Source organism: Oncorhynchus mykiss, chromosome 5 (assembly GCF_057628025.1).
Source record: "Oncorhynchus mykiss isolate SJ-2025 chromosome 5, ASM5762802v1, whole genome shotgun sequence".
Classification (NCBI taxonomy): domain Eukaryota; kingdom Metazoa; phylum Chordata; class Actinopteri; order Salmoniformes; family Salmonidae; genus Oncorhynchus; species Oncorhynchus mykiss.
The window spans coordinates 83,935,114-84,079,292 of NC_143026.1; the positions used below are offsets into that span (position 1 = coordinate 83,935,114).

A 144,179-nucleotide genomic window follows, 5' to 3' on the forward strand; every position below is an offset into this window, starting at 1 on the left:
AGGAACTTTCCTCACCTGGTTGTCTTTATTGCAAGGACAAAGCAAAACCCTGCAGCCACTAGGCCTTCCATTGAATGAGTTTGCCACCCCTGCTTTAGACTGGCTTTTTGCCATATTTAGGACTAAGCCATTTCATTAGTCCAGGCACAAAGGAATATCACACTTTTGACCCTAGACTAACTCCAATCACCTACTCTTAACCCCTGACTTCTGACCCTCTGGCTCAGTCACATCACTTTGAACTGTTATTCTGATTGATCAGAGCTCTTGCAGACGATGCTGCACCTCTCCTCAAAGCCCGCGGATGTCGCCGTTTCTCCACCATATCACCTCTCACTCTCTCTTCCTCCCCCTCTCGGTTCCCGTTCCCAGCCCTGCTCTCTCTCTCTCTCTCTCTCTCTCCACTCCCCCCATCTTTCTTCTATGGGCTACAGCACAAGTAGAAGAAAAAAATCCAGCTAAAAGCTTTTCCGGTCTGCTAGCCTTAATTTCCTCTAAAGACGTCTCTCGCAGAGAGGAGAGGAGGACGCACACAGGCAGACTGACAGACCAACGGTTGTAATTGCACCGGCGGTCACCGAGAAGACTAATCTTCACTCTTATCTTGTACTGAAGGATATGGTTTCTTTAGGAGAGGCATGAACCGCGGAGCAGTGCTTCTCGGCGGCCTGTGCCGGGAAATGTGTCCGCCGTGGGTGTGAGGGAGAGCGGAATGGTCTGCCTGGACGGAACGCACTGGTCTCGCACGGCCGCTCCAGTCTCCGGTATCCACGCGCTCCCGACTGCGCCAATCGAGCGCCGCTCGGTCCATAGCGGTGTGATTTGTTTCACGGACGGCCTCAAACACATTGGGCAGCCCACTTGTCTTTTATCGTTACATAATTGAAACTGAATGTATGTGTCGCTCCCGTAACACGGACTGATTCTCAGGCAGGGAGGCAGAGATGTGTGTGTGACACTGTGTGTGTGCGCCTGTGCTGGATCCAGGGGCAGGGCTGTCTGTCTGTCTGTAACCGATCTACCCGCCGAGTGGACCGAACTGGACTGTGCATTAATTGTACTAGTGCATAAATTAACCACGGGCCAGCCCAACGTGAACCCTGGGTGGAAACCCGAGTCCAACGGGCAATGAGGGGAACAGCTTTGCCTCTCTTTACTTCTCTGGCCCTCGGTCTGATCTTTTTGTGTTTCTGCCAGAAGCATCTGGAAAGGATAACACGGGGATCCATCCACTCCCCCAGAAAGTAGACTGGAGAATAAATCACATCCTGGATGGAGGAGCATCCTTACTTCTAGAAATGATGGATACAGTTGTCTCGAATTCCAGCTTCATGCTCATGGCCTACTGCTAATTTTAGAGGTGTAAATTATGGGATGGAAAACGGGGTTTTATTCTTTATAATAATAACCTACAACTGGAAGTGTTTGTTAAAGTTATTACACTGTTATTAATTACTTCCATTGTTGATTAGTTATTACTGTTTTTCATTTCTCTCATTTTGCCATTGGATTGGCAATGACCTATTCACCCTGGCCACCAATGCATGTAACTAAGGATAACTGGATAACTGTGGTCCTCGCCCTCCATCGATTTTAGGCCGAGTTGAAGGAATACAACATCCTTTTCCCTAACTCTGAAACCACAACAAGTTGAAATCACTAAGCCTCTGTGACATGTCCTTGTATCCAGGCAACGGAATGTGACTGTAACAACCTTCTCCCTTTCTCTAACTTCTAAACTCTGTTGAAACTACACATGCAGTGAAGATGTGTGCAGCCAGGTTCAGCAGCAGCAGTAGCGTCAACGGGGACCGGGATGAGACCACTACTAATGGACCCGGTACGGGCCCGGCCACCACATCCCGCATGCTGGACTGGTCCGAGGAGGGCACCCGCATCCTCCACAGCCTCGAGATTGGAACGGTCATGACCGTGTTCTACCAGAAGAAGTCCCAGCGACCGGAGAGGAGGACCTTCCAGATACGACAGGACACTAGACAGATAGCGTGGAGCCGCAACCCTGACAAGATAGAGGGAGAGAGTGAGTATAAGTCAACGTCCCAAATGGCACCCTATTCCCTATATAGTGTACTACTTTTGACCAGAGCCCATAGGGTTCTGCTCAAAAGTAATGCACTATATAGGGAATACGATGCAATTGGGGACACAACCTAAATGTTAGTGACAGTCGTGTACTACTTGTCTATTACATAGAACCTTGGCCTCATGTCTACACAACAACACACACCAGACAGGCACTATTTGCATCTCCCCTCAACTATCCCTCCCTCTGTCACTTACATCCTCTGTAACCATAACAACCAATGTGTCTGTCTCCAAGTCTTTCACTTTGTACTGTATAGTGTGTGCAGATTTTGTGGGATAAGCCTAGCAGCCTATCATGCTCTCCCATTGGCAGACTGCTGATATAAATAGAATGGAATAATAATGAATACATGGTCCTCTATGAGGGTGTGTTGTGCTGGCCCTGTCTGCTATAGCTTTCACTCCACTGTCACCGTTTGACAGCTAGGTCATGAACCTCTGACCCTCATTAGCTGTGACCCCTAGCTGTCAGCTGTCCAGTTACAGTAACTCCTCAGAGAACATGCTGGGGCCACATGGAGCCCTAAAGGTTGGCCAGTCACCACCCAGCCCTGTGCTTCCTGTCTGTTCTCCTTGGAGACTGGAGCTGTACAGAGCCAGGATGGTGGATCGAGTGGCAGTGGCATACTTAGCTGACTGGGATATTGTTTTGGTGGGAGGTAGGCTGAGCCATGGTTAGGTTATGTGTCTGGGCTGGGCGTGTATTATATTGTCTGGGCCTGGCTGTATTGTGTGGGATCTGTTCTGTACAGACTGAAAGAGGATCTATTATAATGTCTGTTAACCAGACAGGAGAGATAATAGACTTAGAATCCACAAAGAAAATGTTATCTTTGCATACAACTGGAGAGGAGTAGAAGATGCTCAACCAGCATGATTAAAAAAATCATATGGAAATAGGCGTGACTCTCACTCACAATTGAATACTTGATACTTTATTATCTACTTTGAGTTCTCTATACAGAAACCACATACTGTATATATACTCTACAGATATATGGTTGTCAAATAAAGCTGAAAGATTCAGGTTGTGACAAACATTGGTCTTGTTGACATGCATGCACACTAACACATAATCTGCATTTTTAATCTGCACCTCTCTTTCTCTCTCTCTCTCTCTCTCTCTCTCTCTCTCTCGCTCTCTCACACTCTTTCTCTTTCTGTCTCTCTCTCAGTAAAAGCTGTAGTGTGTAGGTGTGGTTTATAAACTATATATACAAAAGTATGTGGACCCCCCTTCGATTAGTGGAATTGACTATTTCAACCACACCCGTTGCTGACAGGTGTATAAATTCGAGCACACCACCATGCAATCTCCACAGACAAACATTGAAAGTAGAATGGCCTTACTGGAAAGCTCAGTGACTTTCAACTTGGCACTGTCATCGGATGCCACCTTTCCAACAAGTCAATTCATTTAACTTCTGCCCTGCTAGAGCTGCCCCAGTCAACTGTAAGTGCTGTTATTGTAAAGTGGAAACGTCTAGGAGCAACAATGGCTCAGCTGGGAAGTGGTAGGCCACCCACAGAACGGGACCGCTGTAGCGCGTAATGCATTCAAATTGTCAGTCCTTGGTTGCAACACTCACTACCGAGTTCCAAACTGCCTCTGGAAGCAATGTCAGCACAAGAGCTGTTCATCGGGCGCTTCATGAAATGGATTTCCATGGCCGAGCAGCCACACACAAGCCTAAGATCACCATGCGCAATGCTAAGCATCTGCTGGAGTGGTGTAAAGCTCACTGCCAGTGGACTCTTGAGCAGTGGAAACACGTTCTCTGGAGTGATGAATCACGCTTCACCATCTGGCAGTCCGACGGAAGAATCTGGGTTTGCCTGAATGCATAGTGCCAACTGTAATTTTTGGTGGAGGAGGATTAATGGTCTGGGGCTGTTTTTCTTTGTTCGGGCTAGGCCCCTTAGTTCCAGTGAAGGGAAATCTTAACGCTACATCATACAATGACATTTTAGACGATTCTGTGCTTCCATATTTGTGGCAACAGTTTGGGGAAGGCCCTTTCCTGTTTCAGCATGACAATGCCCCCATGCAGAAAGTGAGGTCCATACAGAAATGGTTTGTCAATATCGTTGTGGAAGAACTTGACTGGCCTGCACAGTGCCCTGACCTCAACCCCATCGATAACCTTTGGGATGAATTGGAACACAGACTGCAAGCCAGGCCTAATAGCCCAACACCAGTGCCTGACTTCACTAATCATTTTGTGACTGAATGGAAGCAAGTCCCTGCCGCAATGTTCCAACATCTAGTTGAAAGCCTTCCCAGAAGAGTGGATGCTGTTATAGCAGCAAAGAGGGACCAACTCCATATTAATGCCCATAATTTTGGAATGAGATGTTCAATGAGCGTCCACATACTTTTGGTCATGTTGTGTATCTGATAGTAGCCACACACACTGACAGTATCTTGTGGTTTTGCTTGAGTACCTTGTTAATCATTCATGATCATAAACCATATTATGCTCAGAACATAATCTATTGTTAGCTATCTTGGTGTGTGTGTTTGCTACTGTGCTGCTATATTCCACTAGCTGGCCATCTCAAGTCTTTCTCCTTCTTACACACGCACTCACACACACGCACTCATAATTCGACCCACCCCCACCCCGGACCCCACTCCTCCTCTTTACAAACATATTCCTCCATAACCCTACAACCCCCCCATAGGGAGTAACATTCCTGGAACTGTGTCTCCACTTCTCTATTCAGCTCTCCAACGCTCTCTCCTTTCCCCTGCTCTCCCTCCCTCCCTTTCTCCTTTCCCCTGCTCTCCCTCCCTCACTTTCTCCTTCCCTCTGCTCTCCCTCCCACCCTTTCTCCTTTCCCCTATTCTCCCTCCCTCACTTTCTCCTTCCCTCTGCTACCCCTCCCCCTCCTTTCTCCGGCTCTCCCTCCCTCCCACACTCTTCCCTGCCCTCTGTTATCCCTCCCTCCTTCTCTCCTTTCCCCTGCTCTCGTTGTCTCATTCCCCCTGCTCTCCCTCCTTCCCTCTCTCCTTCCCCTTACTCTTCCTTACTCGCTACCTCGCCTCACCTGCTCTCCATCACTCTCTCCTTTCCCCTGCTCTCCCTTCCTCACTATCTACCTCTCTAGTCCATCCCTTGCTACTTCAGTTTTTACCACCCCCAGTTTTCCATCTGTTACTCCCTCTCCCTGTTCTCCCACTATCAATCTCCCAGGTCTTTTCCAACTAGCTCTCTCTCCTTCCTAGCTCTCCCTTGTCTTTCATCACTTATCTTCTCTTTTACTTGTTTAAAGTTGAACCCTTGATGCTCAACTTCATGCTTTTCCACCTACCATTTTCATGCCACTCCCTCCTTTCTAATTTTTGTCTTTCTTTCTCTTGGTTATTTTCTTTTAGAGTCAGTCTTACGTCCTGTACCAGTCCCCCTTTCTCCTTTGTCGTTTAGTTTATTCTCTCTCTCTCCTTCACTTTCTTTTCCCTTGAACATCTATCTGTTTCTATCTTTCCTTTCACCTCCCCCTCTCCTCTCCTCTTCAGCCTCTTTTGTTTCCTTTGTTTTCATTACAGTCCCTCTTTCTCTACCGCCGTTTTAAAACAACATTAATACGGTGTCTGTTTCTTTGTATGTCTTGAGGGAGACCTGTGTGATGTCTGTTTACAGAGGTTACCAGTGCTGTAGCTGTGAGCTCTGTCGCAAACACACACACACACACACACACACACACACACACACACACACACCAGCCTCAGTATCACTAGTAGTATCACTCTTGAGTGGCAGGAAGTGCTGGTTAGCAGGGAGCTCTTCACTTCCTGCTTCAGACTGAAGTACTGAGCTCAGGAAAACAAAGGCCCCGGTGTCACTCTCTGTAAAAGGAATGGAGACTGGGAGATGGTATGTGTGTGTGTGTGTTTACAAGACAGTGTGTATGAACCATTCATTTGAATGATTTTATCAGCCCCCACCCCCTTCTGTCAGTGCCACTGTGTAGCTGTTCTAACGTGATTATTACGTCAATGCAACAGTACCAAGCATTCACATTTCACCCTGTTTGCTCACCTTCTCTGGAATATCCAAATCATACAGGAGGAATCCCAAATGGTACTCTATTCCCTATTAAGTGCACTACTTTTGACCGGGGCTCATAGGGCTCTGGTCAAAAGTAGTGCACTATATAGACAGGTTGGTTGTTTAGCAACAAAACCGATGTGTGCGCAGCTATGGGGTAAAACACACAGGGTTGGTTTAGATTGTTGACAACATGTAAACTATATTTAGTCTCCAAATGTTTATTGAAAATATAAATACATTTGCACAATGAGCACTTTTTGTCTCTCAAATGCATCGTTGCAGTTGGTTAGCGAGCTAGCGAATTTTAGCCATATTAGCATAGACGTGACATCAGTCAAAACACCTCTAAACAAGACATGGTTTCAAAAACAAGACACAACCAGCTGAAACAAGCCACCTATGATTCCCCACATGGAAGCTTCTTGTCATTGTTGCTAGGTATCTGACAAATCAGAATCATGACAAAGTCTTCTGGCCCTATCCATGCGCGCATCATTTTCCACACAATTAAAGACATTCCAGTCACGTCTCATTCTAGAACAGTGTGTTACAGGTCAGAAAGTTGGAATGATCTCTCTCTGGCTGGTTGTTGATGTTAGTTTAACTTTGACCACATAACATGTACCACGTGGTACCAATGAGAACCACGTCATTAAAGCCACCCAATGTCACGGCAAAGCTAAGAAAAGACAGAACATTTTGTACAATGAAACGATATAGACGAGTCATCATATCAATAGAAATTCCCATGACCTTCTGAGGTTATTATTCAGTATAGAAGACATTTGATTAGTCATGGCACCTCCCCACAGTGGAGGTGCCATAATACCCATAAAACCTAGCGGTCAAACAGGGAAATGGTTCCAATCGTTTTTCCACCATTCATTTTTCCGATAAGGAATTTTAGAAACATTTAAAATAAGGGCTGTGTTTTGTGTAGACTTACCCTGGTGTGACATTTTGATAACTATGTAAATCTCTCTAGGATAAAGTGACTTTTATCAATATATTCGGCTCCATTTACTCTCAGATTTGAACATGCTAATTAGCATCAAAGTAGACATCATGCAAGTTTACAAATCCCTGCAAGCTCCTGCATGTCATCTCTAACGGACACCTTTGCTAGTAGGTATTGTTCCTGCTCGTCACCTCTAACTGACACCTTTGCTAACAGGTATTGTTCCTGCTCGTCATCTCTAGCTGACACCTTTGCTAACAGGTATTGTTCCTGCTCGTCATCTCTAACTGACACCTTTGCTAACAGGTATTGTTCCTGCTCGTCATCTCTAACTGACACCTTTGCTAACAGGTATTGTTCCTGCTCGTCACCTCTAACTGACACCTTTGCTAACAGGTATTGTGTCAATGTACAACAGTTCACAGAATTTTCAATTTAATGACATTTTGCCAATTTTTTCATTACTAAATTTAGTTAATAGTTCACACAGAGATTTTTACCTTTGCCTCGTCCAGATCATCATGCATTTGTACTATGATAGCCACATTAGCAGCTAATTAGCATTTTATTTTGAAGGGGGAAATATATTGATAAAAGTCACCTTGTCCTAGAGAGATTTACACAGTTATCAAAATGTCACTCCAGGGTAAGGCTACACGAAACACAGCCCTTCTTTTAAGTGTTTCTAAAAATCCCTATGGGAAACATTACCGGTGGAAAAACGATTGGAACCATTTCCTTGTTTTATGGGTATTATGACTCATACAATGGTACTCTATAGAGGTCATTGTAGGTGTATTTACTGCAGATCTATAGACTCTTGTTGGTCTTTCTTCTTCAAGAGAGAAGTGTGTGTGTGTTAGAGAGAGAGAGAGATAGGGAGATGTGAGAAGAGGAGTGTGTGTCTTAATCACAGTCTGGACCAGGATGAAAGAACTCAGAGGGAGGGAATACTGTTTTGTGTGTTTGTGGTGAGTGTGGTGCAAAATCCCAGTAAGCATGAGAAAGCCAGGCTGTATTAACTAACATGGTTATGGTGAGCCAAGCGTGACTCTTGGCTGGGAGGCCGATACACCTTATTGTCCCAGACAAACACACAAAAACATACACACACACATACACACACATACACCCACACACAGACCGATACGCCTTATTGTCCCAGACACACACACAAAAACATACACACACACATACACCCACACACAGACCGATACGCCTTATTGCCTCAGACTCACACACACACACACACACACACACACACACACACACACACACACACACACACACACACACACACACACACACACACATAGACAGACACATACACACACATACATACACACACATACACACCGATACACCTTATTGCCTCAAACACACACACACACACACACACACACACACACACACACACACACACACACACACACACACACACACATAGACAGACACATACACACACATACATACACACACATACACACACCGATACACCGTATTGTCTCAAACTCACACTCACACACACACACACACACACACACACACCGATACGCCTTATTGTCCAGCATCCAGAGTAAATGTCAAAAGCAATAAAGAGGGACTCAGAGCGAATAGTGACCCCAGTATTGTTTATTTATTTAAGAGTCCGTTTGGACAGATATTATGTTGCGTCCAGAATGGCACCTTTTCCCCTAATTAGTGCACTACTTTTGACCAGAGCCATATGGAAAGATGGCGCCGAAGAACATGGCTGATGTTTTACATTCTCCCAACCAATTGTGCTATTTTGTTAGTTTTGTAGCGTTTTGTGTAACTTGTGTTTTTGCTTATTGTGTACATAATGTTGCTGCAATCGTCTCTTATGACTGAAAATAACTTCTGGACATCAGAACTGCGATTACTTACCGCGGACTGGAATAAACTTTTTCCTTTAACGAGTCCGATGAGAAGGATATCCTGCTGTCACTGGAACAGGCCACGATCCACGCCTTTTGCGTGAAGAAAAGATGCAGGAAAAGGGGCCACAGATTGGGCAGCCTTCTAAGAATCCGTTGGCGAGCGAGTAAACTCCCACTGCTATCCCTTCTTCTTGCAAACGTGCAATCATTGGAAAATAAAATTGATGACCTACGATTAAGATGATCCTACCAACGGGACATTAAAAACTGTATTTCAATTTACCACCACAAACCGATGCTGGCACTAAGACCGCTCTCAACCAACTCTATAAGGCCATAAGCAAAGAAGAAAATGCTCACCCACAAGCGGTGCTCCTAGTGGCCGGGGACTTTAATGCAGTCAAACTTAAATCAGTTTTACCACATTTTACCAGCATGTCACATGTGTAACCAGAGGGAAAAAAACTCTCGACCTCCTTTACTCCACACACAGAGATGCATACAAAGCTCTCCCCTGCCCTCCATTTAGCAAATCTGACCATAATTCTATCCTCCTGATTCCTGCTTACACGCAAAAACTAAAGCAGGAAGTACCAGTGACTGGCTCAATACGGAAGTGGTCAGATGACGTGGATGCTACACTACAGGACTGTTTTGCTAGCACAGACTTGATTCATCCAATGGCATTGAGGAGTACACCACCTCAGTCATCGGCTTCATCAATAAGTGCATTGCCGCCGTCGTCCCCACAGTGACTGTACGCACATATGTCAACCAGAAGCCATGGATTACAGGCAATATCTGCATTGAGCTAAAGGCTAGAGCTGCCGCTTTCAAGGAGCGGGAGACTGATCCGGACACTTATAAGAAATCCCGCTTTGCCCTCAGACGAACCATCAAGGAAGCAAAGCGTCAATACAGGATTAAGATTGAATCCTACTACACTGGCTCTGACGCTCGTCGGCTGTGGGAGGGCTTGAAAACTATTACGGACTACTCATGTGCTCGCTTCGAAGCAAGCAACACCGAAGTATGCATGAGAGCGCCAGCTGTTCCCAATGACAGTGTGATAACGCTCTCGGTAGCTGATGTGAACAAAACCTTTAAACAGGTCAACATTCACAAAGCCGCGGGGCCAGACGGATTACCAGGATGTGTACTCAAAGCGTGCGCAGACCAACTGGCAAGTGTCTTCACTGAGATTTTCAACGTCTCCCTGACCGAGTCTGTAATACCTACATGTTTCAAGCAGACCCCCATAGTCCCTGTGCCCAAGGAAGCGAAGGTAACCTGACTAAATGATTACTCCCCCGTGGCACTCACATCAGTAGCCGTGAAGTGCTTTGAAGGCTGGTAATGGCTCACATGGCCCACTGACTACACAACAGTGGTAGGCTTGATCACCAACAACGATCAGACGGCCTATAGGGAGGGAGTCAGAGAACTGGCAGTGTGGTGCCAGGACAACAACCTCTCCCTCAATGTGAGCAAGACAAAGGAGCTGATCGTGGACTACAGGAAAAGGCGGGCCAAACAGGCCCCCATTAACATCGATGGGGCTGTAGTGGAGCGGGTCGAGAGTTTCAAGTTCCTTGGTGTCCACATCACCAACGAACTATCATGGTCCAAACATACCAAGACAGTCGTGAAGAGGGCACGACATATCCTTTTCACCCTCAGGAGACTGAAAAGATTTGGCATGGGTCCCCAGATCCTCAAAAGCTTCTACAGCTGCCCCATCGAGAGCATCCTGACCAGTTGTATCAACGCCTGGTATGGCAACTGCTTGGCATCTGACCGTAAGTCGCGACAGAGGATAGTGCGAACAGCCCAGTACATCACTGAGGCCAAGCTCCCTGCCATCCAGGACCTATACAATAGGCGGTGTCAGAGGAAAGCCCATAACATTGTCAGAGACTCCAGTCACCCAAGTTATAGACTGTTTTCTCTGCTACCGCACGGCAAGCGGTACCGGAGCGCCAAGTCTAGGACCAAAAGCCTCCTCAACAGCTTCTACCCCCAAGCCATAAGACTGCTGAACAATAAATAAAATCACCACCGGACAATTTCCTTTTGCTACTTGCTGTTTATTTTCTATGCATAGTCACTTCACCCCACCTCCATGTACAAATTACCTCAACTAACTAAATAGCCCATCCAACTACCTCATCCCCATACTGTTATTTATTTATTTTGCTCCATTGCACCCCAGTATCTCTACTTGCACATTCATCCTCTGCACATTTATCACTCCAGTGTACCCCCACACACTAACTCGGTACCGGTGCCCCCTGTATATAGCCTCGTTATTGTTATTCTTATTGTGTGACTTTTTACTTGTTACTCTTTTAATTTTTACTTGGTAAATACAGTATTTTCTTAACTCTTCTTGAACTGCACTCTTGTAAGTAAGCATTTCACGGTAAAGTGCTTTTCTGTCTCAGAGCCAGACCAGTCTCCCATCTAAGGTCATCCAGAGTTGCTTCACAGCATTGTATTCAGAACACACACACACACACACACACACACACACACACACACACACACACACACACACACACACACACACACACACACACATACAGTAATGGTCAGGACAGCCTTCCCACCACCACCACCACCTCAGCTCTCTTGCCACGTATTTTAGTCTACCCTCTCTGACATTGAGCACTGAACAGCAGCCTATTTCCTACACTTATTTTGACCGGAGCCTTGTGAGCCCATTTGGGACGCAGACATCAACTGACTGACTGTTGTAACCAGCTGGAGATATTCTCTTCCCTCAGATGATCATCTTAGTCTCTTAATCTGGTGCCAAACCTTTCCTCTGATCTATCATCTGCACATACAGCAGACCCAGATAGAAACCAGATTTCCTCTGACTGAATGGTGGACTGTAGACTGTAGACTGTATGGTAGACTGCAGACTGTATAGTAGACTGTATATTGTAGACTGTAGACTGTATGGTAGATTGTAAACTGTATGGTAGACTGTAGACTGTAGCCTGTAAACTGTATGGTAGACTGTAAACTATACAGTAGACTGTAGACTGTTTGGTGGACTGTAGACTCTATGGTTGGCTGTATAATGGACAGGGGACTGTAGACTGTGGTGCACTGTAGACTGTATGGTAGACAGTAGACTGTATAGTAGGCTATAGACTGCAGACTGTAGACTGTGTGGTAGACTGTAGACTGTTTGGTAGACTGTAGAGTGTATGGTAGACTGTAGACTGTACGGTATACTGTAGACTGTATGGTAAACTGTAAATTATGGTAGATTGTACAGTAAACTGTAGACTGCATGGCAGACTGTAGACTGTATAGTAGAATGTAGACTGTATGGTAGACTGTACGGTACACTGTGGACTGTAGACTGTTCAGTATACTGTAGAGTGTAGACTATACTGTAGACATGATGATATGGAAACATACTTGATATACTTTTAAATGACTAAAACCAAATCAAGACTGTGTAGAAAGGTAACGGACCTATATTCTTACTGTTTTTTTTACTGTCCAGCTCGCTAATAATCACTGTGCACAGTCAATTGACCTTTTCTCATAAGGTTTCTTGACTGTACAGCTCACTACTAATTACTAGACACTCAGGGAGCATTGGAAATTGCAAAAAGGATGGATAGAGGATTACTATTATTAGCAAATTATGACGGCAAGGAATATAACCAATTTTCATTGCGGCCCTCCGGACCTCGTTGAAGACCAAATGCGGCCCCCGAGGTAAAATGAGTTGGACACCCCTGCTGTAGACTGAATGGTAGACTGTAGACCACATGAAAAGTCATTCCACGGAGGGACAAGTATCTGCGGGTTTTCGCTCCTTCCTTGTACTTGATTGATGATTTAAGGTCACTAATTAGTAAGCAACTCCCCACACCTGGTTGTCTAGGGCTTAATTGAAAGGAAAAACCCAAAACCTGCAGACACTAGGCACTCCATGGAAAAACTGAGGCTAGGAAACACTGTCACCACCGATAAATCCGCCATAATTGAGAATTTCAATAAGCATTTCTCTACGGCTGGCCATGTTTCCACCTGGCTACCCCTACCCCGGTCAACAGCCCTGCACCCCCCACAGCAACTTGCCCAAGCCTCCCCATTTCTCCTTCACCCAAATCCAGATAGCTGATGTTCTGAAAGAGCTGCAAAATCTGGACCCCTACAAATCAGCCGGGCTAGACAATCTGGAGCCTTTCTTTCTAGAATTATCCGCCAAAATTGTTGCAACCCCTATTACTAGCCTGTTCAACCTCTCTTTCGTATCGTCTGAGATCCACATAGATTGGAAAGCTGCTGCGATCATCCCCCTCTTCAAAGGGGGGACACTCTTGACCCAAACTGCTACAGAGCTATATCTATCCTACCCTGCCTTTCTAAGGTCTTTGAAAGCCAAGTTAACAAACAGATCACCGATCATTTTGAATCCCATCGTACCTTCTCCGCTATGCAATCTGGTTTCAAAGCTTGTCATGGGTGCACCTCAGCCACACTCAAGGTCATAAACGATATCATAACTGCCATCGATAAGAGACAATACTGTGCAGCTGTATTCATCGACCTGGCCAAGGTTTTCGACTCTGTCAATCCCCACATTCTTATCGGCAGACTCAACAGCCTTGGTTTCTCAAATGACTGCCTCGCCTGTTTCACCAACTACTTCTCAGACAGAGTTCAGTGTGTCAAATTGGAGGGCCTATTGTCCGGACCTCTGGCAGTCTCTGTGGGGGTTAAATTCTGAGGCCGACTCTCTTCTCTGTAAACATCAATGATGTTGCTCTTGCTGCTGGTGATTCTTTGATCCACCTCTACGCAGACAACACCATTCTGTATACTTTTGGCCCTTCTTTGGACACTGTGTTAACTAACCTCCAGATGAGTTTCAATGCCATACAACTCTCCTTCCGAGGAGAGTTGTATGGTTGTATAGTTGTATAGTAAAAATAAATGCATGCTCTTCAACCAATTGCTGCCCGCACTTGCCCGCCCGTCCAGCATCACTACTCTGGACGGTTCTGACTTAGAATATGTGGATAACTACAAATACCTATGTGTCTGGTTAGACTGTAAACTCTCCTTCCAGACTCACATTAAGCATCTCCAATCCAAAATTAAATCTAGAATCAGCGTCCTATTTCGCAACAAAGCATCCTTCACTCATGCTGCCAAACATACCCTCGTAAAACTGACTATTCTACCGATCCTTGACTTCGGTGATGTCATTGACAAATTAGCCTCCAACACTCTACTCAGCAAATTGGATGCAGTCTATCACAGTGCCATCCGTTTTGTCACCAAGCGCCATATACTACCTACCACTGCGACCTGTATGCTCTCGTTGGCTGGCCCTCGCTTCATATTCGTCGCCAAACCCAATGGCTCCAGGTCATCTATAAGTCTTTGCTAGGTAAACCCCTGCCTTATCTCAGCTCACTGGTCACCATAGCAGCACCCACTCTTAGCACGTGCTCCAGCAGGTATATTTCACTGGTCACCCCCAAAGCCAATTCCTCTTTTGGCTGCCTTTCCTTCCAGTTCTCTGCTGCCAATGACTGGAACAAACTGCAAAAATCACTGAAGCTGGAGACTCTATCCCTCACTAATTTTAACCACCAGCTGTCAGAGCAGCTCACAGATCACTGCACCTGTACAAAGCCCATCTGTAAATAGCCCATCCAACTACCTCATCCCCATACGGGTATTTATTTTTTGCTCCTTTGCACCCCAGTATCTCTACTTGCACAGTCATCTTCTGCACATCTATCACTCCAGTGTTTAATTGCTATATTGTAATTATTTCGCCACTATGGCCTATTTATTGCCTTACCTCCCTTATCTTTCCTCATTTGTACATACTGTATATATACCTTTTCTATTGTATTATTGACTGTATGTTTGTTTATTCCATGTCTAACTCTGTGTTGTTGTTTGTGTCGCACTGCTTTGCTTTATATTGACCAAGTCGCAGTTTATAAATTAGAACTTGTTCTCAACTAGCTTACCTGGTTAAATAAAGGTGAAAAAAATAAATAAATACAAACTTTGACACCCCTGCTGTAGACTGTATGGTAGACTGTAGACTAGATGTATGGGAATGCTTACACCTGCTGCTGTGTAGAACAGTGGTTGGCCTGCTCTGCAGCTAAAGATGGATGTGTGTGTTTGTGTGGTACTATGGAACTATGCTTTCCTCACATGCACACAACTCTCCTCCATGTTGCTTCTCTCTCTCTCTGTCCTTCACCCTCTCGTCCATACCCTTATCTCTCCCTGTCTATCCTTCTCTCTCTCTCTGTCCTTCACCCTCTCCTCCCCTACCCTTATCTCCCCGTCTATCCTTCTCTCTCTCTGTCCTTCACCCTCTCTTCCCCTACCCTTATCTCTCCCTGTCCATCCTTCTCTCTCTCTCTGTCCTTCACCCTCTCTTCCCCTACCCTTATCTCTCCCTGTCTATCCTTCTCTCTCTCTCTGTCCTTCACCCTCTCTTCCCCTACCCTTATCTCTCCCTGTCTATCCTTCTCTCTCTCTCTGTCCATCACCCTCTCTCCCCTACCCTTATCTCTCCCTGTCTATCCTTCTCTCTCTCTGTCCTTCACCCTCTCTTTCCCCACCCTTATCTCTCCCTGTCCATCCTTCTCTCTCTCTGTCCTTCACCCTCTCTTCCCCTACCCTTATCTCTCCCTGTCTATCCTTCTCTCTCTGTCCTTCACCATCTCTTTCCCTACCCTTCTCTCCCTGTCTATCCTTCTCTCTCTCTCTGTCCTTCACCCTCTCTTCCCCTACCCTTATCTCTCCCTGTCTATCCTTCTCTCTCTCTCTGTCCTTCACCCTCTCTTCCTCTACCCTTATCTCTCCCTGTCTATCCTTCTCTCTCTCTCTGTCCTTCACCCTCTCTTCCCCTACTCTTATCTCTCCCTGTCTATCCTTCTCTCTCTCTCTGTCCTTCACCCTCTCTTCCCCTACCCTTATCTCTCCCTGTCTATCCTTCTCTCTCTCTCTGTCCTTCACCCTCTCTTCCCCTATCCTTATCTCTCCCTGTCTATCCTTCTCTCTCTCTCCCTCTCACTGTTCTCGTCTCTCTTTCCTTCTCCCTGGTTGCGTCCCAAATGCTTCCCTATTCCCTATATAGTGCACCATTTTTGACCAGTCCACTATATAGGGAATAGGGTGCCATGTGGTTAACACACCCTCTTTCCTCTTGTTATTTCTCCACGTCTTTCTCCTTCTCTCCCGTGCCCTCTCTCTTCTCTCTCCCCTTCTCTCCTCTCTTACTCTCGCTATCTCTCCCCATCGCTCTCTTTCTCTCTCTCCCCCTCATGCCTTCTCTATCTCCCCTTTTCCTTCCTTCTGTTGCTCGCTCTCTAACTCACTCTCTCTCTCTCTCTGGAAGCCATAGTGAGGTGTGGTGTGTTTACATTCGTATCTCAGGAGAAATATTCAGCTTTATGACTTTTCTCTCAGCCCTGCTGTATGTGTGTGTGTGTGTGTGTGTGTGTGTGTGTGTGTGTGTGTGTGTGTGTGTGTGTGTGTGTGTGTGTGTGTGTGTGTGTGTGTGTGTGTGTGTGTGTCTGTTTCTTAAGTGTGTGCACATCTTATAAAGAAGCTTTCAAATCTCTCTTTCTATTTTGACTGTGTGTGTATAAATCTGTTCAAGTGTGTTTGTGCTAACTCTGTGCACCCAAGTGTCTGGCTGGCTGTGTTTGTGCTAACTCTGTGCACCCAAGTGTCTGGCTGGCTGTGTTTGTGCTAACTCTGTGCACCCAAGTGTCTGGCTGGCTGTGTTTGTGCTAACTCTGTGCACCCAAGTGTCTGGCTGGCTGTGTTTGTGCTAACTCTGTGCACCCAAGTGTCTGGCTGGCTGTGTTTGTGCTAACTCTGTGCACCCAAGTGTCTGGCTGGCTGTGTTTGTGCTAACTCTGTGCACCCAAGTGTCTGGCTGGCTGTGTTTGTGCTAACTCTGTGCACCCAAGTGTCTGGCTGGCTGTGTTTGTGCTAACTCTGTGCACCCAAGTGTCTGGCTGGCTGTGTTTGTGCTAACTCTGTGCACCCAAGTGTCTGGCTGGCTGTGTTTGTGCTAACTCTGTGCACCCAAGTGTCTGGCTGGCTGTGTTTGTGCTAACTCTGTGCACCCAAGTGTCTGGCTGGCTGTGTTTGTGCTAACTCTGTGCACCCAAGTGTCTGGCTGGCTGTGTTTGTGCTAACTCTGTGCACCCAAGTGTCTGGCTGGCTGTGTTTGTGCTAACTCTGTGCACCCAAGTGTCTGGCTGGCTGTGTTTGTGCTAACTCTGTGCACCCAAGTGTCTGGCTGGCTGTGTTTGTGCTAACTCTGTGCACCCAAGTGTCTGGCTGGCTGTGTTTGTGCTAACTCTGTGCACCCAAGTGTCTGGCTGGCTGTGTTTGTGCTAACTCTGTGCACCCAAGTGTCTGGCTGGCTGTGTTTGTGCTAACTCTGTGCACCCAAGTGTCTGGCTGGCTGTGTTTGTGCTAACTCTGTGCACCCAAGTGTCTGGCTGGTTGTGTTTGTGCTAACTCTGTGCACCCAAGTGTCTGGCTGGCTGTGTTTGTGCTAACTCTGTGCACCCAAGTGTCTGGCTGGCTGTGTTTGTGCTAACTCTGTGCACCCAAGTGTCTGGTTGGCTGTGTTTGTGTGTTTAGTTTGCTCAAGACATCTGCTAAGTCAATGAGATTTGTTTTCCTTGTTGGTGTGGCCAGTGTTTGTGTGTGCGGGACTGTGTATCTACCATTCATTCCAAATATTTTAAAATGCCCCCCTCCGCTGTCATTACCATTGTGTAGCTATTATAACATCATTATTGGTTTGCTTTGAACAATTTTGGCGTGGAGGGAGTTGGGGTGCAGTGTGTCTGTCTACGTGTGTGTTGACTAACATTGTTTTCCTCTCTCACTCTAGTTGATATCAGGGAGATCAGGGAGCTGCGGTTGGGTAAAGGTTCCCGGGACTTTGAGCGTTATCCAGAGGAGGCTCGTAAATTAGACTCCGCCCACTGCTTCATCGTGCTCTACGGACTGGAGTTCCGCCTCAAAACACTCAGTGTGGCCGGTCAGTGTGTGTGTGTGTGTGTGTGTGTGTGTGTGTGTGTGTGTGTGTGTGTGTGTGTGTGTGTGTGTGTGTGTGTGTGTGTGTGTGTGTGTGTGTGTGTGTGTGTGTGTGTGTGTGTGCTTTCTCTGTTGCTCGATGGTTCTCCAAATGTTCTCCATTGCATCTGTTAGTGATATTCTGGGAGGGTAAGGCGTTGGCTGGAAGATAATATTTCTATATTTGTAATAATGCCATGCTACAATAGCTCCTGTTGTACAAGGCAGTGGTGCCAGCATTACACTGCATAAAGCTCACTTCTCAGCACTTCGTTAACATTTTGTCAACATTTCTATTCTACCCCCATTTTATTTTCTCCATGCCCACTCTCACTCCTCTCGCTCTCTGTCCCTGTCTCACTCTTTCTCTGTCTGCCTTTCTCCCTCTCTCCCCCTCTCTATCTCTGTCTCCCTCCTTCTCCCCCTCTCTATCTCTGTCTCTCTCCCTCTCTCCCCCTCTCTATCTCTGTCTCCCTCCTTCTCCCCCTCTCTATCTCTGTCTCTCTCCCTCTCTCCCCCTCTCTATCTCTGTCTCTCTCCCTCTCCCCCTCTCTGTCTCTGTCTCTCTCCCTCTCCCCCTCTCTATCTCTGTCTCTCTCCCTCTCCCCCTCTCTATCTCTGTCTCTCTCCCTGTCCCCCTCTCTATCTCTGTCTCCCTCCCTCTCCCCCTCTCTATCTCTGTCTCCCTCCCTCTCCCCCTCTCTGTCTCTGTCTCTCTCCCTCTCCCCCTCTCTATCTCTGTCTCTCTCCCTGTCCCCCTCTCTATTTCTGTCTCTCTCCCTCTCCCCCTCTCTGTCTCTGTCTCTCTCCCTCTCCCCCTCTCTATCTCTGTCTCTCTCCCTCTCCCCCTCTCTATCTCTGTCTCCCTCCCTCTCCCCCTCTCTGTCTCTCTCCCTCTCTCCCCCTTTCTATCTCTGTCTCTCTCCCTCTCCCCCTCTCTATCTCTGTCTCTCTCCCTCTCCCCCTCTCTGTCTCTGTCTCTCTCCCTCTCCCCCTCTCTATCTCTGTCTCTCTCCCTCTCCCCCTCTCTATCTCTGTCTCTCTCCCTCTCCCCCTCTCTATCTCTGTCTCTCTCCCTCTCCCCCTCTCTGTCTCTGTCTCTCTCCCTCTCCCCCTCTCTATCTCTGTCTCTCTCCCTCTCCCCCTCTCTATCTCTGTCTCTCTCCCTGTCCCCCTCTCTATCTCTGTCTCCCTCCCTCTCCCCCTCTCTATCTCTGTCTCCCTCCCTCTCCCCCTCTCTGTCTCTGTCTCTCTCCCTCTCCCCCTCTCTATCTCTGTCTCTCTCCCTGTCCCCCTCTCTATCTCTGTCTCTCTCCCTCTCCCCCTCTCTATCTCTGTCTCTCTCCCTCTCCCCCTCTCTATCTCTGTCTCTCTCCCTCTCCCCCTCTCTGTCTCTGTCTCTCTCCCTCTCCCCCTCTCTATCTCTGTCTCTCTCCCTCTCCCCCTCTCTATCTCTGTCTCTCTCCCTGTCCCCCTCTCTATCTCTGTCTCCCTCCCTCTCCCCCTCTCTATCTCTGTCTCCCTCCCTCTCCCCCTCTCTGTCTCTGTCTCTCTCCCTCTCCCCCTCTCTATCTCTGTCTCTCTCCCTGTCCCCCTCTCTATTTCTGTCTCTCTCCCTCTCCCCCTCTCTGTCTCTGTCTCTCTCCCTCTCCCCCTCTCTATCTCTGTCTCTCTCCCTCTCCCCCTCTCTATCTCTGTCTCTCTCCCTCTCCCCCTCTCTGTCTCTGTCTCTCTCCCTCTCCCCCTCTCTATCTCTGTCTCTCTCCCTCTCTCCCCCTCTCTGTCTCTGTCTCTCTCCAACCCCACCTCTCTCTCTCGCTCTTTCTCTCTCTGTCTCTCTCCAGCCTTCAGTGAGGAGGAGGTCAATATGTGGATCACTGGAATCAACTGGCTGATGATGGATACTCAGAGAGCCTCAGCACCACAACAGATAGACCGGTATGTATATTTGTGTGTGTGTGTGTGTGTGTGTGTGTGTGTGTGTGTCTGAGTGAGTAAGAGAGAGAACGGGGGAGAGGGAGAGGAGTGTGTGTGTTTGTGTGTGAGAGAGAGATATGTGAGGAGAGGAGTGTGTGCCTTTATGACAGTATGAATCAGGTGTCTGTGGTGTTTAACAGGCCCCTGTTTGTAGTAATATTAATATCCCGGTAGCATCATCCATTACTACTATAACACACATAGGAGAGAGGGGACATGGGTTGGAGAGAGCAATAATATTTGTGTTGGTTGAAAATAATTATTCTGGGTAAATGTGTGGGGCAGTGTTCCTATATTCCATGGTTTGTGGAAGAAAACTCAACAACAGTGCTGTTGTGGGAGAGAGGAACTTCAGTATTGTACATATGATCCGTTTTATGACTATTTTGTTTACAAATGTCAACAACTTGGTCACAGTCAAGGAAGTGACATACAGTGTCTCAATTATTTTGTGTTGTAGGCTTTGGGTCACATTACTATTTAATGTTTTCACAAATATAGTCACAATTTAAAGTTAGACTAAGTCAATGTTAAACCCCGTGGCTGGTGGCTTTTAAAAGAATCCGCTGTGCTCAACACAGCCACTCAACATTTGTCTTTCCATCTCATACTGAACTATCTCTCTTCTCTCTATTTCTGTATATCCTCCCTCCCTCCCTCCAGGTGGCTGAGGAGACAATTTGAGGTGATGGACAGGAATCGTGAGGGAAGGTGGGTCAGACGTCAATACCATATCAACATTGTTGTTACACCCAGCCAGAACCCTGGGATACACACACAATGGTCACTCTGCTAGCCGGTGGAATAGTGGGGGAAATCCACACCAAACATTATAAAATAATAATACCCCTCCCAACCCCAACCCCTCCCCCAGCTCCAGTCCTAGCTCCATCCCAAGCTCCAGGCCCAGCTCTAACCCCAGCTCCAGGTTTAGCTCCAGGCCTAGTTCCAGCCCTAACCCCATCCCCAGCTCTAACCCCAACCCTAGATCCAGCTTTAACCCCAGCTCCAGCCCTAGCTCCAACTCTAACCCCAGCTCCATCCCTAGCTCCAACTCTAACCCCAGCTCTAGCCCTAGCTCCAGCTCCAGCTCTAACCCTAACTCCAGCCCTAGCTCCAACTCTAACCCTAGTCCAGCCCTAGCTCCAGCTCTAACCCTAACTCCAGCCTTAGCTCCAGCTCTAACCCCAGCTCCATCCCTAGCTCCAGCTCTAAACTTAACTCCAGCCTTAGCTCCAGCTCTAACCCTAGTCCAGCCCTAGCACCAGCTCTAACTCTAACTCCAGCCCTAGCTCCAGCTCTAACCCCAGCTCCATCCCTAGCTCCAGCTCTAACCTTAACTCCAGCCTTAGCTCCAGCTCTAACCCCAGCTCCATCCCTAGCTCCAGCTCTAACCTTTACTCCAGCCTTAGCTCCAGCTCTAACCCTAGTCCAGCCCTAGCACCAGCTCTAACCCTAACTCCAGCCCTAGCTCCAGCTCTAACCCTAACTCCGGCCCTAGCTCCAGCTCTAACCCCAGCTCCATCCCTAGCTCCAGCTCTAACCTTAACTCCAGCCTTAGCTCCAGCTCTAACCCTAGTACAGCCCTAGCACCAGCTCTGACCCTAGTCCAGCCCTAGCTCCAGCTCTAACCCTAACTCCAGCCCTAGCTCCAGCTCTAACCCTAACTCCAGCCCTAACCCTAACTCCAGCTCTAACCCTAACTCCAGCTCTAACCCTAACTCCAGCTCTAACCCTAACTCCAGCTCTAACCCCAGCTCCATCCCTAGCTCCAGCTCTAACACTAACTCCAGCCTTAGCTCCAGCTCTAACCCTAGTCCAGCCCTAGCACCAGCTCTAACCCTAATCCAGCCCTAGCTCCAGCTCTAACCCTAACTCCAGCCCTTGCTCCAGCTCTAACCCTAACTCCAGCCCTAACCCTAACCCTAACTCCAGCTCTAACCCTAACTCCAGCTCTAACCTTAACTCCAGCTCTAACCCTAACCCCAGCTCTAACCCCAGCTCCATCCCTAGCTCCAGCTCTAACACTAACTCCAACCGTAGCTCCAACTCTAACCCTAGTCTAGCCCTAGCACCAGCTCTAACCCCAGCTCCATCCCTAGCTCCAGCTCTAACACTAACTCCAACCGTAGCTCCAACTCTAACCCTAGTCGAGCCCTAGCACCAGCTCTAACTCCAGCTCCAGCCCTAGCACCAGCTCTAACCCCAGCTCCATCCCTAGCTCCAGCTCTAACACTAACTCCAACCGTAGCTCCAGCTCTAACCCTAGTACAGCCCTAGCACCAGCTCTGACCCTAGTCCAGCCCTAGCTCCAGCTCTAACCCTAACTCCAGCCCTAGCTCCAGCTCTAACCCTAACTCCAGCCCTAACCCTAACTCCAGCTCTAACCCTAACTCCAGCTCTAACCCTAACTCCAGCTCTAACCCTAACTCCAGCTCTAACCCCAGCTCCATCCCTAGCTCCAGCTCTAACACTAACTCCAGCCTTAGCTCCAGCTCTAACCCTAGTCCAGCCCTAGCACCAGCTCTAACCCTAACTCCAGCCCTAACCCTAACTCCAGCTCTAACCCTAACTCCAGCTCTAACCCTAACTCCAGCTCTAACCCTAACTCCAGCTCTAACCCCAGCTCCATCCCTAGCTCCAGCTCTAACACTAACTCCAGCCTTAGCTCCAGCTCTAACCCTAGTCCAGCCCTAGCACCAGCTCTAACCCTAATCCAGCCCTAGCTCCAGCTCTAACCCTAACTCCAGCCCTAGCTCCAGCTCTAACCCTAACTCCAGCCCTAACCCTAACCCTAACTCCAGCTCTAACCTTAACTCCAGCTCTTACCTTAACTCCAGCTCTAACCCTAACCCCAGCTCTAACCCCAGCTCCATCCCTAGCTCCAGCTCTAACACTAACTCCAACCGTAGCTCCAACTCTAACCCTAGTCTAGCCCTAGCACCAGCTCTAACCCCAGCTCCATCCCTAGCTCCAGCTCTAACACTAACTCCAACCGTAGCTCCAACTCTAACCCTAGTCGAGCCCTAGCACCAGCTCTAACTCCAGCTCCAGCCCTAGCACCAGCTCTAACCCCAGCTCCATCCCTAGCTCCAGCTCTAACACTAACTCCAACCGTAGCTCCAACTCTAACCCTAGTCGAGCCCTAGCACCAGCTCTAACCCCAGCTCCATCCCTAGCTCCAGCACTAACACTAACTCCAACCGTAGCTCCAACTCTAACCCTAGTCGAGCCCTAGCACCAGCTCTAACCCCAGCTCCATCCCTAGCTCCAGCTGTAACCCTAGTCGAGCCCTAGCACCAGCTCTAACCCCAGCTCCATCCCTAGCTCCAGCTCTAACACTAACTCCATCCCTAGCTCCAGCTCTAACCCTAACTCCAGCTCTAACCCTAACTCCAGCTCTAACACTAACTCCATCCCTAGCTCCAGCTCTAACCCTAGTCTAGCCCTAGCACCAGCTCTAACCCCAGCTCCATCCCTAGCTCCAGCTAGATACTATTAAATCGTTGAGGTCCAATCAGAGTATAGTCATTAAACCTGCGGATAAAGGATCACAGATTGTAATCATGGACAGAGTACAGTATTTGTTGGAGGCTAACAGGCAATTGAATAACGTGAAAAATGATGTCCCATTAGACCACTCTATTCCATCTGAAACTCAAGAAATGATTAAGAGGATATTGGTGGAATTACTTGAAAAGAAGTGTATTACTTCCAAGCAATATACTTATCTGTTGGGCCCCGAGGTACCAAGACCGCGACAATTCTATCTTCTTCCAAAAATGCATAAACCTTTGGAAGAGTGGTCTGTGCCCTTTCAGATCCCTAGTGCCCGCCCAATTGTTAGTGACTGTGGATCGGAATCGTATCGAATTGCTGAATATATTGATTATTTTATTCATCCGTTATCCCAGAAGCACGCTAAGGATTCTGGGAAGGAGCACGCTTCTTATGTTAAGGATACATATGATTTTGTCGATAAAGATAAAGGCCTCGAACTACCACTAGGGGCGTTCTTATTTTCAATAGATATTAACTCATTATATACAAACACTGAAACCTCTTTGGGACTGCGGGCGATAAAACAGGCATTTGACAGGTTTCCTGACCCTCAGCGCCCGGACAAGGAAATCTTAGATCTGTTGGAGTTGAGTCTCTTAAGGAACGATTTTAATTTTAATGATGAGTTTTATCTTCAGATCCATGGGACTGCTATGGGTAAGAAATTTCTTTCTGCCTTTGCCAATTTATACATGTGTTTTTGGGAAGAGACAGCTTTTCTTAAATGCCAGATCCTTCCTTTTCTATATCTCAGGTATTTGGATGATATCTTTGGAATTTGGGTGAGTTCTATGCAGGACTTTGAGTGTTTCTTGGAAACCCTCAATACACATCATTCTGCCATTACAACTTCCCACAATATACAAAGGGAAAAACTAGAGTTTTTGGACACTCAGGTCTTATTTGTACCTTCTGATGGGTTAACTAAATCATTGGCCACTAAAGTCTTCTTTAAGGAGACTGATAGGCACGCCTTGCTACATAAGGCAAGTTACCATCCAAAACATAGGTATTATTAAATCTCAGCTGATTCGGTTCAATAGAATCTGTACATCAGGTGAGCATGTAGAGGAGGCAATAACCATTCTTTTTAGAGCCTTGGGGCCACGGGATATTCCAAACGTTTCCTTAGGGGGATAAAGGCAGAGGTAGGTGAATTATTTGGCAGGGAATGGGGATACAATAAAACAGCGGAAACAAAATCTGATACCATTTGTTACAACATACTATGGGAGTTTGGGTGGATTTAGTAGGAACTTGAGGTCTAATTTCAGGGAAGCTCAACAAGCGGTGGAAGGACTGGTAGATTGTAGAGTAATCTCAGCGTATAGAAGAAACAAAAACCTCGGGGACAGTTTAGTCCACTGCCTTCCAGACGAAAAATGCACCTAATAAATTGGATAAATATTTGGGGAGGCCAAAGTATATTGTTAATGCCTTCTCGGGGCTGGGGTTCATCGTAAGACAGAGGATCGAATTGTCCACTGTAAACTTGATCTATGGAATTAAGTGCAAATGGTGCCAAAATATTTATATAGGAGAAACAAAGAATGCACTACAGGTCAGACTGAAACAACATCTATACCATATAGCTAAAGTGTCTGTGGAGAGCCGCTCATTATAAATGTTTGTTTATGGTATTATTTATTTATTTATGTTGATTCGTCCTTGGTGGATTTGCCATTGTCGGATAACACTTTTATTTAATTAATTATTTATTTATGGATCTACTCACTGACCATAAATACGATGGCACTTATTTTTATCATATCCTTGATCTTTTAGTGTGGGGTGGCTTCACCCTATTTTTTGGATACTTTTATAGCACTTATTTTGAGTTTTCTTTGTTTGATGGCACTCATGATTGTTTTAAATATGTACTTTTTATTTTTGTATTCATTGGGTGGTTCATCTTGTAGACCCTAATCCCTCACCCTAACCCTGGGATCCTCATGCCTAACCCTAAACTCTAGACCCCCATACCTAATCTTAGGTTAACCCCGACCTGTACTCTTATACTGACCCTAACCCTCACCCTAACCTGAATTCTAACCTTAACCCCTAGTTACCCTAATCCCTCACCCTAACCCTGAGACCCTCATGCCTAACCCTAAACTTCTAGACCCTCATACCTGATCTTAATTTAACCCTGACCTGTACTCTAATCCTGACCCTTACTGTAATCCCAACCTGAATTCTGACCTTAACCCATAGCTCCTAAATTCTTACCATAATTCCTAACCCTAACCTTATATCCCTAGACCCCCATATCTAATCCGAACCCCTGACTCCCTATATCTATTTTAACCCCTAGATCCTCATAATGAACCTTTCCTCCTAGACCACCGCTTTGACCTTGGCACTTGGCCTCTATTCTTAGTTTAGAATCTCTGGTTCTTAACCTAAGCCCTATATTAATGTCTGAGTGGTCTTCTTTTATAGTTTTTTTTGTCATTTAAAGTATCAATTACACAAGTCTTACCATTTATCTTAAAGGGGTTGCCTGTGCCAGTGCACATCGGATTCGTATGTCACTTATTGAATCTAACCCTAGTCCAGCCCTAGCTCCAGCTCTAACCCCAACTCCAGCCCTAGCTCCAGCTCTAACCCCAGCTCCATCCCTAGCTCCAGCTCTAACCCTAACTACAGCCCTAGCTCCAGCTCTAACCCTAACTCCAGCCCTAGCTCCAACTCTAACCCCAGCTCCATCCCTAGCTCCAGCTCTAACCTTAACTCCAGCCCTAGCTCCAGCTCTAACCCTAACTCCAGCCCTAGCTTCAGCTCTAACCCTAACTCCAGCCCTAGCTCCAACTCTAACCCCAGCTCCATCGCTAGCTCCAGCTCTAACCTTAACTCCAGCCCTAGCTCCAGCTCTAACCCTAACTCCAGCCCTAGCTCCAGCCCTAGCTCCAGCTCCAGCATTAGCTCCAGCTCTAACCCCAGCTCTAACCCTAGCTCCAGCTCCAACCCCAGCACCATCCCCAGCTCCAGCTCTAACCCCAGCTCCAGCCCTAGCTCCACTTATAACCCCAACTCCAGCCCTAGCTCCAGCTATTTGCCTAACTCCAGCCCTAACTCCACCTATAACCCCAACTACAGCCTTAGCTCCAGCTCTAACCCCAGCTCCAGCCCTAGCTCCACCTATAACCCCAACTCCAGCCCTAGCCACTTATAGCCCTAGCTCCAGCTATTTGCCTAACTCCAGCCCTAACTCCACCTATAACCCCAACTCCAGCCTTAGCTCCAGCTCTAACCCCAGCTCCAGCCCTAGCTCCACCTATAACCCCAACTCCAGCCCTAGCTCCACCTATAACCCCAACTCCAGCCCTAGCTCCACCTATAACCCCAACTCCAGCCCTAGCTCAGGCTATTTGCCTAACTTCAGCCCTAGCTTCAGCTCTAACCCTAACTCCAGCCCTAGCTCCAGCTCTAACCCTAACTCCAACCCTAGCTCCAGCTCTAACCCCAACTCCAGCCCTAGCTCCACCTATAACCCCAACTCCAGTCCTAGCTCCAGCTATTTGCCTAACTTCAGCCCTAGCTCCAGCTCTATCCCTAACTCCAGCCCTAGCTCCAGCTCTATCCCTAATTCCAGCCCTAGCTCCAGCTCTATCCCTAACTCCAGCCCTAGCTCCAGCTCTTTCCCTAATTCCAGCCCTAGCTCCAGCTCTAACCCTAACCCCAGCCCTTGCTCCAGCTCTAACACAAGCTTCATCCCCAGCTCTAATCCTAATTCCATCCCTAGCTCCAGCTCTAACATAAGCTCCATCCCCAGCTCCAGCTCTAACCCTAACTCTAGCCCTTGCTCCAGCTCTAATCGTAATTCCATCCCTAGCTCCAGCTCTAATCCTAATTCCATCCCTAGCTCCAGCTCTAATCCTAATTCCATCCCTAGCTCCAGCTCTAACCCTAATTCCAGCCCTAGCTCCAGCTCTAACCCTAACTCCAGCCCTAGCTCCAGCTCTAACCCTAACTCCAGCCCTAGCTCCAGCTCTAATCCTAATTCCATCCTTAGCTCCAGCTCTAACCCTAATTCCATCCCTAGCTCCAGCTCTCGTCCTAACTCCAGCTCCAGCTCTATCCCTAATTCCAGCCTTAGCTCCAGCTCTAACCCTAACTCCAGCTCCAGCTCTATCCCAAGCTCCAGCCCTAGCTCCAGCTCTCGTCCTAACTCCAGGTCCAGCTCTATCCCTAATTCCAGCCTTAGCTCCAGCTCTAACCCTAACTCCAGCTCCAGCTCTATCCCCAGCTCCAGCCCTAGCTCCAGCTCCATACATCCCCACTAGTCCCCAGCTCAGTTCCGTGGCTCCCACCTCTTTGGGAGGAAGCGGTCCAGCACAAACAGCCTGTCTGCCACCGCCTGATAAGGAACAGGAACAGGAAGTGATGCAATGGGTTGGGAGAGGGAAACTTCCTGTCTCAATGGAAATAGAAACAGGAGCTCCAAATCAGAGCAAAATAATGAGGGGTGATAAATAACGAGTTAAACAAAAGAGAGTTGATTGAACAGAGGATGAACAGAACAGAGAGACGGAGAGATACATGCTAGCCAGAGAAAGAATGCGGGAAGATAGGGAAAGACCAAGACAGTGACAGAGAGCGAGAAAGAGAGGAGATAAAGTAGTATGTGAAGGGGGGAAGTGGGGGAGAGAGAGAGAGAGAGAGAGAGAGAGAGAGAGCAGACAAGCTAAAACAACATCCCCCAGGACAGGTAGAGTTTCTCTCAGGGATGTGTCTGCTCTCCTCCATCTTCTTCTTGCTCTCTCCACACACACACACGCACACACACACACACACACACACACACAGCACACACACACACACACACACACACACACACTATAAGTACTCTCTGAGACGCTGGAGGACAGCAGCTTGCGTCTAGTTAATCAACAAAGTGATCGGCCATGTGCCCCAACCCTGCAGGAGGGGCAGGACAGAGTGAGGGGGGTGGAGATATCCCACAAGGAGACTGTCTGAGAGTCCCATAACACAAAGAGACTGTCTGAGAGTCCCATAACACAAAGAGACTGTCTGAGAGTCCCATAACACAGAGAGACTGTCTGAGAGTCCCATAACACAGAGACTGTCTGAGAGTCCCATAACACAAAGAGACTGTCTAAGAGTCCCATAACACAGAGAGACTGTCTGAGTGTCCCATAACACAAAGAGACTGTCTGGAAGTCCCATAACACAAAGGGACTGTCTGAGAGTCCCATAACACAAAGAGACTGTCTGGAAGTCCCATAACACAGAGATACTGTCTGAGTGTCCCATAACACAAAGAGACTGTCTGGAAGTCCCATAACACAAAGGGACTGTCTGAGAGTCCCATAACACAAAGAGACTGTCTGGAAGTCCCATAACACAAAGGGACTGTCTGAGAGTCCTATAACACAGAGAGACTGTCTGAGAGTCCCATAACACAAAGAGACTGTCTGGAAGTCCCATAACACAAAGGGACTGTCTGAGAGTCCTATAACACAGAGAGACTGTCTGAGAGTCCCATAACACAAAGAGACTGATAGTTAAAGCAAAAGAAAGAGGAAACTAGAGAGGGATTGATAAAGAGAGGTTTAGAGAGAGGAGAGACATATTGTATATAAGGGAAAATAGTTAGAAAGAAAGAAAAACACACAGAGACAGATAATGAAGAGAGGCTCAGAGAGAGAGAGTATGATATCCAGTGTATACCCGACCCAGCCAGACCCAGCCCTGCTCCCCTTCTCTGGCCCATCCGGTGGAAGCGGGGAGAGAGAGAGATCACCCCCCTGCTCTCCGCCCCTCCCTGTGGAGTCCAAACATTGAGACCAAGCAGGAGGCTTTCCGGCTGCCACTCGCCCATAGCTCTGGTTCTAAACGAACTAAACAGAACTGTGATACTCCAAAACTAAACTACTCTAGCTCTGGTTCTAAACGAACTAAACTGAACTGTGATACTCCACAACTAAACACTATAGCTCTGGTTCTAAACGAACTAAACAGAACTGTGCTATTCCATAACTAAACTTCACTCTAGCTATGTCTCTAAATTAACTTAACATAAAACATAACTAAACTCCACTCTTGCTCTGGCTGGAAACATAACTAATCTCCACTCTAGCTCTGGCTGGAAACATAACTTAACTCCACTCTAGCTCTGGCTGGAAACATCTCAAAACTCTTCTCTAGCGCTGCCTTGAAACATAACTAAATGCTACTCTAGCTCTTGTTCTAAACAAACTAAACAGAACTGTGATACTCCATAAATAAAACACATCTAAACTCCACTCTAGCTCTGGCTGGAAACATATCAAAACTATTCTTTGGCTGGAAACATAATTAAGCTCTACTCTAGCTCTGGCTGGAAACATTACTAAACTCTTCTCTAGCTCTGTCTTGAAACATATCTAAACTCTACTCTAGCTCTGCCTTGAAACATAACTAATCTCTACTCTAGCCCTGGCTGGAAACATTACTAAACTCTACTCTAGCTCAGGCTGGAAACATATCTAAACTCTACTCTAGCTCTGGCTGGAAACATATCTAAACTCTACTCTAGCTCTGGCTGGAAACATAACTAAACTCTACTCTAGCTCTGGCTGGAAACATCACTAAACTATACTCTAGCCCTGGCTGGAAACATAACTAAACTCCACTCTAGCCCTGGCTGGAAACATAACTAAACTCTACTCTAGCTCTTGTTGGAAACATAACTAATCTCTACTCTAGCTCTGGCTGGAAACATATCTAAACTCCACTCTAGCCCTGGCTGGAAACATAACTAAACTCCACTCTAGCCCTGGCTGGAAACATAACTAAACTATACTCTAGCCCTGGCTGGAAACATATCTAAACTCCACTCTAGCCCTGGCTGGAAACATAACTAAACTCTACTCTAGCCCTGGCTGGAAACATAACTAAACTATACTCTAGCCCTGGCTGGAAACATAACTAAACTCTACTCTAGCTCTTGTTGGAAACATATATAAACTCTTCTCTAGCCCTGGCTGGAAACATAACTAAACTATACTCTAGCCCTGGCTGGAAACATAACTAAACTCCACTCTAGCCCTGGCTGGAAACATAACTAAACTATACTCTAGCTCTGGCTGGAAACATATCTAAACTCTACTCTAGCTATGGCTGGAAACATAACTAAACTCTACTCTAGCTCTTGTTGGAAACATATCTAAACTCTTCTCTAGCCCTGGCTGGAAACATAACTAAACTATACTCTAGCCCTGGCTGGAAACATAACTAAACTCCACTCTAGCCCTGGCTGGAAACATAACTAAACTCTACTCTAGCTCTGGCTGGAAACATATCTAAACTCTACTCTAGCTATGGCTGGAAACATAACTAAACTCTACTCTAGCTCTTGTTGGAAAGATAACTAAACTCTACTCTAGCACTGGCTGGAAACATAACTAAACTCTACTCTAGCTCTTGTTGGAAACATAACTAAACTATACTCTAGCCCTGGCTGGAAACATAACTAAACTCTACTCTAGCCCTGGCTGGAACCATAACTAAACTCTACTCTAGCTATGGCTGGAAACATATCAAAATTATTATTTGGCTGGAAACATAATTCATCTCATCTCTAGCTCTGTCTGGAAACATTACTAAACTTTTCTCTAGCTCTGTCTGGAAACATAACTAAACTCCACTCTAGCCCTGGCTGGAAACATAACTAAACTCTACTCTAGCCCTGGCTGGAAACATAACTAAACTCTACTCTAGCTATGGCTGGAAACATAACTAAACTCTACTCAAGCTCTGGCTGGAAACATAACTAAACTCTACTCTAGCTATGGCTGGAAACATAACTAAACTCCACTCTAGCCCTGGCTGGAAACATAACTAAACTCTACTCTAGCCCTGGCTGGAAACATAACTAAACTCTACTCTAGCTCTGGCTGGAAACATCTCAAAACTCTTCTCTAGCGCTGCCTTGAAACATAACTAAATGCTACTCTAGCTCTTGTTCTAAACAAACTAAACAGAACTGTGATACTCCATAAATAAAACACATCTAAACTCCACTCTAGCTCTGGCTGGAAACATATCAAAACTATTCTTTGGCTGGAAACATAATTAAGCTCTACTCTAGCTCTGGCTGGAAACATTACTAAACTCTTCTCTAGCTCTGTCTTGAAACATATCTAAACTCTACTCTAGCTCTGCCTTGAAACATAACTAATCTCTACTCTAGCCCTGGCTGGAAACATTACTAAACTCTACTCTAGCTCAGGCTGGAAACATATCTAAACTCTACTCTAGCTCTGGCTGGAAACATATCTAAACTCTACTCTAGCTCTGGCTGGAAACATAACTAAACTCTACTCTAGCTCTGGCTGGAAACATCACTAAACTATACTCTAGCCCTGGCTGGAAACATAACTAAACTCCACTCTAGCCCTGGCTGGAAACATAACTAAACTCTACTCTAGCTCTTGTTGGAAACATAACTAATCTCTACTCTAGCTCTGGCTGGAAACATATCTAAACTCCACTCTAGCCCTGGCTGGAAACATAACTAAACTCCACTCTAGCCCTGGCTGGAAACATAACTAAACTCTACTCTAGCTCTTGTTGGAAACATAACTAAACTATACTCTAGCCCTGGCTGGAAACATATCTAAACTCTACTCTAGCCCTGGCTGGAAACATATCTAAACTCTACTCTAGCCCTGGCTGGAAACATAACTAAACTCCACTCTAGCCCTGGCTGGAAACATAACTAAACTCTACTCTAGCTCTTGTTGGAAACATAACTAAACTATACTCTAGCCCTGGCTGGAAACATATCTAAACTCCACTCTAGCCCTGGCTGGAAACATAACTAAACTCTACTCTAGCCCTGGCTGGAAACATAACTAAACTCTACTCTAGCTATGGCTGGAAACATAACTAAACTCTACTCTAGCTCTGGCTGGAAACATCTCAAAACTCTTCTCTAGCGCTGCCTTGAAACATAACTAAATGCTACTCTAGCTCTTGTTCTAAACGAACTAAACAGAACTGTGATACTCCATAAATAAAACACATCTAAACTCCACTCTAGCTCTGGCTGGAAACATATCAAAACTATTCTTTGGCTGGAAACATAATTAAGCTCTACTCTAGCTCTGGCTGGAAACATTACTAAACTCTTCTCTAGCTCTGTCTTGAAACATATCTAAACTCTACTCTAGCTCTGCCTTGAAACATAACTAATCTCTACTCTAGCCCTGGCTGGAAACATTACTAAACTCTACCCTAGCTCTGGCTGGAAACATATCTAAACTCTACTCTAGCTCTGGCTGGAAACATATCTAAACTCTACTCTAGCTCTGGCTGGAAACATATCTAAACTCTACTCTAGCTCTGGCTGGAAACATAAGTAAACTCTACTCTAGCACTGGCTGGAAACATCACTAAACTATACTCTAGCCCTGGCTGGAAACATAACTAAACTCCACTCTAGCCCTGGCTGGAAACATAACTAAACTCTACTTTAGCTCTTGTTGGAAACATAACTAAACTCTACTCTAGCTCTTGTTGGAAACATAACTAAACTATACTCTAGCTCTGGCTGGAAACATATCTAAACTCTACTCTAGCTATGGCTGGAAACATAACTAAACTCTACTCTAGCTCTTGTTGGAAAGATAACTAAACTCTACTCTAGCACTGGCTGGAAACATAACTAAACTCTACTCTAGCTCTTGTTGGAAACATAACTAAACTATACTCTAGCCCTGGCTGGAAACATAACTAAACTCTACTCTAGCCCTGGCTGGAACCATAACTAAACTCTACTCTAGCTATGGCTGGAAACATATCAAAATTATTATTTGGCTGGAAACATAATTCATCTCATCTCTAGCTCTGTCTGGAAACATTACTAAACTTTTCTCTAGCTCTGTCTGGAAACATAACTAAACTCCACTCTAGCCCTGGCTGGAAACATAACTAAACTCTACTCTAGCCCTGGCTGGAAACATAACTAAACTCTACTCTAGCTATGGCTGGAAACATAACTAAACTCTACTCAAGCTCTGGCTGGAAACATAACTAAACTCTACTCTAGCTATGGCTGGAAACATAACTAAACTCCACTCTAGCCCTGGCTGGAAACATAACTAAACTCTACTCTAGCCCTGGCTGGAAACATAACTAAACTCTACTCTAGCTCTGGCTGGAAACATCTCAAAACTCTTCTCTAGCGCTGCCTTGAAACATAACTAAATGCTACTCTAGCTCTTGTTCTAAACAAACTAAACAGAACTGTGATACTCCATAAATAAAACACATCTAAACTCCACTCTAGCTCTGGCTGGAAACATATCAAAACTATTCTTTGGCTGGAAACATAATTAAGCTCTACTCTAGCTCTGGCTGGAAACATTACTAAACTCTTCTCTAGCTCTGTCTTGAAACATATCTAAACTCTACTCTAGCTCTGCCTTGAAACATAACTAATCTCTACTCTAGCCCTGGCTGGAAACATTACTAAACTCTACTCTAGCTCAGGCTGGAAACATATCTAAACTCTACTCTAGCTCTGGCTGGAAACATATCTAAACTCTACTCTAGCTCTGGCTGGAAACATAACTAAACTCTACTCTAGCTCTGGCTGGAAACATCACTAAACTATACTCTAGCCCTGGCTGGAAACATAACTAAACTCCACTCTAGCCCTGGCTGGAAACATAACTAAACTCTACTCTAGCTCTTGTTGGAAACATAACTAATCTCTACTCTAGCTCTGGCTGGAAACATATCTAAACTCCACTCTAGCCCTGGCTGGAAACATAACTAAACTCCACTCTAGCCCTGGCTGGAAACATAACTAAACTCTACTCTAGCTCTTGTTGGAAACATAACTAAACTATACTCTAGCCCTGGCTGGAAACATATCTAAACTCTACTCTAGCCCTGGCTGGAAACATATCTAAACTCTACTCTAGCCCTGGCTGGAAACATAACTAAACTCCACTCTAGCCCTGGCTGGAAACATAACTAAACTCTACTCTAGCTCTTGTTGGAAACATAACTAAACTATACTCTAGCCCTGGCTGGAAACATATCTAAACTCCACTCTAGCCCTGGCTGGAAACATAACTAAACTCTACTCTAGCCCTGGCTGGAAACATAACTAAACTCTACTCTAGCTATGGCTGGAAACATAACTAAACTCTACTCTAGCTCTGGCTGGAAACATCTCAAAACTCTTCTCTAGCGCTGCCTTGAAACATAACTAAATGCTACTCTAGCTCTTGTTCTAAACGAACTAAACAGAACTGTGATACTCCATAAATAAAACACATCTAAACTCCACTCTAGCTCTGGCTGGAAACATATCAAAACTATTCTTTGGCTGGAAACATAATTAAGCTCTACTCTAGCTCTGGCTGGAAACATTACTAAACTCTTCTCTAGCTCTGTCTTGAAACATATCTAAACTCTACTCTAGCTCTGCCTTGAAACATAACTAATCTCTACTCTAGCCCTGGCTGGAAACATTACTAAACTCTACCCTAGCTCTGGCTGGAAACATATCTAAACTCTACTCTAGCTCTGGCTGGAAACATATCTAAACTCTACTCTAGCTCTGGCTGGAAACATATCTAAACTCTACTCTAGCTCTGGCTGGAAACATAAGTAAACTCTACTCTAGCACTGGCTGGAAACATCACTAAACTATACTCTAGCCCTGGCTGGAAACATAACTAAACTCCACTCTAGCCCTGGCTGGAAACATAACTAAACTCTACTTTAGCTCTTGTTGGAAACATAACTAAACTCTACTCTAGCTCTTGTTGGAAACATAACTAAACTATACTCTAGCCCTGGCTGGAAACATATCTAAACTCCACTCTAGCCCTGGCTGGAAACATAACTAAACTCTACTCTAGCTCTGGCTGGAAACATATCTAAACTCTACTCTAGCTCTGGCTTGAAACATATCTAAACTCTACTCTAGCTCTGGCTGGAAACATATCTAAACTCTACTCTAGCTCTGGCTGGAAACATAACTAAACTCTACTCTAGTTCTGGCTGGAAACATCACTAAACTATACTCTAGCCCTGGCTGGAAACATAACTAAACTCCACTCTAGCCCTGGCTGGAAACATAACTAAACTCCACTCTAGCCCTGGCTGGAAACATAACTAAACTCTACTCTAGCTCTTGTTGGAAACATAACTAAACTATACTCTAGCCCTGGCTTGAAACATATCTAAAACTCCACTCTAGCCCTGGCTGGAAACATAACTAAACTCTACTCTAGCTCTGGGCTGAAACATATCTAAACTCTACTCTAGCTCTGGCTGGAAACATATCTAAACTCTACTCTAGCTCTGGCTGGAAACATATCTAAACTCTACTCTAGCTCTGGCTGGAAACATAACTAAACTCTACTCTAGTTCTGGCTGGAAACATCACTAAACTATACTCTAGCCCTGGCTGGAAACATAACTAAACTCCACTCTAGCCCTGGCTGGAAACATAACTAAACTCTACTCTAGCTCTTGTTGGAAACATAACTAATCTCTACTCTAGCTCTGGCTGGAAACATATCTAAACTCCACTCTAGCCCTGGCTGGAAACATAACTAAACTCCACTCTAGCCCTGGCTGGAAACATAACTAAACTCTACTCTAGCTCTTGTTGGAAACATAACTAAACTATACTCTAGCCCTGGCTGGAAACATATCTAAACTCTACTCTAGCCCTGGCTGGAAACATATCTAAACTCTACTCTAGCCCTGGCTGGAAACATATCTAAACTCTACTCTAGCTCTGGCTGGAAACATAACTAAACTCTACTCTAGTTCTGGCTGGAAACATCACTAAACTATACTCTAGCCCTGGCTGGAAACATAACTAAACTCCAATCTAGCCCTGGCTGGAAACATAACTAAACTCTACTCTAGCTCTTGTTGGAAACATAACTAATCTCTACTCTAGCTCTGGCTGGAAACATATCTAAACTCCACTCTAGCCCTGGCTGGAAACATAACTAAACTCCACTCTAGCCCTGGCTGGAAACATAACTAAACTCTACTCTAGCTCTTGTTGGAAACATAACTAAACTATACTCTAGCCCTGGCTGGAAACATATCTAAACTCTACTCTAGCCCTGGCTGGAAACATATCTAAACTCCACTCTAGCCCTGGCTGGAAACATAACTAAACTCTACTCTAGCCCTGGCTGGAAACATAACTAAACTCTACTCTAGCTATGGCTGGAAACATAACTAAACTCCACTCTAGCCCTGGCTGGAAACATAACTAAACTCTACTCTAGCTCTTGTTGGAAACATAACTAAACTATACTCTAGCCCTGGCTGGAAACATAACTAAACTATACTCTAGCCCTGGCTGGAAACATATCTAAACTCCACTCTAGCCCTGGCTGGAAACATAACTAAACTCTACTCTAGCCCTGGCTGGAAACATAACTAAACTCTACTCTAGCTATGGCTGGAAACATAACTAAACTCTACTCTAGCTCTGGCTGGAAACATCTCAAAACTCTTCTCTAGCGCTGCCTTGAAACATAACTAAATGCTACTCTAGCTCTTGTTCTAAACGAACTAAACAGAACTGTGATACTCCATAAATAAAACACATCTAAACTCCACTCTAGCTCTGGCTGGAAACATATCAAAACTATTCTTTGGCTGGAAACATAATTAAGCTCTACTCTAGCTCTGGCTGGAAACATTACTAAACTCTTCTCTAGCTCTGTCTTGAAACATATCTAAACTCTACTCTAGCTCTGCCTTGAAACATAACTAATCTCTACTCTAGCCCTGGCTGGAAACATTACTAAACTCTACTCTAGCTCAGGCTGGAAACATATCTAAACTCTACTCTAGCTCTGGCTGGAAACATATCTAAACTCTACTCTAGCTCTGGCTGGAAACATAACTAAACTCTACTCTAGCTCTGGCTGGAAACATCACTAAACTATACTCTAGCCCTGGCTGGAAACATAACTAAACTCCACTCTAGCCCTGGCTGGAAACATAACTAAACTCTACTCTAGCTCTTGTTGGAAACATAACTAATCTCTACTCTAGCTCTGGCTGGAAACATATCTAAACTCCACTCTAGCCCTGGCTGGAAACATAACTAAACTCCACTCTAGCCCTGGCTGGAAACATAACTAAACTATACTCTAGCCCTGGCTGGAAACATATCTAAACTCCACTCTAGCCCTGGCTGGAAACATAACTAAACTCTACTCTAGCCCTGGCTGGAAACATAACTAAACTATACTCTAGCCCTGGCTGGAAACATAACTAAACTCTACTCTAGCTCTTGTTGGAAACATATATAAACTCTTCTCTAGCCCTGGCTGGAAACATAACTAAACTATACTCTAGCCCTGGCTGGAAACATAACTAAACTCCACTCTAGCCCTGGCTGGAAACATAACTAAACTATACTCTAGCTCTGGCTGGAAACATATCTAAACTCTACTCTAGCTATGGCTGGAAACATAACTAAACTCTACTCTAGCTCTTGTTGGAAACATATCTAAACTCTTCTCTAGCCCTGGCTGGAAACATAACTAAACTATACTCTAGCCCTGGCTGGAAACATAACTAAACTCCACTCTAGCCCTGGCTGGAAACATAACTAAACTCTACTCTAGCTCTGGCTGGAAACATATCTAAACTCTACTCTAGCTATGGCTGGAAACATAACTAAACTCTACTCTAGCTCTTGTTGGAAAGATAACTAAACTCTACTCTAGCACTGGCTGGAAACATAACTAAACTCTACTCTAGCTCTTGTTGGAAACATAACTAAACTATACTCTAGCCCTGGCTGGAAACATAACTAAACTCTACTCTAGCCCTGGCTGGAACCATAACTAAACTCTACTCTAGCTATGGCTGGAAACATATCAAAATTATTATTTGGCTGGAAACATAATTCATCTCATCTCTAGCTCTGTCTGGAAACATTACTAAACTTTTCTCTAGCTCTGTCTGGAAACATAACTAAACTCCACTCTAGCCCTGGCTGGAAACATAACTAAACTCTACTCTAGCCCTGGCTGGAAACATAACTAAACTCTACTCTAGCTATGGCTGGAAACATAACTAAACTCTACTCAAGCTCTGGCTGGAAACATAACTAAACTCTACTCTAGCTATGGCTGGAAACATAACTAAACTCCACTCTAGCCCTGGCTGGAAACATAACTAAACTCTACTCTAGCCCTGGCTGGAAACATAACTAAACTCTACTCTAGCTCTGGCTGGAAACATCTCAAAACTCTTCTCTAGCGCTGCCTTGAAACATAACTAAATGCTACTCTAGCTCTTGTTCTAAACAAACTAAACAGAACTGTGATACTCCATAAATAAAACACATCTAAACTCCACTCTAGCTCTGGCTGGAAACATATCAAAACTATTCTTTGGCTGGAAACATAATTAAGCTCTACTCTAGCTCTGGCTGGAAACATTACTAAACTCTTCTCTAGCTCTGTCTTGAAACATATCTAAACTCTACTCTAGCTCTGCCTTGAAACATAACTAATCTCTACTCTAGCCCTGGCTGGAAACATTACTAAACTCTACTCTAGCTCAGGCTGGAAACATATCTAAACTCTACTCTAGCTCTGGCTGGAAACATATCTAAACTCTACTCTAGCTCTGGCTGGAAACATAACTAAACTCTACTCTAGCTCTGGCTGGAAACATCACTAAACTATACTCTAGCCCTGGCTGGAAACATAACTAAACTCCACTCTAGCCCTGGCTGGAAACATAACTAAACTCTACTCTAGCTCTTGTTGGAAACATAACTAATCTCTACTCTAGCTCTGGCTGGAAACATATCTAAACTCCACTCTAGCCCTGGCTGGAAACATAACTAAACTCCACTCTAGCCCTGGCTGGAAACATAACTAAACTCTACTCTAGCTCTTGTTGGAAACATAACTAAACTATACTCTAGCCCTGGCTGGAAACATATCTAAACTCTACTCTAGCCCTGGCTGGAAACATATCTAAACTCTACTCTAGCCCTGGCTGGAAACATAACTAAACTCCACTCTAGCCCTGGCTGGAAACATAACTAAACTCTACTCTAGCTCTTGTTGGAAACATAACTAAACTATACTCTAGCCCTGGCTGGAAACATATCTAAACTCCACTCTAGCCCTGGCTGGAAACATAACTAAACTCTACTCTAGCCCTGGCTGGAAACATAACTAAACTCTACTCTAGCTATGGCTGGAAACATAACTAAACTCTACTCTAGCTCTGGCTGGAAACATCTCAAAACTCTTCTCTAGCGCTGCCTTGAAACATAACTAAATGCTACTCTAGCTCTTGTTCTAAACGAACTAAACAGAACTGTGATACTCCATAAATAAAACACATCTAAACTCCACTCTAGCTCTGGCTGGAAACATATCAAAACTATTCTTTGGCTGGAAACATAATTAAGCTCTACTCTAGCTCTGGCTGGAAACATTACTAAACTCTTCTCTAGCTCTGTCTTGAAACATATCTAAACTCTACTCTAGCTCTGCCTTGAAACATAACTAATCTCTACTCTAGCCCTGGCTGGAAACATTACTAAACTCTACCCTAGCTCTGGCTGGAAACATATCTAAACTCTACTCTAGCTCTGGCTGGAAACATATCTAAACTCTACTCTAGCTCTGGCTGGAAACATATCTAAACTCTACTCTAGCTCTGGCTGGAAACATAAGTAAACTCTACTCTAGCACTGGCTGGAAACATCACTAAACTATACTCTAGCCCTGGCTGGAAACATAACTAAACTCCACTCTAGCCCTGGCTGGAAACATAACTAAACTCTACTTTAGCTCTTGTTGGAAACATAACTAAACTCTACTCTAGCTCTTGTTGGAAACATAACTAAACTATACTCTAGCCCTGGCTGGAAACATATCTAAACTCCACTCTAGCCCTGGCTGGAAACATAACTAAACTCTACTCTAGCTCTGGCTGGAAACATATCTAAACTCTACTCTAGCTCTGGCTTGAAACATATCTAAACTCTACTCTAGCTCTGGCTGGAAACATATCTAAACTCTACTCTAGCTCTGGCTGGAAACATAACTAAACTCTACTCTAGTTCTGGCTGGAAACATCACTAAACTCCACTCTAGCCCTGGCTGGAAACATAACTAAACTCCACTCTAGCCCTGGCTGGAAACATAACTAAACTCCACTCTAGCCCTGGCTGGAAACATAACTAAACTCTACTCTAGCTCTTGTTGGAAACATAACTAAACTATACTCTAGCCCTGGCTGGAAACATATCTAAAACTCCACTCTAGCCCTGGCTGGAAACATAACTAAACTCTACTCTAGCTCTGGGCTGAAACATATCTAAACTCTACTCTAGCTCTGGCTGGAAACATATCTAAACTCTACTCTAGCTCTGGCTGGAAACATATCTAAACTCTACTCTAGCTCTGGCTGGAAACATAACTAAACTCTACTCTAGTTCTGGCTGGAAACATCACTAAACTATACTCTAGCCCTGGCTGGAAACATAACTAAACTCCACTCTAGCCCTGGCTGGAAACATAACTAAACTCTACTCTAGCTCTTGTTGGAAACATAACTAATCTCTACTCTAGCTCTGGCTGGAAACATATCTAAACTCCACTCTAGCCCTGGCTGGAAACATAACTAAACTCCACTCTAGCCCTGGCTGGAAACATAACTAAACTCTACTCTAGCTCTTGTTGGAAACATAACTAAACTATACTCTAGCCCTGGCTGGAAACATATCTAAACTCTACTCTAGCCCTGGCTGGAAACATATCTAAACTCTACTCTAGCCCTGGCTGGAAACATATCTAAACTCTACTCTAGCTCTGGCTGGAAACATAACTAAACTCTACTCTAGTTCTGGCTGGAAACATCACTAAACTATACTCTAGCCCTGGCTGGAAACATAACTAAACTCCAATCTAGCCCTGGCTGGAAACATAACTAAACTCTACTCTAGCTCTTGTTGGAAACATAACTAATCTCTACTCTAGCTCTGGCTGGAAACATATCTAAACTCCACTCTAGCCCTGGCTGGAAACATAACTAAACTCCACTCTAGCCCTGGCTGGAAACATAACTAAACTCTACTCTAGCTCTTGTTGGAAACATAACTAAACTATACTCTAGCCCTGGCTGGAAACATATCTAAACTCTACTCTAGCCCTGGCTGGAAACATATCTAAACTCCACTCTAGCCCTGGCTGGAAACATAACTAAACTCTACTCTAGCCCTGGCTGGAAACATAACTAAACTCTACTCTAGCTATGGCTGGAAACATAACTAAACTCCACTCTAGCCCTGGCTGGAAACATAACTAAACTCTACTCTAGCTCTTGTTGGAAACATAACTAAACTATACTCTAGCCCTGGCTGGAAACATAACTAAACTATACTCTAGCCCTGGCTGGAAACATATCTAAACTCCACTCTAGCCCTGGCTGGAAACATAACTAAACTCTACTCTAGCCCTGGCTGGAAACATAACTAAACTCTACTCTAGCTATGGCTGGAAACATAACTAAACTCTACTCTAGCTCTGGCTGGAAACATCTCAAAACTCTTCTCTAGCGCTGCCTTGAAACATAACTAAATGCTACTCTAGCTCTTGTTCTAAACGAACTAAACAGAACTGTGATACTCCATAAATAAAACACATCTAAACTCCACTCTAGCTCTGGCTGGAAACATATCAAAACTATTCTTTGGCTGGAAACATAATTAAGCTCTACTCTAGCTCTGGCTGGAAACATTACTAAACTCTTCTCTAGCTCTGTCTTGAAACATATCTAAACTCTACTTTAGCTCTGCCTTGAAACATAACTAATCTCTACTCTAGCCCTGGCTGGAAACATTACTAAACTCTACTCTAGCTCTGGCTGGAAACATATCTAAACTCTACTCTAGCTCTGGCTGGAAACATATCTAAACTCTACTCTAGCTCTGGCTGGAAACATATCTAAACTCTACTCTAGCTCTGGCTGGAAACATAAGTAAACTCTACTCTAGCTCTGGCTGGAAACATCACTAAACTATACTCTAGCCCTGGCTGGAAACATAACTAAACTCCACTCTAGCCCTGGCTGGAAACATAACTAAACTCTACTTTAGCTCTTGTTGGAAACATAACTAATATCTACTCTAGCTCTGGCTGGAAACATATCTAAACTCCACTCTAGCCCTGGCTGGAAACATAACTAAACTCCACTCTAGCCCTGGCTGGAAACATAACTAAACTCTACTCTAGCTCTTGTTGGAAACATAACTAAACTATACTCTAGCCCTGGCTGGAAACATTACTAAACTCTACTCTAGCTCTGGCTGGAAACATATCTAAACTCTACTCTAGCTCTGGCTGGAAACATATCTAAACTCTACTCTAGCTCTTGTTGGAAACATAACTAAACTATACTCTAGCCCTGGCTGGAAACATAACTAAACTCTACTCTAGCCCTGGCTGGAAACATAACTAAACTCTACTCTAGCTATGGCTGGAAACATAACTAAACTCTACTCTAGCTCTGGCTGGAAACATAACTAAACTCTACTCTAGCTATGGCTGGAAACATAACTAAACTCCACTCTAGCCCTGGCTGGAAACATAACTAAACTCTACTCTAGCTATGGCTGGAAACATAACTAAACTCCACTCTATCCCTGGCTGGAAACATAACTAAACTCTACTCTAGCTCTGGTTGGAAACATAACTAAACTCTACTCTAGCTATGGCTGGAAACATAACTAAACTCTACTCTAGCTATGGCTGGAAACATATCAAAATTATTATTTGGCTGGAAACATAATTCATCTCATCTCTAGCTCTGTCTGGAAACATTACTAAACTTTTCTCTAGCTCTGTCTGGAAACATAACTAAACTCCACTCTAGCCCTGGCTGGAAACATAACTAAACTCCACTCTAGCCCTGGCTGGAAACATAACTAAACTCTACTCTAGCCCTGGCTGGAAACATAACTAAACTCTAGCTCTTGTTGGAAACATAACTAAACTCTACTCTAGCCCTGGCTGGAAACATAACTAAACTCTACTCTAGCTCTGGCTGGAAACATAACTAAACTCTACTCTAGCTCTGGCTGGAAACATAACTAAACTCTACTCTAGCTCTGGCTGGAAACATAACTAAACTCTACTCTAGCTCTGGCTGGAAACATATCTAAACTCTTCTCTAGCCCTGGCTGGAAACATAACTAAACTCTACTCTAGCTCTTGTTGGAAACATAACTAAACTCTACTCTAGCTCTTGTTGGAAACATAACTAAACTCTACTCTAGCTCTTGTTGGAAACATAACTAAACTATACTCTAGCTCTTGTTGGAAACATAACTAAACTCTAATCTAGCTCTTGTTGGAAACATAACTAAACTATACTCTAGCCCTGGCTGGAAACATAACTAAACTCTACTCTAGCTCTGGCTGGAAACATAACTAAACTCTACTCTAGCCCTGGCTGGAAACATAACTAAACTCTACTCTAGCTCTGGCTGGAAACATAACTAAACTATACTCTAGCTCCTGTTGGAAACATAACTAAACTCTACTCTAGCTCTTGTTGGAAACATAACTAAACTATACTCTAGCCCTGGCTGGAAACATAACTAAACTCTACTCTAGCTCTTGTTGGAAACATAACTAAACTATACTCAAGCTCTGGCTGGAAACATAACTAAACTCTACTCTAGCTCTTGTTGGAAACATAACTAAACTCTACTCTAGCTCTGGCTGGAAACATAACTAAACTCCAGTCTAGCTCTGTCTGGAAACATAACTAAACTAAACTCCACTCTAGCTCTGCCTGGAAACATAACTAAACTCCACTCTAGCTGGAAACATAACTAAACTAAACTCCACTCTAGCTCTGGCTGGAAACATAACTAAACTCTACTCTAGCTCTTGTTGGAAACATAACTAAACTCTACTCTAGCTCTTGTTGGAAACATAACTAAACTATACTCTAGCTCTTGTTGGAAACATAACTAAACTCTACTCTAGCTCTTGTTGGAAACATAACTAAACTATACTCTAGCCCTGGCTGGAAACATAACTAAACTCTACTCTAGCTCTGGCTGGAAACATAACTAAACTATACTCTAGCCCTGGCTGGAAACATAACTAAACTATACTCTAGCCCTGGCTGGAAACATAACTAAACTATACTCTAGCCCTGGCTGGAAACATAACTAAACTCTACTCTAGCTCTGGCTGGAAACATAACTAAACTCTACTCTAGCCCTGGCTGGAAACATAACTAAACTCTACTCTAGCTCTGGCTGGAAACATAACTAAACTCTACTCTAGCTCTGGCTGGAAACATAACTAAACTCTACTCTAGCTCTGGCTGGAAACATAACTAAACTCTACTCTAGCTCTGGCTGGAAACATATCTAAACTCTTCTCTAGCCCTGGCTGGAAACATAACTAAACTCTACTCTAGCTCTTGTTGGAAACATAACTAAACTCTACTCTAGCTCTTGTTGGAAACATAACTAAACTCTACTCTAGCTCTTGTTGGAAACATAACTAAACTATACTCTAGCTCTTGTTGGAAACATAACTAAACTCTACTCTAGCTCTTGTTGGAAACATAACTAAACTATACTCTAGCCCTGGCTGGAAACATAACTAAACTCTACTCTAGCTCTGGCTGGAAACATAACTAAACTCTACTCTAGCCCTGGCTGGAAACATAACTAAACTATACTCTAGCCCTGGCTGGAAACATAACTAAACTATACTCTAGCCCTGGCTGGAAACATAACTAAACTCTAGCTCTTGTTGGAAACATAACTAAACTCTACTCTAGCCCTGGCTGGAAACATAACTAAACTCTACTCTAGCTCTGGCTGGAAACATAACTAAACTCTACTCTAGCTCTAGCTGGAAACATAACTAAACTCTACTCTAGCTCTGGCTGGAAACATAACTAAACTCTACTCTAGCTCTGGCTGGAAACATATCTAAACTCTTCTCTAGCCCTGGCTGGAAACATAACTAAACTCTACTCTAGCTCTTGTTGGAAACATAACTAAACTCTACTCTAGCTCTTGTTGGAAACATAACTAAACTCTACTCTAGCTCTTGTTGGAAACATAACTAAACTATACTCTAGCTCTTGTTGGAAACATAACTAAACTCTACTCTAGCTCTTGTTGGAAACATAACTAAACTATACTCTAGCCCTGGCTGGAAACATAACTAAACTCTACTCTAGCTCTGGCTGGAAACATAACTAAACTCTACTCTAGCCCTGGCTGGAAACATAACTAAACTCTACTCTAGCTCTGGCTGGAAACATAACTAAACTATACTCTAGCTCCTGTTGGAAACATAACTAAACTCTACTCTAGCTCTTGTTGGAAACATAACTAAACTATACTCTAGCCCTGGCTGGAAACATAACTAAACTCTACTCTAGCTCTTGTTGGAAACATAACTAAACTATACTCTAGCTCTGGCTGGAAACATAACTAAACTCTACTCTAGCTCTTGTTGGAAACATAACTAAACTCTACTCTAGCTCTGGCTGGAAACATAACTAAACTCCAGTCTAGCTCTGTCTGGAAACATAACTAAACTAAACTCCACTCTAGCTCTGCCTGGAAACATAACTAAACTCCACTCTAGCTGGAAACATAACTAAACTAAACTCCACTCTAGCTCTGGCTGGAAACATAACTAAACTCTACTCTAGCTCTTGTTGGAAACATAACTAAACTCTACTCTAGCTCTTGTTGGAAACATAACTAAACTATACTCTAGCTCTTGTTGGAAACATAACTAAACTCTACTCTAGCTCTTGTTGGAAACATAACTAAACTATACTCTAGCCCTGGCTGGAAACATAACTAAACTCTACTCTAGCTCTGGCTGGAAACATAACTAAACTATACTCTAGCCCTGGCTGGAAACATAACTAAACTATACTCTAGCCCTGGCTGGAAACATAACTAAACTATACTCTAGCCCTGGCTGGAAACATAACTAAACTCGACTCTAGCTCTGGCTGGAAACATAACTAAACTCTACTCTAGCCCTGGCTGGAAACATAACTAAACTCTACTCTAGCTCTGGCTGGAAACATAACTAAACTCTACTCTAGCTCTGGCTGGAAACATAACTAAACTCTACTCTAGCTCTGGCTGGAAACATAACTAAACTCTACTCTAGCTCTGGCTGGAAACATATCTAAACTCTTCTCTAGCCCTGGCTGGAAACATAACTAAACTCTACTCTAGCTCTTGTTGGAAACATAACTAAACTCTACTCTAGCTCTTGTTGGAAACATAACTAAACTCTACTCTAGCTCTTGTTGGAAACATAACTAAACTATACTCTAGCTCTTGTTGGAAACATAACTAAACTCTACTCTAGCTCTTGTTGGAAACATAACTAAACTATACTCTAGCCCTGGCTGGAAACATAACTAAACTCTACTCTAGCTCTGGCTGGAAACATAACTAAACTCTACTCTAGCCCTGGCTGGAAACATAACTAAACTATACTCTAGCCCTGGCTGGAAACATAACTAAACTATACTCTAGCCCTGGCTGGAAACATAACTAAACTCTACTCTAGCTCTGGCTGGAAACATAACTAAACTCTACTCTAGCCCTGGCTGGAAACATAACTAAACTCTACTCTAGCTCTGGCTGGAAACATAACTAAACTATACTCTAGCTCTTGTTGGAAACATAACTAAACTCTACTCTAGCTCTTGTTGGAAACATAACTAAACTATACTCTAGCCCTGGCTGGAAACATAACTAAACTCTACTCTAGCTCTTGTTGGAAACATAACTAAACTATACTCTAGCTCTGGCTGGAAACATAACTAAACTCTACTCTAGCTCTTGTTGGAAACATAACTAAACTCTACTCTAGCTCTGGCTGGAAACATAACTAAACTCCAGTCTAGCTCTGTCTGGAAACATAACTAAACTAAACTCCACTCTAGCTCTGGCTGGAAACATAACTAAACTCCACTCTAGCTGGAAACATAACTAAACTAAACTCCACTCTAGCTCTGGCTGGAAACATAACTAAACTCTACTCTAGCTCTTGTTGGAAACATAACTAAACTCTACTCTAGCTCTTGTTGGAAACATAACTAAACTATACTCTAGCTCTTGTTGGAAACATAACTAAACTCTACTCTAGCTCTTGTTGGAAACATAACTAAACTATACTCTAGCCCTGGCTGGAAACATAACTAAACTCTACTCTAGCTCTGGCTGGAAACATAACTAAACTCTACTCTAGCCCTGGCTGGAAACATAACTAAACTATACTCTAGCCCTGGCTGGAAACATAACTAAACTATACTCTAGCCCTGGCTGGAAACATAACTAAACTCTACTCTAGCTCTGGCTGGAAACATAACTAAACTCTACTCTAGCCCTGGCTGGAAACATAACTAAACTCTACTCTAGCTCTGGCTGGAAACATAACTAAACTATACTCTAGCTCTTGTTGGAAACATAACTAAACTCTACTCTAGCTCTTGTTGGAAACATAACTAAACTATACTCTAGCCCTGGCTGGAAACATAACTAAACTATACTCTAGCCCTGGCTGGAAACATAACTAAACTCTACTCTAGCCCTGGCTGGAAACATAACTAAACTCTACTCTAGCTCTTGTTGGAAACATAACTAAACTCTACTCTAGCTCTGGCTGGAAACATAACTAAACTCCAGTCTAGCTCTGTCTGGAAACATAACTAAACTAAACTCCACTCTAGCTCTGGCTGGAAACATAACTAAACTCCACTCTAGCTGGAAACATAACTAAACTAAACTCCACTCTAGCTCTGGCTGGAAACATAACTATATTCCACTCTAGCTCTGGCTGGAAACATTACTAAACTCCACCCTAGCTATGGCTGGAAACAGAACTAAACTCCACTCTAGCTCTGGTTGGAAACATAACTAAACTCTACTCTGGCTAACCTCTAATCTAGCTCTGGCTGGAAACATAACAAAACTCTCCCCTGGCTAACCTCTACTCTAGCTCTGGCTGGACCATTACTAACCTCTACTCTAGCTCTGGCTGGAAACATTACTAAACTCCACTCTAACTCTGACTGGAAACATAACTAAACTCCACTATAGCTCTGCCTTGAAACATAACTAAACTCCACTCTTGCTCTGTCTGGAAACATAACTAAACTCTACTCTGGCTAACCTGTACTCTAGCTCTAGCATGAAACATGATAAACCTCCACTCTAGCTCTGGCTGGAAACATTACTAAACTCTACTCTAGCTCTGGCTGGAAACATAGTTAAACTCTACTCTGGCTAGAAATATAACTAAACTCTACACTTGCTATGGCTAGAAACATAACTAAAACAGACTGAAATACAACTGAACAGAACTATAACACTGTAATCCTTCCTTTGGTCAACGTACCTCTCCTGCTGGTTCAGATTGGTACTGCGTGAGTCACTGGACCTGATGGAAGAGTGACAATTCAAACTGATATGAATAAATGTAACATTTTATTGTCCGGTCAGTAATGTTATATTGTCTCTGTTAAATCTCCTGTTTCTTTATTATATTGTCCTGTCCAGTATCACAGTAAAGGATGTGAAGGCCCTGTTACCTCATATCAACTACAGAGTCCCCAACATGCGCTTCCTCAAAGACAAGCTACAGGTAATAGATGATAGATATCCCCAGGCATGTACAGGCTGCCACAGTTTTAAATGAGATGATTTGTACATGTAATAATTTGTGTACTTCCTGTCTGGACAGGAAGTGGAAGCCAGGTGTGATCTCTCCTTCCCTCACTTTGCTCAGCTCTACAGAACATTGATGTTCGACGCACAGAGGAGTGTGAGTAATAGGAAATATACGTACACACACATACAAATACACACACACACACACACACACACACACACTCCATGCCCTGTGTACCCCTCCCTCACCAGGCTCTCCCGTTGTTCCCTCAGATCATTGAGCAGCTGGAGCTCTCTTTCCCCCTCCGGTGAGTCCCACCTCCTTCTCTTCTCTTTTCCTCCACCTCCTATTGTCCATATGTGTCTTCCCAAATCTCCTCCATTTCTTTGATGTCTATCTATCTTCCTACCTCCTTTTTTATTCTCCTCTATTCTCAACCTACTAATTAGAGGTAACCTATAGATATTGTACTGCCCTTTAAAACATTTTCTGTGTGTGTGTGTGTGCGTGCGTGCGTGCATGCCTGCGTGCGTGCGTGTGTGTGTGTGTGTGTGTGTGTGTGTGTGTGTAGGAATGTGGACAGACCAGAGCTGTGTCAGATCTCTTTTTACGACTTCCAGAAGTTTCTACAGCTGGATCAGAAGGTACTGGCACATTTTCACGTGCTTCACGGTTAACGTATTACACAGTGCTGCTGTGAGAGTCTCCTGCTCAGTGAAACAGATGCTGCTGTCTGTAACTGTATGAGCTCTCTAGAGATGTACTAGAGAGCTAATCTCTGCATCTTTGCACTAATGGTTTATGTGATAGCATGGACAGTGCCATTGAGAACTATCTCCATTTTAATGTTCTCAATTTCTTCTTCTACTACTTCTATGAGTTTATTGACAGTTTGTAAACAAACTGAAAGGTTACATACATACTGCCACCAGGAGTGTGTTGTCTGAACAGGTATCAGAATCTCCTCCTTTTCTTTGATGTCTATCCATCTCCCCACCTCACATTGTTTTGTATTCTTCTTGAATCAGAATCTCCTTTATTGGTGTACACAGACAGACAATTAACAGAATACACAGATAGACAATTGACAGAGTATACATACAGGCAATTAACAGAATACACAGACAGACAATTAACAGAGCACTACTCTGGACGGGCGGGCAAGTGCGGGCAGCGATCGTTCGAAGAGCATGCATTTAGTTTTACTTGCAGTTGGAGGCCATGGAAGGAGAGTTGTATGGCATTGAAGCTCGTCTGAAGGTTAGTTAACACAGTGTCCAAAGAAGGGCCAGAGTATACAGAATGGTGTCGTCTGTATAGAGGTGGATCAGAGACTCACCAGCAGCAAGATCGAAATCATTGATATATTCAGAGAAGAGAGTCAGCCCAAGAATTGAACCCTGTGGCACCCCCATAGAGACTGCCAGATGCCCGGACAACAGGCCCTCAGATTTGACACACTGAACTCTGTCAGATAAGTAGTTGCTGAACCAGGCGAGGCAATCATTTGAGTAACCAAGGCTGTTGAGTCTGCCGATGAGAATGTGGTGACTGACAGAGTCAAAAGTCTTGGCCAGGTCAATGAATATGGCTGCACAGTATTGTTTCTTATCTATGGTGGTTAAGATATAATTTAGTACCTTGAGCGTGGCTGAGATGCACCCGTGACCAGCTCTGAATCCAGATTGCATAGCGGAGAAGGTACAGTGGGATTCGAAATGGTCGGTGATCTGTTTGTTAACTTAGCTTTCGAAGACCTTAGAAAGGCAGGGTAGGATAGATATAGCTCTGTAGCAGTTTGGGTCAAGAGTGTCCCCCCCTTTGAAGAGTGGGATGACCGCAGCTGCTTTCCAATCTTTGGGAATCTCAGACGACACGAAAGAGAGGTTGAACAGGCTAGTAATAGGGTTGCAACAATTTTGGCAGATAATTTTTAGAAAGAAAGGGTCCAGATTGTCTAGCCCGGTTGATTTGTGGGTGTCCAGATTTTGCAGCTCTTTCAGAACATCAGCTGACTGGATTTGGGAGAAGGAGAAATGGGGAAGGCTTGGATGAGTTGCTGTGGGGGTTGCAGTGCTGTTGACTGGGGTAGGGGTAGCCAGGTGGAAAGCATGGCCAGCCGTGAAAAAATGCTTATTGAAATTCTCAATTATAGTGGATTTACCGGTGGTGATAGAGTTTCCTATCCTCAGTGCAGTGGGCAGCTGGGAGGAGGTGCTCTTATTCTCCATGGACTTTACAATGTTCCAGAACTTTTTTTAGTTTGTGTTGCAGGAAGCAAATTTCTGCTTGAAAAAGCTAGCCTTGGCTTTTCTAACTGCCTGTGTATATTGGTTTCTAGCTTCCCTAAAAAGTTGCATTTCACAGGGGCTGTTCGATGCTAATGCAGAACGCCACAGGATGTTTTTGTGTTGGTTAAGGGCAGTCAGGTCTGGAGAGAACCAAGTGCTATATCTGTTCTTGGTTCTAAATTTCTTGAATGGGGCATGCTTATTTAAGATGGCGATCAAGGCTTTTTTTTTTAAATACTAGGCATCTTCTACTGACAGGATGAGGTTGATATCCTTCCAGGATACCCGGGCCAGGTCGATTAGAAAGGCTTTCAGGGAGCATTTGATAGTGATGAGTGGAGGTTGTTTGACCGCTGACATATAACGGATGCAAGCAATGAGGTAGTGATCGCTGAGATCTTGGTTGAAAACAGCAGAGTTGTATTTAGAGGGCAAGTTGGTTAGGATGATATCTATGAGGGTGCCCATGTTTACGGGCTTTGGGGTGGTACCTGGTAGGTTCATTGATAATTTGTGTGAGATTGAGGGCATCAAGCTTAGATTGTAGGATGGTCAGGGTGTTAAACATGTCACAGTTTAGGTCACCTAGCAGCACGAGCTCTGAAGATAGATGGGGGGCAATCAGTTCACATATGGTATCCAGATAACAGCTGGGGGCAGAGGGTGGTCTATAGCAGGCGGCAACAGTGAGAGACTGGTTTTTAGAGAGGTGGACTTTTAAAAGTAGAAGTTCAAATTGTTTGGGTACAGACCTGGATAGTAGGACAGAACTCTGCAGGCTATCTCTGCAGTAGATTGCAACACCACCCCCTTTTGCCATTCTATCTTGTCTAAAAATGTTGTAGTTAGGGATGGAGATTTCTGAGTTATTGGTGGTCTTTCTAAGCCAGGATTCAGACACGGCTAAGACATCCGGGTTGGCAGAGTGTGCTAACACAGTGAATAAAACAAACTTAGGGAGGAGGCTTCTAATGTTAACATGCATGAAACCAAGGCTTTTATGGTTACAGAAGTCATCAAAAGAGAGTGCCTGGGGAATAGGACCTGGATTCACCTCTACATCGCCAGAGGAACAGTGGAGGAGTAGGATAAGGGTACGGCAAAATGCCATGAGAATTGGACGTCTAGGACGTTCGGAACAGAGAGTAAAAGGAGCAGGTTTCTGGGGGCGATAAAATAGATTCAAGGAATAGTGTACAGAAAATGTATGGTAGGATGTGAATGCAGTGGAGGTAAACCTAGGCATTGAGTGATGATGAAAGAGATATTGTCTCTAGAAACATAATTGAAACCAGGTGATGTCATCGCATGTGTGGGTGGTGGAACTGAAAGGTTGGATAAGGTGTAATGAGCAGGGCTAGAGGCTCTACAGTGAAATAAGCCAATAAACACTAACCAGAACAACAATGGACAAGGCATATTGACATTATGGAGAGGCATGCTTAGCTGAGTGATCATAAGGGTCCAGTGAGTAGTGAGGTTTGTTGGGGTCACGGCGATTCAGACAGCTAGCCGAGCCGTGGGTTGCAAGCTAGCAGAAGATGGAGGTCTGTTTTTAGCCACCCCGTGCGTTTCCGTCGGTAGATTAGTGGGTTCCGTGTGGTAGAGGGGACAAATCCAATTGTCAAAATAGTTATAGTTATAGTGGCCCAAGAAGATTGTTCGATAGACCTGTTCAGATAGCAGCCGATATGCTCAAGACAGCTAACGATTAGTGGGCCGCAGTTAGCAGATGGGCGTTCAGGTTACGTCGCGATGGAGGGACCAGTTTAATAACTCCCTTGGGCAGATAATGTCGGTATTCCAGTCGTGAAGGCCCGGTGGGGCTCCGCATCGGCAGTAAAACGGGTCCGGATAGGTGTTTGTAGCCCAGGAGTGGCTGATGGAACTCTTCAGTTGGCTAGCTTCAGGATAATTGGTGTTTGCTCCGGAATCGACGTTAGCCAATAGTCACTCGGATAGCAGCTAGTTAGCTGCAAGATCCAGGTGTAAATGTCCAGAGCTTGCGGTAGAAATCCGGGGATATGCTCTGGTCTGAGTCGTGTAGTATAAAACTGGTGATAGCTTTCCTAGCTAAAGGATAGCTGATGACTGCTAGCCGTGGTTAGCTGAATACTAACGTTAGCTAGTGAGCTGGCTAACTTCTGGCTAGCTTCTGGCTAGCTTCTGGCTAGCTTCTGGCTAGCTTCTGGCTAACTTCTGGCTAGCTTCTGTTGTGGATTTTGGATATGAGGTGACTAATACTTTTGGAAAAAAAATAGATCCGCTCCACATTTGGTGAGGCGGGTTGCAGGAGTGTGTTTTGAAGTTTAGTTTTTAGAAAAAATATATAACAAGATATGCGAAGAAAAAGACAAAAAGATACAAAACATATATACACGGGACAAGACGAGGAGGACAAAGGATGTCTGACTGCTACACCATCTTGGAAACCTTGAAGAAGAAAAAAAAGACAGACAATTAACAGAGATTACAGACAGAAAATGAACAGAGTACACAGACAGGCAATAAACAGAGTACACAGACAGACAAAAATCAGAGTATACAGACAGACAATTAACAGAGTATACAGACAGACAATTAACCATATACAGTCAGCTACATTATAACTTATGCAGGTAGAGATGTATGAATAAAACTACAGACGACATTACAAACCATATATAGTCAGCTACATTATAACTTATGCAGGTAGAGATGTATGAATAAAACTACAGACTACATTACAAACCATATATAGTCAGCTACATTATAACTTATGCAGGTAGAGATGTATGAATAAAACTACATGGACATGACGATGTGCAATGGGGGAATTATAGTTAGTCCGTGGCAGAGCGCAAAGGGCAGTGCAAAGAGCAATGTGCAGTTCTAGGAAGAAAGTGAAGGGTGCATAGACAGTGTGAGTATTGCAGGGTGCATAGACAGTGTGAGTATTGCAGGGTGCATAGACAGTGTGAGTATTGCAGGGTGCATAGACAGTGTGAGTATTGCAGGGTGCATAGACAGTGTGAGTATTGCAGGGTGCATAGACAGTGTGATTATTGCAGGGTGCATAGACAGTGTGAGTGTTGCAGGGTACATAGACAGTGTGAGTCTTGCAGGGTGCATAGACAGTGTGATTATTGCAGGGTGCATAGACAGTGTGAGTATTGCAGGGTACATAGACAGTGTGAGTCTTGCAGGGTGCATAGACAGTGTGATTATTGCAGGGTGCATAGACACGATGAGTATTGCAGGGTGCATACACAGTGTGAGTATTGTAGGGTTCATAGACAGTGTGAGTATTGCAGGGTGCATAGACAGTGTGAGTATTGTAGGGTTCATAGACAGTGTGAGTATTGCAGGGTGCATAGACAGTGTGAGTATTGCAGAGTGCATAGTCATTGTGAGTATTGCAGGGTGCATAGACAGTGTGAGTATTGCAGGGTGCATAGACAGTGTGAGTATTGCAGGGTGCATAGACAGTGTGCGTATTGTAGGGTTCAAAGACAGTGTGAGTATTACAGGGTGCATAGACAGTGTGATTATTGCAGAGTGCATAGTCAGTGTGAGTATTGCAGAGTGCATAGTCATTGTGAGTATTGCAAGGTTCATTGACAGTGTGCGTATTGTAGGGTTCATAGACAGTGTGAGTATTGCAGGTGCATAGACAGTGTGCGTATTGTAGGGTTCATAGACAGTGTGAGTATTGCAGGGTGCATAGACAGTGTGCGTATTGTAGGGTTCATAGACAGTGTGCGTATTGAAGAGTGCATAGTCCATGAATCAGAAGATCCAGGTGGCCGGTTGGTAAGGGTCACAGCATGGGGGAAGAAACGGTTCAGGTTGCAGAAGGTTTTGGTTGTGATTGATCTGTACCGTTCGCCAGAGGGGAGTCTTTGGAAGAGGTGACGATCGTTGTGAAAGTGGTCGGTGATGATCTTTCCTGCATGCTTCCTTGTCCTGGAGTCATGAAGGTTTACGATGGAGGGCAGGTGGCAGTCGATGACCCTCACAGCATTTCCACAATCCGTTGCAGTTTGCCCTTGGACCAGGCAGAGGCATTCCGAACTAGACAGTGATCGAGGAGGTGAGGATGGACCCGATGATGGCTGTGTAGAGTGAGAGTTTGAATTTATTCAGCTGACGCAAGAAGTGCACCCTCTGTTGTGTCTTCTTGGTGACCACTGTGCTGTTGTCCTCCCACTTGAGGTTGTGGGAGGTGATGGTCCCCAGGAATTTGAATGACTCAGCCGTACTTACAGCTGAGCCGTTGATTTCAAGCCGTAGATTTTTTGTGACTGCACCGGGCCACCATCCTGTCAACCTCTCTCCGGTACATAGACTCGTCACTGTTGGAGATAAGCCCGACCAGGGTGGGGTCATCTGCGAACTTGAGTTGTTTGACCGACGGGTTGTCGGCGGTGCATTAGTTGGATTAGAGTGAGCATGGAAGAAGGGACAGAGAGTCCAAGAGAGGTTTTCCCTGCTTCACGTATTGTGTCCTGTTGGACAGGAAGTTGTTTATTCACTGACAAATGGAGTCAGATGACTTCACACAAGTCTTTGGGTTGTCGAGGTGCTGAAGGATGTAGTGGAGATCCATGTTGACAGCGGCGTCCACAGACCTGTTGGCTCTATAGGCGAACTGCAGTGGGTCGAGGAGGATGTAAGTGAAGGTTTTGAGGTGGGATAGGATAAGGCTAAGGTTGGTGATCTAACTGCCACCTGTAGTTATGGAACGTTTGCTCAGGAGTATAATTCATTGGTGATCTCTCCTGATGACCTGGATGAATTTCTGTGATCTTTCCTTAACCCATAGAAAGTCCCACCCAGTTGACTACTTCAAAATTGTGAGTCCTCAATGGTACTGCAAATGCTAAAACAAGCTTTGTGGCAAATTAGCCCTCTATCCAACTCTATGACTGAGACTTGTTTCCTGGTCGCATGTTGATGATGTCATGACCATGTGACACATGCAGGAGTCATGGGCGTCGGACCTGAGCCGCGTCAGAGAGTTCCTAACGGGCTACTTGAGGGGTGGAGCACAGACCGAACCTATGCTACAGCTAGATGAGGTAAGACGCATGCATACAAACACATGCACACATACACACCACTCTCTCTCTCCCTGATCTGCTCATCCTCTAATGTTTTGTTCTCTGTTCAGTTCCTGACGTTCCTGTACTCCAAGGAGAACTCATTGTGTGACCCTCGACCTGCTGTTGTTGTCTCTGACGACATGAAGAGACCCCTGTCTCAGTACTGGATTTCCTCATCACACAACACGTAGGGTCACACCTCTATACCTCTATACCTCTACCTCTCTCTATCTCTCTCAAATTACCAAATTACATACTGCTCATTCAACCCTCCATATAACACTCTCTTTTCACTTCCTTTCCTCCTCTCCTATCTTCCTCTTCTCTCCCTCCCTCTCCCTCATTCGCTCCCTCTCCCTTTCTCCCCCTTCTCTCTCAGGTATCTGACAGGTGATCAGTTCTCCAGTGAGTCATCTCTAGAGGCCTACGCTCGTTGCCTGAGGATGGGCTGTCGCTGCATAGAACGTAAGAACCTTCATCTTCTTCAACTCCCTCTATCTCTCTATCTCAATTCAATTCCTCTTCAACTCCCTCTATCTCTCTGTCTCAATTAAATTCCTCTTCAACTCCCTCTATCTCTCTATCTCAATTCAATTCCTCTTCAACTCCCTCTATCTCTCTATCTCAATTCAATTCCTCTTCAACTCCCTCTATCTCTCTATCTCAATTCAATTCCTCTTCAACTCCCTCTATCTCTCTATCTCAATTCAATTCCTCTTCAACTCCCTCTATCTCTCTATCTCAATTCAATTCCTCTTCAACTCCCTCTATCTCTCTATCTCAATTCAAATCCTCTTCAACTCCCTCTATCTCTCTTTCTCAATTCAATTCCTCTTCAACTCCCCCTATCTATCTATCTCAATTCAATTCCTCTTCAACTCCCTCTATCTCTCTTTCTCAATTCAATTCCTCTTCAACTCCCTCTCTCTCTTTCTCAATTCAATTCCTCTTCAACTCCCTCTATCTCTCTATCTCAATTAAAATCCTCTTTAACTCCCTCTATCTCTCTATCTCAATTCAATTCCTCTTCAACTCCCTCTATCTCTCTATCTCCATTCAATTCCTCTTCAACTCCCTCTCTCTCTTTCTCAATTCAATTCCTCTTCAACTCCCTCTATCTCTCTATCTCAATTAAAATCCTCTTTAACTCCCTCTATCTCTCTATCTCAATTCAATTCCTCTTCAACTCCCTCTATCTCTCTATCTCCATTCAATTCCTCTTCAACTCCCTCTATTTCTCTATCTCAATTCAATTCCTCTTCAACTCCCTCTATCTCTCTTTCTCAATTCAATTCCTCTTCAACTCCCTCTATCTCTCTTTCTCAATTCAATTCCTCTTCAACTCCCTCTATCTCTCTTTCTCAATTCAATTCCTCTTCAACTCCCTCTATCTCTCTTTCTAAATTCCTCTTCAACTCCCTCCATCTCTCTTTCTCAATTCAATTCTATTCTAAATGCTTTATTGGCATGATGAAAAAAAGTTGTATTGCCAAAGCAACACCACACAAGAATAAAGCATGCAGGAACATTCAAGGCAATTATTGATCAAATCAAATCTAACCTTGACCTTTGACCTTGCACTGTGTGAAAACATTGTTTCAGTTGATTGCTGGGATGGGCCTGATGACCTGCCAATCATCTACCATGGCCACACTCTCACCTCCAAGATCAAATTCCTGGACGTGCTGCACACCATCAAAGAGCATGCCTTTGTCACTTCAGAGTGAGTAGACACTCACTCACTCACTCACTCACTCACTCACTCACTCACTCACTCACTGTCTCTCTTTAACGTGTGTGTCTTACACGTGTGTTTGTATCTGTGTGTATCTGTATCTGTAGGTACCCAGTGATTCTGTCCATTGAGGACCACTGTAGTGTGGTCCAACAAAGGAACATGGCTACTCACTTTAAGAAGGTGTTTGGAGATCTGCTGCTGACCAAACCAGTGGACCTGAATGCAGATGAGCTGCCCTCGCCCTACCAGCTACGCAGGAAGATACTCATCAAGGTGACTGAACAACCGAACGGTCAAACACACTGACCATAACATGACCATGCCAAGTCTGTGGGCTGTGTCTGACATGGCTGTCTGAAATGGCTGTAGGGCCTCTGGTCATAAGACTACAAAAGGGAATAGTATGCCATTTCAGACACAATCCTGACCCAAAGTCAACCACTAGTCAACCTTAACTAAACTGTGTGTGTGTTTCAGCACAAGAAACTGGTGGAGGGCTCTCTGTATGAAGAGGTGACGTCAGCCAGCTACTCTGAGGCTGACATCAGTAACTCCCTCAGGAATGGCATTCTCTACCTGGAAGACCCCATAGACCACGTGAGTGTGTGTGTGGGATCATATGTGTATGTGACGTGTGGGCATACAGTAGATATGTGTGTGTGTCATAATTTCTATGTTGGTTACACGTGTGTGTGTGTGTGTGTGTGTGTGTGTGTGTGTGTGTGTGTGTGTGTGTGTGTGTTTCAGACATGGACTCCCCACTACTTTGTTCTGAGCAGTAATAAGATCTACTACTCGGAGGAGACTTCTCACTACCAGACTGCCGAGGAAGAGGAGGAGGAGGAGGAAGAGGAGGGTGTGAGGGGGAAAGAGGTGAGAGGGATGGTTACAAATGTGAGTGGAACAAACAATTCTTGCTCACACCTTATTTAACTGTCCTGTTTGGTCATATTTGTGAACAACATACTTTCTGTGACCTACTTAAAATAATTCAACACACTCAATGACCTTCAATGTGAGGAAAGAAACCTAAATGTAATTGTTAGGTAATTACTATTTTACCACTTAATGTCTAACTACAGTACTTACTAGGTAAATAGCAGGATGTCGAATTAAGTGGAACGGAATGTTTTGTAATTTGCATTTCTAATCTCTCTCTCTCTCCCCTCCCCTCTCTCTCCCCCTCTCCCCTCTTTCCTCCCACCCCCACCCCCCTCTGTCCCCCTCCCTCTCCTCCCCATCTAGGAGTGTAACAACAATGAGCAGCACTGTGCAGAGCGCTGGTTCCATGGGAAGCTGGGAGGGGGGCGGGATGGGAGACAGGTTGCTGAGAAACTGCTGCAGGAGTACTGTGAGGGCGGGGGCAAGGATGGGACCTTCCTGGTCCGAGAGAGTGAGACCTTCGTAGGAGACTACACTCTCTCCTTTTGGTCAGTCACCTATGTCTCTATGCTGGTCTTCTCTATGTCTCTATGCTAGTCCTCTCTATGTCTCTATGCTGGTCTTCTCTATGTCTCTATGCTAGTCCTCTCTATGTCTCTATGCTGGTATTTTCTATGTCTCTATACTAGTCCTCTCTATGTCTCTATGCTGGTCCTCTCTATGCTGGTCCTCTCTGTGCTGGTCCTCTCTATGTCTCTATGCTGGTCCTCTCTGTGCTGGTCCTCTCTATGTCTCTATGCTGGTCCTCTCTATGCTGGTCTTCTTTATGTCTCTATACTAGTCCTCTCTATGTCTCTATGCTGGTCCAATCTATGTCTCTATGTTGGTCCTCTCTATGTCTCTATGCTGGTCCTCTCTATGCTGGTCCTCTCTGTGCTGGTCCTCTCTATGTCTCTATGCTGGTCCTCTCTGTGTTGGTCCTCTCTATGTCTCTATGCTGGTCCTCTCTATGCTGGTCCTCTCTGTGCTGGTCCTCTCTATGTCTCTATGCTGGTCTTCTCTATGTCTCTATGCTAGTCCTCTCTATGTCTCTATGCTGGTCCAATCTATGTCTCTATGTTGGTCCTCTCAATGTCTCTATGTTGGTCCTCTCAATGTCTCTATGCTGGTCCTCTCTATGCTGGTCCTCTCTGTGCTGGTCCTCTCTATGTCTCTACGCTGGTCCTCTCTGTGCTGGTCCTCTCTATGCTCAAAACTTGAGACGTCTGTAGCATTGTTTTGTGTGACAAAATAGTATATTTTAGAGTGGCCTTTTAGTGAGTGGCCTCACTAACATGGATGTAAACAAATGTGTGCACACAATTTGAGAGAATTAAGCTGTTTATGTGTATGGAACATTTCTGGGATCTTTTATTTCAGCTCATGAATCATGGGACCAACACTTTACATGTTGTGTTTATATTTTTGTTCAGGATAGTACACTCAATACAGTAGGGAGTAGGGTGCCATTTGGAACCTTGTAGGTCCCCAGGATATGATGTCATGTGTGGGCCCTTCCATCTTGATTGACACCTGTGGCCCCTCCCCTCCAGGCGATCTGGGCGTGTGCAGCACTGTAGGATCCATTCCCGCCAGGAGTCTGGCTCCACCCGCTACTACCTGACTGACAACTTGGTGTTTGACAGCCTGTATAGACTCATCTGCCACTACAGAGACACGCCCCTACGCTGCAACGAGTTTGAGATGAGGCTGGGCAGCCCTGTACCACAGCCCAACGCACACGAGAGCAGAGAGTAAGAGGGGAGGGGTGTTGGGGTGTGTGTGTGTGTGTGTGTGTGTGTGTGTGTGTGTGTGTGTGTGTGTGTGTGTGTGTGTGTGTGTGTGTGAGAGAGAGAAAGTTAATGTGTTAGTAACACACATGTTGTGTTCCCCATGTTCACACACACACACACACACACCAGTGGAGGCTGCTGAGGGGAGGACAGCGTATAGTAATGGCTGGAACGGAGTGAATGAAATTACATCAAAAATATAGAAACCATGTGTTTGATGTTGTTGATATCTTTCCACCTGTTCCGCTCCAGTCATTACCACGAGCCCGTCCTCCCCAATTAAGGTGCCACCAACCTCCTGTGACACACACATGTCCTCATAAACACACACACGCGTCCTTATACACACACGCACGCGTCCTCATAAACACACACACGCGTCCTCATACATGCACGCTTTCATACACACATACATCCTCATACACACAGACGTGTGAGTACACTGTGTTATGTTGTGTTTAGGTGGTTCCACTCCAGTCTTTCTCGTGTCCAGGCTGAACACATGTTGATGAGGGTACCCAGAGACGGGGCCTACCTGCTCCGCAAACGCAGCGACATCAACTCCTACGCTATCTCCTTCAGGTAACACACACACACATAAACAAACACACCCATAGAAAAACAAAGACTTTTCAATTCTATTCAAATTCAATTCAATTTGCTTCGTAGACAACAATGACATGCTTACTTACTGGTCCTTTTCCAACAATGCTAAAATAGACACAGTGAATAAAGAATAAAAAAAGAGATTAAAAATAACATGGCTAAATACAGGAAGTAGAAAATAACATGGCTATATACAGGAAGTAGAAAATAACATGGCTATATATAGGCAGTACCAGTACCGAGTTGATCTGCAGGGGTACGAGGTATTTGAGGTAGATACAGTACCAGTCAAAGTTTGGGCACACCTACTGGAATCATGTGGTAACCAAAAAAGTGTTCAACAAATCTAAATATATTTTATATTTCAAAGTAGCCACCATTTGCTTTGATGACAGCTTTGCACACTCTTGGTATTCTCTCAACCAACAGTCCCACATATGTTGAGCACCTGTTGGCTCCTTTTCCTTCACTCTGCGGTCCAACTCATCCCAAACCATCTCAATGAGTCAATTGGTCAAATAGCCGTTACACAGCCTGGAGGTGTGTTGGGTCATTGTCCTGTTGAAAAACAAATGATAGTCCCACTAAGTGCAAACCAGATGGGATGGCGTATCGCCGCATAATGCTGTGGTAGCCATGCTGGTTAAGAGTGCCTTGAATTCTAAATAAATCATAGACAGTGTCACCAGCAAAGCACCCCACATCATCACATCTCCTCCTCCATGCTTCACGGTGGGAACCACACATGCGGAGATAATCGGTTCACCTACTCTGCGTCTCACAAAGACACAGTGGTTGGAACCAAAAATCTAATATTTGGACTCATCAGACCAAAGGTCAGATTTTCACTGGTCTCATGTCCATTGCTTGTGTTTATTGGGCCAAGCAAGTCTCTTCTTCTCATTGGTGTCATTTAGTTGTGGTTTCTTTGCAGCAATTCGATCATGAAGGCCTGATTCACGCAGTCTCCTCTGAACAGTTGATGTCTGTTACTGTAACTCTGTGAAGCATTTATTTGGGCTGCAATTTCTGAGGCTGGTAGCTCTAATGAACTTATCCTCTGCGGCAGAGGTAACTCAGGGTCTTCCTTTCCTGTGGCGGTCCTCATGAGAGCAAGTCTCATCATAGCGCTTGATGGTTTTTGCGACTGCACTTGAAGAAAATGTAGAAGTTCTTGAAATGTTCTAGATTGACTGACCTTCATGTCCTAAAGTCATGATGGACTGTCGTTTCTCTTTGCTTATTTGAGCTGTTCTTGCCATAATATGGACTTGGTCTTTGAAGGAAATGAAAGAAATTAACAAATTCATTATTTTTACACAAATTCACTTTTAACAGCTGTTAATTGAAATGCATTCCAGATGACTACCTCATGAAGCTGGTTTAGAGAATGCAAAGAGTGTGCAAAGCTGTCATCATGGCAAAGGGTGGCTACTTTGAAGAATTTCAAATATAAAATATATTTTGATTTATTGAACACTTTTTTTTGGTTACTATATGACTCCATATGTGTTGTTTCATAGTTTTGATGTCTCCATTATTATTCTACAATGTAGAAAATAGTATAAAAAAATAAAAAGCCCTTGAATCAGTAGGTGTGTCCAAACTTTTGACTGGTGCTGTATGTACTTTACATTTACGTAGTGTATAGCAGCATCGTATGTGGTGATTGTGAAAGTGTGTGTGCAGGGCGTCAGTATGCATGTGTGTGCATGTTATCTGTGTGTGGGCGTATGTTGTGTCTGTGTGTGTGTGTGTGTTGGGGTGTAAGTATGTGTGAGTGTGTGGGTAGAGTCCAGTGTGTTTACAGAGTCAGTGCATAAGAGTGTGAATGCAGGTAGTCCGGGTAGCCATTTGATTAGACATTTACAGTTGAAGTCAGAAGTTTACATATACCTCAGGCAAATACATTTAAACTCAGTTTTTTTTTACAATTCCTGACATTTAATCAAAGTAAAAATTCCCTGTCTTAGGTCAGTTAGGTCACTACTTTATTTTAAGAATGTGAAATGTCAGAATAATAGTAGAGAGAATAATTTATTTCAGCTTTTATTTCTTTCATCACATTCCCAGTGGGTTAGAAGTTTACATACACTCAATTAGTATTTGGTAGCATTGCCTTTAAATTGTTTAACTTGGGTCAAACGTTTCAGGTAGCCTTCCACAAGCTTCCCACAGTAAATTGGGTGACTTTTGGCCCATTCCTCCTGACAGAGTTGGTGTAACTTAGTCAGGATTGTAGGCCTCCTTGCTCGCACACACCTTTTCAGTTCTGCCCACAAATTGTCTGTATGATTGAGGTCAGGGCTTTGTGATGGCCACTCCAATACCTTGACTTTGTTGTCCTTAGGCCATCTTGCCACAACTTTGGAAGTATGCTTGGGGTCATTGTCCATTTGAAAGACCTATTTGCAACCAAGCTTTAACTTCCTGACTGATGTCTTGAGATGTTGCTTCAATATATCCACATAATGTTCCTTCCTCCATCTATTTTGTGAAGTGCACCAGTCCCTCCTGCAGCAAAGCACCCCCACAACATGATGCTGCCACCACCGCGCTTCACGGTTGGGATGGTGTTCTTCGGCTTGCAAGCCTCCCCCTTTTCCCTCCAAACATAACGATGGTCATTATGGCCAAACAGTTCTAATTTAGTTTCATCAGACCAGTGGACATTTCCCCAAAAAGTACGATCTTTGTCCCCATGTGCAGTTGCAAACCGTAGTCTGGCTTTTTATGGCAGTTTTGGAGTGGCTCCAAGGCACGACTTAGTGTATGTAGACTTCTGACCCACTGGAATTGTGATACAGTGAATTATAAGTGAAATAATCTGTTCTTTAAACAATTGTTGGAAAAATTACTTATGTCATGCACAAAGTAGATGTCCTAACCAACTTGCCAAAACTATAGTTTGCTAACATGAAATTTGTGGAGTGGTTGAAAAGTGAGTTTTAATGTCTCCAACCTAAGTGTATGTAAACTTCTGACTTAAACCGCAGCAGTATTCTTTAGCAGTCTCATGGCTTGGGGGTAGAAGCTGTTCAGTGTCCTGTTGGATCCAGACTTGGTGCACTGGTACAGCATGCCATGTGGTAGCAGAGAGAAAAGTTTGTGGCTTGGGTGGCTGAAGTCTTTGACAATTGTTTGATACTTCCTCTGACACTGCCTGGTATAGAGGTCCTGGATGGCAGGGAGCTCGGTCCCAGTGATGTACTGGGCCAGACGCACTTCCATTTGTGGCGCTTTGCGGTCGAATGTCAAGCAGTTGCCATACCAAGCGGTGATGCAGCCAGTCAAGATGCTCTCAATGTAGCTGTACAACTTTTTGAGAATCTGAGTGCCCAAACCTTTTATTTTACACTACACATCTCTGACCTTCCACCCCCATCTCTCTCTCCCTCTCCCTGTCCACTCCCCCCCCTCCCTTTCCCCCTTCTCTCTCTGTCAACTCCCCTCTCTCTCTTTCTCTCTGTCAACTCCCCTCTCCCCTCCGTCTCCTCACTCTCTCTCTATTGCCCGGCCTCTCTCCCCCTCCTTCTCCCCTCCCCCTTTCTCTCCCTCTCCTTGTCCACTCTCCCCTCTCTCCCTCTCTCCCCCTCTCCCCCCTCCCTTTCCCCCTTCTCTCTCCCTAGGGCGGAGGGTAAGATCAAACACTGTCGTATCCAGCAGGAGGGCCGTATGTTCATGTTGGGTAGCTCAGCAGAGTTCGAGAGTCTGGTTGACTTGGTCAGCTACTATGAGAAACACCCCCTGTACCGCAAAATGAGGCTGCGCTACCCCATCAACGAAGACACACTGGACCGCATGGGCACCACGGTAACACACACACACAGCTTGAATGTGTGTATTTTCAGATCTGATCTATTATATTGTTACGTATCCCTACTGTATATCTCTCTCTATTCAGGAGCTAGACTATGGAGCGTTGTATGAAGTCAGGACCCCACATTTCTACGTAGAGGCCAACAAGATGCCCACGGCTCGGGTAAGTGAAATATCATATTCTGTGTGTGTGAGTAAACTGACATTCGTAGGTTTGGGCATGCCTGTGTCTGGTGTGTGCCAATGACATATTTTATAATTTGGGCAGTAGCGGAAAGGTTGTGGTCATTGATATTGAAGTTGTGGCCATTAATGTTCAAGTTATGGTCATTAATGTTTGACTTGTGGTCTTCAGCAGTTGGTTATGTTGTGGTACTGTAAAGGTCTTCACGGGTCCAAACAGGGTCACAATATGCTTAAATGTTTTATTTTAATATAAAGAACTGTTCCGAACAGACCCAAGGACAACTAACCCGTTCTGTATAGACCTCGTCGGATCCAGATCCAGTCCGATCCAAGTGATGCAAGCAGCAGAAAAGTCATTTTTTAAGCTCCTTTATTAACCAGAGCTGAAAAAACGCGAGAGGGAGAGAGGTGTCGCTCTAGCATGTGGGAGAGGGGCCGTACTGTGAGCGAGTGACACGGGGAGCAGGGAGGAAGAGACAGAGATGAGAGACAGCAACCAAGCAAAAAGCCAACTCACACTGTGGTAGACTAATAGCTGCCATAGCTAGGTTATTTATCATCAAATTGTAACGGTTTTCTTCTGGGGAAAGAGAGGCGGACCAAAACGCAGCGTGGTTAGTTGTAAACATATTTAATAAAGATGAACAATGAACACTCTACAAAACAAGAAATGTGAAAAAACCGAAACAGCCCTATCTGGTGCAACAGAGACAGGAACAATCACCCACAAAACCCAACACAAAACAGGCTACCTAAATATGGTTCCCAATCAGAGACAATGACTAACACCTGCCTCTGATTGAGAACCATATCAGGCCAAACATAGAAATAGACAAACCAGACACACAACATAGAATGCCCACCCAGCTCACGTCCTGACCAACACTAAAACAAGGAAAACACATACGAACGATGGTCAGAACGTGACACAAATATTATGACGTAGTACCTGTCTTGACTGCATCAAACCGGGAGAAGTTAGTTAAGATAGCTAACATTAGCTAGCTAGGCTAATTGAGGCTGCAGTGCATGCGCTTTTTCATCCTAACAATCAATCAATCAAATGTATTTATAAAGCCCTTCTTACATCAGCTGATGTCACAAAATGCTGTACAGAAACCCAGCCTAAAACCCCAAACAGCAAGCAATGCAGGTGTAGATGGCACGGTGGCTAGGAAAAACTCCCTAGAAAGGCCAGAACCTAGGAAGAAACCTAGAGAGGAATCGGGCTATGAGGGGTGGCCAGTCCTCTTCTGGCTGTGCCGGGTAGAGATTATAACAAAACACGGCCAAGATGTTCAAATGTTCATAGATGACCAGCATGGTCAAGTAATAATAATCACAGTGGTTGTAGAGGGTGTAACAGGTCAGCACCTCAGGAGTAAATGTCAGTTGGCTTTTCATAGCCGATCATTCATAGTATCTCTACCGCTCTTGCTGTCTCTAGAGAGTTGAAGAGAGCAGGTCCGGGACAGGTAGCACGTCCGGTGAACAGGTCAGGGTTCCATAGCCGCAGGCAGAACAGTTGAAAATGGAGCAGCAGCACGGCCAGGTGGACTGGGGACAGCAAGGTGTCATCAGGCCAGGTAGTCCTGAGGCATGGTCCTATGGCTCAGGTCCTCCGAGAGAGAGAAAGAAAGAGAAAGAGAGAGAGAGAATTAGAAAGAGCATACTTAGATTCACACAGGACACCCGATAAGACAGGAGAAATACTCCAGATATAACAGACTGACCCTTGCCCCCCGACACATAAGCTATTGCAGCATAAATACTGGAGGCTGAGACAGGAGGAATCGGGAGACACTAGCCCCGTCCGACGATACCCCCGGACAGGGCCAAACAGGCAGGATATAACCCCACCCATTTTGCTTAAGCACAGCCTCTATACCACTGGAGGGATATCTTCAACCACCAACTTACTACCCTGAGACAAGGCCGAGTATAGCCCACAAAGATCTCCCCCACGGCACGAACCCATGGGGTGGAGCGCCAACCCGTACAGGAAGATCAAGCCAGTAACTCAACCCACTCAAGTGAAGCACCCCTCCTAGGGAGAGCATGGAAGAGCACCAGTAAGCCAGTGACTCAGCCCCTGCAGGCCAGACAGAGCCAGCAAGGGCTGTTCGCTACTCCAGTGCCTTTCCGTTCACCTGGGCCAGACTACACTCAATCATAGGACCTACTGAAGAGATGAGTCTTCAATAAAGACTTCAAGATCGAGACCGAGTCTGCGTCTCTCGCATGGATAGGCAGACAATTCCATAAAAATTGAGCTCTATAGGAGAAAGCCCTGCCTCCAGCTGTTTGCTGAAAAATTCTAGGGACAATAAGGAGGCCTGCGTCATGTGACCATAGCGTACGTGTAGGTATGTACGGCAGGACCAAATCGGAAAGATAGGTAGGAGCAAGCCCATGTAATGTTTTGTAGGTTAGCAGTATACCTTGAAATCAGCCCTAGCCTTAACAGGAAGCCAGTGTAGTGAGGCTAGCACTGGGGTAATATGATCAAATTTTTTGGTTCTAGTCAAGATTCTAGCAGCAGTGTTTAGCACTAACTGTAGTTTATTTAGTGCTCTATCCGAGTAGCCGGAAATTAGAGCATTGCAGTGGTCTAACCTAGAAGTGACAAAAGCATGGATACATTTTTCTGCATCATTTTTGGACAAAAAGTTTCAGATTTTTGCCATGTTACGTAGATAGAAAAAATCTTGATATGTTCGTCAAAAGAGAGATCAGGGTCCAGAGTAACGCCGAGGTCCTTCACAGTTTTATTTGAGACGACAGTACAACCATCAAGATTAATTGTCAGATTCAACAGAAAATCTATTTGTTTCTTGAAACCTAGAGCAAGCATCTCTGTTTTGTCCGAGTTTAATAGTAGAACATTTGCCACCATCCACTTCCTTATGTCTGAAACACAGGCTTCCAGGGAGGGCAATTTTGGAGCTTCGCCATGTTTCATCAAAATATACAGCTGTGTGTTGTCCGCATAGCAGTGAAAGTTAACATTATGTTTCCGAATGACATCACCAGAGGGACAATATATAGTGAAAACAATAGTGGTCCTAAAACGGAACCTTGAGGAACACCGAAATTTACAGTTGATTTGTCAGAGGACAAATCATCCACAGAGACAAACTGATATTTTCTTAGGCAGATAAGAGAGAAGATTATTTGTTGCGATTGCAAACTTAATGAAATGGTGGTCCGATAGTCCAGGATTATGAGGAAAAAACATTATGATCCACAAATTTATTCCACGGGACAAAACTAGGTCCAGAGTATGACTGTGACAGTGAGTGGGTCCAGAGACATGTTGGACAAAACCCACTGAGTCGATGATGGCTCCGAAAGCCTTTTGGAGTGGGTCTGTGGACTTTTCCATGTGAATATTAAAGTCACCAAAGATTAGAATATTATCTGCTATGACTACAAGGTCCGATAGGAATTCAGGGAACTCAATGAAGAACGCTGTATATGGCCCAGGAGGCCTGTAAACAGTAGCTATAAAAAGTTATTGAGTAGGCTACATAGATGTCATGACTAGAAGCTCAAAAGACAAAAACGCAGTCTTTTTTTTTTTGTAAATTGAAATTTGCTATCATAAATGCCTTTGTGGGATGCGCAGGGGATATCAGGAGGCAAGGCCTCATTTAACACATTAAATTCATCAGGCTTAAGCCATGTTTCAATCACATCAAGATTATGATCAGTGATTAGTTCATTGCCTATAACTGCCATTAAGTAGCCCTATTTTGAGATGTGAGGTATCACAATCTCTTTCAATAATGACAGGAATGGAGGTCTTCTTTCCAGTGAGATTGCTAAGGCGAACACAACCATGTTTAGTTTTGCCCAACCTAGATCGAGACACAGACCCAGTCTCAATGGGGAAGGCTGGGCTGACTACACTGACTGTGCTAGTGGTAGACTCCACTAAGCTGGCAGGCTGGCTAACAGCCTGCTGTCTGACCTGCACCCTATTTAATTGTGGAGCTAGAGGAGTTAGAGCCCTGTCTATGTTCGTAGATAAGTTGAGAGCACCCCTCCAGCTAGGATGGAGTCCGTTACTCCTCAGCAGGTCAGGCTTGGTCCTGTTTGTGGGTGAGTCCCAGAAAGAGGGCCAATTATCTACAAATGTTATCTTTTGGGAGGGGCAGAAAACAGTTTTCAACCAGTGATTGAGTTGTGAGACTGCTGTAGAGCTCATCACTCCCCCTAACTGGGAGGGGGCCAGAGACAATTACTCGATGCCGACACATCTTTCTAGCTGATTTACACACTGAAGCTATGTTGCGCTTGGTGATCTCTGACTGTTTCATCCTAACATCGTTGGCGCTGACGTGGATAACAATATCTCTATACTCTCTACACTCGCCAGTTTTAGCCTCAGCCAGCACCATCTTTAGATTAGCCTTAATGTCGGTAGCCCAGCCCCCTGGTAAACAGTGTATGATCGCTGGATGATTCGTTTTAAGTCTAATACTGCAGGTAATGGAGTCGCCAATCACTAGGGTTTTCAATTTGTCAGAGCTAATGGTGGGAGGCTTCGGCGTCTCAGACCCCGTAACGGGAGGAGTAGAGACAAGAGAAGGCTCGGACTCTGACTCCAACTCGCTGCTTAATGGGGGAAACCGGTTGAAAGTTTCTGTCGGCTGAATGAGCAACACCGGTTGAGCATTCCTACAGCATTTCCCTCCAGAAGCCATGAGAAAGTTGTCCGGCTGCGGGGACGAGGGGATTTATACTAACGTTATTATCTGTACTTACTGGTGGCACAGACACTGTTTCATCCTTTCCTACACTTAAATTGCCCTTGCCTAACGATTGCGTCTGAAGCTGGGCTTGCAGCACAGCTATCCTCGCCGTAAGGCGATCGTTCTCCTGTATATTATGAGTACAGCGACTGCAATTAGAAGGCATCATGTAAATGTTACTACTTAGCTTCGACTGGTGGAGGTCCTGACGAACCACGTCCGGGGTGAAAAATTAAAAATATATAACGGTAATTAAAAAGTAAAAACTTAAAGTTGTCAGGTAGCAAAGTAAGAGTAGCAACAAACCGCACAGCAGCACGTAAACAAGTCTACAAGTTGTGACCAATAACTCCATTCAGAATATTAAGTTGCAGCCTAGCTGTTGGCTCTTGGTCATTGTAGCCTATCCTTTAACTTTTAATTCCATCATTTTAATTCCATCTTCCATTGATTAGACATCTCCTAACTTTTGCCACACAGAGGCTCTATCACTGTGACCTACTGCCACTTTGATGACTTTTGATTGGCCATCAACAACAACAAGCTACACGCGCCACTCTCGTGAAAAGCAAAAGCAGCAGTATAAATGATCAAATGTCTCTCTCTCTACGGAAGCAGTAGTATTTAGATCTGTATGGGCGCTTCCGGACAAGTCAGTTGAAATGACACATGCCCGAGACCCGTGACAATCATATCAGATCTGACCCAGAAATGTGACATTATTTAGAATTCTGGATCAGGACCCGCTCGGGTCCCGGATCGTGTCTCGGGTATTCATGTACATGTGGATCCATGAAGACCTCTAGTGAACGGTCAAGGCCCTGTATGATTTAGTGTTTGTGTTGTTGTGTTGCAGTTTACGGTCAAGGCCCTGTATGATTTAGTGTTTGTGTTGTGTTGCAGTGTAAGGTCAAGGCCCTGTATGATTTAGTGTTTGTGTTGTGTTGCAGTGTAAGGTCAAGGCCCTGTATGATTTAGTGTTTGTGGTCTTGAGTTGCAGTGTAAGGTCAAGGCCCTGTATGATTTAGTGTTTGTGGTCTTGAGTTGCAGTGTACGGTCAAGGCCATGTATGATTTAGTGTTTGTGTTGTTGTGTTGCAGTTTACGGTCAAGGCCCTGTATGATTTAGTGTTTGTGTTGTTGTGTTGCAGTTTACGGTCAAGGCCCTGTATGATTTAGTGTTTGTGTTGTTGTGTTGCAGTGTAAGGTCAAGGCCCTGTATGATTTAGTGTTTGTGTTGTTGTGTTGCAGTTTACGGTCAAGGCCCTGTATGATTTAGTGTTTGTGTTGTTGTGTTGCAGTTTACGGTCAAGGCCCTGTATGATTTAGTGTTTGTGTTGTTGTGTTGCAGTTTACGGTCAAGGCCCTGTATGATTTAGTGTTTGTGTTGTGTTGCAGTTTACGGTCAAGGCCCTGTATGATTTAGTGTTTGTGTTGTTGTGTTGCAGTTTACGGTCAAGGCCCTGTATGATTTAGTGTTTGTGTTGTTGTGTTGCAGTGTAAGGTCAAGGCCCTGTATGATTTAGTGTTTGTGTTGTTGTGTTGCAGTGTACGGTCAAGGCCCTGTATGATTTAGTGTTTGTGTTGTTGTGTTGCAGTGTACGGTCAAGGCCCTGTATGATTTAGTGTTTGTGTTGTGTTGCAGTTTACGGTCAAGGCCCTGTATGATTTAGTGTTTGTGTTGTTGTGTTGCAGTGTAAGGTCAAGGCCCTGTATGATTTAGTGTTTGTGTTGTTGTGTTGCAGTGTAAGGTCAAGGCCCTGTATGATTTAGTGTTTGTGTTGTTGTGTTGCAGTGTAAGGTCAAGGCCCTGTATGATTTAGTGTTTGTGTTGTGTTGCAGTTTACGGTCAAGGCCCTGTATGATTTAGTGTTTGTGTTGTTGTGTTGCAGTTTACGGTCAAGGCCCTGTATGATTTAGTGTTTGTGTTGTGTTGCAGTGAACGGTCAATGCCCTGTATGATTTAGTGTTTGTGTTGTGTTGCAGTGTAAGGTCAAGGCCCTGTATGATTTAGTGTTTGTGTTGTGTTGCAGTGTACGGTCAAGGCCCTGTATGATTTAGTGTTTGTGTTGTTGTGTTGCAGTTTACGGTCAAGGCCCTGTATGATTTAGTGTTTGTGTTGTTGTGTTGCAGTTTACGGTCAAGGCCCTGTATGATTTAGTGTTTGTGTTGTTGTGTTGCAGTGAACGGTCAAGGCCCTGTATGATTTAGTGTTTGTGTTGTGTTGCAGTTTACGGTCAAGGCCCTGTATGATTTAGTGTTTGTGTTGTTGTGTTGCAGTGTACGGTCAAGGCCCTGTATGATTTAGTGTTTGTGTTGTGTTGCAGTGTAAGGTCAAGGCCCTGTATGATTTAGTGTTTGTGTTGTGTTGCAGTTTACGGTCAAGGCCCTGTATGATTTAGTGTTTGTGTTGTTGTGTTGCAGTGTACGGTCAAGGCCCTGTATGATTTAGTGTTTGTGTTGTGTTGCAGTGTACGGTCAAGGCCCTGTATGATTTAGTGTTTGTGTTGTTGTGTTGCAGTTTACGGTCAAGGCCCTGTATGATTTAGTGTTTGTGTTGTGTTGCAGTTTACGGTCAAGGCCCTGTATGATTTAGTGTTTGTGTTGTTGTGTTGCAGTGTAAGGTCAAGGCCCTGTATGATTTAGTGTTTGTGTTGTTGTGTTGCAGTTTACGGTCAAGGCCCTGTATGATTTAGTGTTTGTGTTGTGTTGCAGTGTAAGGTCAAGGCCCTGTATGATTTAGTGTTTGTGTTGTTGTGTTGCAGTTTACGGTCAAGGCCCTGTATGATTTAGTGTTTGTGTTGTGTTGCAGTGTACGGTCAAGGCCCTGTATGATTTAGTGTTTGTGTTGTGTTGCAGTTTACGGTCAAGGCCCTGTATGATTTAGTGTTTGTGTTGTTGTGTTGCAGTTTACGGTCAAGGCCCTGTATGATTTAGTGTTTGTGTTGTGTTGCAGTTTACGGTCAAGGCCCTGTATGATTTAGTGTTTGTGTTGTGTTGCAGTGTAAGGTCAAGGCCCTGTATGATTTAGTGTTTGTGTTGTTGTGTTGCAGTGTAAGGTCAAGGCCCTGTATGATTTAGTGTTTGTGTTGTTGTGTTGCAGTGTAAGGTCAAGGCCCTGTATGATTTAGTGTTTGTGTTGTGTTGCAGTTTACGGTCAAGGCCCTGTATGATTTAGTGTTTGTGTTGTTATGTTGCAGTTTACGGTCAAGGCCATGTATGATTTAGTGTTTGTGTTGTGTTGCAGTTTACGGTCAAGGCCCTGTATGATTTAGTGTTTGTGTTGTTGTGTTGCAGTTTACGGTCAAGGCCCTGTATGATTTAGTGTTTGTGTTGTTGTGTTGCAGTGAACGGTCAAGGCCCTGTATGATTTAGTGTTTGTGTTGTGTTGCAGTTTACGGTCAAGGCCCTGTATGATTTAGTGTTTGTGTTGTTGTGTTGCAGTTTACGGTCAAGGCCCTGTATGATTTAGTGTTTGTGTTGTTGTGTTGCAGTGTATGGTCAAGGCCCTGTATGATTTAGTGTTTGTGTTGTTGTGTTGCAGTGTAAGGTCAAGGCCCTGTATGATTTAGTGTTTGTGTTGTTGTGTTGCAGTGTAAGGTCAAGGCCCTGTATGATTTAGTGTTTGTGTTGTGTTGCAGTGTAAGGTCAAGGCCCTGTATGATTTAGTGTTTGTGGTCTTGAGTTGCAGTGTAATGTCAAGGCCCTGTATGATTTAGTGTTTGTGGTCTTGAGTTGCAGTGTAAGGTCAAGGCCCTGTATGATTTAGTGTTTGTGTTGTTGTGTTGCAGTGTAAGGTCAAGGCCCTGTATGATTTAGTGTTTGTGTTGTGTTGCAGTTTACGGTCAAGGCCCTGTATGATTTAGTGTTTGTGTTGTTATGTTGCAGTTTACGGTCAAGGCCATGTATGATTTAGTGTTTGTGTTGTGTTGCAGTTTACGGTCAAGGCCCTGTATGATTTAGTGTTTGTGTTGTTGTGTTGCAGTTTACGGTCAAGGCCCTGTATGATTTAGTGTTTGTGTTGTTGTGTTGCAGTGAACGGTCAAGGCCCTGTATGATTTAGTGTTTGTGTTGTGTTGCAGTTTACGGTCAAGGCCCTGTATGATTTAGTGTTTGTGTTGTTGTGTTGCAGTTTACGGTCAAGGCCCTGTATGATTTAGTGTTTGTGTTGTTGTGTTGCAGTGTAAGGTCAAGGCCCTGTATGATTTAGTGTTTGTGTTGTTGTGTTGCAGTGTAAGGTCAAGGCCCTGTATGATTTAGTGTTTGTGTTGTTGTGTTGCAGTGTAAGGTCAAGGCCCTGTATGATTTAGTGTTTGTGTTGTGTTGCAGTGTAAGGTCAAGGCCCTGTATGATTTAGTGTTTGTGGTCTTGAGTTGCAGTGTAAGGTCAAGGCCCTGTATGATTTAGTGTTTGTGGTCTTGAGTTGCAGTGTAAGGTCAAGGCCCTGTATGATTTAGTGTTTGTGGTCTTGAGTTGCAGTGTAAGGTCAAGGCCCTGTATGATTTAGTGTTTGTGGTCTTGAGTTGCAGTGTAAGATCAAGGCCCTGTATGATTTAGTGTTTGTGTGGTTGTGTTGCAGTGTAAGGTCAAGGCCCTGTATGATTTAGTGTTTGTGTTGTGTTGCAGTTTACGGTCAAGGCCCTGTATGATTTAGTGTTTGTGTTGTTGTGTTGCAGTTTACGGTCAAGGCCATGTATGATTTAGTGTTTGTGTTGTTGTGTTGCAGTGTAAGGTCAAGGCCATGTATGATTTAGTGTTTGTGTTGTGTTGCAGTTTACGGTCAAGGCCCTGTATGATTTAGTGTTTGTGTTGTTGTGTTGCAGTGTACGGTCAAGGCCCTGTATGATTTAGTGTTTGTGTTGTTGTGTTGCAGTTTACGGTCAAGGCCCTGTATGATTTAGTGTTTGTGTTGTTGTGTTGCAGTTTACGGTCAAGGCCATGTATGATTTAGTGTTTGTGTTGTGTTGCAGTTTACGGTCAAGGCCCTGTATGATTTAGTGTTTGTGTTGTTGTGTTGCAGTGTACGGTCAAGGCCCTGTATGATTTAGTGTTTGTGGTCTTGAGTTGCAGTGTAAGGTCAAGGCCCTGTATGATTTAGTGTTTGTGGTCTTGAGTTGCAGTGTACGGTCAAGGCCATGTATGATTTAGTGTTTGTGTTGTTGTGTTGCAGTTTACGGTCAAGGCCCTGTATGATTTAGTGTTTGTGTTGTTGTGTTGCAGTTTACGGTCAAGGCCCTGTATGATTTAGTGTTTGTGTTGTTGTGTTGCAGTGTAAGGTCAAGGCCCTGTATGATTTAGTGTTTGTGTTGTTGTGTTGCAGTTTACGGTCAAGGCCCTGTATGATTTAGTGTTTGTGTTGTTGTGTTGCAGTTTACGGTCAAGGCCCTGTATGATTTAGTGTTTGTGTTGTTGTGTTGCAGTTTACGGTCAAGGCCCTGTATGATTTAGTGTTTGTGTTGTGTTGCAGTTTACGGTCAAGGCCCTGTATGATTTAGTGTTTGTGTTGTTGTGTTGCAGTTTACGGTCAAGGCCCTGTATGATTTAGTGTTTGTGTTGTTGTGTTGCAGTGTAAGGTCAAGGCCCTGTATGATTTAGTGTTTGTGTTGTTGTGTTGCAGTGTACGGTCAAGGCCCTGTATGATTTAGTGTTTGTGTTGTTGTGTTGCAGTGTACGGTCAAGGCCCTGTATGATTTAGTGTTTGTGTTGTGTTGCAGTTTACGGTCAAGGCCCTGTATGATTTAGTGTTTGTGTTGTTGTGTTGCAGTGTAAGGTCAAGGCCCTGTATGATTTAGTGTTTGTGTTGTTGTGTTGCAGTGTAAGGTCAAGGCCCTGTATGATTTAGAGTTTGTGTTGTTGTGTTGCAGTGTAAGGTCAAGGCCCTGTATGATTTAGTGTTTGTGTTGTGTTGCAGTTTACGGTCAAGGCCCTGTATGATTTAGTGTTTGTGTTGTTGTGTTGCAGTTTACGGTCAAGGCCCTGTATGATTTAGTGTTTGTGTTGTGTTGCAGTGAACGGTCAATGCCCTGTATGATTTAGTGTTTGTGTTGTGTTGCAGTGTAAGGTCAAGGCCCTGTATGATTTAGTGTTTGTGTTGTGTTGCAGTGTACGGTCAAGGCCCTGTATGATTTAGTGTTTGTGTTGTTGTGTTGCAGTTTACGGTCAAGGCCCTGTATGATTTAGTGTTTGTGTTGTTGTGTTGCAGTTTACGGTCAAGGCCCTGTATGATTTAGTGTTTGTGTTGTTGTGTTGCAGTGAACGGTCAAGGCCCTGTATGATTTAGTGTTTGTGTTGTGTTGCAGTTTACGGTCAAGGCCCTGTATGATTTAGTGTTTGTGTTGTTGTGTTGCAGTGTACGGTCAAGGCCCTGTATGATTTAGTGTTTGTGTTGTGTTGCAGTGTAAGGTCAAGGCCCTGTATGATTTAGTGTTTGTGTTGTGTTGCAGTTTACGGTCAAGGCCCTGTATGATTTAGTGTTTGTGTTGTTGTGTTGCAGTGTACGGTCAAGGCCCTGTATGATTTAGTGTTTGTGTTGTGTTGCAGTGTACGGTCAAGGCCCTGTATGATTTAGTGTTTGTGTTGTTGTGTTGCAGTTTACGGTCAAGGCCCTGTATGATTTAGTGTTTGTGTTGTGTTGCAGTTTACGGTCAAGGCCCTGTATGATTTAGTGTTTGTGTTGTGTTGCAGTGTAAGGTCAAGGCCCTGTATGATTTAGTGTTTGTGTTGTTGTGTTGCAGTTTACGGTCAAGGCCCTGTATGATTTAGTGTTTGTGTTGTGTTGCAGTGTACGGTCAAGGCCCTGTATGATTTAGTGTTTGTGTTGTGTTGCAGTTTACGGTCAAGGCCCTGTATGATTTAGTGTTTGTGTTGTTGTGTTGCAGTTTACGGTCAAGGCCCTGTATGATTTAGTGTTTATGTTGTGTTGCAGTTTACGGTCAAGGCCCTGTATGATTTAGTGTTTGTGTTGTTGTGTTGCAGTGTAAGGTCAAGGCCCTGTATGATTTAGTGTTTGTGTTGTTGTGTTGCAGTTTACGGTCAAGGCCCTGTATGATTTAGTGTTTGTGTTGTGTTGCAGTGTAAGGTCAAGGCCCTGTATGATTTAGTGTTTGTGTTGTTGTGTTGCAGTTTACGGTCAAGGCCCTGTATGATTTAGTGTTTGTGTTGTGTTGCAGTGTACGGTCAAGGCCCTGTATGATTTAGTGTTTGTGTTGTGTTGCAGTTTACGGTCAAGGCCCTGTATGATTTAGTGTTTGTGTTGTTGTGTTGCAGTTTACGGTCAAGGCCCTGTATGATTTAGTGTTTGTGTTGTGTTGCAGTTTACGGTCAAGGCCCTGTATGATTTAGTGTTTGTGTTGTGTTGCAGTGTAAGGTCAAGGCCCTGTATGATTTAGTGTTTGTGTTGTTGTGTTGCAGTGTAAGGTCAAGGCCCTGTATGATTTAGTGTTTGTGTTGTTGTGTTGCAGTGTAAGGTCAAGGCCCTGTATGATTTAGTGTTTGTGTTGTGTTGCAGTTTACGGTCAAGGCCCTGTATGATTTAGTGTTTGTGTTGTTATGTTGCAGTTTACGGTCAAGGCCATGTATGATTTAGTGTTTGTGTTGTGTTGCAGTTTACGGTCAAGGCCCTGTATGATTTAGTGTTTGTGTTGTTGTGTTGCAGTTTACGGTCAAGGCCCTGTATGATTTAGTGTTTGTGTTGTTGTGTTGCAGTGAACGGTCAAGGCCCTGTATGATTTAGTGTTTGTGTTGTGTTGCAGTTTACGGTCAAGGCCCTGTATGATTTAGTGTTTGTGTTGTTGTGTTGCAGTTTACGGTCAAGGCCCTGTATGATTTAGTGTTTGTGTTGTTGTGTTGCAGTGTATGGTCAAGGCCCTGTATGATTTAGTGTTTGTGTTGTTGTGTTGCAGTGTAAGGTCAAGGCCCTGTATGATTTAGTGTTTGTGTTGTTGTGTTGCAGTGTAAGGTCAAGGCCCTGTATGATTTAGTGTTTGTGTTGTGTTGCAGTGTAAGGTCAAGGCCCTGTATGATTTAGTGTTTGTGGTCTTGAGTTGCAGTGTAATGTCAAGGCCCTGTATGATTTAGTGTTTGTGGTCTTGAGTTGCAGTGTAAGGTCAAGGCCCTGTATGATTTAGTGTTTGTGTTGTTGTGTTGCAGTGTAAGGTCAAGGCCCTGTATGATTTAGTGTTTGTGTTGTGTTGCAGTTTACGGTCAAGGCCCTGTATGATTTAGTGTTTGTGTTGTTATGTTGCAGTTTACGGTCAAGGCCATGTATGATTTAGTGTTTGTGTTGTGTTGCAGTTTACGGTCAAGGCCCTGTATGATTTAGTGTTTGTGTTGTTGTGTTGCAGTTTACGGTCAAGGCCCTGTATGATTTAGTGTTTGTGTTGTTGTGTTGCAGTGAACGGTCAAGGCCCTGTATGATTTAGTGTTTGTGTTGTGTTGCAGTTTACGGTCAAGGCCCTGTATGATTTAGTGTTTGTGTTGTTGTGTTGCAGTTTACGGTCAAGGCCCTGTATGATTTAGTGTTTGTGTTGTTGTGTTGCAGTGTAAGGTCAAGGCCCTGTATGATTTAGTGTTTGTGTTGTTGTGTTGCAGTGTAAGGTCAAGGCCCTGTATGATTTAGTGTTTGTGTTGTTGTGTTGCAGTGTAAGGTCAAGGCCCTGTATGATTTAGTGTTTGTGTTGTGTTGCAGTGTAAGGTCAAGGCCCTGTATGATTTAGTGTTTGTGGTCTTGAGTTGCAGTGTAAGGTCAAGGCCCTGTATGATTTAGTGTTTGTGGTCTTGAGTTGCAGTGTAAGGTCAAGGCCCTGTATGATTTAGTGTTTGTGGTCTTGAGTTGCAGTGTAAGGTCAAGGCCCTGTATGATTTAGTGTTTGTGGTCTTGAGTTGCAGTGTAAGATCAAGGCCCTGTATGATTTAGTGTTTGTGTGGTTGTGTTGCAGTATAAGGTCAAGGCCCTGTATGATTTAGTGTTTGTGTTGTGTTGCAGTTTACGGTCAAGGCCCTGTATGATTTAGTGTTTGTGTTGTTGTGTTGCAGTTTACGGTCAAGGCCATGTATGATTTAGTGTTTGTGTTGTTGTGTTGCAGTGTAAGGTCAAGGCCATGTATGATTTAGTGTTTGTGTTGTGTTGCAGTTTACGGTCAAGGCCCTGTATGATTTAGTGTTTGTGTTGTTGTGTTGCAGTGTACGGTCAAGGCCCTGTATGATTTAGTGTTTGTGTTGTTGTGTTGCAGTTTACGGTCAAGGCCCTGTATGATTTAGTGTTTGTGTTGTTGTGTTGCAGTTTACGGTCAAGGCCATGTATGATTTAGTGTTTGTGTTGTGTTGCAGTTTACGGTCAAGGCCCTGTATGATTTAGTGTTTGTGTTGTTGTGTTGCAGTGTACGGTCAAGGCCCTGTATGATTTAGTGTTTGTGTTGTTGTGTTGCAGTGAACGGTCAAGGCCCTGTATGATTTAGTGTTTGTGTTGTGTTGCAGTTTACGGTCAAGGCCCTGTATGATTTAGTGTTTGTGTTGTGTTGCAGTGTAAGGTCAAGGCCCTGTATGATTTAGTGTTTGTGTTGTGTTGCAGTTTACGGTCAAGGCCCTGTATGATTTAGTGTTTGTGTTGTTGTGTTGCAGTGTACGGTCAAGGCCCTGTATGATTTAGTGTTTGTGTTGTTGTGTTGCAGTGAACGGTCAAGGCCCTGTATGATTTAGTGTTTGTGTTGTGTTGCAGTTTACGGTCAAGGCCCTGTATGATTTAGTGTTTGTGTTGTGTTGCAGTGTAAGGTCAAGGCCCTGTATGATTTAGTGTTTGTGTTGTGTTGCAGTTTACGGTCAAGGCCCTGTATGATTTAGTGTTTGTGTTGTGTTGCAGTTTACGGTCAAGGCCCTGTATGATTTAGTGTTTGTGTTGTGTTGCAGTTTACGGTCAAGGCCCTGTATGATTTAGTGTTTGTGTTGTGTTGCAGTTTACGGTCAAGGCCCTGTATGATTTAGTGTTTGTGTTGTTGTGTTGCAGTGTACGGTCAAGGCCCTGTATGATTTAGTGTTTGTGTTGTTGTGTTGCAGTTTACGGTCAAGGCCCTGTATGATTTAGTGTTTGTGTTGTTGTGTTGCAGTGTAAGGTCAAGGCCCTGTATGATTTAGTGTTTGTGTTGTTGTGTTGCAATGTAAGGTCAAGGCCCTGTATGATTTAGTGTTTGTGTTGTTGTGTTGCAGTGTAAGGTCAAGGCCCTGTATGATTTAGTGTTTGTGTTGTTGTGTTGCAGTGTAAGGTCAAGGCCCTGTATGATTTAGTGTTTGTGGTCTTGAGTTGCAGTGTACGGTCAAGGCCCTGTATGATTTAGTGTTTGTGTTGTTATGTTGCAGTTTACGGTCAAGGCCCTGTATGATTTAGTGTTTGTGTTGTTATGTTGCAGTTTACGGTCAAGGCCCTGTATGATTTAGTGTTTGTGTTGTTGTGTTGTTGTGTTGTTGTGTAATGTCAAGGCCCTGTATGATTTAGTGTTTGTGTTGTTGTGTTGCAGTTTACGGTCAAGGCCCTGTATGATTTAGTGTTTGTGTTGTTGTGTTGCAGTTTACGGTCAAGGCCCTGTATGATTTAGTGTTTGTGTTGTTGTGTTGCAGTGTAAGGTCAAGGCCCTGTATGATTTAGTGTTTGTGTTGTTGTGTTGCAGTGTACGGTCAAGGCCCTGTATGATTTAGTGTTTGTGTTGTTGTGTTGCAGTTTACGGTCAAGGCCCTGTATGATTTAGTGTTTGTGTTGTGTTGCAGTGTACGGTCAAGGCCCTGTATGATTTAGTGTTTGTGTTGTTGTGTTGCAGTTTACGGTCAAGGCCCTGTATGATTTAGTGTTTGTGTTGTGTTGCAGTTTACGGTCAAGGCCCTGTATGATTTAGTGTTTGTGTTGTTGTGTTGCAGTTTACGGTCAAGGCCCTGTATGATTTAGTGTTTGTGTTGTTGTGTTGCAGTTTACGGTCAAGGCCCTGTATGATTTAGTGTTTGTGTTGTGTTGCAGTGTACGGTCAAGGCCCTGTATGATTTAGTGTTTGTGTTGTTGTGTTGCAGTGTAAGGTCAAGGCCCTGTATGATTTAGTGTTTGTGTTGTTGTGTTGCAGTTTACGGTCAAGGCCCTGTATGATTTAGTGTTTGTGTTGTTGTGTTGCAGTGTAAGGTCAAGGCCCTGTATGATTTAGTGTTTGTGTTGTTGTGTTGCAGTGTACGGTCAAGGCCCTGTATGATTTAGTGTTTGTGTTGTTGTGTTGCAGTTTACGGTCAAGGCCCTGTATGATTTAGTGTTTGTGTTGTGTTGCAGTGTACGGTCAAGGCCCTGTATGATTTAGTGTTTGTGTTGTTGTGTTGCAGTTTACGGTCAAGGCCCTGTATGATTTAGTGTTTGTGTTGTGTTGCAGTTTACGGTCAAGGCCCTGTATGATTTAGTGTTTGTGTTGTTGTGTTGCAGTTTACGGTCAAGGCCCTGTATGATTTAGTGTTTGTGTTGTTGTGTTGCAGTTTACGGTCAAGGCCCTGTATGATTTAGTGTTTGTGTTGTTGTGTTGCAGTGTAAGGTCAAGGCCCTGTATGATTTAGTGTTTGTGTTGTTGTGTTGCAGTGTACGGTCAAGGCCCTGTATGATTTAGTGTTTGTGTTGTTGTGTTGCAGTTTACGGTCAAGGCCCTGTATGATTTAGTGTTTGTGTTGTGTTGCAGTGTACGGTCAAGGCCCTGTATGATTTAGTGTTTGTGTTGTTGTGTTGCAGTTTACGGTCAAGGCCCTGTATGATTTAGTGTTTGTGTTGTGTTGCAGTTTACGGTCAAGGCCCTGTATGATTTAGTGTTTGTGTTGTTGTGTTGCAGTTTACGGTCAAGGCCCTGTATGATTTAGTGTTTGTGTTGTTGTGTTGCAGTTTACGGTCAAGGCCCTGTATGATTTAGTGTTTGTGTTGTGTTGCAGTGTACGGTCAAGGCCCTGTATGATTTAGTGTTTGTGTTGTTGTGTTGCAGTGAACGGTCAAGGCCCTGTATGATTTAGTGTTTGTGTTGTGTTGCAGTTTACGGTCAAGGCCCTGTATGATTTAGTGTTTGTGTTGTTGTGTTGCAGTGTACGGTCAAGGCCCTGTATGATTTAGTGTTTGTGTTGTTGTGTTGCAGTGAACGGTCAAGGCCCTGTATGATTTAGTGTTTGTGTTGTGTTGCAGTTTACGGTCAAGGCCCTGTATGATTTAGTGTTTGTGTTGTTGTGTTGCAGTGAACGGTCAAGGCCCTGTATGATTTAGTGTTTGTGTTGTGTTGCAGTTTACGGTCAAGGCCCTGTATGATTTAGTGTTTGTGTTGTGTTGCAGTGTAAGGTCAAGGCCCTGTATGATTTAGTGTTTGTGTTGTGTTGCAGTTTACGGTCAAGGCCCTGTATGATTTAGTTTTTGTGTTGTTGTGTTGCAGTGTACGGTCAAGGCCCTGTATGATTTAGTGTTTGTGTTGTTGTGTTGCAGTGAACGGTCAAGGCCCTGTATGATTTAGTGTTTGTGTTGTGTTGCAGTTTACGGTCAAGGCCCTGTATGATTTAGTGTTTGTGTTGTGTTGCAGTGTAAGGTCAAGGCCCTGTATGATTTAGTGTTTGTGTTGTGTTGCAGTTTACGGTCAAGGCCCTGTATGATTTAGTGTTTGTGTTGTGTTGCAGTTTACGGTCAAGGCCCTGTATGATTTAGTGTTTGTGTTGTGTTGCAGTTTACGGTCAAGGCCCTGTATGATTTAGTGTTTGTGTTGTTGTGTTGCAGTGTACGGTCAAGGCCCTGTATGATTTAGTGTTTGTGTTGTTGTGTTGCAGTTTACGGTCAAGGCCCTGTATGATTTAGTGTTTGTGTTGTTGTGTTGCAGTGTAAGGTCAAGGCCCTGTATGATTTAGTGTTTGTGTTGTTGTGTTGCAGTGTAAGGTCAAGGCCCTGTATGATTTAGTGTTTGTGTTGTTGTGTTGCAGTGTAAGGTCAAGGCCCTGTATGATTTAGTGTTTGTGTTGTTGTGTTGCAGTGTAAGGTCAAGGCCCTGTATGATTTAGTGTTTGTGGTCTTGAGTTGCAGTGTACGGTCAAGGCCCTGTATGATTTAGTGTTTGTGTTGTTATGTTGCAGTTTACGGTCAAGGCCCTGTATGATTTAGTGTTTGTGTTGTTATGTTGCAGTTTACGGTCAAGGCCCTGTATGATTTAGTGTTTGTGTTGTTGTGTAAGGTCAAGGCCCTGTATGATTTAGTGTTTGTGTTGTTGTGTTGCAGTTTACGGTCAAGGCCCTGTATGATTTAGTGTTTGTGTTGTTGTGTTGCAGTTTACGGTCAAGGCCCTGTATGATTTAGTGTTTGTGTTGTTGTGTTGCAGTGTAAGGTCAAGGCCCTGTATGATTTAGTGTTTGTGTTGTTGTGTTGCAGTGTACGGTCAAGGCCCTGTATGATTTAGTGTTTGTGTTGTTGTGTTGCAGTTTACGGTCAAGGCCCTGTATGATTTAGTGTTTGTGTTGTGTTGCAGTGTACGGTCAAGGCCCTGTATGATTTAGTGTTTGTGTTGTTGTGTTGCAGTTTACGGTCAAGGCCCTGTATGATTTAGTGTTTGTGTTGTGTTGCAGTTTACGGTCAAGGCCCTGTATGATTTAGTGTTTGTGTTGTTGTGTTGCAGTTTACGGTCAAGGCCCTGTATGATTTAGTGTTTGTGTTGTTGTGTTGCAGTTTACGGTCAAGGCCCTGTATGATTTAGTGTTTGTGTTGTGTTGCAGTGTACGGTCAAGGCCCTGTATGATTTAGTGTTTGTGTTGTTGTGTTGCAGTGTAAGGTCAAGGCCCTGTATGATTTAGTGTTTGTGTTGTTGTGTTGCAGTTTACGGTCAAGGCCCTGTATGATTTAGTGTTTGTGTTGTTGTGTTGCAGTGTAAGGTCAAGGCCCTGTATGATTTAGTGTTTGTGTTGTTGTGTTGCAGTTTACGGTCAAGGCCCTGTATGATTTAGTGTTTGTGTTCTTGTGTTGCAGTGTACGGTCAAGGCCCTGTATGATTTAGTGTTTGTGTTGTTATGTTGCAGTTTACGATCAAGGCCCTGTATGATTTAGTGTTTGTGTTCTTGTGTTGCAGTGTACGGTCAAGGCCCTGTATGATTACAGAGCCCAGAGGGACGATGAGCTGTGTTTCCCCAAACAGGCCCTCATCCTCAGCGTGGACAAGCAGGAAGGAGGCTGGTGAGTGGAACAGGGTTTTTCATATCTCCATGGCACTTAACGATTACTCAATGTCATTGATTGGCTAGAGTGCACATTGGTCACCCCGGTTACGTTTCTTTATGGATGAAAACCAATGTGGGTTGATGAATGGAGTTGATAATTAACATTTCTCTGAGTTGTCTTTAAATCGTGGATTTCCCTCCACCGGCCCCTAGGTGGCGAGGTGATTACGGAGGGAAGAAGCAGCTGTGGTTTCCTGCCAACTACGTAGAAGAAGTCCCCAACTCACCCGCCCGCGAGACAGGAGACGAGGCAGTACGTTATAGTATAGGCAAACATAGGCCATACATAGACATGTTCATGCATTCATGATTCACACATACACATACACACACACACCACACACACACACACACACACACACACACACACACACACCTTCTACAGCAGTTAGAGGGGAATGAAGCTAACTCCATGTCCTGACTTCCTGCTTCCTGTGTCTTTGACTTCCTGTTTCTTGGTCCAGTCTACAGAGAACAGTCCACTAGGAACATTTCTCAAGGGCTTCATCGATGTGCCCACCTGCCACGTAGGTGAGTCCGTGTGTAACTGATGAGCCAACCTGCCACGTAGGTAGGTCTGTGTAACTGATGAGCCAACCTGCCACGTAGGTGAGTCTGTGTGTAACTGATGTGCCAACCTGCCATGTAGGTGAGTCTGTTTGTAACTGATGTGCCCACCTGCCACGTAGGTGAGTCTGTGTGTAACTGATGAGCCAACCTGCCACGTAATTCAGTCTGTGTGTAACTGATGTGCCAACCTGTGTGTAACTAATGTGCCAACCTGCCGTGTAGGTCAGTCTGTGTGTAACTGATGAGCCAACCTGCCACATAGGTCAGTCTGTGTGTAACTGATGTGCCAACCTGCCACGTAGGTCAGTCTGTGTGTAACTGATGTGCCAACCTGCCACGTAGGTCAGTCTGTGTGTAACTGATGAGCCAACCTGCCACGTAGGTCAGTCTGTGTGTAACTGATGAGCCAACCTGCCACGTAGGTCAGTCTGTGTGTAACTGATGAGCCAATCTGCCACCTAGGTCAGTCTGTGTGTAACTGATGAGCCAACCTGCCACGTAGGTCAGTCTGTGTGTAACGGATGTGCCAACCTGCCACGTAGGTCAGTCTGTGTGTAACTGATGAGCCAACCTGCCCAGTGAGTGGTAGTAGTCTGTATGTTTAACCCCCTATTGGGTAGTTTTACAGAGCTAAGCAGTGGTGGAAAAAGTACTCAATCGTCATACTTGAGTAAAAGTAAAGATACCATAATAAAAAATGACTGAAGTAAAAGTGTAATTCACCAAGTAAAATATTACTTGAGTAAAAGTCTAAAATGATTTGGTTTTTAATATATGTAAGTATCAAAAGTAAATGCAATTGCTAAAATGTACTTAATTATCAAAAGTAAAAGTATAAACCATTTCAAATTACTTATATTAAGAAAACCAGATGGCACAATTTTCAAGTTTTTTTATTGACAGGTAGCCAGGGGCACAATCCAACACTAAGACATAATTTACAAACGAAGCATTTGTGTTTAGTGAGTCCGCCAGATCAGAGGATGTAGGGATGACCAGGGATGTTCTCTTGATTTTCCTGTCAAAATGTAACAAAAACTTTTGGGTGTTAGGGAAAATGTATGGAGTACAATGTACATTATTTTCTTCAGGAATGTAGTGAAATTAAAGTAAAAGTTTAGACACACCTACTCATTCAAGGGTTTTTCTTTATTTTTTACTATTTTCTGCATTGTAGAATAATAGTGAAGACATCAAAACTATGAAATGACACATATGGAGTCATGTATTAACCAAAGAGTGTTAAACAAATCAAAATATATTTTAGATTCTTCAAAGTAGCCACCTTTTGCCTTGATGACAGCTTTGCACACTCTTGGCATTTTCTCAAGCAACTTCATGAGGAATGTTTTTCCAACAGTCTTGAAGGAGTTCCCACATGTGCTGAGCACTTATAGGCTGCTTTTCCTTTACTCTGCGATCCAACTTATCCCAAACCATCTCAATTGGGTTGTGGTCGGGTGATTGTGGAGGCCAGGTCATCTGATGTAGTTTTCCATCACTTTCCTTATTGGTCAAATAGCCTTTACACAGCCTGAGAGTGTGTTTTGGGTCATTGTCCTGTGGAAAAACAATTGATAGTCCCACTAAGCACAAACCAGATGGGATGGAGTATCGCTGCAGAATACTGTGTAGCCATGCTGGTTAAGTGTGCCTTGAATTCTAAATAAATCACAGACAGTGTCACCAGCAAAGCACCCCCACAACATCATACCTCCTCCTCCATGCTTCACGGTGGGAACAACACATGCGGAGATCATCCGTTCACCGACTCTGCTTCTCACAAAGACAAGGCGGATGGAGCCAAAAATCTCAAATTTGGACTCATCAGACCAAAGGACAGATTTCCACTGGTATAATGTCCATTACTTATGTTTCTTGGCCCAAGCAAGTCTCTTCTTCTTATTGGTGTCTTTTTAGTAGTGGTTTCTTTGCAGCAATTCGATCATGAAGGCCTGATTCACGCAGTCTCTTCTGAACAGTTGATGTTGAGATTTGTCTGTTACTTGAAAATTGTGAAACATTTATTTGGGCTGCAATCTGAGGTGCTGTTAACTCTATTGAACTTATCCTCTGCAGCAGAGGTAACTCTTGTTCTTCCTTTCCTGTGGTGGTCCTCATGAGAGCCAGTTTCATCGTAGCACTTGGTGGGTTTTGCGACTGCACTTGAAGAAACTTTCAAAGTTCTTGACATTTTCCAAATTGACTGACCTTCATGTCTTAAAGTCATGATGGACTGTCATTTCTCTTTGCTTATTTGATCTGTTCTTGCCATAATATGGACTTGATCTTTTACCAAATAGGGCTATCTTCTGTATGCCACCCCTACCTTGTCACAACACAACTGATTGGCTCAAATGCATTAAGAGGCAAAGAAATTCCACAAATGAACTTTGAACAGCAGTTAATTGAAATGCATTCCAGGTGACTACCTCATAAAGCTGGTTGAGAGAATGCCAAGAGTGGCTACTTTGAAGAATCTCAAATATAAAATACATTTTGATTTGTTTTGGTTTCTACATGATTTTGTGTGTTATTTCATAGTTTTGATATCTTCACTATTATTCTACAATGTTGAAAATATATATTTTTTAAACCCTTGAATGAGTAGGTGTGTCCAAACTTTTGATTGGTACTGTAAATAGTAAAGTACAGATACCCCAAAAACTATTTAAGTAGTACTTTAAAGTATTTTTACTTGAGTACTTTACACCACTGGAAATAAGAGTGTGTGTATGTGTAACTCTCTCTCTCTCTCGCTCTCTCTCTGTCTCTTCCTCTCTCCATATCTCTCTGTAGTGGTTCAGAAGGATGGGAAGAGTTCCAGGCCATATGTGTTCACCGTCCACTCCCAGCAGATGTCAATTCACCCTGGCCAGGCACTGGACATTGCTTCAGACACCCTGGAGGACCTGACCGGTTGGGTGGGGAAGATCAGAGAGGCCACACAGAACGCAGACGCACGGGTTAATACTGTATTAAACACACATGTACAAATGAACGCACACCCATACATGTACGCAGGAGAACACACACACACATTTATATACAGTGGGGCAAAAAAGTATTTAGTCAGCCACCAATTGTGCAAGTTCTCCCACTTAAAAAGATGAGAGAGGCCTGTAATTTCCATCATAGGTACACTTCAACTATGACATACAAAATTAGAAGAAAAAAAATCCAGAAAATCACATTGTAGGATTTTTTATGAATTTATTTGCAAATTAGGTTGGAAAATAAGTATTTGGTCACCTACAAACAAGCAAGATTTCTGGCTCTCACAGACCTGGAACCTCTGTCCTCCACTCGTTACCTGTATTAATGGCACCTGTTTGAACTTGTTATCAGTATAAAAGACACCTGTCCACAACCTCAAACAGTCACACTCCAAACTCCACTATGGCCAAGACCAAAGAGCTGTCAAAGGATACCAGAAACAACATTGTAGACCTGCACCAGGCTGGGAAGACTGAATCTGCAATAGGTAAGCAGCTTGGTTTGAAGAAATCAACTGTGGGAGCAATTATTAGGAAATGGAAGACATACAAGACCACTGATAATCTCCCTCGATCTGGGGCTCCACGCAAGATCTCACCCCGTGGGGTCAAAATGGACATGGAGTGGCCTAGCCAGTCTCCAGACCTGAACCCAATAGAACATCTTTGGAGGGAGCTGAAAGTCCGTATTGCCCAGCGGCAGCCCCGAAACCTGAATGATCTGGAGAAGGTCTGTATGGAGGAGTGGGCCAAAATCCCTGCTGCAGTGTGTGCAGGCCAACTCGTTTTTCAACCACTCCACAAATTTATAGTTTTGGAAAGCCGGTTAGGGCATCTACTTTGTGTATGACACAAGTCATTTTTCCAACAATTGTTTACAGACCGATTACTTCACTTATAATTCACTGTATCACAATTCCAGTGGGTCAGAAGTTTACATACACTAAGTTGACTGTGCCATTAAACAGCTTGGAAAATTCCAGTAAATTATGTCATGGCTTTAGAAACTTCTGATAGGCTAATTGACATCATTTGAGTCAATTGGAGGTGTACCTGTGAATGTATTTCAAGGCATAAAATCAAAAGAAATCAGCCAAGACCTCAGAAAAAAATGGTTGATCTCCACAAGTCTGGTTCATCCTTGGGAGCAATTTCCAAACGCCTGAAGGTACCACGTTCATCTGTACAAACAATAGTACGCAAGTATAAACACCGCCATACCGCTCAGGAAGGAGACTCATTTGCAAAAAGCTAGACTACGGTTTGCAACTGCACATGGGGACAAAGATCATACTTTTTGGAGAAATGTCCTCTGCTCTGATGAAACAAAAATAGAACTGTTTGACCATAATGATGACCATCGTTATGTTTGGAGGAAAAATGGGGAGCTTGCAAGCCGAAGAACACAATCCCAACCGTGAAGCACGGGGGTGTTAACATCATGTTGTGGGGGTGCTTTGCTGCAGGAGGGACTGGTGCACTTCACAAAATAGATGGAATCATGTGGAAGGAACATTATGTGGACATATTGAAGCAACAGCTCAAGACATCAGTTAAAGCTATGGTTGCAAATAGGTCTTCCAAATGGACAATGACCCCAAGCATACTTCCAAAGTTGTGGCAAAATGGCTTAAGGAAAATAAAGTCAAGGTATTGGAGTGGCCATCACAAAGCCCTGAACTCAATCAGAAAATTTGTGGGCAGATCTGAAAAAGCGTGTGCGAGTAAGGACGCCTACAAACCTGACTCAGTTACAACAACTCTGTATGGAGGAATTGGCCAAAATTCACCCAACTTATTGTGGGAAGCTTGTGGAAGGCTACCCAAACCGCTACACGTACTCAGAGATGGAGAGAGAGAAAGTTAAACAATTTAAAGGCAATGCTACCAAATACTAATTGACTTTACTATTATAAAATTCTGACCCACTGGGAATGTGATGAAAGAAATAAAAACTGAAATAAATGATTCTCTACTATTATTCTGACATTTCACATTCTTAAAATGAAGTGGTGATCCTGACCTAAGACAGGGAGTTTTTACTCGGATTAAATGTCAGGAATTGTGAAAAACTGAGTTTAAATGTAATTGGTTAAGGCGTATGTCAACTTCCGACTTCAACTGTATATATCTATACCCGTGTTTCCTTTGTGAAAATGTGTAGCTGTGGGGGGAAAGTTGTTAGGCTGAAGCCTGGGGTTGCCTATCTGCTTTGACCCTATTGGGCTAATCATTAGCTAGATCCCAAATGGGATCTTTTAACTAGTTAGCATCCTATTGATGAATTTTATGGCCCAAACTTCAAAATTATTTTGAGGTAGGGTGATGTTTTACCCCAAGTGTTACATTTATCCCCACTAGCCCCCTATGCATTCATGGTAAATTGCAGAGAGGTAATGTGCTTAACCATGAAGCTGCTAAAAATGGTGCAATATTTTTAACAAAGGCCATTAAAACTGCATGGTGGCAATGATTTTTCTGTGGTGCATCGCCACAGTTAAATGAGTGCAGCGGAATCACTTATATACTGTACACATACAGGCATGGGCACACAAACATACACACCACATGGACGCTTACACTCACACAAACAGGTTAGTAATGCATCACACATATACACACACACACACACACACACACACACACACACACACACACACACACATATACAGGTTCGAACCCCACCACACACATCATCCGTACCTTATCCTGAGTATCAGTAGCTACTCTATATCTCATTAATTGCAGCTCAGAGAAGAACTGTAGTACTCTACTGTAGTTTATAGGAAATGTACGGTCAGATATCAGTGCAGGTACACTAAAAATAGGAAAGAAGCTCTGATGTGTTGGTGTTGATGCTAGCGGTGTGGTCTGGTCTCCATGGTAACAGATGCAGGAAGAGAAGCAGATGGAGAGGAGGAAGAAAATCGCACTGGAGCTCTCTGAGCTGGTGGTCTACTGTAGACCTGTCCCCTTCAACGAAGAGAGTAAGAACTGACACACTCCTCTACCTATCCTCTTTCTACCTCTACCTACAGTATACCTTTCTAAATGGACCATTTGTATGTGTACGTGTGTGCTTGCGTGTGTGTGTGTGTGCGTGACCCGGTTTTGTCTCCCTTCCAGAGATCGGGACTGAGCGGGCATGTTTCCGGGATATGTCATCATTCCCAGAGACCAAGGCAGAGAAGTTTGCCACGCGGGCAAGAGGGAAGCGCTTCCTGCAGTATAACCGTCGCCAGCTCTCCAGGGTAATATAATATTATAATAATTGTATAATATATATTATAATATACAAGTAACTGCCAAAAATAATGGAAACACTTGAGTAAATGAGGGATACAAAGTACTATATATTGAAAGCAGGTGCTTTCACCCAGGTGTGATTCCTGAGTTAATTAAGCAATTAACATCCCATCCTGCTTAGGGTCATGTATAAAAATGCTGGGCTGGCCATTATTTTGGCTACCATGTCTTTGCCCCAATAGGATGACAATGCCCCTGTCCACAAGTCATCACTGAATGGTTAGATGAACATGAAAACAATGTAAACCATTTGCCATGGCCATCTCAGTCACCAGATGTCAACTCAATTGAACACTTATGGGAGATTCTAGAGCGGTGCCTGAGACAGCGTTTTACACCACCATCAACAAAACACTAATTTAACACAATTTAATTTATTGTGGAAGAATGGGTTCACATCCCTCCAATAGAGTTCCAGACACTTGTAGAATCTATGTCAAGGTGCATTGAAACTGTTCTGGCTCGTGGTGCCCAACACCCTATTCAGACATTTTATGTTGGTTTTTCCTTTATTTTGGCAGTTACCTTTATATAAGCCATTTAGCAGACAGTTTTATCCAAAGCGACATAAAGTCATGTGTGCATACATTTTTGTATGGCTAGCCCCAGCGGGAATCGAACCCACAACCAACATATGACGTAATGTATGTTCTGCTCCAGGTCTACCCCAGAGGACAGAGACTAGACTCCTCTAACTACGACCCTTTACCCATGTGGCTGTGTGGATCCCAGCTGGTTGCTCTCAACTTCCAGACTCCTGGTGAGGGAGATTGTGTGTCTGACTCTCGCTCTTTTCCAAGCCCATGCAGGAGCTGTGTTTGTGGTGTGCTTAAGTATTTATTATTTGTATGTGATTGTGTATTATATGTACATTATGCTGTGTGTGTGTGTGTGTGTGTGTGTGTGTGTGTGTGTGTGTGTGTGTGTGTAGACAAGCCCATGCAGTTGAACCAGGCTCTATTCATGCTGGGTGGGGGGAGTGGCTTCGTGCCCCAGCCTGACATCATGAGGGATGACACCTTTGACCCCTTTGACAAGGAGACCCTCCACCTGGAGCCAATCACCATCCAGCTACAGGTAGGTTGGAGCCAATCACCATCCGACTACAGGTCAGTCAACCAATCAGGAGACATTCCAGTCTTCCCTGTCTTTTAATTTACCTGCTTTATTTATTTACGCTCTTGTGTGCACTACTAGAACGGACAAACACACACACAATCTCTGTCTCACTCCCTTTCTGTTTGTCTGCCTGTGTCAGGTACTGGGAGCTCGTCACCTCCCTAAGAATGGCCGCAGTATAGTGTGCCCCTTTGTAGAGGTTGAGGTGTGTGGGGCCGACTACGACTGCAGCAAGAGCAAGACCGACGTCGTGGGTATGAGACAGCACACACCGATCACACAGCACCCTGCTGTGACTGCATGAAACCTGGCTGTGGCCGTATATAGTGCACTACTTTCCACCAAGGCCCTGGGTTAGAACGTCATTTGGGACATAGTCTCTGGTTGTAATGGCCTGACCAGTTGGCATCGGGTTTCTTCCAAATGTTTCAATTCAATTGTACAGTAGTGCTCCTGCTTACGGAACGTCAAAAGAAAACATTTATCTTCCTCCCACCTTCTATTTTAATTTGCTCCCTCCCCTACCCCTTCCCCCCCTCCAGCTGACAATGGGTTGAACCCAGTGTGGGTTCAGAGGCAGTTTGTGTTTGACGTCCATAATCCGTCCTTCTCCTTCCTGCGTTTCTTGGTCTATGAGGAGGACATGTTTTCTGACCCCAACTTCCTGGCTCAGGCAATCTACCCTGTCCGCTCACTAAGAACAGGTTGGTGTGTGTGCGTGTGTGTGTTTTCGGAAGTGTGTGTAGATATATCATAGTAGATAATATTCTATCATAATACTATAGTATATTAACTGTCTGTGTGTGTGGTGACTTGTCAGGCTACAGGAGTGTTCCCCTAAAGAACAGTTACAGTGAAGAGTTGGAGCTGGCTTCTCTGCTGGTTCACATTGAGATTGTCAACGCCAAGGTAATCCCCGAACAAACTCACATTTATTTTCTTTATTTTTTTATTGTTTTTAAATTGAACCTTTATTTAACTAGGCAAGTCAGTTAAGAACAAATTTTTATTTACAATGACGGCCTACTACGACCAAAGCCGGACGACGCTGGGCCAATTGTGCACCGCCCTATGGGTCTCCCAATCACAGCCGGTTGTGATACAGCCTGGATTCGAACCAGGGTGTCTGTAGTGACGCCTCTAGCGCTGAGATGCAGTGGCTTAGACTGCTGCGGCACTCTGGAGTCCAATCCATATATTATTATATTATCATACTCTCTGTGTCCCAAATGGAACCCTACTTCCTATGCAGTGCACTACTTTTGAACAAAATGCAGTGCACTACTTTTTTCTAAACAATGCAAAAAGGAGAGTAATTGGCTTTGAGGTCCAGAGTTGAGTTTGAGGGGTATAGGGAGCCATTTGGAAGAACATCAGTGCCTTAGTGTTCTAATGGTTCTAACAGCATCACGCCACCACTCTGTGTTCTGATTGGATGATTAACAGGAGGAAGATGATCAGAACCTGTACTCGTCCATCCAAAGGCTGAGAGACCGCACCAGTGAGCTGTCCAATCAGGTGTCAGTTCTGGAGAGGGCGGGGTCAGGAGGTGACCACAGCTATCAGCAGAGTCTGGAGGAGCTGAGAGCAGCACAAGATCAGCTCAGTGAACTAGTGGAGACACGCAACCACAGGTAATAACACATACACACACACACCTTCACACAGACCCTCTCTCTGTAACTGCTCTGTCTCTGCCTCCCATCTCCAGGCTGATTGAGAAGAAGAGGAGGGAGAAGTTGAGGCAGCAAGTGGGGGCCAAGCGGAACTAAAATGCCCATCTGACCACCAACCAACCAGTCCCCCTCTACTGCTGCACACTGATGATCTTACACCCATGGAAAGACAATTCAATCTACCAATAACTGGATTACCCCTGCTATAAGTGTGCATAGACTACACAGAGATGCACAGTGTGTTGGATAAAAAGAAACAAAAAAAAACACTCATCTCATGGAACAAAAACCTTCAGAAATGGAACATAGAATGAGAAAAGGGTTATAAAATAATTCAGTGTTCTGAACAGCGAAGTCAGATAAACTGAACTGACCTGAGAGTAGCAGTGTTCTAATCTATAAGGAGAATACACAGGATATGTATCCCAAGTGGCACCCGATTCCATATATAGTACACTACCTTTGACCAGGGCCCATAGGGGTGTGGTGCACTACTGTAGATAGGGAATAGGGTGCCATTTGGGATACAACCATAGCCTCTAAGAGAGTAAGGTAGTGTCAGTGAGTCAACCATTAGTATAGGCATAATCCAGACTCTAAATCTCTCCATGCTAGAACTGGTCTCACAACTGAAAACTGGAATAATATTATTTTATTGACCACAGAGGAGCTATGAGAGTGAGAACCTACTATCTTGGCCGTGGCACAAAAATGGCTAAAGAGAGAAAATGGGAACCACTACTCATGGACTGACTTTGAAAGGGCTTTTAAATGGGAGCAGGACCACGTCTTTTCCTCAAAGACTAAAGTCTTCTTCTCCTATCCTGGGGCAGCAGACTGACTAACAGCAGGGACTGGAGTCTAATCCCCTCTAGTGGTAGGGATGTGGTGTTGTTTCCAAAAATAGACTTTACCTTCCTTTACCTGGGAGAGCATGAACAGGACTTTTATTACTGTGTTCATTAGAGACGTACTAACACTGCATGTCATATTGTCATGTATTTTTAAAGGGCTTTTCAGTATACTATAATATACTAAAATATACTATAATATAATACACTACCGTTTAAGGAGCAAGAGGAGAAGCAGAGCAGTAGAGAGAGAGAGGGGGGAGGGAGGGAGAGAGAGAGAGAGAGAGAGAGAGAGAGGGGGTAGAAAGAGAGAGTGTACCAGAAATATAAGTAATCTCTCACCACAGGACTCTGTCTTGAACCTATAGGTTTTCTTCAGGTCTGTGTTTCCTGGCTATGCTGATCGGATCAGAGAAACATGGTGTGGGTTTCAAATGTCACCCCGTTCTCTATATAGTGCACACCTTTTGACCAGAGCCCCTAATCAAAAGTAGTGCACTGGGGAATAGGGTGCCATTTGGGATGCAACAATGGCAAACAAGGGCTATCTATAACTTTGACCTTACTGCAACTTGTCACATTTACAGATCCTACCCACCAAGTTGTTGTTAAAGGAAAAATCCACTCAAAAACTACACTGAACACAAATATAAAAGCAACATGCAACAATTTCAAAGATTTTACTGAGTTACAGTTCATATAAGGAATTCTGTCAATTGAAATAAATAAATGAGGCCCTAATCTATGGATTTCACATGACTGGGCAGGAGTGCAGCCATGGGAGTGGCTGGGAGGGCATAGGTCCACCTACTGGGGAGCCAGTCCCAGCCATGGGCGGGGCTGGGAGGGCATAGGTCCACCTACTGGGGAGCCAGTCCCAGCCATGGGCGGGGCTGGGAGGGCATAGGTCCACCTACTGAGGAGCCAGTCCCAGCCATGGGCGGGGCTGGGAGGGCATAGGTCCACCTACTGGGGAGCCAGTCCCAGCCATGGGCGGGGCTGGGAGGGCATAGGTCCACCTACTGGGGAGCCAGTCCCAGCCATGGGCGGGGCTGGGAGGGCATAGGTCCACCTACTGGGGAGCTAGTCCAAGCCATTCAGAATTAGTTTTTCCCACAAAAGGGCTTTATTACAGACAGAAATACTCATCAGCTGAAAATAAGCTTTTTGTGTAGAAGATTTCTGGAATCTTTTATTTCAGCTTATGAAACATGGGACCAACACTTTACATGTTGTGCTGAAATTTTTGTTAAGTGTATATATTGGTATTTTTGAATTAGTCCACTGTTAATACAGTCCAAAAATGTTTTGCATGTCATCAGTCAAGTTTTCCACAGATTGGAATTTCAAGAAGCAAAGTGTCAGTTGCACATCATATGATGCTTCTTGGAAAAGGACCCATAAGTAAGTATTTCACTGTTAGTCTACACCTGTTGTTTACGAAGCATTTAAAAATAAAATGTGATTTAATACAGTCCCAAAATGTGTTGCATGTCACCAGTCACGTTTTCAAGAAATAGGATTTCCAACAATGCAGTTAAAGATAAATAATAACAAATATATATATTTTTGAAATAGTGGCTATATACAGGGAATACCAGTACCGAGTTGATGTGAAGGGGTGCGAGGTAATTGAGGTAGCTACATATTCAGTAAGTAGGCATAAAGTGACTAGGCAACAGGATAGATCATAGACAGTAGCAGGCTACCAGCAGCGTGTGTGTGTGTTGTGTCAGTGTGCATGTGTACGGTTATGTGTATATGTGTGTGTTGGGATGTCAGTGTAAGTATGTGTGAGTCAGTGGAGGCTGCTGAAGGGAGGACAGCTCATAATAATGGATGGAACTGCACAAATGGAGTGGCATCAAACCATGTGTTTGATTACATTCCCCTAATTCCGCTCCAGCCAGTACCACGAGCCCGTCCTCCCCAGTTAAGGTGTCACCAACCTCCTGTGGTGTGAGTGTGTGTGTCCAGTGTGTGTGTGTCCAGTGTGTGTGTGTCCAGTGTATTTGTCCAGTGTGTGTGTCCAGTGTGTGTGTCCAGTGTGTTTGTCCAGTGTGTGTGTCCAGTGTGTTTGTCCAGTGTGTGTATCCAGTGTGTGTGTCCAGTGTGTGTGTCCAGTGTGTTTGTCCAGTGTGTGTGTGTGTCCAGTGTGTTTGTCCAGTGTTTGTGTCCAGTGTGTGTCCAGTGTGTGTATCCAGTGTGTGTGTCCAGTGTGTGTGTCCAGTGTGTTTGTCCAGTGTGTTTGTCCAGTGTGTGTGTCCAGTGTGTGTGTCCAGTGTGTTTGTCCAGTGTGTTTGTCCAGTGTGTTTGTCCAGTGTGTGTGTGTCCAGTGTGTTTGTCCAGTGTCCAGTGTGTGTGTCCAGTGTGTTTGTCCAGTGTGTGTGTCCAGTGTGTGTGTCCAGTGTGTGTGTCCAGTGTGTGTGTGTCCAGTGTGTTTGTCCAGTGTGTGTGTCCAGTGTGTGTGTCCAGTGTGTGTGTCCAGTGTGTGTGTGTCCAGTGTGTGTGTGTCCAGTGTGTGTGTCCAGTGTGTGTGTCCAGTGTGTTTGTCCAGTGTGTGTGTCCAGTGTGTGTGTCCAGTGTGTTTGTCCAGTGTGTTTGTCCAGTGTGTGTGTCCAGTGTGTGTGTCCAGTGTGTGTGTCCAGTGTGTGTGCCCAGTGTGTGTGTCCAGTGTGTGTGTCCAGTGTGTGTGTCCAGTGTGTGTGTCCAGTGTGTGTGTGTCCAGTGTGTGTGTGTCCAGTGTGTGTGTCCAGTGTGTGTGTCCAGTGTGTGTGCATAGAGTCAGTGCAAGAGAGTTGCAAAAAAGGGTCAAATAAGGTAGTCCGGGTATTCATTTGATGAGCTGTTTAGCAGTCTTGTTTAGCAGTCTTGTTTAGCAGTCTTGTTTGGCAGTCTTGTTTGGCAGTCTTGTTTAGCAGTCTTGTTTAGCAACCTTATGGCTTCGGGGTAGAAGCTGTTCAGGGTCCTGTTGTTTCCAGACTTGGTGCACGGGTACCGCTTGACATGCGGTATCAGAGAGAACTGTCTATGCCTTGGGTAGCCTTGCAGTTGCCGTACCAAGTGGTTATGCAGCCAGTCAATATGTTCTCAATGGTGCAGCTGTAGAACTTTTTAAGGATCTGAGGAAAAGGCGCTGTCGTGCCCTCTTCACAACTGTGTTGGTGTGTGTGGACCATGTTAAACCCTTAATTCCGTAATATCAAAGTGGACTAAAGATAGTTTTTGAGTGGATTTTTCGGGGGTAAGGTCAGGTTTTGTTGGCATTTCTAATCAAAGGGGGCTGATTAATCTGACTTTTAATCTGTTGTTTGGGGGGCAACTTCAACCCACGTAACACTTCAACCTCTGCATCCCAAATGGCACCTTATTACCTTCACAGTGCACTGTCTTTCAAAACTAGAGCACTATAGGGAATAGGGTGTCATTTGGGATGCATACCCTGTCTTTCTCTATTCTTCCCTCTTTAACCCTCCTGTCCATCTCCATCAGTTCCTTTATCTACTAATTCTTCATTGTATGTACCTGTTTTATTTATCACACAGGTATACTGTCAGAACCTGTTTAAAAAAAGAAAGAACATATAGATATATATGATAATGGACTTCAGAGCAGGCTGAAGATACTGTAGCTTACTTTATATCTGTAAAATAATAGCGGAAATAAATGTCCCCATTCCCTTCTCTTCCCCCCTACTTTACATTGTAGTTTGAACGGGTGAAACAGCGTCCACTGGTGGCTGTTCAGGCTAACTACAATTCAGCTTCTAGACCTAGGGGCTTCTATGTCAAACTCGCCAATAACTCTCTGTATCTATATGCTGACTGTCCAGTATTATTACTCTGTTATTAAAACCATGTGTAAGTTTACATTTAAAATAAAGCAGTTTCAGGTAGATACTCATAATTTGCTGTATTTATTTCTTCAAATGTCTTATTCTAACATTTAAAACCTGTTTTAGGTTTGCTGAATGGACGAAGTCTGGATATTTTGGGGATTGGTTGAAGATAGATCTTTGGGTATTTATTTGGTTTGTTTGGCCTATTATGCTAGAAATGATTAATTACTTTAGTGATTTGTATTAGCTGTAAAAACCATGATCCCGTACAGTGTAAACTACATATTTTGATGTTGTAAAAAATAACATTGTTTGGTAAAGACTTTTTTTCTTCATATTTAAGAATCCCCATTAGCTGCTGTCAAGGTAGCAGCTACTCTCCCTGGGTCCAGCAACATTAAGGCAGTTATATACAATTAAAAATATTACATTTCATAACACTTTACCCAATACATTTAGCGTGTTCCCTCAGGCCACTACTCCACTATCACATATTTACAATACAACACCCATGTCTACGTGTGTTTAGAGTGCGGGTCTTATCATGTGTGTGTGTGTGTGTGTGTGTGTCTTCACAGTCACCGCTGTTCCATAAGGTGTATTTTTATCTGTTTGTTAAATCAGATTTTATAGCTTGCACCAGTTACCTGATGTGGAATAGAGTTCCATGTTGCCATGACGCTGTGTAGTACTATGCGCCTCCCCCAGTCTGTTCTTGACTTGGGGATTGTAAAGAGAGCGCTATGTGAGATGCCTAAGACAGTGCCGTCTTAGGCATCTCACAGTACGGACATTGCAATGTATTGCCCTGACCACATCTGCAGTCCTCATGCCTCTTTGCAGCATGCCTAAGGCACGTCCACGCAGATGAGCAGGGACCCTGGGCATGTTTCTTTTGGTGTTTTTCAGAGTCAGTAGAAAGGCCTCTTTTAGTGTCCTAAGTTTTCATAACTGTGACCTTAATTGCCTACCATCTGTAAGCTGTTAGTGTCTTAACGACCGTTCCACAGAAGCATGTTCATTAATTCTTTATGGTTCATTGAACAAGCATGGGAAACGGTGTTTAAACCCTTTACGATGAAGATCTGTGGAGTTATTTGGATTTTTCTTTTTTTGCTGAGTATATAAAGCACGCAGCATAACAGCTGCACCAAAACATAGGCACTCACACGACCAACGGACATGGGAACAATATCCGACAAAGACACTGCCACTGTGCTTTCAGAGCCTTCTTGACCGCCAAGAGTTCCTGGTCCCCTATGTCGTAGTTCTTCTGGGCGGGGCTCAGCTGCTTAGAGTAGAAAGAGCAGGGCCACAGCTTTGAAGGGGTTCCTGTATGCTCTGCCCCGAATTCTACTTCGGATGACCTGACTGCGCTGACGCGTTGCTCCTCCATCTCCACTCCCTCCGTGGAGATGAGGTAGCCCAAAAAGGACACAGACCGCTGGAAAAACAAACATTTCTCCTCTTTAACATATATATAGATCATACTCCAACAGTCTTCTCAGCACAGACTTGACTAACGAGACAAGCTGGACGCGGTCAGCAAAATAGACCACGATGTTGTCTATATGGACCACTACGCCTCGTCCCAGCAGGTCCCGAAACACTTAGTTGATGAAGGCCTGGAATACTGAAGGAGCATTAAACAGGCCAAAGGGCATTACGAGATACTTGTAATTCTCGCATTTGTTCAATGATGGTTGGGATGAGTGGTAAAGGATAGCTGAACTTGACGGTGGCCTTGTTCAGTGTTCCATAATCAATGTAGGAGCGCAGTCCCTCATCTTTCTTCTTGACAAAAAAGAAGCTTGAGGAGGCTGGTGATTTAGAGGGGCGGATAAAACTCTGCTGGAGTCTCTCCTTTACATAGGTCTCCATGTCCTCAGTCTCTGCATAGGAGAGGGGACAGACATGTCCTCTCAGGAGGGATGCGTCAGACAACAGGTCAATGGCACAGTCCCAGGGGCGATGGGGAGGCAGGCGTGCAGCCTGGGTCTTTGAGAAAACCCAGTGCAGATCCTGGTACTCCTCCGGTAAATCCAGTTGAGGAGCACAGTCCGGTTGACAGACACCGCGAGACACCTCCCCTGACACTCCTGCGACCAACCCAGCAGTCTCCTCTCGGAACAGGAAATAACCGGGTTCTGCAAACTCAACCAGGGAAGACCTAAAACAATGGGATGTGTGGGGGTGGCTATAATCAAGAAAGTGATCTGCTCTGAATGAGTGTCATGGATCAGCAAAGAAACAGGAACAGTAATGTGATGTATGAGCCCTGTCCCTATTGGACAATATTCCAGGGCTCGAACTGGATTGGGTGACTGTAGGGGAACCAAAGGAATGCGTAATGCAGAGATTCTCGGCAGCTCCGGAATCAATCAGAGCCAACTGGAGTGAAGGGGTGTGGAATTTAATGGGAAAACACACTGATTGATTTGACAGACAAGGGCTAGGGAATTTAATGGGAAAAAACACTGGTTGATTCGACAGACAAGGAGAGGAGACCTTGCACACTCTTTAGTAGGCTTAGATTGAAAACATGGCAAATTCTCCTCAGTCATTTTCCATCCAAGTTGTCAGACCCTGGTGGCTTGTCATTGTTGATAGACAACAATAATTTCTTAACACTCATTTTACGGAATTCAAAATTATAGTGCTTGTCTTTCATAATTTGATCAGCTATACTTGGATATGTAGTGTCAGCGTTTGTTGTTGGCATGCCATGAATAAATGTGCTAATCTTGCCAATTAATAAATGATTAAAGTGATTGGCAATATCAGTGGGTTTTGTGATGAAGGAACCATCTGATTCAATGAATGATCAATGAATTGCCCCAAATTTCAAATAAGGTGCTCCAAAGTGTTTTACTATCATTCTTTATGTCATTTATATTTGTTTCATAGTGTAGTTTATTCTTCTTTTTATTCAGTTTAGTCACATGATTTCTCAATTTGCACTATGTTTTCCAATCAGTTGTGCAGCCAGACTTCTTTGCCATCCCTCTCAACCATACCATTTTTTAATTCCTCATCAACCTACGGGGATTTAACCATTTTACAGTCATTTTCTTAATGAGTGTGCTTATTAGTAACTGTAATAAGCAATTTCATTAATATCAACTGCGTGTTGCCAAGGGCTAAAATAGAACTCCTTTCTATTTCTGACCAGATCATGCTGAAAGTCCTGCCTCTCCCATCTCCTCATTGGTTTATAGAAGCAGGTACCCATGTGCCATCTCCACATTGGTTATACCCACGTGGGTGATTGAAAGACGAACTTTGTTGCCAATAGTCATGGTAATACTATGAAAGTTTAGATGCCAATCATATAAGTTCAAAGATGAAAAAGCCTGGAAGGAGGAGAGATGACTAGAAACGATTCGGTTGGCCGTTTTATGTGTGGATTAATTTGTCAGAGTAGAGGTCCTTGTGCATTTCAGGTAAAATAACAACTCAATGTTTATATCCCAGGACAAATTAGCTAGCAACAGCAAGATAGCTAAATAGGACAAATTAACGTTAGCTAGCAAGTGCAAGCTAACTAGCTAAATTTCCATACATATTTAATGGCTTTTCGATCTGTCCCGAAATGAATGTTATTGGTTCAGAGTTTGTTTTGATATTTTAACCTACGTGTCGTGATCGCGTTTGGTGTACGGGGACAATGATTGCGCACGCGATGGCACGATGGCGCACACGCGCAGCCGGTTTGGGTTCTGTGTTAGGCTTTTAGAGGTTTCATGTTGTCCATATAGTTGGAGACTGTTTTACCCCTTTTTGCCGAAGTTTACAGACACCAGCCATATTCAACCGGTGTTGAGCGTTAGCAAATTCATCAGTTGTTCTGCGCTTTACCACACAGATGAGAGTGCTCTGAAATCGAACAGATAGCCAGAGCGAATTTACGAACGGACTCTAAAATAGAGCTCCATGGGACGTTCACAGCAATGGGAGCAGTTGTTTTGATCAAGAGACATCTTTAGAAAATATACACATTTACTCTAACACTAAACATACAGATACGTATTTTACAGTTATAAGGAAGGTGAAATCGTATAGTTAGTTGTATAGCTTTCTAAATACAGTATAATCAAATTATAAGTAATTTCAACCCTTATTCATACAGATTTGTTGAATAGGAAATACATCATATACTGTAAAATATTTCATATTTTCAAATTTGTATCATATTTGTACTGTGTACTTGAGTTTGTGTCCTCAAAAGTGACTACACCTCATCAATGTATAGCTATTTTTAACAGAAAGGTGGGAATGTATCCTTTGTTTTAGAAGGCAGAATTACTAATGTTTGTTTAAGGTCAAGGTCCTCTAAATAATTACTTTTGGGATTACGTAGATTACATTTTTAGATGACATTTAGTTACAGTTAACTGTTTATAGTGGAAACCGTTGCTATGGGCAACTGTAATTCCACAATTTTGCCATCGCCCATGGGATTCACAATTGGACAGTTTATCTTGTCAGTTAGAGAAATATCATATTTTGATTCGTGAAAATCTACGTCAATTAATGTAGGTGCTATGTCATTGGTTATTTTGCATTTAAAGACACCGCCTCCTGGAATAAAGCCACGCCACGAGTTATTTCGTTTGTATTGTGTGAGAGAGTTGCGCGAATGCAAATTGTAAAAATAAGACCGTGATTGTTTTGTAACGGGTCTTTCCTATGTTGATTTGCTCTCTTTCCATCCACCACAACAGACCCTTGCCTGCAAGTATTGGTGCAACAAGTTGCATAGCGTCCTGGCTTGATGATGGGAGAAGAACCTGCGACGAGGCAAGTGTAATGTTTAGTTGTGGGACAATGCTATGCTACAAACATAAACCGCTAGGCAGAACGAGCTCATCTATTCAATCCCAGTTCACTTGTTTCTAGTTTCGATATTGTTGCAACCATAGACACTATATAACACTGTCTGCTTGCCTTAGAAATGCCGTGACAATAACTGGTAGGGTTGGCTAGAGTAGAACGGGAGGAAAGTGGTGATTTTATTTTGTACAAATGAACGGCCTTGGGACATTCTGTTGTAGAGAGCCAGAGATGTCTGACGCTGGCTCAGACGAGGAGTTGGCGCTTCCCGCACGGATGGAGGAGGGGAGTCACAGCGGGAGTATCAGAAAGGTGAGGGATACGCATTTGTAGTTCCAAAAACACGGTACTGTACCAACACCTTTTATATTACACGCTCAAACGGAAAAGTGACAGCATATGCTATGACGGTACAATAATATACAAATAAATACCAGATCAACTATGTACTCTTCAAAGTGATTTATTATTGACATGCATTTCCATGCAGTGTCATTACTGAATCGTTGACAGAGTCATTGAGGGGTATCCTGGACCTGCATTGAGTTGCCTTATGTTGGTGAACTTTTGGCGACTTAGGTTGGGGGTCTACTATTGCATCATGGGGGGTAGATTGGAGTAGGATACTGCCCAGTTGGGAGGTGTCATGGTACAGATGGTTTGTGGCTAGGAGAGCCTAGGTACCCCATTTCACCCCCTGCTGTACCCCTGCTGTCCCCTGGCTTGGGCCTGGAGCACAGCTATGGCTGAGCAGTGGGCTGGGGCCCTGGGTCTGGAGGGCAGCTATGGCTGAGCTGGGGCAGTGGGCTGGGGCCCTGGGTCTGGAGGGCAGCAATGGCTGAGCTGGGGCAGTGGGCTGGGGCCCTGGGTCTGGAGGGCAGCTATGGCTGAGCTGGGGCAGTGGGCTGGGGCCCTGGGTCTGGAGGGCAGCTATGGCTGAGCTGGGGCAGTGGGCTGGGGCCCTGGGTCTGGAGGGCAGCTATGGCTGAGCTGGGGCAGTGGGCTGGGGCCCTGGGTCTGGAGGGCAGCTATGGCTGAGCTGGGGCCCTGGGTCTGGAGGGCAGCTATGGCTGAGCTGGGGCCCTGGGTCTGGAGGGCAGCTATGGCTGAGCTGGGGCCCTGGGTCTGGAGGGCAGCTATGGCTGAGCTGGGGCTGGAGCCCTGGGTCTGGAGGGCAGCTATGGCTGAGCTGGGGCTGTGGGCTGGGGCCCTGGGTCTGGAGAGCAGCTGGGGCAGTGGGCTGGAGGCTTGGAACTGGAACATGACTTTGGCTGTGCTGGGAGGTTGGATCAGGGGACTGAAGCATGGCTATGGATGAGCTGGGGCTGGAGGCTTGGAACTGGAGCACGGCTATGGTTAAACTGGGAGAATGGAGCAGGGGACTAAAGGCAGGCTACTGGAGCATGGCTAGGCTAGCACCCTAATCCCTACAAGCACTCTGAGGATTACTGGGTGCACGCTCACAAAACAAACAACTCACAGAGAGGGGGATGAAGGGAGGTGGGAGAGGGAAGGAAATGGAGAGGGTTGGTTTAAAGGGGGGGGTCCTATTGTATCTGCCCACAGAACATCAACTGTCATTTTCTGTTCATTTCATGTTGGCAAGACATGTACATGTACAGGAAGACTACAGTGGAGTCAGGTGTCTGTAACAGGTGGCCCTGGGTTGAGACCCCAGTCCAGCTCTAGTTATAGTATGGTGCAGCAGCATCATCAGACACTAGTACAGTCCTGATCTATGCTCTGATCTCCTAGCAGCAAGTGGCAATTGCTCACCCTTTACCAGTGACCAGCTCACCCCCTCTTCCCAGCCTCATGTCTTCTAAGATGAGATCTCAGAGCCCATCGTAGCCACTTATAGACGTGGTGGATGAAGTTTGTGTTGGAAAAAAGAGCACTGCTAACTTTTGGTGGCTGTATTTCTATCGTAGTCAGGTGTAAGGTATTCCGAGTCTCCTCCGCTCCGTGGGCCATGACGTCTAAGGACTTACCTCACAGCAGGTTACTGACTGAGTTCTACTGGGGCTTGGTCTCTTGGCAACCATCGCCATGGGGATCCTGTTGCCAATGTAATGGGCTATCTGATCCTAACTATAACGGAGGAGGGTGGTCTTAACCCTTTACATGTATGGATAGGGCCAAATTTGAAAGGTTTCAAACACAAGAAATATAGAGAGCATATGCATAACCATGGTAGCAATTTAAAGGGAACAGTTTGGAGATTATGGGAACATTCGATTAAAGGTGAGGACACAGCAGTTCACCTAACACAAGACTGAATCCAAACATTACACTGTTGAATTTCATGTTTATTTTTAATCTGAAAATACTCCGGATACATTCAGTAACATAAGAAAATGATAGGAGAATTTGGGGTGAGCGGTGTAACTGGGGTTTCCAAGTGGCTGCACACCTTATCTAAAGTGTACACAGTTCCTAAGTCATTTCAATGCACTTTTATGACTTAAAGAAGTTTTCAACTATAAGGTGCTTTTTCAAGCTCTCCTAGCTGTGCTGTTAAGGAATTAGAGCATGTACACTTGTAGTTGTTTTTAGAACACAGACCTACACCTGCCTTTACACAATAACTGATGTTTTTAAGCAATCCAAAAACAGTCCATTATAAATTGCAATCTGGGTCAGGTGGGAATAATTTGAAAGCTTGTTCTATTGCCAAAATGACTAGCTAAATTTATAAAATGCTATCTTAGTACTTAGCTACTATGGCCTATTTATTGCCTTACCTCCTTACTTCATTTGCACACATTGTAAATATATTTTTTCTATTGTTATTGACTGTACGTTTGTTTATTCCATGTGTAACTCTGTTTTGTCACACTGCTTTGCTTTCTTGGCCAGTTGTAAATGAGAACGTGTTCTCAACTGGCCTACCTGGTTAAATAAAATAAAAAGTGATTAGCTTTCACATGGCAATTCAGAGAAGCAGATTGTAATTTTGGTCTGCAATGAATAGAGTCGTGAGTGTGTTGTCCGCGGTTTTCTTCATAATATAACAAAGCACAGGTTCACTGTGTTCAGGACAACCCAGGGTATAACGCCATGTCATCGTGTAACTGTACATCAAACATAGTAGTGATAAACGTTGACACTGTATATTACATTAGTTTTATGATATTGAAATGTGAAGTGCACATTTGGACCGTATAGATGTTTTGGTTTGCTTGTATGACATCAAAGTGGTATTTATTGTAATCCTCAACGTCTCCTCTTTCAAAATGCTTTGAGTCCTCATAATTTACTGTATTTCCCTCACTCAGACAACAGTTGCCCAACTAGCGGTAGGGATGTGGGTAACTTCTTGTCGTGCGCAGTGCTGAAGATCAGACCGGCTGTCAGTAGAAACCCATACAGAGCTGTGAGGCAGAGACACTGAACTCTGACGTCATGTAGAGCATGTTACTGTACAGCCATTGCATTCCAATTTAGGCTCTTACCGGTGTTCAAATCTGCCATTTTTAACCCGTACACAAGTGTGAAGGGTTAATCACTCATACTTAATCAGGGAGGGAAACTAACGAGGTGCTCAGATGTATCTATTGCAGGGCTTTGTTATGTAATCCACTGAACAGTCCACCAACCTACCTGTTCGGCTAAGAGTACTCTGTTTGACCATGTTATGCGTTATCCACAATCTATTCCCCCCCCCACCCTTCTCTCCAGGGTTGTGATCCGTGCTCCCAGACCCAGCGCAGTAAGCTGCAGCATCGTAGAGCTCGTATCAACCAGCAGATCAACAAGGAGATGAGGATGAGGGCTGGGGCTGAAAACCTCTTCAGGTGGGTGAGGGAAGGGACGGGTCATTGTACCAGTGGACAAATATTGTCTCTGATCCTGTGTGTACACTCTCCTCCTGGGCAGCTCTGGGGCCACTTCCCACGCTGTGGTGGGAGAAGGAACCCAGAGCCCCACTACCTGTGGAAACATTGAGCTGTATCACATATAAACACTAGCAGATGGATCTACCAAACTATTTTAGGGTGTATGGGGAACGCCCCCAAAACACACCACCTTGTTTTATGGCTCCCTGTGTGTCTGTGTGGTCAATCGGCAGGTTTGATTACGTTTATTTTGTATTTCCCCCCCGCACCCCCTCTCAGTTTTAAAGTGCAACTTGCCAGTTGGATGGTCTTATCAAACACACATACTGTCTCCCTGACCTGTACTTGTACAGTTATAATACAGCCTGTTCTCATTCTGTCTTCTTTAAAGTAATTCTGACTTTATTTCAGAGGAAGAAAGAGGCTGGTGGCAGGACATCAAAGCTGACCTAGGGTTTTATAGCACATCAAACCAACCTCTCTCAGGGCATTAGCGTCATTCTGATCCTTTCAAACAGTTCATCATTCATCCCACGCTTGTATATATACAGTGTTACTGTGAGGGCCACTGAAGGACATGGTGTGTCTGAGTGGTTATGTAGAGGAGCAGAGCTATGGTCTTTAACATCCACATTCATCCATCAGAGAGGATGAGGAGCAGGAGATTGGGGAGAGGAGACGTAGCTCTGAATTAAAGCAGAGCAGTGTGCTCCCTTTTTCTTTAGTGGGCTGTTTAGCTGCTGAGTCATAAGATAAACAACATCAAGCTAATTGAAAGAGAACCAACCCTCCCCGTGTGTCAACCCTCCCTCCCCTCACTTGTTTTTTTTTAGGTTTTGAGAAAAGCTAGCATAAGGGAAATAGAATAAGATTAGCCTAGTCATTGAATTAGTAGAGATGTCATGCACCATGTATCCCATTCACCAGCTTTTTATAGTTGATTCAGAGTCCTCTGAGGCTAAATCAAATCAAATCAAATCTTATTTGTCACATACACATGGTTAGCAGATGTTAATGCGAGTGTAGCGAAATGCTTGTGCTTCTAGTTCCGACAATGCAGTAATAACCAACAAGTAATCTAACTAACAATTCCAAAACTACTGTCTTGTACACAGTGTAAGGGGATAAAGAATATGTACATAAGGATATATGAATGAGTGATGGTACAGAGCAGCATAGGCAAGATACAGTAGATGGTATCGAGTACAGTATGTACAAATGAGATGAGTATGTAAACAAAGTGGCATAGTTTAAAGTGGCTAGTGATACATGTATTACATAAGGATACAGTCGATGATATAGAGTACAGTATATACGTATGCATATGAGATGAATAATGTAGGGTAAGTAACATTATATAAGGTAGCATTGTTTAAAGTGGCTAGTGATATATTTACATTTCCCATCAATTCCCATTATTAAAGTGGCTGGAGTTGAGTCAGTGTCAGTGTGTTGGCAGCAGCCACTCAATGTTAGTGGTGGCTGTTTAACAGTCTGATGGCCTTGAGATAGAAGCTGTTTTTCAGTCTCTCGGTCCCAGCTTTGATGCACCTGTACTGACCTCGCCTTCTGGATGATAGCGGGGTGAACAGGCAGTGGCTCGGGTGGTTGATGTCCTTGATGATCTTTATGGCCTTCCTGTGACATCGGGTGGTGTAGGTGTCCTGGAGGGCAGGTAGTTTGCCCCCGGTGATGCGTTGTGCAGACCTCACCACCCTCTGGAGAGCCTTACGGTTGAGGGCAGAGCAGTTGCCGTACCAGGCGGTGATACAGCCCGCCAGGATGCTCTCGATTGTGCATCTGTAGAAGTTTGTGAGTGCTTTTGGTGACAAGCCAAATTTCTTCAGCCTCCTGAGGTTGAAGAGGCGCTGCTGCGCCTTCTTCACGATGCTGTCTGTGTGAGTGGACCAATTCAGTTTGTCTGTGATGTGTATGCCGAGGAACTTAAAACTTGCTACCCTCTCCACTACTGTTCCATCGATGTGGATAGGGGGGTGTTCCCTCTGCTGTTTCCTGAAGTCCACAATCATCTCCTTAGTTTTGTTGACGTTGAGTGTGAGGTTATTTTCCTGACACCACACTCCGAGGGCCCTCACCTCCTCCCTGTAGGCCGTCTCGTCGTTGTTGGTAATCAAGCCTACCACTGTTGTGTCGTCCGCAAACTTGATGATTGAGTTGGAGGCGTGCGTGGCCACGCAGTTGTGGGTGAACAGGGAGTACAGGAGAGGGCTCAGAACGCACCCTTGTGGGGCCCCAGTGTTGAGGATCAGCGGGGAGGAGATGTTGTTGCCTACCCTCACCACCTGGGGGCGGCCCGTCAGGAAGTCCAGTACCCAGTTGCACAGGGCGGGGTCGAGACCCAGGGTCTCGAGCTTGATGACGAGCTTGGAGGGTACTATGGTGTTGAATGCCGAGCTGTAGTCAATGAACAGCATTCTCACATAGGTATTCCTCTTGTCCAGATGGGTTAGGGCAGTGTGGTTGAGATTGCATTGTCTGTGGACCTATTTGGGCGGTAAGCAAATTGGAGTGGGTCTAGGGTGTCAGGTAGGGTGGAGGTGATATGGTCCTTGACTAGTCTCTCAAAGCACTTCATGATGACGGAAGTGAGTGCTACGGGGCGGTAGTCGTTTAGCTCAGTTACCTTAGCTTTCTTGGGAACAGGAACAATGGTGGCCCTCTTGAAGCATGTGGGAACAGCAGACTGGTATAGGGATTGATTGAATATGTCCGTAAACACACCGGCCAGCTAGTCTGCGCATGCTCTGAGGGCGCGGCTGGGGATGCCGTCTGGGCCTGCAGCCTTGCGAGGGTTAACACGTTTAAATGTCTTACTCACCTCGGCTGCAGTGAAGGAGAGACCGCATGTTTTCGTTGCAGGCCGTGTCAGTGGCACTGTATTGTCCTCAAAGCGGGCAAAGAAGTTATTTAGTCTGCCTGGGAGCAGGACATCCTGGTCCGTGACTGGGCTGGATTTCTTCCTGTAGTCCGTGATTGACTGTAGACCCTGCCACATGCCTCTTGTGTCTGAGCCGTTGAATTGAGATTCTACTTTGTCTCTGTACTGACGCTTAGCTTGTTTGATAGCCTTGGAATAGCTGCACTGTTTGTATTCGGTCATGTTACCAGACACCTTGCCCTGATTTAAAAGCAGTGGTTCGCGCTTTCAGTTTCACGCGAATGCTGCCATCAATCCACGGTTTCTGGTTAGGGAATGTTTTAATCGTTGCTATGGGAACGACATCTTCAACGCACGTTCTAATGAACTCACACACCGAATCAGCGTATTCATCAATGTTGTTGTCTGACGCAATACGAAACATGTCCCAGTCCACGTGGTGGAAGCAGTCTTGGAGTGTGGAGTCAGCATGGTCGGACCAGCGTTGGACAGACCTCAGCGTGGGAGCCTCTTGTTTTAGTTTCTGTCTGTAGGCAGGGATCAACATGACTCAAATTGTCCTACTTCAGAATTTGCTGTTTGGCCCTATAGAGACAACCACATAAGAGGGGTGGCTATGGCAGGGCTCTATGCTGACCTTTTTTACAAGGAGCACATGTGCGCTTAAATTGAGACATTTGCCATTTAAGCCAATGCTCCTAAATTGAAATTCCAGGTCGCACAGTAAATATTTAGGCCCGTATGTGTGCACCCAGTCCTGTCCCTTCCTTCCCCCTCTATTGAGACTGGATCACAGAGACCCCTGGTGCCACCAATCAACAGGCTTTCTTGTCCAGCTGCTGCACCTTTCCCTTCCCATTCCCATGCAGAGAGAGATTTTCCTAGGGAGGGCAGCTGTCTGCAGGAATCTCACCTCTGGGTTTCAGTGGGAGACATGTTTATCCTCACCAGTGTCCCACACCCACATGTGTAATGGAAGTAGTTCAGTGAACCGTCTTCTTGTTATTAGTAGTCTAACCTTGCCTGAGACCTGAAGACTTGCATTAGCTCCGACCTAGTCATTTGGCATGATGCAGGACTCTCGGGTTCAACGCCAGTCACGCGTGTACACACACACACACACACACACACACACAATGAGTTGTCTGTGAACTGGTTTGTGGTGGTAGGAGCTAGGGTGAGGAGGGGAAAGGGAGTGACCGAGACTAATGACGGATGATTGGAGAACCTAGGAGGGGAGGGGGTGCATCTCATTAGAGCTTCTGATTGGCTGATGTCATGTGGCGGCATGCTGGTGTAACAGGACAGCTTGTTTATATACCATGGGCTGGTGTAACAGGACAGTGTGTTTATATACTGTGGGCTGGTGTAACAGGACAGCTTGTTTATATACCGTGGGCTGGTGTAACAGGACAGTGTGTTTATATACCATGGGCTGGTGTAACAGGACAGCTTGTTTATATACCGTGGGCTGGTGTAACAGGACAGTGTGTTTATATACTGTGGGCTGGTGTAACAGGACAGCTTGTTTATATACCGTGGGCTGGTGTAACAGGACAGTGTGTTTATATACTGTGGGCTGGTGTAACAGGACAGTGTGTTTATATACCATGGGCTGGTGTAACAGGACAGTGTGTTTATATACTGTGGGCTGGTGTAACAGGACAGCTTGTTTATATACCGTGGGCTGGTGTAACAGGACAGTGTGTTTATATACCGTGGGCTGGTGTAACAGGACAGCGTGTTTATATACCATGGGCTGGTGTAACAGGACAGCGTGTTTATATACCATGGGCTGGTGTAACAGGACAGTGTGTTTATATACTGTGGGCTGGTGTAACAGGACAGCTTGTTTATATACCGTGGGCTGGTGTAACAGGACAGTGTGTTTATATACCGTGGGCTGGTGTAACATGACAGCTTGTTTATATACTGTGGGTTGGTGTAACAGGACAGCGTGTTTATATACCGTGGCTGGTGTAACAGGACAGTGTGTTTATATACCGTGGGCTGGTGTAACAGGACAGTGTGTTTATATACTGTGGGCTGGTGTAACAGGACAGTGTGTTTATATACCGTGGCTGGTGTAACAGGACAGCGTGTTTATATACTGTGGGCTGGTGTAACAGGACAGCGTGTTTATATACTGTGGGCTGGTGTAACAGGACAGTGTGTTTATATACTGTGGGCTGGTGTAACAGGACAGCGTGTTTATATACCGTGGCTGGTGTAACAGGACAGCGTGTTTATATACTGTGGGCTGGTGTAACAGGACAGCGTGTTTATATACTGTGGGCTGGTGTAACAGGACAGTGTGTTTATATACCGTGGCTGGTGTAACAGGACAGCGTGTTTATATACTGTGGCTGGTGTAACAGGACAGTGTGTTTATATACTGTGGCTGGTGTAACAGGACAGTGTGTTTATATACCGTGGGCTGGTGTAACAGGACAGTGTGTTTATATACCGTGGGCTGGTGTAACAGGACAGTGTGTTTATATACCGTGGGCTGGTGTAACAGGACAGTGTGTTTATATACCGTGGGCTGGTGTAACAGGACAGTGTGTTTATATACTGTGGGCTGGTGTAACAGGACAGTGTGTTTATATACTGTGGGCTGGTGTAACAGGACAGTGTGTTTATATACTGTGGGCTGGTGTAACAGGACAGTGTGTTTATATACCGTGGGCTGGTGTAACAGGACAGTGTGTTTATATACTGTGGGCTGGTGTAACAGGACAGTGTGTTTATATACCGTGGGCTGGTGTAACAGGACAGTGTGTTTATATACTGTGGCTGGTGTGTGTGTGTGGGGGGATGGTTACCTTTGTGTCTCTTAGCCTCAGACAGGTGTCAACATGCCTAACCTTTCACGTGTGTGTGTGTGTCGGTCTTCTAATCCGGGACAAGTCTCCTGTTGTGGTTGAAAGACTGGCTCTCGTTGAGTCCTAATTGTCACCTGGCAAAGGGAGTGGCTTTCTCATCCAAGTTAATCACAGTTGTGTCTGTGCTGAGCGATAATAGCGTTTTGAAGTCTGTTCAGTTTTTGAAAAATAGTCACGTTTTTGATTTGGTTTAAACAAATGCATGATGTGGGTTGCATGCTGTAACAACACAGAATAAAGCAATTAATAAAAGCCCCTTGATGGCAGTGACTGTTCATTACTGTGTATCACTTATTATCCATTTATTCACATTACTTTACATCAATAAAATACTTCCTTTGTGACATTTTTTTATTTGATCATCTCTTCTCAGGTGGTGTCTCTGTCCCAACAAGTCATCCCATATAGACTAGTAACTGGCTATAGCACTGCTTTCTGACAATCACTATTTTAGTGGTTCTTCAAAGTAGATCAAGCATATTTTTATGACTTCTGAAAACCAACAATGAATTACTTAGATCATGTATTGTCAGAGAGATGCCTCACGAAGGAACAACTGCTCTCTATCCTTCTCGATCTGGCTTTCTTTTCCCTCTCCTTCGCCGTATCAGTCTGCCCTACGAGACTTGCCTGGACAAGTGGAAGGCTCAATGTATTCTGGTCATTGTAGTTAAATAACCACCATTTGGGCTAATTGCTTTGTGTGAGTTAGTTATCAGCCCAAAACTCCTCGGGGCTCCAGAAAGTGTCCATTGCGTAACCAGTGGGAGTACCCAGGATTTCTGTGATGTGGAGAGAAGTGTCTGTCGGATACCATGACAATGAAGTGATGCCTCGGAGTTTGAGGAAAGTTCTAAAATGTTAGCGTTGTTTACATCAGATCAGACAGTCATCCATAGTAACGAAAGCTTATGTCATCAAATGCACTGTTGTCCAAAATGCACTATCCTGTTTCTGTGTGGTATTTTTCTATATTGTCCTAATATAATCTGATATGAACATGTTTGTTGCAGAGCCACCACTAACAACAAGGTAAAGGAGACTGTGGCTCTAGAGCTGAGCTTTGTCAACTCTAACCTGCAGCTACTGAAGGAAGAGCTAGAGGAACTCAACAGCAATATGGAGGTCTACCAGACCGAGAGGTAACATGTGAACAACAAGATCTCATAGTTTTACTTACAAATTTGATGTATTATGGATGAATGTCTTTTTTGTATGCATTAATTCCACGTGGTTACCAAGGTTAATTCCACGTGGTTACCAAGGTTAATTCCACGTGGTTACCAAGGTTAATTCCACGTGGTTACCAAGGTTAATTCCACGTGGTTACCAAGGTTAATTCCACGTGGTTACCAAGGTTAATTCCACGTGGTTACCAAGGTTAATTCCACGTGGTTACCAAGGTTAATTCCACGTGGTTACAGGGTTAAAACGGAAACAACTCAAGGTTACATTTAGGTATTCATTCCAAGTGGCTAATGGAAAATTCCACCTGAGAACTTTTGGTATTTGTTTCATTAGTCCATTGTTGACATAGTCCCAAAATGTTTTGCTGGTCAGTAATCAAGTTGTCAAGATATGTAACTTTCAAAATACAGAAATCATCCCTGTGTGACGCATTTTGCATCATATGATGTGTCATACGGGGATGATTTCTGTATTATGAAAGTTGGATATCTTGACAACTTGATTGCTGACCAGCAAAACATTTTGGGACATTATCAACAATGGATTAATAGTTTTTGGGTGGAGTTTTCCTTTAAGGTTAGGGCTATGGTTTGGGAAGGCTTTACAAAAACAAGGTGCTGTTTCCATGAACTATCATCAAGTATTCTCCCGGCTTGTTAGAGCATTTTGAACTGCCATGGGGCCGTGATGAGAGTAGTGCTCTTCGCCCTCCGAGTATCATGAGTTCGCGCCAGTGCTGGGCAATAATATTGCTATTTGTGTTTTGTGAGAGCCGATGGAGGCATATCGCCGTCCGAAATTGAAGTCTGTTTCTAGTGATCAGCCTGGTGTGAAAGCACACACCCTGGTGGGGGGCGCTAATTATAGCCTAATGACTTGGAATGGAATGCCAGTAAGGAAGCGAGGTGTGTTTGTGTTAGCCAGGCACAGTTCTGAGGTTTCTTCCATCCCAGCTGAAGCGCAGGGTCACAAGGGGGACAAATCCTGTGATTACTGTCATTAATTACCCCATGGTGGAGTTAATGCACTGTGTTGTGGTATTAGAGGAGTGAGGGGCTACTGGTCAATATAGTTACTCTAATAGTACAGGGAGACGGGGAGGGAGGTTTGGGTTTTTCTGTGGAGGTTTGTGACAAAAGTCATTTAACACATGTTGGTCTCACTCCTTAAGTGAAGCCATCAATGTTCCCATGATCCCACTGGGTCTGAAGGAGACCAAGGAAGTGGACCTCACTGTCCCTCTCAAGGTAAGGACGATTGGACCTTACGGCCTCCCTCAAGGTGAGGACAATGGATAATATCTCTCTTGCTCGTTCTCAGTACTCACTTTATTTAATATGTATCTCTCATTTTTCTTCACTCTGTTAGGACGTTATCTGTGAGCATTATGGAGAGGACAGCTCTTTGTTTGAGAAGGAGATCAAGGAGTTTATGGAACTCAGACAGGTTAGATACCCTCCGCTTGAAATGCTAATTAACTGCTCATGCTGTTGAAGATGCTGCCACCTAGTGGATTTATGACATTGAGTACGGTTACATGCAATAATGTGATTTACTATGGATGGTCAAATTAATATAATAGTTTGATTAAAACGTTTACATGCTTTGCAAGAAGAATGCTTTCCCTAATAATCCTGTTTACATGGACACCTCTGAAATCAGGCTACCTGATGACACTGATAAATGCAGAAAATCACCCATCAAAATTTTTTTTTTTTTTTTTTTTTTTTTTTTTAACCTTTATTTAACCAGGCAAGTCAGTTAAGAACAAATTCTTATTTTCAATGACGGCCTGGGAACAGTGGGTTAACTGCCTGTTCAGGGGCAGAACGACAGATTTGTACCTTGTCAGCTCGGGGGTTTGAACTCGCAACCTTCCGGTTACTAGTCCAACGCTCTAACCACTAGGCTACCCTGCCGCCCCAAATAAAGGTTCTACCACAGCGGCCATGTTATTTTTGGGAATCATATTTGATTCTGAGTACGGACATATAAAGTTTGTATGTGAAAATTACTTCTAAGACTTCAGTTGTTCCGAACTCGCGTCGCTAAAGAGGAAGGCTCTCGGCTGGTGCTAGCACATGCACAGCTGGAATGCCAATTTATATAAAGAAAACTTAAGGTGTTTACATGTCCTAATGATTTGAAAGATTGCTCAGAAAACCAGGTTTTACATGTCCTAATGATTTGAAAGATTGCTCAGAAAACCAGGTTTTACATGTCCTAATGATTTGAAAGATTGCTCAGAAAACCAGGTGTTTTAATTGACGTACATTTACTTCGATTTGGACTTTACGCCAATTAAGATGAGCAGAGTAAGGTGTTTACACAATAGTCATGTAATCTGACTACCACCATAATCATTTTAATATCCAATTATTACTGTGCATGTAAATGTACTCAGTGACTATTGGCTGACTGGTTGCTTCTCAGTGGCTGTAAATATGTATGTTGTTGCGTTAATGTGTGTATTAACTGTGTATTGTCAACAGGCCATGCGTACCCCCAGTCGTAATGAAGCCGGTTTGGAGCTTCTGATGGAGTATTATAACCAACTATACTACCTGGACCAGAGGTTCTTCCCCCCACACAGAACACTAGGAGTCCACTTCCACTGGTATACACCCAAACCAGACGTGTGTGCGCGCACACACACTGCAACCCACCACATGCATGCACACACACCCTCACGTCTCTTACTCCTCTCTAGTTCAGGTCTCATCCTCTGTTTCTCTCCCTTCTCTCAATTCAAAGGGCTTTATTGGCATGGGAAACATATGTTAACATGGCCAAACCAAGTGAAAGGGAAATGAACAGTGAACATTACTCACAACCATTCCAAAGGAATAGAGATATTTTAAATGTCATACATATTATGTGTTATAATGATGTGCAAAAGGGAAAATAAATAAACAGGAATATGGGTTGTATTTACAATGGTGTTTGTTCTTCACTGGTTGCCCTTTTCTTGTGGCAACAGGTCACACATCTTGCTGCTGTGATGGCACACTGTGGGATATCACCCAGTAGATATGGGAGTTTATCAAAATTGGATTTGTTTTTGAATTCTTTGTGGGTCTGTGTGATCTGTAGGGAAATATGTATCTCTAATATGGTCCTACATTGGGCAGGAGGTTAGGAAGTGCAGCTCAGTTTCCACATTTTGTGGGCAGTGTGCACATAGCCTGTCTTCTCTTGAGAGCCATGTCTGCCTACGGCAGCCGCTTTCAATGGCCAGGCTATGCTCACTGAGTCTGTACATAGTCTAAGCTTTCCTTAAGTTTGGGTCAGTCAAAGTGGTCAGGTATTCTGCCACATTGTACTCTCTGTTTAGGGCCAAATAGCGTTCTTGTTTGCGCTGGTTTTTGTTAATTACTTGACACATTGGAAATAATTATATTTTTGTTTTCTCGTGATTTGGTTGGGTTTAATTATGTTGCTGTCCTGGGGCACTGTGGGGTCTGTTTGTGAACAGCACCAGCTTGGTTAGGGGACTCATCTCCAGGTTCATCTCGCTGTAGGTGATGTCTTTGATATGGAAGGTTTGGGAATCTCTTCCTTTTAGGTGGTTGTAGAGTTTAACGGCTCTTCTCTGAATTTCGATAATTATCTGGTATCGGCTTAATTCTGCTCTGCAAGCATTATTTGGTGTTTTAATTTGTACACTGAGGATATATTTGCAGAGCTTTTTTTTTTGTGTGTGTGAAGTCTTGGTTGGTGAGCGGACCCCAGACCTCATAACCATAAAGGAAATGGGTTCTTTAACTGATTCAATTATTTTTAGCCAGATCCTATTTGGTATGTTGAATTTTATGTTCCTTTTGATGGTGTCCTTGCCTTGTCTCAGATCGTTCACAGCTTTGCGGAAGTTCCCTGGGGCGTTGATGTTTAGGCCGAGGTGTTTATAGTGTTTTGTGGGCTCTAGATTGAATTTGTACTTGTGGTCCTCGCAACTGGACCTTTTTTGGAACAACCATTATTTTTGTCTTACTGCGATTTACTGCCAGGGCCCAGGTCTGACAGTCTGTGCAGAAGATCTAGGTGCTGCTGTAGGCCCTCCTTGGTTGGGGACAGAAGCAGCAGATCATCAGGCATTTGACTTCAGATTCTAGTAGGGTGAGGCCACGTGCTGCAGACGATTCCAGTGCCCTCGCCAATTTGTTGATATATGTTGAAGAGGGTGGGGCTCAAGCTGCATCCCTGTCTCACCCCATGGCCATGTTTAACCACACTTGTATACATGGATTTTTTTTGTATGTTGGAATGTTTTTCCCCAACACCGCTTTCCATCAACTTGTATAGCAGACCCTCATGCCAAATGAAGTCAAGCTTTTTTTTTTATGAATAAAGCATGGGAGGACTTTGCCTTTGTTTTGGTTTGTTTGTCAATTAGGGTGTGCAGGGTGACTACGTTGGAGGGTTTGTATTTTGTGCTGTAGTTCATTCAGTGTAATTGCCATAACCACTGGATTCTCCAGTCTTCAATAGTTGATATTCTAAGATTTGTTTGATCATGTATGTTCTTGCTGTGTTCTTTGTTATAGAGCCAAAAAGATTGGAGAAGTGGTTTATCCATACCATATTTATCCATTTGTTTTGGATGGACAACTCAATGTTTAGTGTTTTCCAAACTTCCCAGAAGTGGTTTAGATTCTTCAATTACATTGAGCTGATTTCTGATGTATTGTTCCATCTCTTTCTGTAGTGTATTTCCGTATTATTTGTGATTCACCATAGTGAAGTTGTAGGCTCAGGTTTTCTGGGTCTCTGTATTTGGTTGTATAGGTTTCTTTCTTAGGTTTTTGCATTCTTCATCAAAATGTGTCATTGTTGTCCATTTTTAGGTTGTCTGCTTGACATTTTTAGATTGATAGGGAAGCTGAGAGGTCATATATATATATATATATATATATATATACTGTTTAGGTTTTCTACTACCACGTTTACAACTTCACTATTTCAGTGGAATGTTTTGTCCAGGAAGTTGTCTAAAAGGGATTGGATTTGTTGTCTACTAGGTTTCCGCCCTATTTTCCTTCCATCTATAGCATTTCTTAATATTATTCAGTTCCTTTGGCTTTGACGCCTCATGATTGATTATTGCTCTGTTCAAGTTGACTGATGTGATGAGGTGTCAGTGAGCTATGGGAACGCTCTGAGACTCTCAACTGCCCCTCCCTCTCTCTCTCACACCTGCCCATCCCCCGCTCTGTCTCTAGGTATGACTCTCTAACAGGTGTGCCGTCGTGCCAGCGTGCGTTGGCCTTTGAGAAGGGCAGTGTGCTGTTCAACGTGGGGGCTCTCTACACACAGATAGGAGCCAGACAGGACCGCTCTGCTACAGCTGGCATAGACCGTGCTATAGACGCCTTCCAGAGAGCTGCAGGTAACCACACATTCTTACACTCGCATTAACATGGCATGAGATGCGCACACACACACACACCTTCTGGTTGCGCTTTGCTTTTACTCTGTCATTACTGTGTTTCAACATACTTGTAAAAGCTATTGTGTGTGTCCAGGTGCATTTAACTACCTGAAGGAGAACTTCTCCAACGCTCCCAGTCTGGATATGAGTGGCCCGTCACTATGCATGCTGGTCCGCCTGATGATTGCCCAGGTGCAGGAGTGTGTGTTCGAAAGAGTCACACTCACAACTCCGGACACGCACTTCATCACCCAGCTACAAGTGGCAAAGGAGGCCGCACGGGTGAGGGGGCGTGTGTGTATGTGTGTGTGTGTGTCAAACATGTTATACCCACTGGTGCACAATACCTTGAGCCAGTGTCCTTGTTGAAGACTTCTCTTCTGTTCTGGTTAAGGACTATGTTCCATTCTCCTGACTTTCTCTCTTTATTTACATTTCAAAGTGTTTTATTGGCATGGGAAACATATATGTTTTACATTGCTGAAGCAAATGGATTTCACAAGTTTTAAAAGTGTATATAGACATTTCAAATGTTATGTTATTGGCTATGTACAGTGTTGTAACAATGTGCAAGTAGTTGAAGTATGAAAGGGAAAATAAATAACTAGATGAGTATAGGTTGTATTTACAATGTTTGTGCTCCACTGGCTGCCCTTTTCTCATGGCAATGGGACAGAAATCTTGCTGCTGTAAAGGCACTGCGGTATTTCGCCTAACTGATATTGGAGTTTATCTATGTTTAATTTGTTTTCACATTCTTTGTCTGTGAGCTGTTGGAAATATGTGTTTCTAATGTGGTCATACATTTTTAGGTCTGGCGGTTGGGAAGTGTAACTCAGTTTCCACTTCATTTTGTGGGCACATGGGCAAACCTGGCTCTCGAGATAACACGCTTTGGCGTCCTCTCTCAATAGCCTTCTATGCTGAGTCTGTACATAGTCAAGGATTTTGTTAATTTAAGGTCAGTCACAGTGGTCAGGTATTCTACCACTGTGTACACTCTGTTTAAGGCCAAATAACATTCCTGTTTTTTTGTTTATTCTTTCCAGTGTGTCAAATGTTTTTTTTTTTGCTTTCTCATAATTTGGTTTGGTCTAAATGTGTTTCTGTCCTGGGGCTCACCTGGCTGAGGAGACTCTTCCCTAGGTTAATCTCTCTGTAGGTGAGGGCTTTGTGGTGGAATGTGTGGGCAATGCTTCCTTTTAGGTGGTTATAGAATTTAACAGCTATTTTCTAGATTTCGATAACTAGCGGGTATAGTCCTAATTCTGCTATACCTGCATTGTTTGGGGTTTTGTGTTTTCCAGTAAGTATATTTTTGCAGAGTCTCAATTGGGTGTTTGTCTCATTTTTGTGACTTTTTGATTAGTGAGTGGACCTCTGACCTCGCAACCATACAGGGCAATGGGTTTGTTAACTGATTAAAGTATTTTTAGACAACTCAACATCCCAATTAGGATCTATGTTCCTTTTTATGGCCTAGAAGGACCTTCTTGCCTTAGATTGTTCACAGCCTTGTGGAAGTTACCTGTGGTGTTTAGGCTGAGGTAGGTGTAATAATTTGTGCTCTAGGGCAACAGTCTGGATAGAATTTGTTGTCTTGCCTACTGGACCTTTTTTGTAACACTGTTATTTTTTGTCTTACTACGATTCACTGTCAGGGCCCAAGTCTGACAGTCTGTGCAGAAGATCTATGTGCTGCTGTAGGCCCTACTTGGCTGGAGACAGAAGCAAATGGTAGACATTTGATTTCAGTAGAGTGGGCCCGGGTTCAGCAGACTATTCTAGTGCCCTCGCCAATGTATTAATATATACAGTTGAAGTCAGAAGTTTACATACATTTAGGTTGGAGTCATTAAAAACGGTTTATCAACCACTCCACAAATTTCTTATTGACAAACTATAGTTTTGCCAAGTCATTTAGGACCTCTACTTTGTGCATGCCACAAGTCATTTTTCCAACAATTGTTCAGAAAGATTATTTAACTTGTAATTGACTCGATCACAATTCCAGTGGGTCAGAAGTTTACATACACTAAGTTGATTGTGCCTTTAAACAGCTTGGAAAATTCCAGAAAATTATGTCTTGGCTTTAGGAGCTTCTGATAGGCTAATTGACATAATTTGAGTCAATTGGAGGTGTACCTGTGGATATTTAAAGTCCTACCTTCAAACTCAGTGCCTCCTTGCTTGACATCATGGGAAAATCAAAAGAAATCAGGCAAAAAAAAAATTGTAGACCTCCACAAGTCTGGTTCATCCTTGGGAGCAATTTCCAAACACCTGAAGGTACCACGTTCATCTGTACAAACAATAGTACGCAAGTATAAACACCATGGGACCATGCAGCCGTCATACCGCTCAGGAAGGAGACGCGTTATGTCTCCTAGAGATGAATGTACTTTGGTGCAAAAAGTTCAAATCAACCCCAGAACAACAGCAAAGGACCTTGTGAAGATGCTGGAGGAAACGGGTACAAAAGCATCTATATCCACAGTAAAGCGAGTCCTATATTGACATAACCTGAAACCTCAGCAAGGAAGAAGCCACTGCTCCAAAACGACCATAAAACAGCTAGACTACGGTTTGCAACTGCACATGGGGACAAAGATAGTACTTTTGGAGAAATTTCCTCTGGTCTGATGAAACAAAAATAGAACTGTTTGGCCATAATGACCATCGTTATGTTTGGAGGAAAAAGGGGGATGCTTGCAAGCCGAAGAACACCATCCCAACCTTAAAGCACGCAGGTGGCAGCATTATGTTGTGGGGGTGCTTTGCTGCAGAAAGGACTGTTGCACTTCACAAAATAGATGGCATCATGTGAGGAAAATTGTGTGGATATATTCAAGCAACATCTCAAGACATCAGTCAGGAAGTTGAAGCTTAGCCGCAAATGGGTTTTCCAAATGGACAATGGGCCCCAAGCATACTTCCAAAGTTGTGGCAAAGTCCAGGTATTGGAGTGGCCATCACAAAGCCCTGACCTCAATCCCAAAGAGAACTTGTGGGCAGAACAGAAAGTGTGTGCGAGCAAGGAGTCCTACAAACCCGACTTAGTTACACCAGCTCTGTCAGGAGGAATGGGCCAAATTTCACCCAACTTATTGTGGGAAGCTTGTGTTTGACCCAAGTTAAACAATTTAAAGGCAATGCTAACAAATACTAATTCCCACTGGGAATGTGATGAAAGAAATAAAAGCTGAAATAAATAATTCTCTCCACTATTATTCTGACATGTCACATTCTTAAAATAAAGTGGTGATCCTAACTGACCTAAGCAGGGAATTTTTACTAGGATTAAATGTCAGGAATTGTGAAACTGAGTTTAAATGTATTTGGCTATGTAAACTTCCGATTTCAACTGTAGGAGCCGCACACTTGAGTAAATATGGATCCAGATTGTCAACGCCTAACCATTTCTTACGATCTATAGCAGATCGTGCAGATAAGACCTCATCTTCTGTGACTTATTGGAAATTAAAAACGGGCTTACAATTTTCCACATCAGGCCGAGGGGCTGAAACAATAGACCGGTCAGGGTCATGTTTGCCATTTTTCTTTTAAAGAAAACCAGCAGAAATAAAGTGCTTATTAAAAACATCAAGTTTCAGTTCAGTCACTGATTCCGATGTAATTTGCTTCGGCAGGGACGTTGAATTTCCTTGTTTTAAGTGAGTTAACGGTTTTCCATAATTTAGAGGGATCACCAGCAGACTGTCATAGCACTAAGAAAATACCTAGATTTTTGCCTATTTTATTCCTCAAATGCATAAAAGCAGCCAATCAGCTGTTTCACCAGTTTTCCTCACCAAGGCCCATGCTTTATTCTTTTGCAGGAAAAGGATTTTCAAATGAGAGGAGAACCAAGGATTAGTTTGTTTATTTAAAAAAAAAATGTGTATCCGGAAGTTGCTTTTAACGGGCTTTGTTTATCAGCTATGGAGGTAAAAATTGACTAAAAGAAATTGGGTCCATTATGCAGTTTACGGATAAAAGCTCTGAGAAATAAAGGCCATGGATAAAGGCTTGCTCGGAGAAGTGTTTATAGTTTTTCTTTAGAATTATACAGATGTCTTTTTTTTTTTTGCCTAGTGTCTCTGATACATGTAATAGGGCAGTGGTCACTGTCATTTGCAAATAACCCCCTAGCTATATGAGGTGTATTTAAGATGAGTCTATTAATGTAGATTTTTCCAGATCTTTTGGATTAGGACGGGTAGGTATAGTTATTTAGTTCATTACAAATGTCTAAGTGACGCTGGCATCAGCCAGTCCAGATTGAGATCTCCGATAATAATTCAGAGTTTGCATAATTAGACATTAACTCAAACATTTTGCATAGAGCAGATACTGGAGCTGAGGGTGGGCGATAAACTCCCGCTAGCGTTAGTGAATTATGACCAAGGACCACATTTAGAACTAAGCAGTCATACTGTCTCGGAACAGAAGTTAAAATGGACACCGTGACATTTAGGTTGCATTTAACATAGATGGCAATACCTCCACCTCTGCCTGCTCTGTAGATATTGTACCCAGCTAACAGAATGTTTTTCTAACAGTTTTGAAGGTGTTCCCACATATGCTGAGCACTTATTGGTGGATTTTCCTCCACTCTGCAGTCCAAATCATCCCAAACCATCTCAATTGGTTTGAGGTCAGGTGATTGAGGCCAAGTCATCTGATGCAGCATTCCATCACCCTCCTTGGTCAAATAGCCCTTACACAGCCTGGAGGTGTGTTTGATCATTGTCCTGTTGAAAAACAAATCATAGTCCCGCTGAGCACAAACCAGATTAGATGCGTATCGCTGCAGAATGCTGTGGTAGCCATGCTGGTTAAGTGTGCCTTGAATTCTAAACAAATCAGACTGTCCGCAGCAAAGCACCATCACACCTCCTCCATGCTTCACTGTGGGAACCACATATGCGGAGATCATCAATTCACCTACTCTGCGTCTCACAAAGACATTGCGGTTGGATCCAAAAATCGCACATTTGGACTCATCAGACCAAAGGACAGATTTCCACCGGTCTAATGTCGGCAGGTTGCCTAGTGGTTAGAGCATTGGGCCAGTAACTGAAAGATTGTTAAATCGAATCCCCGAGCTGACAAGGTAAAAATCTGTCTTTCTGCCCTTGAACAAGGCAGTTAACCCACTGTTCCAAGGCTGTCATTGTAAATAAGAATTTGTTCTTAACTGACTTGCCTAGTTAAAAAGAAAAAATTAAATGCTTGTGTTTCTTGGCCCAAGCAAGTCTCTTCTTATTGGTGTTCTTCAGTAGTGGTTTCTTTGCAGCAATTTGACCATGAAGGCCTGGTTCACGCAGTCTCTTCTGAACAGTTGATGTTGAGATGTCTACTTAAACTCTGAAGCATTGAATTGGGCTGGTAACTCTAACAAACTTATCCTCTGCAGCAGAGGTAACTCTGGATCTTCTTTTCCTGTGGCGGTCCACATGAGAGACAGTTTCATCATAGTGCTTGATGTTTGTTTTTTTGACTGCACTTGAAGAAACTTTCAAAGTTCTTGAAATGTTCCGGAATGACCTAGCTTCATGTCTTAAAGTAATGATGGACTGTTTCTCTTTGATTATTTGAACTGTTCTTGCCATAATATGAACTTGGTCTTTTACCAAATAGGGCTGTCTTCTGTATACCACTCCTACCTTGTCACAACACATCTGATTGGCTCAAACGCATTAAGAAGGAAAGAAATTCCACAAATTCACTTAACAAGGCACACCTGTTAATTGAAATGCATTCCCTACCTCATGATCATGATTGAGAGAATGCCAAGAGTGTGAAAAGCTGTCATCATGGCAAAGGGTGGCTATTTTGAAGAATCTCAAAAATATATTTTGATTTGTTTAATGTTTTTTTGTTACTACATTTCCATATGTGTTTCATAGTTGTGATGTCTTCATTATTCTACAATGTAAAACATTTTAAAAATGAAGAAAAAAATCCTTGAATGAGTAGTTAACTTTTGACAGAAAAAATAAATATGGGGGATTGGAAGTGATGCAAACAATTACATTGATGGAAGCTACAATCTCTGCAATATTAAAGCTGATCTACCCCCTAAAAAAATGTATGGAATAGCCAATTAGAATATGCAGACCATAAATTCTATCATTTCATTTAGTATACCATCAACACCAGTCCTTTTGGGGTTGGAGGGTTTGTATTTTGTCCTGTAGCTCATCCAATGTAATTGGAGAATTCAGTGCGTTGTGGTAGTCTTTAATAACAGATTCTACGTTTTGTAAATAATCACATATGTTTTTGGTTCATGGTTAAATGGCCGATTTTAAGGTTGAAGTGGTTTATCTCCATTTTAGATAGCTCTTCATGTTTGTTTAGTGTGTTCCAATCTTCTCAGAAGTATTTTGATTCTATGGAGTCTTAAATCACAATGATGTTTTCTTATGTGCTATTCCTTTTTTTCTAAGTGTAGTTCTGTGTTTTAGTGTTACACCACTAAAATGTAAGCTGACATGTGGTTCTGTTTGTTTGTTTTTTTTTGTTTTTTTTTGGATGGGTTTCTCATTCTTTCTTAGGTTTTCACATTCTTCAATCAACCATTTCTCATTGTTGTGTTAGGTTTTCTGCCGGAATTAAAATTTGATATGTTAGCTGATAGGTCGAATATTGTTCAAGCGTCCTACTGCTAAGTTTACACCTTCCCTATTGCAGAAAAACATTTTGTCTAGAAGGGATAGGATTTGTTGTTGGCCAATAGTTTTTTGGTAGGTTTCTACACTGCTGCCTTTCCATCTACAGCAGTTCTTAATAGTGTGCAGTTTGTTCTGTTTCGATGCCTCACGATTGAGTATTGCTCTGTTCAAGTGGGTTGTGATTTGATAGGGGTGTCAGTGAGTTGACTGTGAACGCTCTGAGAGACTGGGTTGAAGTCAGTGATAAAGTAGTCTACAGACCTACTGCCAAGAGATGCGCTATAGGTGTACCTACCATTGGAAACCCCCTCGAAGCCTACCATTGACTATGTACATACCCAGAATGCCACAGAGCTGCAGGAGTTGTTACCTGTTTTTGTTGGTCATGTTGTAAAATGTTCCTGTTTTGACTCATTTAATAGTGTTAGGTCTGCACTATACCAAGTTAGCATACCCCCTGAGTCTCTTCCCTGTTTCACACCTGGTAGTTTGGTGGATGGGACTACCAGCTCTCTGTAACCTAGAGGGCAACCAGTGGGTCCATCTCCTCTATACCAGGTTTCTTGTCGGATGACAATGTCTGTATTTCTGTATTCTTTGAAGTCCAGGTTCCTGCTCTTTAGGCCAAAGGCAGATGACCTCAAAGCCTGGACTTGCCAAGGACTGTGTTCTATAAAGTGTCCAATGTTGTTAGGCATGTGGTTTTGCTTCAGACCAGTAAGTGTGAGCAGAGCCTGCTGAGCATCTCTCTCTTAATCTCTCTCTAGGTATCTGATGTGTATAGCTTGGTGCTCCAGACCATGTCTCAGACCCTTGTGAAGGACTATGTCCCGTTCTCCTGGGCCTCCATGGTTCAAGTGAAAGCCGAACACTTTAGAGCCCTCGCCCACTACAATGCTGCTGTTGCTCTCTGTGACCACACCCGTAAGTACCTGTGTGTATCGGTTAAGAAGGATGTTTTAGGAGAACATACGTGTGTGCAGTGTGGTCCTGTGTGTCTCAGTTGGTGCGAGCATGATGTGTGGTGGATTTTCCCCCTGCACATACATAAAATGGATGCAGTCATTGTACTGTAAGTTACTTTGTATAAAAGTGTCTGTCATGTTCTGTAGAGTCCATTGAGGAAGGGAGTGACAAAGAGTCGGCGAAGGCTCTCTTCCAGTTCCATGTCAGTAGTCCTGCTGGACCCCCACTCAGCCAGGTGCTCAGAGACCCTGAGGACAGACGCAAACTGGGTGAGTACACACAAAAAGATATTAGATTTTTGTGCATGGTCATTGTGAGTACCTACTAAAGCTCTGTTTGTGCTCACGCTGTAGGGAAGGCCCACCTGCGTTGTGCAGTGATCAGACATGAGGAGGCTATGAGAGTACATGGTCTATGTAAGATCCTGAGGAAGATGGATATTCTACAGGAGGTGCTCTCTTTCATGTACAAACGCTCCCTGGACAAATACTCCGAGATGGACCGAGAGGATGACTTTGATGAGACCGCAGAGGCCCCCGAGATACACTGTGAGTGAGGGAGGGAAGGAGTGGTTTTTGTGAGTCAGTGAGAGGTCTGTGTATTAGAGCTACTGAACATACAACATAGTAGTAAGTGATTGTTGTCCCTCAGCTCAAACCCAGCACAAACCAGACATCACACCACCCAACTTCTCCACTGTCCCAGTCACTGACATCTTCCAAAGGCTGGTAAGAGAGGGAGACTAAACATTTTCTTCATCATCATTAAAATCATAAGGTTTTGAAGTTGATGATGGTGTCTCTGTGTGTGTGCTGCAGGGTCCCCTGTCAGTGTTCTGTGCGAGGGCACGCTGGGGGCCGGTGCGTGTGGTGAGTCTCCAGCGAGGGGACGGGGGTTTGGGGCTGACTCTTAGAGGAGACTCTCCTGTCCTTGTGGCTGGGGTGGTGCCGGGGGGATGTGCCCAGGTGAGATAAAAGCACCCCGTCTCCTCTTAATCCTCTGCTTTTGTATTTCCTAAGATTCTCCAATGGAAATTGTACAGTTTTTCATGCAGCAATGAAATATACTGTGTGTTTTCTCAGGAGGCAGGTTTGAGGGAGGGGGACTATATAGTGGCGGTGGATGGAGAGGACTTTAAGTGGGCTAAACATGGAGAGGTGGTCCACATCCTGAAGAGCTGCAGCGACAGAGGAATACAACTCAGCATCATCACACTGCACACACACGATACACAGGTAGGGGTGCTTGTGGTTGTGTCTTTGTGTGTGTGTTTACATCTCATTAATGTCTGTGTGTCAGGGCTTCACAGCCCAACCATTTTATTTGCATATGTGCCTAAATCTTTGGCTTATGCGACCTGGAATTGTTATTTAGGAGCATTGTCATCGTGCACCTACATCACTTTGTGTGCACCTACATTTTTCAACTTAGGGGCACGTTCCCTTGTAACACACACTAAATTGAAAAATGTAGGCGCACGATGACAAATATTTGCTACTGGTGCTCCTAAATAACAATTCCAGGTTGCACAAGCCACAGATTAAGGCACATATGCAAATAAAATGGTTGGGCTGTGAAGCCCTGACACACAGACATTAATGAGATGTAACACACACACACGAGAGATGTGAAAGAGTGTGTGTGTGTGTGTGTTCAGGTGGATAGGAGGCAAGTGATGCTCTCCCCCAGTGGAGACGAAGCGAACGCTCTGCAACGGACCATGGGCAGGGCTAAGGGGCAGCGCACCGCCCCCTTACTCAACTGGAACAGGAAGAAGACTGGGGGAGGAGGCAGAGCCACCAAGAGACTGGGCAGCACCTTCAGTCTTCCGTTTGGAAACCTTCGGGACTGTGAGTCCATGTACTGAGGGCACAGCAGACGTGTTAGTCTATTCCATACAGTGCACTACCAGCCAATAGTAGTGCACTAGAGAATAGGGTGCCATTTCAGACAGCGCCATAGATAGACAAACCACTCAGGGAATGACAGGTGGACATGTTACAATACAAGGATGTTTTGTAAATGACTGGATATTAAATGTGTTATTGCAGCAGGGCAAGGAGAGGAAGAGGAGGTTCGTAGGAAAGGATGCTTGGTCCAGATTACAGCAGTTTCAACTGCAGAGAAACAACAGTTTTAGAAAGCAGGTGACTGCATGAATCTGTCGCTGAGGGAGTTAAGACATGGAAATCCTGTCCCAAAATGGGCTAAATGTTGGGGCTCAGTGTTGTTGTCGCTTACTATTATAGAGATGGAAGAAGACTTCATGTCAAACTACAGCCGCTGATCCAAAGACCACATGTCTTAATCAGTGAAAATATAGTATAAACACTGATCGCCTTTCGTGGAGAATAATAATGCTTCGTATACTTTCAATGCATTTTTTTCTGCAAAAGCTGGGTAAATGCTCCCATAAACAAAAGCTGGGTAAATGCTCCCATAAACAAAAGCTGGGTAAATGCTCCCATAAACAAAAGCTGGGTAAATGCTCCCATAAACAAAAGCTGGGTAAATGCTCCCATAAACAAAAGCTGGGTAAATGCTCCCATAAACAAAAGCTGGGTAAATGCTCCCATAAACAAAAGCTGGGTAAATGCTCCCATAAACAAAAGCTGGGTAAATGCTCCCATAAACAAAAGCTGGGTAAATGCTCCCATAAACAAAAGCTGGGTAAATGCTCCCATAAACAAAAGCTGGGTAAATGCTCCCATAAACAAAAGCTGGGTAAATGCTCCCATAAACAAAAGCTGGGTAAATGCTCCCATAAACAAAAGCTGGGTAAATGCTCCCATAAACAAAAGCTGGGTAAATGCTCCCATAAACAAAAGCTGGGTAAATGCTCCCATAAACAAAAGCTGGGTAAATGCTCCCATAAACAAAAGCTGGGTAAATGCTCCCATAAACAAAAGCTGGGTAAATGCTCCCATAAACAAAAGGTGCACAAACAACTTTAAATTTTTTTGCATTTACCCTCCACTACACCACTGGTCTTAATGTTAAAAACATGTTTTACTGTATCCCAGAGTCCTGCTTTCCCACTCCAGTTCTAACAAGGTCACTCAACTCTCAACAGTAAAAACAAGGACATCCATTCAGGACCTGGGTTGAGCCCTCCACTTCCTCAAGTTAGAGCATTGTGCAGCAGAGAATGTATAGCTGTAGCCATAGCACTGCATTCCATTCTCCTACCAGTTTTCTAGAGTTGTTGACGTAAAGTCTTTTGTTTCTGTTTGATAGTCGAGTACAAATGACTACCTTCAAAGTACATCAATGGTTCTACACTGAGTGGACAAAACATTAGAAACCCCTGCTTTTTCCATGAGACTGACCAGGTGAATCCAGGTGACAGCTGTGATCACCTGTTAAATCCACTTCAATCAGTGTAGATGAGATGAGGAGACTGGTTAAAGGACTTTTAAGCCTTGACAATTCACATGGATTGTGCTTGTGTGCCATTTCAGAGGGTGAACGGGCAAAACAAAAGATTTTAAGTGCCTTTGAATGGGGTATGGTAGTAGGTACCAGGCGCACCGGTTTGAGTGTGTCAAGAACCACAATAGCTGCTGGGTTTTTCACGCTCAACAGTTTCCCGTGTGTATCAAGAATGGTCCACCAGCCAACTTGACACAACTGTGGGAAGCATTGGAGTCACCAGGCCAGCCTCCAGCCACACTTTCAACACCTTGTAGAGTCCATGCTCCAGCGAATTGAGGCTATTCTGAGGGCAAAAGGGGGTACAACTCAATATTTTGAAGGTGTTCCTAATGTTTTTTTTTTACTCAGTGTGTGTATTAGTTTTTCTACTCATGTTTTGTACCACATTCTTATGCACTGTGACTTCATAGGTGCAGAAAAACGAATATGGTGTAATTGCAGACCACAATTTGGGATGTTTCTTAATATGGGTGTTCCCTGCTATCAGGAAATGCACATTGATACCTGCCATTGGTCAGTTCCGGTGTTATGAGACTGATGGTTTCTCGACACATTATTTGTTTACATAGCAGGTTAGGTGGATTAGTGAGCCATGTTTGGAGACTGAGGTTAGGAAAAGGGTTAGGCCACAGAAATGACCATGGATCAATGGGTGTAACTTTTTCTATCAAGAAATATATATATTGGAAAATGCCCCTAATGGTGTTCTGCAATTGCTCTACATACAGGTAACTGCCAAAAATAAAGGCAACACCAACATTAACTGTCTTAATAGGCTGTTGGGCTACCACGAGACGCCAGATCAGCTTCAATGCACCTTGGCATAGATTTTACAAGTGTCTGGAACTCTATTGGAGGAATGCAGCACTAATCTTCCTCCAAATATTCCATTTGGTATTTTGTAGATGGTGGTGTAAAACACTGTCTCAGGCTCTGCTCTAGAATATCCCATGTGTTCAATTGAGTTGACATCTGGTGACTGAGATGGCCATGGCAAATGGATTACATCATTTTCATGTTCATCAAACCATTCAGTGATGACTTGTGCATGGGGGCATTGTCATCCTATTGGGGCAAAGACATGGTAGCCAAAATAAGGGCCAGCCTAGCATTTTATACATGACCCAAGTCATGATGGGATGTTAAATGCTTAATTAACTCTGGAACCACACTTGTGTGGAAGCACCTGCTTTCAATATACTACTGTGTATGCCTCATTTACTCAAGTGTTGCCATTATTTGGGCAGTTACCTGTATCTTGTGACGCTGAAATGGTTTACGTGGTACATTAGGGGATATACGAACTTAGTTGTCCTACTACTGCTTAGACCAACACAGCACACACATTTTAGAATAATAATGTGTTGTTTTTATAAAGACTTGTATATGTCTGCGACTAAGTAGTTGAAGATGAGAATGGTCCGTCTACCAAGTAGAAACCACCTATCAAGCTAACTTAGCAGCATAGAGGAAAGCTGATGCTACATTTAGCAAGGCCACTTTTTTTTTTACATTTTCAACATTTGGATACCCAAATAGTATTTTGAAATTCCAATATATTTAATGTTATTCTCAATTATGAATTTTAGATGTGTGTTTCTGATTTGTGAAATCTGTCTACCGTGGTGTTTTTGGTTGTATATTTCCGTGAATATTTTAATGTTTTGTTAATTAAGGGATTTGTACTGCTTTCTTTTGTTTGAGAACCTGAAAATCATGGCTGGCTGCTCATATAATCGTGTGTGTGTGTGTGTGTGTGTGTGTGTGTGTGGTGTGTGTGTGAGAGAGTGACTTGCAGACTTTTCTCAATTAATTAAAGGAGTGGATCACTGATTTGTCTCCATTGATGGTAACAGCTTCTCAGGGTTGTCATGTTCAGTTACATAATTGTAGGTCTGTGGTAACCAGCAGGTGTCACTATAACCCTGGTTATTGTATCAGATATTGGCAGATATGTTTGAGTCTTCAAATCAATTTTTATTGGTCACATACATATTAAGTAGATGTCATTACTGGTGTAGCGAAATGTAACCCATCATTAAAAAAAACATTGCTATTCCTGAAAAAATGCTTTGATCCATTGATGTGTGTATTGTACATATAATAGGTTATACATGTCTATGTAACACAAATCTCATTAAGAAACCTTCATGTAAATATTAGAGAGAGGGGGCCTTGTAAGCTTTGAGCTGAAAATGGCTCTTTTTTTCTCAGGTCATTGGGACTGTCTATCTCGGCTGTCCCATCTCTAGATACGTAGATATGGTGTGTGTGGGGACACCCCATCAAGTTAGTGTATTCAGCTATTTCAGCCCCACCAGTTGATGACAGGTGTATAAAATCGAGAACACAGCCGCTCCATGACGTTCAAGGTGGCATCCTCATTTCCAACAAATCATTTAGGTCAACTGTAAGTGCTGTTATTGGGAAGCGGAAATGCCTAGGAGCAACAACTGCTCAGCCGCAAAGTGGTACGCCACACAAGTGTAACCGATGTGAAATGGCTAGCTAGTTAGCGGTGGTGCGCGCTAATAGCGTTTCAATCGGTGACGTCACTCGCTTTGGGTCCTTGAAGTCGTGGTTCCCCTTGCTCTGCAAGCGCCGTGGCTTTTGTGGAGCGATGGGTAACGATGCTTCGTGGGTGTCAGTTGTTGATGTATGCAGAGGCTCCCTGGTTCGAGCCCAGGTTGGAGCGAGGAGAGGGACGGAAGCTATACTGTTACACAAGCTCACAGAACGGTACTGCCGAGTGCTGAAGCGTGTGGCAAATTTAAGGCTGCTTCCTATATACATAGACTGAAATCACTGGCCACTTCAATAAATGAAACACCAGTCACTTTAATAATGTTTTCATATCTTGCATTACTCATGTATATACTGTATTATATTCTACTGTATTTTAGTGTAGCCGCTCTGCATTGCTCGTCCATATATATATCAGGGATGCAAACCTTTCGGCGCAATTCGCCGTTTTGAATCCAAAATAGGTGACATACGTGATTCGTACAGGTCCGAAGAGAAGTTTTTTTGGGGGGGGATTTGGATCTGGCTACTGGTAAGCGAACTAGTGATGCGCAATACTGGCTGTATTCAAGGCTCAGCCAATCGTAACAGCAGAATGCTGCACGCGACCGAAGAGAAGCAACAGCCAATTAGCTAGTTACAGCATCAGCGCGCGCTCTGGAAAGAAAGCAGAGAATATAACGTCTGTTTGCCAGCTACAGCAGCGCGCCCCATGAACGATAACGAAGAGGTCAGTGAGAAGCCTGACCGCGGAGACGGGAGTAAGAAGGTGATGAAGCGTACTTCATGAGCTGTAACCGAAAAACAACTGGCATTTGGTTAAGTTTGAGGTGAGGGAGAAAGTGTGGTGGAACAAGTATTGTTAGCATTGTTAAGTAACGTTATCTTGCTAGCTGGATCGAATTCTCTTTTAGCTAAATTAGCCAGAGAAACCTATAGAGGTGAAAGGAACACCACACACTTTCCCTCTTTCTCACTTTTTCAATACAGTGGATAAAAAGGGGTATGCAGGAGGTGTTCTCTGTCTGAAAGAGATCAATTATGCAAACAAACGGTCTCATGCTCCGCTGCTGGCACATTGTAGAACAGATGTCCACAGGCAGAAAGTGTACAACGTAATAACCTACTGTGTAGCCCAAGGATATAACTTTTGTGTTGAACTTGATAGTACCACTTGTGTGAGTGAGGGGGATTATTAAATGCTTTTACTCGGTGAACGTTATTTTTTGCACTTGATCGATGTCTACTAGTGCCCACTATAGTAGAGCAAAACTAGAATGCTGGTTTGTATAATTTTATTTCTACTTTAAGATGTTTTTTCCCCAAGTGCAATATTTAGATGTGTGTGCGTTCTATTGTAAAGGCTAATATTGCAGTTAGCCATGACAGTGTGTTTTTTTTCTCAAGACTTGAGTGTCATTTGCAGTAAAGTCTAAGCAACAAATGACATTGGATTGCTTTCTTTGCATTTTTTTTTAGCTGTGAGTTAGGTTCACATGAAGCACTTTTTTTATTTAACACACAGAGACTGATCATGTAGATCATATTCTTTGTTTTAATTAGTTAAAATCTCAATTTCCCCCTGGCAGGGATTTTATTTGGCATGTTTCAGTGCAACAAACAAAAGTGTCACCTTTTTTGGCCCTCACCAGTTTGCATCTCTGATTTTATATATTCTTAATTTATCGTTCCGTTACTTAGATTTGTGTGTATTGGGTATATGTTGTGAAATTGTTAACTATTAAGGCACTGCAACGGTCGTAAGGCACTGCATCTCAGTGCCAGAGGTGTCACTACAGATCTTGGTTCAATTCCAGGCTGTATCACAACCGGCCGTGATTGGGAGTCCCATAGGGTGGCGCGCAATTGGCCCAGCGTCTTCCAGGTTAGGGTTTGGCCAGGGTAGGTTGTCATTGTAAATAAGAACTTGTTCTTAACTGACTTGCCTAGTTAAATAAAATGAAAAAAGGGACTGCACTGTCGGAGCTAGAAACACAAGCGTTTTGTTACACCTGCAATAACATCTGCTAAACATGTATGTGACCAATAAAATTTGATTTGATTTAAAGGAGGAATAATGGTTTGGGGCTATTTTTCATAGTTCGGGCTAGGCCCCTTAGTTCCATTGAAGGGAAGTCTTAAAGCTACAGCATACAATGACATTCTAGACGATTCTGTGCTTTCCTGTTTCAGCATGACAATGCCCCGTGCACAAAGCGAGGTCCATACAGAAATGGTTTGCATGACTGGCCTGCACAGAGTCCTGTCCTCAACCCCTTCAAACACCTTTGGGATGAATTGAACGCCGACTGCGAGCCAGGCCTAATAGCCCAGCATCAGTGCCCGACCTCACTAATGCTCTTGTGGCTGAATGGAGCAAGTTCCTGCAACAATGTTCCAACATCTAGTGGAAAGCCTTCCCAGAAGAGTGGAGTCTGTTGTAGCAGCAAAGCGGGAACCAACTCCATATTAATGCCCATGATTTTGTAATGAGATGTTCGACGAGCAGGTGTCCCCATACTTTTTGGTCTTATTGTAGAAATATATTAATAACAGAGTAGAGCGAGAGAAATAAGCCTCTCTCTAGTGGGTCACGTATGTCCTAATGCTCTCCCATAACCCCTTTTGCACAAATCTGCACAGATGTTTATGACTCTACCTGGCGCGTGCACACACACACCATATCAGGCCAGTTGTAAATCTAAGTGGATGTGTATTCCCCCCTGACCCTCCGGCAGAGTGCTCCGGTGTTTACTCCTCACAGACAATCATTTTTCAATCAGTAATCAATGAACAAAGCAGCTAGCTGGGAGCTATTGACCCAAACCATCCAGGGCCCAGCACCACACAATGATAACCCAGGGAAGTGTGCAGTCAATCAATCAAATTTATTTATAAAACCCTTCTTACATCAGCTGATGTCACAAAGTGCTGTACAGAAACCCAGCCTAAAACCCCAAACAGCAAGCAATGCAGGTGTAGAAGCACAGTGGCTAGGAAAAACTCCCTAGAAAAGGCCCGGAACCTAGGAAGAAACCTAGAGGAACCAGTCCTCTTCTGGCTGTGCCGGGTGGCGATTATAACAGAACATGGCCAAGATGTTCAAATGTTCATAGACAACCAGCACGGTCAAATAATAATAATAATCACAGTGGTTGTAGAGGGTGTGTTGCTTTGTTCCCGCACGCATCTGTGTGTGTGTACAAAATCCAACATTTAGAGTGTACAATGATCATAGAAAAAGGAATCTCAAACTCACTTTAATGTAAGTTGGCTTTATGGTATGTGAGTGTGTATGTGTGATTATCCTCTGAGCAGAAGATTATTTAGCTCCTGTGCCTCTAAAAGCACAGGTGAGGTGTGTGTCAGGGTTTTGAACAGGTGAGGTGTGTGTCAGGGTTTTGAACGGGTGAGGTGTGTGTCAGGGTTTTGAACAGGTGAGGTGTGTGTCAGGGTTTTGAACGGGTGAGGTGTGTGTCAGGGTTTTGAACAGGTGAGGTGTGTGTCAGGGTTTTGAACAGGTGAGGTGTGTGTCAGGGTTTTGAACAGGTGAGGTGTGTGTCAGGGTTTTGAACGGGTGAGGTGTGTGTCAGGGTTTTGAACAGGTGAGGTGTGTGTCAAGGTTTTGAACAGGTGAGGTGTGTGTCAGGGTTTTGAACAGGTGAGGTGTGTGTCAGGGTTTTGAACGGGTGAGGTGTGTGTCAGGGTTTTGAACAGGTGAGGTGTGTGTCAGGGTTTTGAACAGGTGAGGTGTGTGTCAGGGTTTTGAACGGGTGAGGTGTGTGTCAGGGTTTTGAACAGGTGAGGTGTGTGTCAGGGTTTTGAACAGGTGAGGTGTGTGTCAGGGTTTTGAACAGGTGAGGTGTGTGTCAGGGTTTTGAACGGGTGAGGTGTGTGTCAGGGTTTTGAACAGGTGAGGTGTGTGTCAGGGTTTTGAACGGGTGAGTTGTGTGTCAGGGTTTTGAACAGGTGAGGTGTGTGTCAGGGTTTTCCCTCAATCTCTTCTTTCCTTCTCTCTCTCCCTCCCTGACCTGCTCTCTCACCCTCCCACCCTCCTTCTCTTCTCCACCCTCTGCATTCTCTCTCTCTGTTATCAAGTCCAGGCTAGTAGATGTATATTTTATGCTCTGCTCTGGAGGCTTTTACAGATGTTATTTTTTACTTAAAGAGAGAAAGGGGACTGCTACTCCATAATTTAGAGGTAATCCTGTCCACCAAGAATAAATAAATAAACACAGCAACAAACAAACAAATGTATGCACACTATGGTTACTTCACACAGAGACATTTAGTACACACGTCAATAGAAGACCTGCATAGTAGTGCATTGCACAGATTCATTGACAATGAGTTCATATTTAAAACCAAAATACACAGTACAAGTGGATGTGTAATCTGTTTTGTCTTGTTTCAGTCAATTTAAATAGCATTATGTATTGTACAGCATCTACCAATAGCTAACTATTATTATACTGTATTCATTCTCATACAGAATAACCAATATGCTAAATTGACAAATACACAATCATGCAAAACTGTTTGCAGTGTCCTAAAATACCACATTTCAAATCAAAGACTAGAAATAGTCCTAATATTAATTTATGTCATTTAGCAGACGTGAGTACATAAATGTTCATACTTTTTCCCATACTGGTCCCCTGTGGGAATCGAACTCTGGCGTTGCAAGTGCCATGCTCTACCAACTGAGCCACACAGGGCCTATAAAGCTCTATGAAATCTGTGAAATATGAATTGAGTTGTACTGTAGTAGGGCAGTGGTGTGTTGTGTGTGGGCTAGGTATCGTGATGTCTAGTCTGGGAGTTTAGGGTCTTGGGACCACTCTCCTTGCCTTCCCCAGGCAAGAAGAAAATCACACCCCAGAGTCAGGCTATGACACACACACACACACACACAGTGAGAGGGACAGAGGGGGATAGAGGGAAAGGTAGGAGGAATTCCTGTGTTTTAGAGAGGGATGTTATTAAATCTTTATAAGTATGTCTGTCGAGGAATCAAGACACCCGCTCTCCTCCTTTTCCTCTTCGACAGTGAGAGGCTCAAGCATGGTTCTGTGTGTGTGTATTGGCCTCCTCGTAACTTATTGATGATGGAGGGTGTTATTAGGGCATCACCCTGCTGCATGCTGGACACACTGATACTAACACACACACACACACACACAGAGAGAGAGAGAACAGAAACAGGAGAGGGGAGAGTTGAGAGGGTTTTGAGCAACGAGACTAACCCAACACTCTTACACTGCAGTTTGGATTGAAGCCTCATCTCATTGACTTTGAGAACAATCAGAGAGCATCAGTCCCAGGCCACACGTTACACCTGTCCTGTCATTATAATATCATCCAATTTCTACTGTGGAGATCAATAAAGTTGATTAAATTCAATGATCCCCAAAAAAGTAGTTATCAGGTGTGGTTAATGGTTTCTACCATTATTTATCATGACAAACATTCATTTTAATAGCTGTACTGGTCATTAGTATCTCAGAGAATGAGTGAATAGCCACTGGCTTTTTGTCTTGTCTGACAGCCCTTTCCAACACTAACTTTGTGTCCTGTCTGTAGCTGAAATGACACCAACACACTAGAGATGACATGAATGAATGAATAAATGAATAACAAATATTCTACGGGAACAAATCCATCATGATATACACTGAGTGTACAAAACATTAACAACACCTTCCTAATATTGAGTTGCATGGTCTTAATGATTTGTGCACTCAGTGTATTTTCTACTATCAACAGCAAAAGAAAAACTCAAAGATCCAATTAAATAGAAACGTGGCACCAAGTGATAATATCCAAATAGAAATACGTTTTGATCTTTGATAAAGATTTGAATCAAATAATGTTCTAACAATTTTCACATTAGTTGTAGCCTACAATATTTAGGCTAAACGCGCTAAGTAATTATATGCACATTAAAGTTATTTTATTTTTGTAAAAAAAAAACACAAACGTAATGTGATTTTTTAAAAAAAACTTTTTTTTGTAGTTACTAATGTTGATAAATATGTTTCATACATGTGAACACTGAACTTTTAAATATATTTGAATTGAAACGAGTGAACAGTGCTCACCAAGACAGAACAAGCCATTATCCTCCTCCACTTCCACCCTACCCTGTCTGTCTGTCGGTTTGTTTTGAGTTCCTTCATTCAGCACGATCTCTCTCCTTCTCTCAGCAACGATAAAAGACCATCGGAATATTCGGTAGAGATCCGATAGACCAGAAGGCTGCAATTAACATCCATGCCAAACGGTGGAGCTGCTCGATAGCAAACCAAGCCTGCGGCCAAACGGAGAAGGTAAACACACCACAACACGCAGGGCCTCCGGATACCACCATAGCTTGCTGTAAAATAGTTCAAGATCTGATTTCTTCAAGTACAGTTTTGTTTTTGTTATGGAGGGGGTAAGTAACAACCAATCATTCCCCTTATACTTAATTATCTCATAGACCGGTTGGCTGACAACGTCATGAAAATGAAGCGCATGCATCGATGAGACCGGAAAGTGTATGTTATGATTCTGAACGGTCAGATAGCTAGCAACTGTGACCTACAGTTGGAGCATCCTACTGGGGGACACACTTGTTTCTACAACGAGAGGACTTGAATCTGACCCGGTGTTGTGACAGGTTGTGCAATGTTAGATTCTGTTGTCACGAGTTAAGTTGTTAAGAATAAATGGATGAATGTAATAAAGACGAATGTAAATAAACAACCTGGAGTTGGAAATGAACAGCAGTTTCTGGTATGAATACATTTCATGAATTATGTTTATTCGAGAGACCAATTTGCGGTTACGAAGATGATGAATTGGGAAAGGTAGAGTCAGAGTGACCAGGAGTGGTATTATGGGGATCTCATGTAAATGCTGGGATATATGAGATAAGCGTGTGTATAAAAACCACTACAATTGCATAAATGTAAAAAGTTTGACACCGAATATCAGTGTTGAAGAGTCAGAGGATGCACGGTGCTGCTATTGTGATGGGAATCAGGTTCCAGAGTTCACTGAGTGCCTTGTTAGGGTGAAGGAGGTCAAAGTAGCGAGGATCAGGGCTGTCTCCTATGCGGATGCAGTGTACATAGTTGAAGGAGAGAGTAGAGATGTTAAAGCTATGACAGTGGATGAGATATTACCCCCCAGGCCCCAGAGACTGTAGGGACCTGAGTAGACATTTGAAACTGAATGAAGGAGTACATTTGAGAATATTATGAGTATGGTTTTTCACCCAAAACCCAGCAGGTGATGGAAATAATACCTGTTTGGATGTAGAAAAAGATAGCTAGCAACAATGACAAGAATGTGGGGAATCATAGGTAGCACATTTCAGCTTGTTGTATCTTGTTATTGATACTATGTCTTGTTTTCACTAATGTTATGTCTATGCTTATTTTTTAAATGTGTTAGCTAGCTAACCAACAACTGTAAAAATGTATTTGAGAGACAACAAGTGCTCATTGTGCAACTGTAGGGGAGATTGGGGTAAATTGAGCCACCCTTGTTTCAGGGAAACCATACACAAAATGTATAATTTGACCAAATATTTAGGAAGAGGTCTTCATTCATTTCATGAAGTCTGTGAAGGAAGAAACCACATGGAAAAAGTTGAAAGCAAAGTTAGGTTAAAAAAACAACAACAGATTTTCACCAATTCAAATGAATTGATTATGTTAGAGGTTTCATGATGCTTGTATCTAAACCAAAGTAGATAATTGTAATACTGTTATTTACATCAGTATAGGCTTCAATATGAGGCCCTAACCATATACAGTAGCATGAAAGTGCATACTTACAGCTGTGTGGGCTAATATAGTCTAAATGTTTTCCCAATGATCTCCAGCTTCCAATTGTCTCATTCATCCCCCTCCTCTCCTCTGTAACTGTTTCCCGGGCCATTGTTGCAAACGAGAATGCCTTCTCAGTCAATTTACCTGGTAAATTAACCAAAATAAAGTTGAGCCAATGGCCATGGGGTAAGTTGAGCAAATTAAGTGTTTTGTACCCAGGCGTAATGTAAGGCATTATCGCTGGGATATGAGGTAACAACAGCGGCATCCCCGTTGTGGCGGTAATGCACACGAAACAAATCCATGCCTTGTGCGGTCTGGAGTGCTGGTTGTGATCTTCTCCTTGAGTGTGCTGCGCAATCCGAAGTGTCTCTCACTCACACTGCTCTCCGTCAAATGATCGGGTCTTACTCACAGGCTACAAGCCAGACAGATCAGGTACGCAACTGTGCGTGTCCTTATCCAATTCCGAGGTACATATTGAAGATATTGGAACAATCTACTATCCCCCATAGTACAAAAGTCTACCTATTCTGTGCGAGAAATAAATATTCAAAACATAGTCTGGGACATTTGTGGTATGCAATAGATCCCAAATGAATACAACCACTAGCATCAAAACAACTTTTTTTTTAATGCAATGTGGCTGAAGCAACAGATCATTTAGCTTAAAATTTTGATAAACTATTAGGCTATTTCTTCACATTATAAGCGCAGCAATGTGCACACGGCAGTAGGCTATAAGCACTAATGTTCCATTAGCATGAAAACACCATTCTCAAAAGTGAACACAAATGTGATTATGCTTGTAATGCTTTTATTATAAAGATGCTTTTTTTACGGTGAAAATGATCTTCCCCAAACTTGAAACTCACGCACTGCTTATATATGCTAAATGTGCTTAATTTAAAGAAGTTTTTGGGCCACTTTAGTTGTGATACAAATATTATTAAAACATATAGTCCTATAGTACTATGGGCTAGGGTACAAGAGCTGGGCTCCCGTGTGGCATAGTGGTCTAAGGCACTGCATCTCAGTGCTAGAGGCGTCACTACTAGGTTCAAATCCAGGGTGTCTGTAGTGTATCACACACAACCAGCCGTTATTGGGAGTCCCATAGGGCAGTGCACAATTGGCCCAGCGTCGTTCATGTTTGGCAGGTGTAGGTTAAAACATAAGAATATAAGAATTTGTTCATAACTGACTTGCCTAGTTAAATAAAGGGTAAATAAAAAAAGAGATGTGACTATGATTTGAAAAAGTTGCCAAAAAAAGCATTGTTTTTTATGCTGGGCATCATTCACAACTGATAAAACAGTATACCATTCACAAGTGATAAAACAGTATACCATTCACAAGTGATAAAACAGTATACCATTCACAAGTGATAAAACAGTATACCATTCACAAGTGATAAAACAGTATACCATTCACAAGTGATAAAACAGTATACCATTCACAAGTGATAAAACAGTATACCATTCACAAGTGATAAAACAGTATACCATTCACAAGTGATAAAACAGTATACCATTCACAAGTGATAAAACAGTATACCATTCACAAGTGATAAAACAGTATACCATTCACAAGTGATAAAACAGTATACCATTCACAAGTGATAAAACAGTATACCATTCACAAGTGATAAAACAGTATACCATTCACAACTGATAAAACAGTATACCATTCACAACTGATAAAACAGTATACCATTCACAACTGATAAAACAGTATACCATTCACAACTGATAAAACAGTATACCATTCACAACTGATAAAACAGTATACCATTCACAACTGATAAAACAGTATACCATTCACAAGTGATAAAACAGTATACCATTCACAAGTGATAAAACAGTATACCATTCACAAGTGATAAAACAGTATACCATTCACAACTGATAAAACAGTATACCATTCACAACTGATAAAACAGTATACCATTCACAACTGATAAGGCTAGAATTGTCACCCATCGGACTATTCTTGATTTAATCTTGTCTTTACATATACTAAATAATATATGTGTGACATTTATTTGGATTATGAATGGACCATTATCATGCACTTGAATCGAAACAAGGGAAGTGTAAAAATACATGTCATCTATGCACTTACATATGGAATGGAGGACACTTATCCCTGTGGTATATTTTCATGCCAGCCAGGTAGGCTGTACTCCTGTTGTAAATATTATCAATGTGAATGTAAAAAAAATGCTAAACTTACCCCACATTCTCCTATTTATGTTTTGAAATATACTTAACATGTTGTCAGCAGTCTAAGCCAATCCTGTCTGTTTTCCTCCTTAGTTACACACACGTTGGTTTTGTTACCAAACAACCTACCCATTTATAGTTTAGCTTTCTCTGTACTTCTCATCGTTGTTGGATACAGGAAGGAATGCACATCTGTCCATATAGGTGAGTTGTGTTTCTATTTCCATTGGGTTCAGCCAGGGCCTGACTACCGCATTTGGAGCCCCGGGTACCG

The 144,179-nt window shown here is 43.8% G+C and overlaps 3 protein-coding genes across 4 annotated transcripts; all 3 read left to right on the top strand.

Annotated features, from left to right (window-relative positions):
• The first annotated feature begins 403 nt into the window (after window positions 1–403).
• LOC110523019 (1-phosphatidylinositol 4,5-bisphosphate phosphodiesterase gamma-1) lies at window positions 404–96,829 on the top strand. 2 transcript variants are annotated; one of them, XM_090236146.1, is made up of 33 exons: window positions 404–2,041; window positions 17,950–18,099; window positions 19,979–20,072; window positions 20,775–20,822; window positions 49,288–49,372; window positions 49,472–49,552; window positions 49,672–49,706; window positions 49,971–50,043; window positions 56,655–56,750; window positions 56,843–56,961; window positions 57,154–57,239; window positions 58,377–58,497; window positions 58,617–58,785; window positions 58,990–59,109; window positions 59,260–59,406; window positions 59,758–59,942; window positions 60,987–61,187; window positions 61,689–61,808; window positions 65,462–65,645; window positions 65,737–65,814; window positions 84,681–84,784; window positions 84,982–85,081; window positions 85,293–85,359; window positions 88,198–88,364; window positions 91,285–91,381; window positions 91,521–91,645; window positions 92,361–92,460; window positions 92,632–92,777; window positions 92,959–93,073; window positions 93,362–93,523; window positions 93,640–93,728; window positions 94,266–94,453; window positions 94,531–96,829. In XM_090236146.1, the coding sequence occupies exons 1-33, from the start codon at window positions 1,768–1,770 to the stop codon at window positions 94,589–94,591; spliced, it is 3,987 nt and encodes a 1,328-aa protein (XP_090092272.1). In that variant the 5' UTR covers window positions 404–1,767; the 3' UTR covers window positions 94,592–96,829. The 2 variants fall into 2 exon arrangements, with proteins under 2 accessions (XP_090092272.1, XP_090092273.1); XM_090236147.1 differs by having other exon boundaries at window positions 59,260–59,385.
• Window positions 26,105–28,072, top strand: LOC149983603 (uncharacterized). The gene has a single exon (XM_090236151.1). It carries the CDS (start codon window positions 26,201–26,203, stop codon window positions 27,956–27,958), a length of 1,758 nt encoding a protein of 585 aa, XP_090092277.1. The 5' UTR covers window positions 26,105–26,200; the 3' UTR covers window positions 27,959–28,072.
• Window positions 96,830–100,292: 3,463 nt separating the features above from the next.
• On the top strand, window positions 100,293–133,405 carry rhpn1 (rhophilin, Rho GTPase binding protein 1). The gene is made up of 15 exons (XM_090236154.1): window positions 100,293–104,329; window positions 107,699–107,814; window positions 114,654–114,782; window positions 116,000–116,075; window positions 116,197–116,274; window positions 117,321–117,445; window positions 120,048–120,214; window positions 120,351–120,538; window positions 127,704–127,860; window positions 128,049–128,171; window positions 128,256–128,450; window positions 128,554–128,630; window positions 128,721–128,867; window positions 128,985–129,137; window positions 129,560–133,405. The coding sequence occupies exons 1-15, from the start codon at window positions 104,210–104,212 to the stop codon at window positions 129,767–129,769; spliced, it is 2,061 nt and encodes a 686-aa protein (XP_090092280.1). The 5' UTR covers window positions 100,293–104,209; the 3' UTR covers window positions 129,770–133,405.
• The last annotated feature ends 10,774 nt before the right edge of the window (window positions 133,406–144,179 follow it).

Bases quoted from the DNA above. Each gene is read 5' to 3' on its own strand.
- LOC149983603 (XM_090236151.1), top strand. From the start codon at position 26,201: ATGTCACTTATTGAATCTAACCCTAGTCCAGCCCTAGCTCCAGCTCTA.
- rhpn1 (XM_090236154.1), top strand. From the start codon at position 104,210: ATGAACGGCCTTGGGACATTCTGTTGTAGAGAGCCAGAGATGTCTGAC. The intron at 116,275-117,320 runs GTTAGATACCCT...TATTGTCAACAG, and splicing joins AGTTTATGGAACTCAGACAG to GCCATGCGTACCCCCAGTCG. The intron at 120,539-127,703 runs GTGAGGGGGCGT...ATCTCTCTCTAG, and splicing joins TGGCAAAGGAGGCCGCACGG to GTATCTGATGTGTATAGCTT.
- LOC110523019 (XM_090236146.1), top strand. From the start codon at position 1,768: ATGTGTGCAGCCAGGTTCAGCAGCAGCAGTAGCGTCAACGGGGACCGG. The intron at 61,809-65,461 runs GTAACACACACA...CTCTCTCCCTAG, and splicing joins TCCTACGCTATCTCCTTCAG to GGCGGAGGGTAAGATCAAAC. The intron at 65,815-84,680 runs GTAAGTGAAATA...CTTGTGTTGCAG, and splicing joins ACAAGATGCCCACGGCTCGG to TGTACGGTCAAGGCCCTGTA.